General features: G+C 38.9%; 2 protein-coding genes across 5 annotated transcripts; one reads left to right on the top strand and one right to left on the bottom strand.

Moving 5' to 3' along the window:
• Window positions 1-2,852: 2,852 nt before the first annotated feature.
• Window positions 2,853-43,510, top strand: USP50 (ubiquitin specific peptidase 50; the record flags this gene model as incomplete). Its single annotated transcript, XM_084240509.1, has 7 exons — window positions 2,853-2,905; window positions 7,619-7,813; window positions 8,070-8,265; window positions 13,015-13,224; window positions 15,535-15,677; window positions 20,709-20,841; window positions 43,319-43,510. The coding sequence occupies 7 exons, from the start codon at window positions 2,853-2,855 to the stop codon at window positions 43,508-43,510; spliced, it is 1,122 nt and encodes a 373-aa protein (XP_084096635.1).
• A 1,388-nt stretch (window positions 43,511-44,898) lies between these two features.
• USP8 (ubiquitin specific peptidase 8) lies at window positions 44,899-85,856 on the bottom strand (the record flags this gene model as incomplete). 4 transcript variants are annotated; one of them, XM_084239522.1, is made up of 19 exons in its annotated part: window positions 44,899-45,084; window positions 45,200-45,332; window positions 46,006-46,148; window positions 46,590-46,826; window positions 47,886-48,096; window positions 48,419-48,631; window positions 49,992-50,254; window positions 50,627-50,707; window positions 52,492-52,578; window positions 54,653-55,231; window positions 58,526-58,749; window positions 59,199-59,343; window positions 61,400-61,562; window positions 66,783-66,927; window positions 68,768-68,810; window positions 74,677-74,839; window positions 79,246-79,331; window positions 82,863-83,007; window positions 85,753-85,856. In XM_084239522.1, 19 exons carry the CDS (start codon window positions 85,854-85,856, stop codon window positions 44,899-44,901), a joined length of 3,351 nt encoding a protein of 1,116 aa, XP_084095648.1. The 4 variants fall into 4 exon arrangements, with proteins under 4 accessions (XP_084095648.1, XP_084095649.1, XP_084095650.1 ...); XM_084239523.1 differs by having other exon boundaries at window positions 52,492-52,569; XM_084239524.1 differs by lacking the exon at window positions 52,492-52,578.
• Window positions 85,857-121,896: the final 36,040 nt, after the last annotated feature.

The raw sequence follows: 121,896 nt of genomic DNA, 5'->3' as shown, positions 1-121,896 counted from the left end.
CAGTGCTTGTATAAATAAATAAATAAAATAAAATAAATAAATCTTTAAAAAAAAATTAGACAAGTTTAGAAAAGTTCCTGGATACAAGATCAACAAATGAATATGAATTATATTTTTTTCCAAAGATTTATTTATTGCATACAAGAGCTGGGGTACAGGCCAGAGGTGTGGGGGGTGAGAGGATTCACCAGAGACAGAGTGGGGAACAGAACAGGCAGATTCACCGAAGTGCACTGCTGAGGGGAGCAACGGGTGCAACAGGAGAGGTATGCTGTGACATGTGGGTAGCTCCCTGGCCGGCTGGGAATCGAACTCGTGCTGTAGTGGCTGCAGATAGCTTCATAGGTTGCGTCTTAACCCCTTGCACCACCAGGGAGGCCCAGAATTATGTTCTTACCTACCAATATCAAACATATCATGTTAACAAGATTCCTTTGATTATAAGAAACCGAAGGATTTGGGCAGGCTTCACTGACAAATTAGTGGGATGATAGGATTCAAGTCCTGCAGAACCACACAAAGGTGACTTCAAGAAGCACCTCTTTAGGGCCTCCCTGGTAGCGCAGCAGTTGAGTGCAGCACTGTGAAGCTGTCCACAGCCTCTGCAGCACAGGTTCGATTCCCAGCTGGCCAGGGAGATTCCCACATGGCTCAGCAGACCTTTCCTGTCTGGCCCACTGCACCCCTCAGCAGTGTATTTCAGTCCTTCTGCCTGTTCTGTTCCCTGCTCTGTCTTTGGTGAATTCTCTCACACTCCTGCGCCTCTGGCCTGTACCCCAGTGCTTGTATAAATAAATAAATCTTTAAAAAAAAAAAAAAGAAGCATCTCTTTAATGTAGAGTAACCAAATAAGGGATCAGGAAAAAAAAATAACTATAATAAAAATCAAAATCAACAGGCAACCACAAACCAGAGACATTCTGTAGGGGAGGAGGAGGGGAAAGAATCAGGACAGGGAGGGAAGAGCACAAGGGACTATGGTGATGGTGCACGGGGGAATTGGTGGTGGGAATTTCATGGGAAATCATACATTGCACAAAAATGAAGGATGATGTTTTATATATATATATATATATGTATATATATACATATAAAATTAAAAACAAAAGAAGCACCTCTTTGATTAGATAACAAACATCAAATATCTGCAAAATTTGGTCGTTCTAGTGCCAGGTTCCCTTTTCCAGGTGTCAAAGAATGATTGTTCTTAAAACTTATGTAGCCTGGGAAGGTATGTGTATGTTTTTTAATCATTTGTACTTAATTGGGAAACATACTATAACATATTCCAACATCTGCTTTTTTTTTTTAACCTGCCAGTATATCTCAAAGAGAAATTGATATTACAAATAAACCTATTAAATTCTTGTGTTTAACTTTTTAGTTTGAGATAATTGTGATCTTACAGTATTGTTGCAAGAATGATACAATGAATTCCAAGTATACCTTCACCCAGAGTCTCCAAATACTGGTTTGACTGCATCTGCTTCATATTTGCTTTATTACTCCCCTTTTCTTCCCTTCTTCATGTCTGTCGTTTTCCTGAACCATTGAAGAACATATTACATATATCAGGCCCCTTCATCCCAAAATACTTCAGCATGTATTTCCTAAGAACAAGGGCATTCAGTGCCCAATTTTATGAAATCCAAACGATTCAGCATAGATATAAAGCTATTCCTATATACAATCCATATTCACCAGTCCCAATAATGTTATATAGCAATTTTTTTTTCAGATCCAAGATCCAATCCAGAAGTAGGTATATTTGTCTTGTTTCTCTGGTTTCTTCTTAGCCTAGAATAATTCTCAGCTTTCATTTTTCTTGACATTGACAGTTTTGCAGTTTTTCTTTAATTTCCGCATTCATTTTACTTGATGCGCATTTAAGAAAAGACAAATTAGATTAACCCTCAAAATTTCTTTCTTTTACCTCCTCCCTTCATTTGTCCAGATTCTGAGTTAATTCAAAGGAAGAAAAGGCTGGTTTGAGAGGTCTTAAAGACCACTTCCTCAAACAGCCTTCTATCTCTTTTGTTCTCTGACCCCATTATCCAGACAGAGACCTGGGGACAGGGGATTCCTCTCTACATAAGTGATTTTTAAGCACAGTTTACTGTGAAGAAAATGAGGGCTCAGGAGATGTTGTGAGCTCTACTGCTTCTCAGCTTAGACATTCTTAGACGATAAGCCCTTTATACCTTGTGTGGCAGTAGTGTGTGTGTGTGTGTGTGTGTGTGCGCGTGTGTGTGTATGTGTGTATGCGCACACACCTATACCCCTTTGCACAATAGTTGATGACCATGAAGGGAAAGATTGCAGTCTATCCCAATGCTGTGCATTTCTGAAAGCAGCAAAATTCAGCTGCCTCTATCCCCAGAGTGAGAAAGAGTCCCTTGGGTGCTGGGAAAGGTTCAGTCACTAGGAGGGTACCCAGGATGAGTGCCCAAAAGGGCCAAATTGCCACAGTTCCACTGACTCAGGAGAGGTAAAGCTTTTATGACTGTGTCTAATACAGAAGAGAAGCTGAATGATGGAGGAAGAAAGTTGTATGTTCCCTTCATTCTCTGAAATCTAATTTTTTTGAAGTTTTTAGTAACCAAGTAGTATCTCCTGGCAACATGCTAGAATCTTGAGGGTGAATGGAAAGGATTATGATGTATGGAAAAGTCCAAGCTGGACTGGAGACTGAAGTACAGATGAAATCAGTGTGCAGATACTGAAAGGGGAGAAAAGCCATTGTTCATCACAAACAAAAAGAGCCAAAGCAAAAGGCTCAAAGAAGAAATGATGTTGAAAGGATTAAACGTAGTTCCTGAATAGAAGTGAAAGTCCATCACTGCTCCACTAAGATGACTTTGCGGCAGCCTTGCCCCTCAGATGACTTCCGTGTCTACTATGTCCTGTGAGCATCTATCTAGCACGGCTTTCTAATAAGCCTTCTGATAAGCTCAGTTGGGGATTAAGATTGATGGGAAGGGGCCATTCTCAAAGGCTTTAGGGACACACATTTTCAAGGGTCTCCTCAGGTTTGACCCATTGGAATTCCCCCCACAGGAAGGGAAGACCTTATTTAATATCCAGGTAATTGACATTCCTAAAGAGTCACAGTCCAGGGCCTCCCACAGCATCGGTAAATATAGTGAAAGTGACCAACAGTGAACATTTCACTTTTTCAAAATTATAAATAGCTGCTTCATGGACACCCATTTTTAAATGCTGTACATGGAAAGAAAAATCATAAAGAACATAGACATTAGGCTGCCTGGTGCAATGGTCACATCACAAAAGGAAGCTCCATGTGAGGCAAGGAGGACTCCTGGTAGTGCACTGTGTCCTCTGCAGGTCCAGGGGCTTCACACTTATTCTTTACCTCACAGTAAAGGACATCCTAGATATCACTTTTAGAAATGTTTAGGTTACCATTTTTTTAATAGAGGCATGTTTATTTATTTATTTGTTTGTTTGTTTGTTTATACAAGCACTGGGTACAGTCAGAAGCGCGGGAGGGTGAGAGAATTCACCAGAGCCAGAGCGGGGAGTAGAGCAGGCAGAAGGACCGAAGTACACTGCTGAGGGGAGCAGCGGGCGGCAGGAGAGGTCTGCGCGCCATGTGGGACCCTCCTCTGGTGGCCGGGTAGCAGCCGGGGATTGAACTGGCGCCGCCAGAGGCCGCGGGCAGCTTGGCAACCCAGCGCTCAACCACTGCGCCACCGGGGAGGCCCAGAAATGTTTAGGTTACCATTTATTAACTATGTAATAAGTGTCACACACCTTGTACCATTTAATCTAATCCTCACAAAAATCCCCGAAATTCAGAGTAGCATTATTCCTATTATACAGCTGGAAATAAATATGAGCCCCAGATCATATAAGTAGTAAGAGTCAGGATTTAAATGAAGATCTATGTTTTTATAAAGTCTGTGTTCTTAATCTTTCTCTCCCTCTGTGTTTGTGTATTTGTATGTATATACTTGTATATACATGTATAATATACACACATTAATCAAACACATTTTAAAATATTCTTTTAACATGTATATATTTTGTTTTCAGTGAGCCTATATGCCATGCACATGCACACACACACACACACACACACAGTTTTTTTTAGGAGAAAAAGATCCAATTCATTTTCAGGTACAAAAAAGGTCTGGATTTGAACGTTGCTAGTTGACTCTTTTTTCCACACCACCATCCCTTGTGTCACCTTGTCCCTTCCTCTTCCCCTCCTTTTAACCTCAGAGCAAGCTCTCAGGATGTTTGTTGTGTCCACTAGTTCTGGAAAGTATTTTATGTGGTAAATTATCTGTTATGTTAATGTCCAGTATTTATTTTTATGATGCTGACTTATTTTTTAAATAAAGATTGATTTATTTATGCATACGATAACTGGCATACAGGCCAGAGGTGTGGGGCGGTGAGAGAATTCACCAGAAAGAGTGGGGAGCAGAACAGGCAGATTGACTGAAATACACTGCTGAGGGGAGCAGTGGGTGAGTCAGGAGAGGTCTGCTGTGCCATGTGGGTAGCTCCCTGGCCGGGGGTCGAACTCATGCTGCTGTGGCCGTAGACAGCTTCATAGGTTGCGTCTTAACCCCTTGCACCACCAGGGAGGCCCCGATGCTGACTTATTTTGTTGCACATAATTCTCTCAAATCCCTTCCATGGTGTTACAATGATTGTAATTCATCCTTTCTTGTGGTGTGTATATTCCACATTTTCTTGATTCATTCATTCATTGAAGGAGATTTAGGCTGCTTGCAGGTTGTGGCTATGGTAAATAATCTTGTTGTGCATGTACTCCTAATATCTGATATAAATCCCAATAACTCTTGACTGATAGATGATTGATAGGTAGGTAGATAATTCCTTCTCTCTGCATACCATCACATATCACTTAGTGTATTACCATGGACAAATGACTAAGCCATTCAAACATATCTCACTACAAAATAAGATTTATATATAATTGTTCCTACCCTAAAGCATTATTGAAAACAATTCTAAGTACTTAGTATCTAAGGTCATAGCACCATGCCTATCTCAACCCATAATAGCTTTTGTTACTATTATTTCTAATAATTAAATCACTTGTCCAGAAAAAAAAAGGAAATACTCCAAACTATCAGAATTACTCAATAGCTCTTACAGAAAGCCATAAATTCTTTGTTTAAGCAGTTCAGAGTGGATGGCAGTCCTTTCAAATAAAGTGGTGGGCTTCCTTGGTGGTGGAAGGGGTTGAGTCGCAGCACTATGAAGCTATTGGCAGCCACTGCAGCACGAGTTTGATCCCTGGCCAGCCAGGGAGCTACCCACATGGTGCAGCAGACCTCTCCTGCCTCATCTGCTGCCCCCTCAGCTGTGTATTTCAGTCGACTGCCTGTTCTGCTCCCTGCTATGTCTCTGGTGAAACCTCTCACCCCCCCCCACACACCTCTGGCCTGTACCCCCCCATTCTTGTTTGCATAAGTAAATAAATCTTTTTTAAAAAATAAGGTGGTGGTGATCCACCTGGAGAAGTGTCAGAAAGCTACATCCACCCTAACTCAAGTGCAGAAGTACAGGTGCAGCTAGTTTGTTACTCCTGATCATCCTGAATATGTAAAATACCTAGATAGTGCAGTGAAACAACTGAAAGAAAGGTTAGATATCGTATTCAGCTAGAGTTCGCAGTAGTAATGTTTGGTTTTGTTGTAAGTTGCAGATCTCAGGTTTGTTTTTTTAATATGGAATGCTTTAAAAGTTTGAGTCTCTTCCTTGCTCAAGCTAATGCCTGTATTGTTTTAATTTCATGTAAGCACTGCTAACAAGCACAGATAGTTTTTATTTAGAGACACAATTTCTGCCTGCCTCATCCATAGTGGGAGCAATGCCTTTTTGGACTTCACCTTGGATGGTGATTGAAAACGCCACTTTCTTGATTAGAAGTAACTCTCCACTGAATATCTCTGCTCCTAATTACATCCACTGGGAGTAACGCAGTCTCTGAAGAGACCTGCATGCCTATTAGTAATTTGCAGGCAAAGATGTCTGGGAACAGGACTATCTCACCTTATTTTTTTCCCTTTTTCTTGGAAAGACAATGCTTTTGTTGACATTTCCCATTCCATTTTAAAAGGGGGAAACCTCTGTTGGGTCTGCCATCAAACACCTGCACTGTCCTTGATAGTGGCAGAGGATGCACCAAATAGAATGTTACTGGCTCATGGCTTTGAGATGATTTCCAGCGCTTATAACAAGAACTTTAGAGTGGAAATTGCTGAGTCCTCTCTTCTACCTTATTGCACTAATTGGCTTCACATGGTTTCCAGTCACTCTATGCTTTCCCGCTAACCTGGGACATCCTCTGGAAGAGGTCCTTTCTGGCACCCAAGGTCCCAACATAATTCCACTAAAAATGGGGAACCTGACTCTTGAGTAGATGCTTTTAAGGTAAGGTCTTCATAAAAAGGGGGAAACATGAAACTGGATAAAGAAACCCCGTTCCAAGTGGAGTTGGGAAGCTGTGAAGGGCGGGGTCTCACACACCTGCCTCTACTCTGCAGCTCTTAGAGGCCTCGGCGCAGAGGCATGAGGCCCAGGCGTGCAGCCAATGAGAAACTGCCTCAGCCTCAACGACCTTCTATTCAAAACAGTCCTTCCCAATTTCCCCTTAGAGCCTTATTAAAGCTGCTGCTTTTTGCCACCTCCAACTTGCCTGTTTCCCCATAGTTGTTTGTCCCGGAGTAGCAATTTCTCTGCACTTTTGGAATAACCTCAGTTTGATGAGCTGAAGACCTTGTCTAAAACGCGATTTCTCTGCACTTCTGGAATAACCTCAGTTTGACAAAGGAAGACTTTATTTCATTTCAAGGTTGACGGTATTTAAAATTTTGAACATTTGTGTTTTTAGCCAAGCAGTTCTAGGACTCTAATAGGCTGAAGCTTTCTGTTCTCTTGTGATGGTATTATGATGAAACTTTTATCTCTATCTTGTTTGATTGCAGATACTATTCAGAGTTTAATAGTAAGTAATGCAATTTTGCTTATTTTCTAATTATATTCATTGAGATAAAGTTGGTTTGCATAATTGTATTTGGTTTAGGGGTTACAGGTTCAAATCTCAATTGTATGTTTTCACACCATGCCGGCCACCAAAGCCCCAATAATCCTCCACCAAGGTCTCCATCTCCCACCTAGCCACCCAAGTAATGCAATTTTGAATTCCAGGTTTGAAAAGTTCTGTACTAGGTAGGGAATTTTTTTTAAAGGTTTTATTTATACAAGAGCTGGGGTATAGGCCAAAGGCGCGGTAGGGTGAGAGAATTCACCAGAGAGAGTAGGGAGCAGAACAGGCAGGCAGACCGAAGATATTGCTGAGGGGAGCAGCGGGCGAGAGAGGAGAGGTCTGCTGCGCCATGTGGGAATCTCCATGGCAGGCCAGGAATCTAACCTGCGCTGCAGAGTCTGCAGACAGCTTCATAGCGCTGCGCCACCAGGGAGGCCCCCTTGTTAGGGAATGTATTGGGTGGAAGTCTTAGAACTTTTGTGTCTTGAGGTTGAGAGGGCCTTAACAGCCATTTGAATGTATTTTTTCTCAAAATGCTTTGCTTTCCTTCCCGCTGGCCCCACACAGTGCAGAGTGCACAGATAACTACGATCCCTTTCCAGCTAAGGAGGCTGATGAGAACCGGCCCCACTTCCAGGGGGTGACTGGCCTGCGGAACTTGGGCAACACCTGCTACATGAATGCCATCTTACAGTGCCTCTGCAGCGTCTCGCCGCTGGTGGAATATTTTCTCTCCGGAAAGTACATCACCTCTCTTCAAAAGTAAGACCATTTCCATCCCTAGCAGCCCAGCCCACATACCCTCCCCTGCCCCCCAAGATGTGGCTGGGGCAGGAACCCCTGGCCTCCCTCTTCAGGGCAAAACAAGTCAGCAGTGCCCCAGGTAGCCTTTCTAGGGTGAGGAAAGTGGGCAGGTCAACCAAGAAGTGAATGAAGCTTCATTTTCAGTCTGAAGCTACTCTCTTGAGTTAGTGTCTTCCTTCACCAGCCAGAAATAATGCTCCTTCCTCCTTCCCAGGGACTGCAGTGAGGTCGCCACTGCCTTTGCCTACCTGATGACAGACATGTGGCTTGGGGACTCAGACTGTGTCTCACCGGAAATATTTTGGTCAGCTCTTGGCAACCTGTACCCTGCATTTATGAAAAAGAGGCAACAAGACGCCCAGGAATTCTTGATTTATGTTCTGAATGAACTTCATGAAGCTCTGAAAAAGGTAAGTGCAATTAATGGCCTTTGAAATCAGATAGCCTTCCGCTTTATCAGCAACTTTTTCATTCTTTTGTTCAGTCAACTGCCTATTTTGTGCCACACACAAGTACAGGAGGGGGTGGTTGGGGATGGGGGAGGACTCAGGTTATTTAAATAGTTTGTATTTGCCAAACTTAGCTGATCATCAGGATTACCTGGGACACTGCACAAGTGAGGGCTGATTCTTAGGCCCTCCCTCCGGTGATACTGAATCAGAAAGTCTGGGCCTGCCTTCTGAGAAAGCTAACTTGGTGTTGCCAGTGGATCTGCAGCTGTGGGATCCAGTCATCTAGTTCCCTTCGCAAATAACTGTTGCAGTGTCTGAAATACTGAGATGGACATCTTGGGCTGGGGGTATTCACAGTGGGGGCGCCCCCTTACCCGACCCCCAAGTTCAGAGTGTTGGGTACCTTGGTGGCAGCTATGTACCCACAAAGTGGGTCAAAGTGCTTGAGTGCATGCAGCCTCCCTCCCTCCCTCCCTGTACTCTGCTGTGCTTATTAGCTGATCGACTGATCGCTGAATTCTAGGAAGCTTTCACTCTATTTGACAAAGATGGCAATGGAACCATCACAACAAAGAAACTTGGCACTGTCCTGAGGTCACGCAGCAGCACCCAAATGCAGAATATCAACTAAGTGGGCACTGATGGTAATGGCAACATTGCCGTCTCAGGTTTTTTTTTTTTTTTTAAAGATTTATGTATTTATGCATACAGGAGCTGGGGTACAGGCCAGAGATGCGGGGGGGTGAGAGGATTCACCAGGGACAGAGCGGGGAACAGAACAGGCAGACTGACAGAAATACACTGCTGAGGGGAGCCACGGGCGAGACAAGAGAGGTCTGCCTCACGATGTGGGTTGCTCCCTGGCTGGCTGGGGATCAAACTCGTGCTGCAGAGGCTGCGGATTGCTTCATAGTGTGGTGCTTAACCCCTTGCACCACCAGGGAGGCCCCAGCTTCTGAGGTTTTTTAACTGTGATGGCTAGAAAAATGAAACATAGGGAAGGAGAAACCCATGAGGCATTCCAAGTCTTTGATAAGGTCAGCAATGGTTACGTCACTGCCGCACAACTACAATGTCACATCCTGACAAACAGGAGAAAAACAGATGCTGAGAGCAGCAGATACCCATGGGAGTAGGCGATGACAAATCAGCTGAAGAATTCACACAGGTGGTGACTGCAAAATCAACACCTCCTTTCAGCTCCCTTTTCCCTTCTAGAAGAATCAAGTTGACTATTTTACCTATCTCTTGCAAAAAAACCAGTAAATTTACTCATCCTGTTTCTATAGCAAAACTGAATGTCAAAAGTACAATCTCTGCACACACAATACCACTTGTATTAGTGGGGGGTCCTGTTCCCTAAAGATGAAGTGACATCAGTTTTATTTATTTTAAAGATATTTTTTATTTTTGTGTAGAACAACTGGGGTGCAGGCCACAGGTTGAGGGGGAGAGGATTCACCAGAGACAGTGGGAAACATAACAGGCAGACTGACTGAAATACACTGCTGAGAGGAGCAGCAGGTGAGACAGGAGAGGTCTGCTGTGCCATGTGGGTCAGCTCCCTGGCTGGGGATCGAACTTAAGTTTCAAGTGACATCAGTTTTACCATGTAAATACTCATACTGCCTTAACATGGACTCAGTAGTGGACATCCTGCAGCTGATTTGCTGATGATGCCCAGGCTGTTTGGGCTGGCCAGTTATATGCATGCAGCTCGACCACTGAGCTCAGGCAGGCATTTGTATTAAAAAGAAAACATGAAGAAGCAAATTCCCAACTTAGGTGGATTCTAGTCAGCTTGTTAGCATAAATGACAGCCGGTTTACTGAAAATTAACATTTAATTTTACCGGGCCTCCCTGGTGGCACAGGGGTTAAAGACACAGCGCGCTATCAAGCTATCACCAGCCACTGCGGCACGAGTTCATGCCCTGCCAGCTAGGAAGCAACCCACATGGCACAGCAGACCTCTCCTGCTTTGCCCGCTGCTCCCCTCAGCATTATATTTCAGTAGATCCACCTGTTCTGCTCTCCACTCTCTGGTGAATCCCCTCTCCCCCCAGCACCTCTGGCCTGGACTCAAAAAATTTTTTTGGTTTACCTAAGATTCTAGGGAGGAACTTGAAGGGTAAAATGTCTAACAGCAGCCCCACTAACAGGATGGTCCTCTTGTGCCCCAATCCATGGCGACCATGACATGCCCTGGTGACAGGCTTGAGTGTTTGAGGCTGCTCCATTGTACTAGAGTGTGTGGGGGACAGCCTGTCACCATTCATACAGGCTTTTAAAAATTCTTTTATATATTTTTTACATCATTTTTCATTTTTGCACAATGTATGCATTTTCATCTTGCTTATATTCCCACCCCCCTTTTTTGGACCCTAATCCCTTCTCCCCTTCCGCCCCCGGGCCTCCCCATCCCCCGCCAACCCAGTGTGTCTCTGGTTTATAGTTTCTTGTTGATTTTGATTTTTACTTTACTATAATTAGTCTTTTTCCTGGTCCCTTACTTAGGTTTTCTAGATTCCTGCTATGAGTGAGACCATCCAGTATTTTTCTTTTTCTTTCTGGCTTATTTCACTCAGCATGATCCCTTCCAGCTCCATCCATGAAGCATCTTTGGACTGTTTTTAAAACCTGACCCATGATTTGCTGCCAATAGAGTTGACTGTTGACTTCAGCACAACCATCCACACTGCTATTTAAGAAATTATAATTTATACCCATTTTAAATTGTCAGCACTAGTTGGTTTTTTTTTTTTACCAATTAAAGGCAATTTACCTAATTTGAAATCCATTTTATTTATGAAAAATATATTCCTCGTGAAATAATGTATGGAACTTAGCAACTTAAATGTTGAGGACTACAAACCCTTGGAAATATTCAGCTTAGTAGCCAATGAAAGGATATATACACTGCAAAGTGTTCTTCACTGAAAAGGCCCAACCCAAGTTCTTAATTGCATTCGGGCATACATTTAGTAAAACCTGAAATTGCCAGTAACTATGGTTTTATAAGACTCACTGCCTTCGTCCTTGATGTGAGAGCCACACTCTGGGAAGATATGTCCTTGATTTTTATGCAGTGTCCCTGTGCTGATGTTAGCTCACCTCAGGTCTAACATTTGGGAAATACTTCTCATAGAAGTTCACAAATGATAGTAAGCATTCTCACCTGCAGTTTCATTTTTCATTTTTACTGACAAGGTAAGCTAGAGAGGCAGGTGGTGGTCAGTAAAAATCACTTAGATCTTCATGTACAGCCAATATGAAGTAATTAGCCTTCTATTCCCAAGGCGAAACTTGGAATTCGAGTTAGGGTGGAAGACCTTGCAGCGGATGTAATGGAAGAAGCAAGTGCACAGCCCCAAGTTAGAGCTGCATGTGGGGCTGAGGTGTCTCCAAGATGTAAACAGCAGGTATTGAATAAGATTGATGAGAAAAATAAATACCGCTTCCTGGTTAGAGTCACTGTGTGGATTTGCATGTTCTCATATCTTTGTGGGTTTCCCGACTCATTGCAAAGTGTGCAAACTAGGCTCATCAATGTGTCTAAATTGTTCCAGTCTCTAGGTGTGGGTGTGGCCATCCTGTCCAGGCCTACTTCCCTGGGAATTGAATGATCCCCAAGCACCTGAGAAAGTCTCTGGTCACCAGTGACCCTGAACTGGAATAGGTGGAAGATGAATGAATATAAATGACTGTTTAGTGTTAGAAGTATTTGGGGTCTTAGAAGTTTGGTGATGCTTTTGTGACCAGAAATATGCCACAAGAACTTAACTTTTTTTTAAAGATTTATTTATGCATACAAGAATTGGGGTGCAGGCCGGAGGTGTGGGGGGTGAGAGGATTCACCAGAGACAGAGTGGGAAGCAGAGCAGGCAGATCTACTGAAATACACTGCTGAGGGGAGCAGCAGGTGAGACAGGAGAGGTCTGCTGTGCCATGTGGGTTGCTCTCTGGCGGGGGATCGATCTTGTGTTGCAGTGGCTACAGACTGCGTCTTAACCCCTTACGCCACCAAGGAGGCCCTAACTTAACTTTCTATCAAGCAGCCTGTCGTCAGATTGGTTTCACTATAAATCATTTTGCTAGAAGTCAGTTTCCAAGTACTGAATGTCGACATTAAGTGAGGATTCACTGTCTTCTACTGAGGCTATAAAGTCCTTGAAAAGTCAAGGTGTTAAAAAAAAAAAAAAAAAAGTCAAGGTGTGTTCCCTTAAGGAGGGGAATGACTGAATTTACAGAAACCACACATAATACATACTGTTAAGAAAATCTTGGGCCTCCCCGGTGGTGCAGCGGTTTCACGCTGGGCTGCGAAGCTGCCCGCAGCCTCTGCAGCGCTGGTTCAATCCCCGGCTGCTGGGCAAGGGTCCCACATGGCGCGCAGACCTCTCCTGCCGCCCGCTGCTCCCCTCAGCAGTGTACTTCGGTCCTTCTGCCTGCTCTGCTCCCCGCTCTGGCTCTGGTGAATTCTCTCACCCTTCCGCGCTTCTGACTGTACCCAGTGCTTGTATAAATAAATAAATAAATCTTTTAAAAAAAAATTGTTTCTAAAAAAAAAAAAAAGAAAATCTTTATTGTCTAATCATGAAGTGGGTTGAGGTAGCAGTGTTTCATTCCGAGGGGAAAACCTTTGTTTTTTTTTTTTTTTTTTTTATAACCAAGAATTGATTTGGGGCAAATTTATGTCTTGATTTAGTACCACCGAAGACGATCATATGAAAAAGGATCGATTCCAAGATGCTGCAGGAAGATGATTGCCAATGAGTCCTCCATCATCACCCGGCTGTTTGAAGGGCAGCTCAATTACAGCATCGTGTGTCTGAAGTGTGAGAACTGCACCTACAAGAATGAGGTCTTCACAGTCCTCTCCCTCCCCGTTCCATCTGAGTATGAATGTGCTCTTCAGGTAGGGATTTTTTTTTTTTTTTTGTGCTCTACTGCCCCAGTTCTTTTGTGTTTTTTTTTAATATTTTTTTATTTTAACATTTATCATTTCTTACATTTTTTTAGACAATATTTGCTTCCCCCCACCCCCCCCCAGTTGTAGTCCCCATAGAATCTCCTTCCCCAAGGCACCCGCACACCATCACCACAGTCCCCTGTGCTCCTCCTCCCTCCCTCTCATCCCTCTCCCTCCTCCTCCCCTGCAGGATGTCTCTGGTTTATAATCGTCTGTTTTTGCTTTGCTGTGTTTTGTACTGTTATTATTTTTTTTACACTGATATCTTACTTGGTTCCCCTATATTCCTGCTATAAGTGAAGGTAGGGATTTTTTTAAGGCTTTATTTTAACTTTATTTTTTGTCAGTCATTACATGTCTGAAACTTTGGGGTTGCATGAGTATGCCTCCGTAAGTGCTTCTCTCACCCTCCACCAAACTCCCCCACCCCACAGTGCCCTTCATCCCCTCCCTTAACCGCATCTTCTCCCATTCCCCTTGGTGAACATGGTATTTTTTTGCAAAGCCTCAGAATTGTTGTTGCTGTGGTTTGCCAGTATATGCTTTTTTTTTTTTTTAAAGATTTATTTATTTATTTATACAAGCACTGGGTACAGTCAGAAGCGCAGGAGGGTGAGAGAATTCACCAGAGCCAGAACGGGGAGCAGAGCAGGCAGAAGGACCGAAGAACACTGCTGAGGGGAGCAGCGGGCGGCAGGAGAGGTCTGCGTGCCATGTGGGACCCTCGCCGGTGGCTGGGGATCGAACCTGCACTGCAGAGGCTGTGGGCAGCTTCGCAGCTCAGCACTCAACCGCTGCGCCACCAGGGGAGGCCCATCAGTATATGCTTTTGTTTTATTTATATTCGTAGATAAGTGAAATCATCTGATATCTGCCTTACATTTCTGACTTATTTCATTAAGCATTATCACATCAAAGGCCATTCTTTTTGCCCCAAACGGCATATTTTGACTTTTTAAATTGTTGAGTAGTGTTCCAGTGAATATTCTTTCTTTATCCAGTCATTTGCTGCTGGGTAGTTAGGTTGGGTCCATGACTTGCTAATCGTGGGTAATGCTAACATAAGTCATTTCATATTAGTTTTTGTGTGCTTTGGGTATGTACACCTAGCACAGGTATTGCTGGATCATGTGGTGTTTCCATTTTATTTTTTATTTTTATTTATTTTTAAAGATTTATCCATTCATACAAGAGCTGGGGTACAGGCCAGAGGCACAGGAGGGCAAGAGGACACACCAGAGACAGAGCAGGGGACAGAACAGGCAGACTGACCAAAATACATTGCTGAGGGGAGCAGCAGGCGAGGCAGGAGAGGTCTTCTTCACCACGAGGGTATCTCCCTGGCTGGCTGGGAATTGAACCCACACTGTAGAGACTGCAGATGGCCTCACAGCGCTGTGCTCAACCCACTGTGCCACCGGGGAGGCCCTCCATTTTATTTTTTAAATGTACCTCCATACCACTTTCCATAGAGGCTGTACCAAATTGCGCTTCCACCAGCAGTGTAGGAGAATTCCTTTTTCTCTACATCCTTGCCAACATTTGTTGTTCCATTCTTTCCTGGATATCTTTTGTCTTTCTCTACCTGACTCTGGGTTTTCTCAGAGCTGTTTCCCACATTTTCTGTTGTTTTTTTTTTTTTTTGGTGGGACCCTCGCCGGTGGCCAGGGATCGAACTGGCGCTGCAGAGGCTGCGGGCAGCCTCGCAACCCAGAGCTCAACCGCTGCGCCACCAGGGGAGGCCCTGTTTTCCACATTTTCTAAGTATGAAGGGGGCTGCTTTATAACTTTTAAAAAACTTAAAAAAAAAAATTGTAGTTCCATAGCAATGTCTTGTGGAAAAGTAACATAGAGCCAAAATTACTATTGACAAGCTGTATTTCTAAATGTTCTCAATAAAACAACCTCATTGTAATCTTGAAAAGTTTATTCAACTTGTATATTGAGATGGCTTGGTATATGTATTTATATTTTCTTGCAATATTTTATGGCCCTACCTCGTCTGGTGGTCTGTAGGCACAGAGATTAAAATGGGATGGCTCTAGTTCATTCACTGGGAAGGCAGCCTCTCCTTTGCCAGGGAGAGTTTATCCCTCTCCAGGCTGCTACGATGACATTGGTATCGCCTAGACTTGTTGACTTTGAGAAACGTCCTGAGAATTACATTTCCATAGAGCTTCCAAAATTTTAATATAACAGAAACCTAGGTTGCAGTTGATCCAGTTTGCTCACAATTTTTTTTTTTTTTCTCAACAGGACTGTCTCCAGTGTTTTTTTCAACAAGATACACTGACCTGGAACAACCAAATTTATTGCTCCTTTTGTGAAACCAACCAAGAAACAGCTGTAAGAGCCAGTATTTCCAAAGCACCAAAAATAATTATCTTTCACTTAAAAAGGTATGGATTTTGATATATTGGAGCTTTTTGGGGAAAAACTTAATTGAGATATGATTCACATACCATAGAATGGACACATTTTAAGTGTATATTTCAGTGCTATTTGGTATGACATTAATTTTGTAAAACCTGTGGTAACATCTATATAATATAAAATTTTAACCATTTTGCATACAGTTCATTGGCATTAATTGCATTCACCATGTTGTGCAATAATCACTACTGTTTCCAAAAACTTTTTCATCATTCCAAACAAACTCTGTAACCATTAAGCAATAACTCCCTATTCTTCTTCCCCCAACCCCTGGCAACTTTTTTTTTTTTTTTTTTTTTTTTTTTTTTATAGAGGCATGCTTTATTTATTTGTTTGCTGGTTTGTTTGTTTGTTTTGTTTATACATGCACTGGGTACAGTCAGAAGCACGGGAGGGTGAGAGAATTCACCAGAGCCAGAGCGGGGAGCAGAGCAGGCAGAAGGACCGAAGTACACTGCTGAGGGGAGCAGCGGGCGGCAGGAGAGGTCTGCACGCCATGTGGGACCCTCCTCTGGTGGCCGGGGAGCAGCCGGGGATCGAACCGGCGCCACAGAGGCCGCGCGCAGTTTCGCAACCCAGCGCTCAACCGCTGCGCCACCGGGGAGGCCCGCCCCTGGCAACTTTTAATCTGTTTCTATAAATTTGCCAATTCTAGGTCTTTCCTATAAATGGAATCATAAAATATTTGTCATTTTTGCTGGCCAGATTCACTTAGCATAATGTCTTTTAAGTTCATCCATGTTGTGATATGTCTTTATTCATTCCTTTTTATGGCTGTATGTCTATCATATTGTATTTGTTCTTCTTTAGATGGAAAATTGGCACTCAGTCACTTTGAGTACTTTTTAAAAAATGCATTTCCTGGTCCCACCATTAGGGATCCTGATTCTGGAGTCTAAGCAGTTTAATTTGTAATATATATTTTTTTAATAATCCCCCCCCAACTTTTTTTTTTTTTTTAAAGATTTATTTATTTATTTATTTAGACAAGCACTGGGTATAGTCAGAAGCGTGGGAGGGTGAGAGAATTCACCAGAGCCAGAGTGGGGAGCAGAGCAGGCAGAAGGACCGAGGTACACTGCTGAGGGGAGCAGCGGGTGGCAGGAAGAGGTCTGCGCGCCATGTGGGACCCTCCTCCGGTGGCCGGGGAACGGCCAGGGAGCAACTGGGGATCGAACCGGCGCTGCAGAGGCTGCTGGCAGCTTCGCAACCCAGCGCTCAACCGCTGCGCCACCGGGGAGGCCCGCCCCCCCCAACTTTTAAAAGTTTAAAATCTACAGAAAATTTTAATATATTATGGATACTCATGTACTGTTCACCTAAAATCTTCATTATTTGGTGACTCTGCCACATTTTTTTTCCCACTTTCAAGTTCTGTTTCTCACTTACTCCTTCCATTCCTTTTCTCTTACTAGCTGAGCCAGTTGCAGTAAGAGGCAAATACCATGGCATGTCATGCTTAAATACTTCGGCATGTATTACCTGAGAATAAGAACATTTTTCTATAATCGCACCTTATGTCAAAAATTTAACAATTATCACCCAAGATACAGTACATATCTAAGTTGCTCCCCTCCCAGATATATCTTTCAGAACTTTTTGCCCAATCTAGCATTGAATCAAGGGCCATATATTGCATTTGCCTGTCTCTTTAGTCTCTATTTTAATCTACAATAGTCCTTTCTCCTTTTTTATATATTAAAGTTTTTCCCCCCACATATTGAGTGTTTGAAGAACCCACTGTTTATATTATGTTCCAGGTCCAGATTTATCTAATTGTTTCCTTATGCTTATATTCAAGGTAGACTTTTTTTAAAGATTTATTTTTATTTATGCATACAACAACTTGGGTATAGGCCAGAGGTGTGTGTGGGGTGGTGTGGGGGGGGGGTGTAAAAGAATTCACCAGAGTGGGGAGCAGAACAGGCAGATCTACTGAAATACACTGCTGAAGGGAGCAGCAGGCGAGACAGGACAGGTCTGCTGTGCCATGTGGGAAGCTCCCTGGCCAGGTTGAACTCATGCTGCAGTGGCTGGTGATAGCTTCATAGTGCTGTGACTTAACCCTTTGAGCCCCTAGGGCGGCCCCCAAGGTAGACTTCTCAAAACAAGAATTGGGCATAGGTGATGTTACATACTTGTCTTCACATTGTATCAGGAAGGACATAGTTAAATTTTGTGTCATTATTAGTGATACTCTTTTATTTCTTAGTTAATGTAGTATCTGTGAGATCTTGCCATATATAGGTTTAGTTTCCACACTTTAGTATCACTCTGGACTCATGGACATTTTAAAATGTAATGTTCTCATCACTATTCTTTTTCTTTTTTTTTTTTTTTAAAGATTTATTTATATAAGAACAAGGGTACAGGCCAGATGTGTGGGAGGGTGAGAGGATTCACCAGAGACAGAGCAGGGAGCATAACAGGCAGATTGACTGAAATATACTGCCGAGAGGAGCAGCGGGCGAGACAGGAGAGGTCTGCTCGCCATGTGGGCTGCTCTGCGGCTGGCAGGGATTGAACCAGCGCTGCAGAGGCTGCAGAGAGCTTCACAGCATGTGCTCAACCACCTGTGCTACCAGGGAGGCCCACTGTCATTTTTCTTGATATTCAAATTACTCAAATAGGCTAGTGGGAGCCCCTTCAAGTCAACTCCTGTGACCCCATTAGTGAGTTTGTTTAGGCTTATTAGATTGATGGCGCTGGAAGGGATCATGCTCAGCGAAATAAGCCAAAAAGAAAAAGAAAAATACCGGATGGTCTCACTCATAGCAGGAATCTAGAAAACTTAAATAAGGGACCAGGAAAATGAATATAAGAAAGTGAAAATCAAAATCAACAAAAAACTATGAACCAGAGACACTTTTTGGGGGATGGGGGGCGGGAGGGGAAGGATTGGGGTCAGAATGGGGTGTTTGCGATTGTATGGGGGAATATAAAAATAAAATTTAATATTAAAAAAAAACCTGATGAAATAGAAAAGTTATATGTAAACTGTGTTTTTTAATTGAGTTTTAAAAACAGTTTTATGCTATGAAATGCAGCATATTTTAAAAGTAATAAAGAAAGTGGGTCTTTAAAAACAAACAAAAAAAAGATTGTAATTACATATATAAATTTATCCTTTTCAGGTGTTCTGTGAATTTTTTAAATTTTTTTTTCTTTTTTGCATTGAAGAACTGGGGTGTAGGCTAGAGGTGTGAGGGATGAAAGGATTCACGAGACAAAGTGGGGAGCAGAGCAGGCAGATTTATGAAATACATTGCTGAGGAGAGCAGTGGGCGAGGCAGGGTTAGTTCCCTGTCTGGGGATCGAACTCAAGCTGTAGCCATGATAGTGCTGAGACTTAACCCATAGGCCACCAGGAAGGCTCCCAGTTCTGTGAATTTTGACAAATACACACAGTTGTGTAACCATCACAGCCAACAAATTATTTGCATTACCCCTAAATGTTTTCTCATCTCCTACATAATCAATCTCCTCTCCTGATCTCAAGCCCTGGAAACTTCTGATTTTCATCCTTGTTTTGCCTTTTCTAGAATGTCCTCTGTGAAACCATATGTAGCCTTTGAGTTTGGCTTTTTTCATTTAGCATAATGTTTCTGAGATTATCCCATGCTGTGGCTGCAGTAGTAGTGGTTCCTTCCTTATTGCTGTGTAATTTTCCCTTTTATGAATGTACACAATTGGTTAACATTCACCAGTCAATGAACATTTAGGTTTTAAGTTTGGGACAGATGTGAATAGAGCAGCTCAAATACAGTTTTTTATGTGCATGTCTTCATTTTCTTGAGATCATATCTAGGCACAGTCTCTGTGATACTGCCTTAATTTTTTCAAACAAGATTTCTTGCTTTTTGGCACAAGACTATCTCTGGTTCCCTAGTCATTCCCCTGGCCAAGACCTAAATCATAATGGACATACTTTATTTTTTGAAAGGTTCCTGGGCAATTGTAATATGAACTCAGATTTGGGAAGTGCTGATCTATAAACAAATGGAGAATGTGACAAGATTTTCTTTTTTTTTTTTTAAGATTTATTTATGCATACAAAAGATGGGGTATAGGCCAGAAGTGTGGAGGGTGAGAAGATTTATCAGAGACAGAGTGGGGAGCAGGACAAGGGGACTGACTGAAATACACTGCTGGGGGAGCAGTGGACGAGTCAGGAGAGGTCTGCTCCACCATGTGGGTCAGCTCCCCGGCCAGGGATCGAACTTGTGCTGCAGTGGTTGGTGATAGCTTGATAGCACTCTTTAAACCCTGCGCCACCAAGGAGGCCCCTAAGATTTTCACAAGACCTTTTAAAACCTCATAGCTCTAAGACGGCATGTTGTCAAGACAATGTGCTGAAACCAAGACATGGCGAAGCTGTATTAGCTGCTCAGCATGGACAGCATCTGCTGAGTGGAGTCTTCAGGAAGTTACCACTATTATTTCTACTTCCCTGGGTCTTGAGAGCCTGGCTTTGTCCTTTCCATGTTGATTCTGTATTGTCTTACTCCGTGCCCCCTCCAGTTTCAGTTTTGGTGAGGTTTGTGGATGTAGAGTTTTAAAATATATGTAGGGCCTCTGTGGTGACGCAAGGGGTTAAGACGCAACCTATGAAGCTATCCGCAGCCGCTGCAGCACAAGTTTGATTCCCGGCCAGCCAGGGAGCTACCCACATGGCACAGCAGACCTCGCCTGTATCACCTGCTGGTCCCCTCAGCAGTGTATTTTGGTCAATCTGCCTGTTCTGCTCCCCACTCTGTCTCTGGTGAATCCTCTCACCCCCATACCTCTGGCTTATACCCCAGCCTCTTGCATGCATAAATAAATCTTTAAAAAATAATAAAATATATGTAGATCGGCAGGGTGGGGAGAAGTGATTTATGTACAGATCTGCACAGAATAATATTTCCAAGAAATTACTTTTAGCTGTATTGGAATTTATCAAATATGTGGGCTTCAGTCATGATTCACGATCTTTTTATTTCACACACTCTCTCCAGGTTTGACATTCTGGGTACAATGAAAAGAAAACTGAGAACACATATTCATTACCCGCTCACTAACTTGGACCTTACTCCTTACATCTGTCCAGTTTTTCGGAAACATCCTAAGTATAACCTCTGTGCAGTGGTGGTGAGTAAAACATTGAAACTATTGAAAATATTTAACACAAATTTAAAGAAAACTAGAATGATATGCTGGAATACCGACTCCTGTCTTTCCCTGACTTCTCCTGTTTTCTCCTTGCGAAAAAAAACAAAATACAGAGGCTGGAAACTTGCTGCTTTGACCTAGAATGTAGAGCAGTGAAAGAATAAAATGCCCTCTCCAGTGCCTCTCACTTCCCTTCACCCAGTGGCTATTTCAGATCTAAGGATATTCACTAATTGTGCCCTCAGGACAGCAGGTTCATTCCAAGAGCTTTATGTTGAATGGTCAGGAGCTACTTTGTGGCCAAGCCTCCAAACACTGGGCGCTTAATAGTTACAAGACTCACTGGCTGTACACACCAAGTCCTCGGGAAACTCTGCTGGTTCCTCTTGGCTCTAAATCAGTGATTGTCAGGCCTCCCTGCTGGCGCAAGGGGTTAAATCTCAGCACCATCAAGCTATCACCAGCCACTGAAGCATGAGTTTGATCCCAGGGAGGCCCCATATATTTTTAAATTAGTGTTTTCACAGTCTTTAGAGAGACACCTAGAAGAGAATTGCTGGATCATATGATAGTTCTCTTTTTAATTTCTTGAGGAACCGCCATACTGTTTACCATTAGGACTGCACTGATTGACTTTCTTACCAACTGCATTTTGTAATCTATTGTATCTATTATCATTTCTCCTGTTACTGGGCAATGAGGTTGTTTCCAATACTTTGCTTTAAAAATACAAATAATTTTGTTGAATGCACTGCATATGCTAACACATGGAACTGTGTGTATGTTTTCCCAGACTACATTTTTGAACTACTGACCTAAAACTCTTCTTAAATCTATTAACATAGCCAGTGGGATTGATTTTCTACCTTTTGCTTTTCTTTTTTTTTTTGCTAAAATGTTTGTATGTTTACATCTGTTTTCACAAGTGAGAAATCTAACTTTCTGTCACTGTCCTTTCTGTCTTCTAGCCTCATAAAATGTGTTGGTCATTGTCTTCTATTCCTTGGCACAGTTCCTATGAGATAAAAATAACCTGTTTCTTGAAAGTCTGGTGAAATTAAACAGGAAAACTACCTGGTCCTAGAATTTTTATTCTTCATGGGTAGTTTTTATAACGTTGGCTCAATTTCCTTTAGTCATGATAGGTTGATCGACCTTATCTTTGGTTAAAAATAAACTTTATTGAACTAAAACCAATATGCAGAAAACTTCAAATCATGTGTGTAAAACTCAGTGAATTGTCATATAGTGAACATGTCCAGGTAACTAGAACATAGTTCGGATATATATGGCCATGCCTGTGTGCCTTCTGACATGAGAATCCACACTGTGGACACGATAAGTTTTCTTACTTTTATCCTTATAGGATATGGAATGACACAGTATTACTTTTTTTAAAAAAAGATTTATGCACACAAGAACTGGGGTGTAGGCGAGAAGCATGGGGGGTGAGAGGATTCACCAGAGAAAGAGTGGGGAGCGGAACAGGCAGATCTACTGAAATACACTGCTGAGGGGAGCAACAGGCGAGTCAGGAGAGGTCTGCTGCGCCATGTGGGTAGCTCCCTGGCAGGGGATGGAACTCATGCTGCAGTAGCTGCTGATAGCTTCATAGTGCTGAGACAACTCTTTCTGCCACCAGGAAGGCCCCAGATACTCTTGTATCTGGCTCCTTTGGCCCCAAATTATGCTAACTTTCATATTGTCGCATGTGTCATAGTTCGTTCATTCTCATTGCTGTATGTATTCCACTGTGTGAAAAGACAACAATTTACTTTTATGGGCATTGGGTAGTTATTGCCTGTGAGGAATATTGTTGCTGTGAACGTTCTGGTACCTTTTTTGGTGAACACAGTTCTTTTGGGTATATACCTAGGGGTAGAACTGCTGGTTCAAAGCTATGCTTATGTTCAGCTTTAGTAAATACTATCCAACATTACTTAAAATGAAGTATATTTTAAATCGTGTGTTATTAATTTTTTCATATTTATTAGCATAAAGTTGCTTGCTTTATTCTCTTTACATTTTGAAATCTCTATTGTATGCTCAGTTCTCTCTTCATTCACTACTATGTGTCTAATTTTTTTTCTTGCTCAATATTTGACTAAGGTTTATCTATTACTCATCTGAAAGAACCAGTTTGTGGTTTTGTTAATTCCTTTATTTCTTTAATGTTCTGTATCATTCATTTCTAGTCCTTATTCTTTTATTCTACTTGGTTTTAATTTAGTGCTTTGATCCACTTGTTATGTTAGAGGTGCATTTAAATATTCCAAACATCTGGGTTTTTTTATAGCTGTCTTTTTGTTACTTATTTCTAAGCTAATTACATTATTTTTTCAAAAAAATAGTCCAAATATTGTTCATTCTTGGTATGTAGTGGTCTGCTTTGTGCCCTGGTTCTATGTATGCTTGAAAAGAATTTTAAAAAATAAGCGTTCCATATATCCATTAAGTATAATTTTTAACTGTTCAAATACTGTCTAATCAAGTCTTTTCCCCTTAATTCAGAGATGTTTATTAAGATAGATGATTTTGTCAAATTCAGTAATTGTTATATTTTTATTTATATAATTTCAAGCAATATTTGCAAATTTATAGCTTTCTGCGGGGAATATTTTATTCTTAATCATGCTTTTTTCAGAATATCTAGTCTCATTGCTAAAACTATGCCAACTTTCTTTTGGATGATATTGCTTGTTTTCTCTCTACCTTTTTTCCTTTTCTCTTAAATGCCATTATGATATTATATAAATATGAAAGACTGCACATGATAGATATCATGAAGCATAATAAATGAAGGATAATAATAAATGAATACCTATGAAATCATCACTCAGCTTGCAACCTTGAATATCACCAGTACAATTGGATCTATCTTAATGTGCTTCCCCTATATCCTTTGCCTTAGACCCTTGAGATTAACTATCCTGAATTTAATGCTGATTACCTTGACTGTTAGTATCATTTTATTATATATATCTCTAAACAATATATTGTTCAGACTCTTGCATTTGAGCTTTATAAAAATGCATTATATTTTTTGGACTTTGACAAGTTGCTTTTTTACTGTTCTGCTTTTTAAGATTCATCCATGTTTGTAGCTGTAGTAATGTCATATTTAGCTATAATTTCACTAATACATGATATATATTGTGTGACTATATTATCCTTTGTTTAATGATGGACATTTGATTATTTCAGATATTTGCTATACTGAACAATGTTGTATGGGGATCTTAGCATAAGTGTGTGAGAGCTGTAGTATACATATGTAGAATCACTTAGATCATAAATTATGTGCATATTTAATTTTCTAAATAATGATACTGGTTTTCAAAGTGATTATATACACCTACTACCATCATCAGACTTCATAACTTTTGCCAGTCCTAGTGGGTCTGAAGTTATATCTCATTTGTTCTTAAAATAATTTGTGATTATTAATAAGGTTGAGCAATTGTAAAATTCTGTTATATTAGTCTTTTCTAGGAAAATTAATTTTTTGCATATTTTAAAGGATTGTTTTTTTGGTACTGAGGTTTGTTTGTTTTTTTAATATTTATTTATGCATACAAGAACTGGGGTGTAAGCCAAAGGTGAAGGGGGTGAGAGGATTCACCAGAGACAGAGTGAGGAACAGAACAGGCAGACCGACTGAAATACACTGCTGAGGGGAGCAGCGAGCAAGACAGGAGAGGTCTGCTGGGACATGTGGGTTGCTGCCTGGCTGGCTGGGGATCAAACTTGTGCTGCAGTGGCTGTGGATAGCTCGATAGCTCTGTCTTTAACCGCTGTGCCACCGGGGATGCCCCAGTACTGAGCTTTTTTTATAGTGCTCCTTTGTAGGTTATGTTTGTTGCAAATAACTTCTCAGTTTTTGGTTTGTACATACTTTGTTTCCCAATTTCATGGAGATAATTCACATACCATAATATTCAACCTCAGATGCATAGCTGAATGGTTTCTAGTATAATCAGAGTTGTGCACACAACACCACGATTCAGAAATTCCCTAACCTATTCCTCTTCCCCAAGTCCCTGGCAACCACAACTTTCTATGATTGGCCTTTTGTGGACTTTCGTACCCATGATATTATACAATCTGTCACCTTTTATAAATGTCTTTTACTGAGCACAATGTTTTTCTTTTTTTTTTTTTTTCTTTTTTTTTTCTTTTTTAAATTTTATTGTTATATTCCCCATACAATTGCAGCCCCCCCCATTCTGACCACAATCCCTCCCCTCCCGCCCCCGCCCCCCTAAAAGTGTCTCTGGTTCATAGTTTTTTGTTGATTTTGATTTTCACTTTCTTATAGTTATTCCTTTTCCTGGTCCCTTATTTAAGTTTTCTAGATTCCTGCTATGAGTGAGACCATCCGGTATTTTTCTTTTTCTTTTTGGCTTATTTCGCTGAGCATGATCCTTTCCAGCGCCATCTATGTTGCTGCAAATTGCATGTGTTTATCTTTTTTGAATGCTGAGTAATATTCCATGGTATATATGGACCACATCTTCTTGATCCAGTCATCTATTTTTGGGCATTTGGGTTGTTTCCAAAGCTTAGCTATTGTAAACAGTGCTGCTATAAACATAGGGGTGCAGGTGCTCTTTGGAATTGATGTTTCTGTGTCCTTTGGGTAAATACCTAGGAGTGGAATTGCTGGATCATATGGAAGCTCTATGTTTAGTAGGTCCAGAAATCTCCACACAGCTCTCCACAGTGGTTGGACCAGTTTGCACTCCCACCAACAGTGCAGAAGAGTTCCTTTTTCTCCACACCCTCGCCAGCATTTGTTGTTGCTAGTTTTTTTAATATGTGCCATTCTCACTGGTGTAAGATGGTATCTCATGGTAGTTTTGATTTGCATTTCCCTGATGGCAAGTGATGTTGAACATTTTTTCATATGCCTGTTGGCCATTTGCATTTCCTCTTCAGAGAAGTTTCTTTTTAGCTCTTCTGCCCATTTTTTGACTGGATTATTTTCTTTGTTGTTGTTGAGTCTCATCAGCTCTTTGCAGATTTTTGTGATCAGTCCTTTATCATTAGTGTTGGGTGCAAAAATGTTCTCTCAGTTGGTGGGGTTTCTCTTTGTTTTTGTTATTGTCTCTTTTGCTGTGCAAAAGCTCTTTAATTTGATGTAGTCCCAGCTGTTTATCTTTGCCTTCACTATCACTGCTTTGGGTGATGTGTTTGTAAAGATGTCTTTGATGTGCAAATCACGTAGTGTTTCGCCTATATTTCCTTCTATATATTTTATGGTTTCAGGTCTTATGTCTAGTTCTTTAATCCATTTTGAGTTGATTTTTGTGTATGGTGTGAGGTAGTGGTCAAGCTTCATTCTTTTGCATGTAGCGACCCAGTTTTCCCAGCACCATTTATTGAACAAACTTTCTTTGCTCCAATGCATAGTCTTTGCTCCTTTGTCAAAGATTAGTTGACCATAGATCTGTGGGTTTATTTCTGGATTTTCTATTCGATTCCATGAGCACAATGTTTTTCAATGTTCATCCACATTGTAACCTGTTGTTTTGCCAATTATTCTGTTGTTGGATATACAACATTCTATGTATCTACTTAATCTGTTGATAGACATTTGGCCGCTACTCTTTTTTGGCTTATTATCAAGAAAAGCTGCTATGTACATTTGTGTACAGGTTTTTGCATGAACATCTTAACATGCTTTAGATATATACTCAAAAATGACAGAAATCAGTCAGATTGTAACTATTTTTTTATTTTTACATTCCCCATATAATTGCAGCCCCCTTATTTTGACCCCAATCCTTCCTTTCCCCGCCCTCCCCTCCATAGTGTGTCTCCGGTTCATAGTTGTTTGTTGATTTTGATTTTTTTCTTTCTTTCATTCTTTTGCATGTAGCGACCCAGTTTTCCCAGCACCATTTATTGAACAAACTTTCTTTGCTCCAATGCATAGTCCATAGTGTGTCTCCGGTTCATAGTTGTTTGTTGATTTTGATTTTTTTCTTTCTTATATTCTTTTTCCTGGTTCCTTATTTAAGTTTTCTAGAATCCTGTTATGAGTGTGTTACTCAATTTTTAAAAAGATTTATTTATGCATACAAGAACTGGGGTTCAAGACAGAAATGCAGGGGGTAAGAGGATTCACTAGAGGCAGAATGGGGAGCAGAACAGGAGGATCTACTGAAAGGCACTGCTTAGGGGAACAGTGGGCAAGGCAGGAAAGGTCTGCTGTGACATGTGGGTAGCTCCCTGGCTGGGGATCAAACTCATGCTGCAGTGACTGCAGTTAGCTCCATAGTGCTGCGTCTTAACCCCTTGCACCACCAGGGAGGCCCCTTGTAGCTCAATTTTAACCTTTTGGGGAAGTGCCAGCTGTTTCCAAAGTGGCTATAGCAATGTATGAGGTTCTAATTTTTCATATCTTCACCAACACTTGTATGGCTAATATCAAAAAGTCAGTAACAGGGGCCTTCCTGGTGGCGCAAGGGGTTAAGATGCAGCCTGTGAAGCTGCCGGCAGCTTCTGCAGCATCTCCCGGCCAGCTAGGGAGATACCCACATGGTGTGGCAGACCTCTCCTGTCTCACCCGCTGCTCCCCTCAGCAGTGTACTTCAGTCAGTCTGCCTGTTCTGTTCCCCACTCTGTCTCTGGTGAATCCTCTCATACCTCACACCTCTGGCCTCTATCTCATCTCTTGAATGCATAAATAAATCTTTAAAAAAATATATAATTTTTTTGGTTGATGGTTTCATGTTCTATGGATGACTACCCCAAAGTGGGAATGCTGGACCATACATTATTTGCATTTTTAGTTTTTTTTTTTTTTTTTTTTTTTTTAGGTAAATCCAGATCATTTTCCAAAATAACTTTATCAGTTACATTCCCACAAATAGTGTATGAGAGCTCCTCATTCTCTGCATCCTTTTAGGTTTGGTTTTTGCTATATCCCATTTTACTATATATGTATGTGTGTGTGTGTAGTAAATATATATATATTGTTACATGTGGAGTTAATATACCTCATTGTGGTTTTGACCTGCATCTCCTTTATTAAAACTGATGTTGAACATTTTTCCATAGATATGGAAAAAATATATATGGAATATATATTTGGAAATATATATATAGCTGGAATATATATGTAGGCCTTCTGAATATAGTCTTTAGTATAAATTGTCCATTTAGATCTGCTGCACATTTATTGATTGGGTTGTTTGATTTTTGTTGTTGTTGTCAAATTGAATATATTTTTAATGTATCTTGGATGTCTGGTTACATCATATGTGAATATTTTCTCCCATTCAGTAGAATGCCTTTTTAATCGGTTGATATTTTCTTTGTGTAAAAACTTTTTAATTTGAGGTAACTCCAAGTATTTTTGTTTATTTTGTTTTTGTTCCCTTACCATAGGGTTTGAGGTTTTTTTTTAAGATTTATTTATTTATGCATACAAGTGCTGGGGTACAGGCCAGAGGTGTGGGGGGTGAGAGGATTCACCAGAGACAGAGTGGGGAGCAGAACAAGCAGATGTACTGAAATACACTGCTGAGGGGAGCAGCGGGCAAGACAGGAGAGGTCTGCTGCACCATGTGGGTAGCTCCCTGGCTGGGGATAGAATTCATGCTGCAGTCGCTGCGGACATCTTCATAGATTGCGTCTTAACCCCTTGCGCCACCGGGGAGGCCCCAGGGTTGAGTCTTTTTATAACATCTTTATAACTTCTCTTTATAACATCTTGATATTATGAAAGGTATAGCCATTTTTCCTATATATTTTATTGTTGCAGGTTTTCTAAGTCTACAGTCCTTTTAAAGTTTTTTTAAAGATTTATTTATTTAGGGCCTCTCCGGTGGCGCAGCGGTTGAGCGCTGGGTTGCGAAGCTGTCCGCAGCCTCTGCAGCGCCAGTTCGATCCCTGGCTGCTCCCTGGCCACTGGAGGAGGGTCCCACATGGCGCGCAGACCTCTCCTGCTGCCAGCTGCTTCCCTCAGCAATGCACTTTGGTCCTTCTGCCTGCTCTGCTCCCCGCTCTGGCTCTGGTGAATTCTCTCACCCTCCCGCGCTTCTGACTGTACCCAGTGCTTGTATAAATAAATGAATAAAAAATAAATAAATCTTTAAAAAAAAAGATTTATTTATGCATACAAGAACTGGGGTGTAAGCCAGAGGTACAGGTGTTGAGAGGATTCACCAGAGAGAGTGGGGAGCAGAACAGGCATATCAACTAAAATACACTGCTGATGGGAGCAACGGGCAAGGCAGGAGAGGTCTACTGTGCCATGTGGGTAGCTCCCTGGCTGGCAGGGGATCGAACTCATGCTGCAGTGGCTGGCAATAGCTTGATAGCACTGTCTTTAACCCCTGCGGCACCAGGGAGGCCCCCCTTTTTAAATTTTTGTGCAGTGTTCCAACTTCATTTTTTGTGTGTCCATCCATCCAGTTTTCCCAGCACCATTTACTAAAAAGACTTTTTTAAAATTTTTTAAATTTTTGCATAGAAGAACTGGGGTGCAGGCCAGAGGTGTGGGGGCAGGAGGGGAGATAATTGTGTGTGTGAGAGGATTCACCAGAGACAGCGTGGGGAGCAGAACTGGTGGATCTACTAAAATACACTACTGAGAGGAGCAGTGGGCAAGACAGGAGAGGTCTGCTGTGCCATGTGGGTAGCTCCCTGACTAGGGATGGAACTCAGGGATGTAGTGTAGAAAGACTCTTCTTTCTCTACTGTATGGTTGTGGCTCCTTTATCATAAATGAAGTATTGACATATGTGTGCATTTATTTCTGTGCTTTCAATTCCATTACATTGATCCATGTTTCTATTTTGATTACACTACCATATTGTGTTATTACTGCTAGTTTATATATAAAATCTAGAATTGCTTTATTTGAGGTTTTTAATGGCTCCATATAAGTTCTAATATTTTTTCTATTTCCCTGAAAAATATCATTGGTATTTTGAAGCAGATTGCATTAAATCTATGTATTGTTTTTGGTAGAATAGTTATTTTATGTTTTTTTTAAAAGATTTATTTATGCATACAAGAGCCGCGCAGGCACTCGTGTTGCAGAGGCTGCAAATTGCTTTACAGTGCGGTCCTTAACCCCTTGTGCCACCAGGGAGGCCCAGAATAGTTATTTTAACTACTTCATTCTCCCTATCCATAAACATGGAGTATCTTCCCATCTCTTTATATTTTTACCTATGTCCCTCAGTAGCATCTTGTAATTTATACAGCATTCACTGTATAAATCTTTTACTTAGGTATTTGATTCTTTTTGATGTGATTGCAAGTGGAATTATTTTCTTATTTTCTTCCTCATTATTTGTATTTAAAAATGCAACAGATTTTTGTACGTTAATTGTGTAACCTACCACTTAGCTAGTTTTTGTTTTCAGTAAATCTTTGAGTATTTGGGCCTCCCTGGTGGCGCAAAGAGTTAAGCACCGCACTACGAAGCTATCTGCAGCCTCTGCAGCACGAGTTCAACCCTCGGCTGGCCAGAGAGAAACCCACATGGTGCAGCAGACCTCTCCTGTCTTGCCCACTGCTCCCCTCAGCAGTGTATTTCGGTCCTTCTGCCTGTTCTGTTCCCTGCTCTGTCTCTGGTGAGTCTTCTCACCCCCCCGCATCTCTGGCCTGTACCCCAGCTCTTGTATGCATAAATAAATCTTTAAAAAAAAAAAAAAACTTTGTAGGGTTTCCATATACAGTATCCATCATTTACTCACGATCGTTTCATTGTTTTCCAGTCTGGATTTCTTTTATTTCCTTTTGTTTGATCTAGCAAAATCTCCAATACTAAATTAAACAAAAGTAGTAAAAGTGGGTAACTTTGTCTTGTTCCTGGTCTTAAAGGAAAAGCTTTCAGTTAACATTAAGTATTGTCTGTATGTTTGTAATATATGGCGTTTATTTACGTTCCTTCTAGTCCCACTAAGAAATTTTAGCATAAATGTGTGCTGAAACTTGTCAAATACTTGCTCAGCATCAACTGATTAATATTAAATTATGTGGTTTTTATTTTTTGTTGATATATTAACATATATATATTAACTAACTAATTTACATACATTAAACCATCTGTGCAGCCCTGGGATAAATTCCACTTCATCATGATATATAATCCTTGCTAATACATTGTTGAATTTGGTTTACTGTTACATTAAAAGTTTTCACATCAATGCTCGTCAGGTATAATCGGTCTGTAGTTTTCTTGTGATTTGTCTGATTTTCATATTAGGGTAATATTGGCATCATGAAATGTATTTGGGAACATTCTCCTTGGAGTTTTAGAAGTAATTTGAGCAAGATGGACATAGGTTCTTTAACAGTTTGATAAAATTCACTGTAAAGCTGTCTGGTGGCGTCTGTGTTAGACGATTGTGGATTACTGTTTCAGTTTCCATGATTATTACCAATTTATTCAATGCTTCTGTTTCTTTCTGTTTAGAGCTCAGTAGACTATATTGTAGAAATGTGTTCCTTTCTTCAAATTTTTGAAGTTATCAGTGTACAGCTGTTCTGAGTAATTTTTTTAAAGATTTATTTATGCATACAAGAGCTGGGGTACAGGCCAGAGATGCAGGGAGTAAAAGGATTCACTGGAGACAGAGCGGGGAACAGAACAGGCAGACTGACTGAAATACACTGCTGAGGGGAGCAGCGGACGAGACAGGAGAGGTCTGCTGCGCCACGTGAGTTTCTCTCGGGTGGGCTGAGATCGAACTCATGCTCCAGAGGCTGCGGATTGCTTCATAGTGTGGTGCTTAACCCCTTGCGCCACCAGGGAGGCCCTGTTCTTAGTAATTTCTAATATGATTTGTCTTCATAATTTTGCTGACAATTGGCTTGAGAATGTTCCACGTGCACTTAAAAAAAAGTATATGCAGCAGACTTTGGGTGAAGTGTTCTGTAGATGTCTGTTAAGACTATTTGGTCTAGCTCCTCATTTAAGACTATTTTTTAAAAAAAATTTATTTTATGTATTTTTTACATTTTTTTCATTTTTGCACAATGTATGCATTTTCATCTTGGTTATAGCCCGCATAAAATTCCCACCACCCTTGTTTTGATCCTACTCCCTTCTCTCCCCCCTGTAGTGTGTCTCTGGTTTATAGTTGCTTGTTGATTTTGGTTTTTACTTTATTATAATTAGTCTTTTTCCTGGTCCCTTATTTAGATTTTCTAAATTCCTGCTATGAGTGAGACCATCTGGTATTTTTCTTTTTCTTTCTGCCTTATTTCGTTGAGCATGATCCCTTCCAGCGCCATCCATGTTGCTGCAAATGGCATGAGTTTATCTTTTTTGATTGCTGAGTGATATTCCATTGTGTATATGTACCACATCTCTTGATCGAGTCATCTATTTGGGGGCATTTGGGTGGTTTCCCTAGCTTACCTATTAAAGTGTTTTGTTACAATAAACATAGGGGTGCAGGTGCCCTTTTGAATTAATGTTTTTGTGTCATTTGGGTAAATACCTAGGAGTGGAATTGCTGGGTCATATGGAAGCTCCATTTTTACCAGATTGAGGAACCTCCACACAGCTCTCCATAGTGGTTGGACCAGTTTGCACTCCCACCAGCAGTGCAGGAGAGTTCCTTTTTCTCCACAACCTCGCCAACATTTGTTGTTGCCAATTTTTTTAATATGTGCCATTCTCACTGGTGTGAGATGGTATCTCATTGTAATTTTGATTTGTATTTCCTTGTTTACAAGTGATGCTGAGCATTCGTCCATATGCCTGTTGGCCATTCACATTTCCTCTTTGGAGAAGTTCCTTGTTAGCTCTTCTGCCCATTTTTTGATTGGTTTACTTTGTTTTTGTTGAGTTTCATCAGTTCTTTGCAGATTTTTGTGATCAGTCCTTTATCATTAGTGTTGGGTGCAAAAATGTTCTCCCAGTTGGTGGGGTTTCTCTTTGTTTTGGTTACTGTCGCTTTTGCTGTGCAGAAGCTCTTTAATTTGATGTAGTCCCAGCTGTTTATCTTTGCCTTCACTATCACTGCTTTGGGTGATGTGTTTAAGACTATTATTTCCCATTGTTTCTCTGTAGCTGATCTATCCATAGTTAAAGATGGAGTATTGAAAATCCTCATTGTGCTACTGTCAATATCATCCTCTAGTTCTAATAATTGATGTATTTATCTTGATGGCCCATAATTTGGTGCACATTTGTTATATTTTTACTGTATTGGGCCTTTAATTGTAATGTCCCTATCTCTTACTACCTTTTTCAAATTGGAAATCTATTTCATCTGATATGAATAATGGTATTCCTGACAGTTTCTGATTGGCATTTGCTTGTAGTATTGTTTTCCAGTCCTAAACTCTTAAGTCTATGTTTGACTTTGGTGAGGCGCGCATCCTGTGAACAGCACAAGGTTGGACTTTGTTTTGAAATCCATTCAGCCACTTTATAACTTTTAATAGATGGATTCAAGCCACTTATAATGAAGGTGATTAGTGAGAAAAGAGCTTATTTTGCTATTTGTGTTTTTGGTTTTATTTTTTAGTTTCTTTCAATTTCTTGACATCTTTTATGCTTATTTCTGGTTATGTTTTTGTTCTTATGTGTTCTATTGATTTTGCTTGAAGATTATTCTGAGATTACTGTATGATGGTTTGTTCTTGTGTCCTGTTAAATAACTTGATTTCAAACTCATTCTGATATGCCACAATTTTACTTGTGTATTTGCCTTTTTTTAAAGATTTATTTATTTATGCATACAAGAATTTATTTATGCATACAGGCCAGAGGTGCAGGAGGTGAGAGGATTCACCAGAGACAGAGTGGGGAACAACAGGCAGACTGACTGAAATACACTGCTGAGGGGAGCAGTGGGTGAGACTGGAGAGGTCTGCTGCGCCTAGTGGGTTTCTCTCTGGCCAGGGATCAAACTGGTGCTGCATTGGCTGGCGATAGCTTCATAGCATTGTCTTTAACCCCTGTGCCACCAGGGAGGCCCTAGTTTTTGTTTTTTAGTGAATCTCCTTACACTACCTCTGTCTTGAATGATACATGGGCAGGATAAAGTATTCTAAGTTGGAAATCTTTTAAGTATTTTAAATATTCCCTTCAGGTTTATGAAGTTTCCACTGAAAAGTCTGCAGACAGTCTAATACGTATCCCCTTGTAGTGATCATCTTCATCTTCATGCAGTCTCATAGTCTCAGCCTTTATGGTCTTCCCATTTTTCATCATACATTGAGTTTCTCAACTTGACAAGCATGGTTATTACTGTTACCTTCAACGTCTCACCAGGCATATTCTGCAGTTCTGTTGAATTGAGATTGATCTCTGGATTTTTGTTGTTGTTTTTGGTTCCAGTTTCTATATGTCTCTCCATTTTTAGTTATTATGGGTTGTAATAGGGAGTTTCCTTTTCTTATCTTGATAAATTGGCTTTATAGCTAATAGAACCTAGCATCTAACAGAAGCTGGGGATAATCCTAGGTTTCTTATCTAGGACTTATTATTGATTTTATTATTTTATTTATTATTTCTTAGACTTTTTAGTCTTCCTACAGTGCTGCAGTACCTGAATTGTGTGGTGGGGATCCACAATGGTCTCCTCTCTTAGCTCAACTCTTTGGTGAAATGTCTAATATAGCCTTTTGCCAGCCTCAATCTCTAGGCTGAGGACTGGACTGTAGATGCAATGCTGAGTGAGGACTATAGTTGAGACAGGGCCACAAGCTGAAAATTGTTTTCTTCGCTTTTTAAATAAGGAGCTTTACCCCAGAATCCTAGCACCTGTTAAGATCCAGGTGCTTCAAATTCTGATTAATGTGAGCATTCATTTTTTGTGGTTTTGGTCCTGGATAGGGGTGTGGAGTAAGGTAGATGTTTTGTATATCACAATCACAGTCTGCAACTAATATCCTTTCAAAAAAAAAAAAAGATTTATTTATGCATACAAGAACTGGGGAGTAAGCCAGAAGTGCGGGAGGGGGATGTGAGAGGACTCACCAGAGACAGAGTGGGGAGCAGAACAGGCAGACTGACTGAAATACACTGCTGAGGAGAGCAGCAGGCAAGGCAGGAGAGGTCTTCTGTGCCATGTGGGTTATCTCCCTTGCTGGCCAGGATGGAAGTCATGCTGCAGTGGCTGGCGATAACTTGACAGTGCTGTCTTTAACCCCTGCGCCACTAGGGAGGCCCTAATATCCTCTTCTTGAAGAGTGCCATCATTTACAAATGATCTAATCTGGCTCTAATCTGCCTGAGGCCATAGGAAGACAATCTGGGCTTCCAGTGAGAGTGGCTAGCTCTGGTCCACAAGACTCCTGCTCCAGAACGCAGGTGGTCTGGCAGGCACGAGACACGTGAGGTTATGTGCTGAGTTGTCTGGCCCTGCCTCCACCTCCACTTGTGCTGAGCCACCTCTAACAAGAGACCAGGGGTGCAAGTTCTGCCTGACTGCTTGGACTAGGATTGCAAACTCTTGTATACTTGATCATTTCCAAGGGATAATGAATTTTCTCACAAGTCCTCCTCTCTGCTAATAGACCCTTGATTACATCCTGGCTTGGCTCTGCCTGGTGACTCTTTAATTTAATCTTATGTTTGGGTATGTTCTCTCTAAACCTACTTTGTTGAGTTTCTATTATAAATGAATGTTGGCTTTTTTCAAATTCATTTTTGCATCTGTTGAGATGATCATCATGAGTTTTACCCTTAATTTTGTTATATTGCATCGTTAATGTTGAAGCCATCCATTGCATCCCTATAATGAATCCTACTTGATTGTGGCATATGATCCTTTAAATGTATTGCTGAATTAGGTTTAGCTAATATTTTATTGAGAATTTTCTGTTAGTAACAGTGGCCTTTCTGTGTGTGTGCGCGTGCGTCTCTCTCTCGTCGGGTCTGGTAAGTGATGCTGGTTTTGGAAAATTGGTTTGGAACTGTACCCTCTTCAATTTTTTGGAAAAGCTTAATAAATAAACCTTTTAAGTGTTTGGTAGAATTCCCAGTGAATCCATCTGGTCCTGGACTTTTATTTTGGGGGAAGTTTTGATTTCTGATTCAGTCTTCTTACTGGTAATTGGTCTCTTTGGATTTTGTTTCTTCCTAATTCAGTCCTGCAAGATTAGATGATTCTAGCAATTTATCCATTTCTTCTAAGTTGTACAATTTTTTGGTTGGTAATTGTTCATAGTGGTTTCTCAAACTATTTCTGTTGAATTATTCTATTTCATTTCTGATTTCCCTTTCAGTTACTATTTTATCTTTTTTTTTTTTTTTTTTGGTAAGTCTAGCTAATGCACTGTCAATTTTGTTTCAAAATACCAACCCTTTCATTCACTTTTCCTATTGTCATAGTCTCTATTCCAGATCTTTATTATTTCCTTCTGTTAACATGTTGCTTTTGTTGTAGTTCCTTCACATGCAGTGTTCCAGTGGTTGAAATTTTTCTTGTCTCAAGGTCACTCTGTATCACTATGAGCTTCCCTCTTAGAGCCACTTTTGCTGGTATGTCAAATTTCTACTTTGTCAAATTTCTACTATTCAGCTATTCTCAGATCTTTCAGAGAAAATTATTCCACACACAATGTATATGTGTTGTGTCTGCATTAACCATCTTGAACTGCTTTTCCTAAGACTTTCCTTTAAAGTCCAACCTAAAGTCTGAATGATAAAGATCTATTTACATTTCTTCCATTGGTTGACCCAGTAGTTATTCAGTAGCATACTGTTTAATCTCCAGATATTTGGGTTTTTTTTTTTTAAAGATTTATTTATACAAGAACCGGGGAACAGGCCAGAGGTGCGGGAGGGTGAGAGGATTCACCAGAGACAGAGCAGGGAACAGAACAGGCAGACTGACAAAACACACTGCTGAGGGGGAGCAGCGGGCGAGACAGGAGAGGTCTGCCACGCCACATGGGATTCTCACCAATCGGCCGGGATAGAACCCACGCTGCAGAGGCTGCGGACAGCTTCACAGTGTGGCGCTCAACCGCCTGCGCCGCCAGAGAGGCCCAAGATATTTATTTTTTTACAGCTTTCTCCATATATGATTTCTAGTTTCATTCGATTGTGGTGAGAAAAATGTTTGACATTTCAGTCTTAAATTTTAGACTTGTTTTGTAGCCTAACGTGGTCTCCAGGTCAATCCTGGAGAATGTGCCGTATGGTCTTGAAGAATGTGAATACTTTTAGAAGGAATATTTTGTATACATCTAATATCTCCTTCTGGTTTAATGTGTTAATGCTGATGTTTCCTTATTTTCTGTCTGTCTGGATGATCTGTCCATAGATAGAATTAGGGTATTAAAGTTTCTTATTTTTTTTTAATATATATATTTTTAATTTTTGCATAGAGCAACTGGGGTCTAGGCCAGAGGTGATGGGGGAGGGGAGATGAGAGGATTCACCAACAGAATTGGAACAGAACTCTGGTGGGCTTACCGAAATACACTGCTGAGGGGAGCAGCTGGTGAGATAGGAGAGGTCTGCTGCGCTGTATGTGGTTTAGCTCCCTGGCCAGGGATCAAACTCAGGCGATTGGTTGTGGTGATAGTGCTGGGATGTAATGCCTAGGTCACCAGGGAGGCCCTGTTTTTTTGTTTTTGTATTTTTTTTTAAGTTTTCATGTATTTATCCAATAAGAGATGTCTTCCAGAATTTAAAAATAGGTTGGATGCCATTAGTCTTTGTGAATAATGCAAGTAGCACTTTAAAAACATCTTCACGGTATTGTAGCACTGTTTTATTTATTTATTTATTTAAAAAGATTCATTCATTTATTTATACAAGCACTGGGTACAGTCAGAAGCGCGGGAGGGGATCGAACCGGCACTGCAGAGGCTGTGGGCAGCTTCGCAACCCAGCGCTCAACCACTGCGCCATCAGGGGAGGCCCAGTAGCACTGTTTTATTAAAAGTGAATCCTGGGCCTCCCCGGTTGCGCAGTGTTTGAGCGCTGGGTTGTGAAGCTGCCCGCAGCCTCTGCAGCGCCGGTTCGATCCCCGGCTGCTCCCCGGCCACCGGAGGAGGGTCCCACATGGCGCGCAGACCTCTCCTGCCGCCCACTGCTCCCCTCAGCAGTGTACTTTGGTCCTTCTGCCTGCTTTGCTCCCCACTCTGGCTCTGGTGAATTCTCTCACCCTCCCGCGCTTCTGACTGTACCTAGCGCTTGCATAAATAAATAATAAATAAATCTTTAAAAAAAAAAAGTGAATCCTTATTCATATTTCCAAACTATAAATGATGGAGAAATGATGTATCAACACATTGGAGATCATATATATTACATACATAAAATCCCCTATGTCTTATTACCTATGTACAGTCAATGTATGTATTTAAACAAAGTGAATTCTTATTAAGCAAACATTTTTACATATTGTACCTTCTCTAGCTTTTTGTGCCTCTATCTTTTGCTTAACTTTCAGCATTCAGCCTGGATAGTCTTATCTTCTGGTACTATCTCCTGAGCTTTCTTAAGGTCAGCCAGTACTTGATTGTATTTTAATCGTTGCCATACTTGAGCCTATGATACTTTGGTATATGATAGTCTTTTCCAAGAATCTCCAAACAACTGTCTTGCTCTCTGCCAACTTGACATTTTCAGTTAAAAAGCACCAAGATTTTGATGCACAGTCTTGTGCATCACCAACAATAACTGAAGTCTTTGATTTAAGGTCTTGTTTTGTCTGATTTTTGTCTGACTTGTCTGATGCAGTTTTGGATAAAATATCTGCCAACAATTCTAAGGCAATCTGACCAACTCACTCCCCTCCCGTGTCGATATTAAAGATTCAGGGATTACTGGGGTTGGTGGGGTGAACCTGGGGGAACAGGCAGACATGCTGATTTGCAGATGTGTTTGGAAGTAGGCTCAGAGCACCTCCTGGCTGCTAAGCGCTGCAACCTGGGAATGCTTCTCCTGTATTATTTTATTGCTGTCAATTTTCTCCCTTTAGGTTTAATATTTGCTTTATATATTGAGGTGCTCCTGTTGGGTACATAAGTATCTGTTAGAGCTTCTTGTTGGATGGACCCGTCTTTCAATTCCTACTATCCTCTCCCCTTTTACTGAGGTAACATTGATTTAGAACACTGTACATGACTTGGATAGGATCACATCCTTCAATTGCATACTACACCACATCCTTTCCCCCCTTTTCTTGCAATCTTTGCTTTAAAGTACTGTTTTGTCTATAGTAAGTATGGCTTTAAAGTTTTATGTTTCCATTTGCAGGAAATATTTTCCATCCCTTCATTTTTATTCTGTTTCTGTCAGAAGTGGGTCTCTTATGGCAGCATATAGATGAGACACCCTCCTCTGCCACATTCAACCACTCTGCCCTCTAAATGGAGAATTTAGTTCATTTACATTTAAGGTGATTATTGATGTTATTTATTGCCATTTTGTTGTTTTCTGGCTTTTTGGTAATGTCTCTGTGTTCCTTTCTCTTCCTCTTCTCATTTTTTTTTTGATAGTCTCTTCCTCAGGTTTGATAACTTTCTGTTATGTTTAGATCCTTTATCATTTTGTTTTGTTTCTGCTATCGTTTTTGCTTTGTGGTTACCGTATAGCTCACACGTAGTATCATATGTATACAACATTTTAAGTCGGTAGCAACTTAATTTTGAAATCACTCTAAAACTCTCCTAAGAATAGCTTCAAGAATTGGGGTCCTAATGGAATATATAATCTCCTTTCTGGATGGTACTGGTAGGCTATCACAGGTCAAAGAAACCACATTTGTCCCTCACCCCCAGTCTACATTCTGAGAGCTGCTGCAGCCATGGTATACCATGAGGGCGGGGTACATGGGGAGTCAACTAACTCTAGTAAGGTAAGGGAAGTCCTTAAATGCCACTCTCTGGCTCTAGCTATAGTAAGGGTCAGTGTAAATGCAAAAATGACACCTCCCAGTGCCTCTGTCCCACAAGAGTTGCAATAGATCCTTGTCCTGGCAGGTGTTTTAAGATTAGGTCACGGGCTTCCTTATGTATCACTTAGGTGCTTTTTTGTGTGTTAGGTCTTAGGGTAAGTCTGCACTCTTGCTCTTAAAAACACAGACTATTTTCCAGCACCTTTGGGTCTCCTGGTCCACAAGTCCCTTTGATTTTCAAAGATATTCTGAGGGGCTGTTTTTCCAGTGCAAGTTCCAGGGACTGGGGAACTTTGCAAATTCCCTCTTAGTGTAAGTCTATGTCAGGAGCGGGGTTTTGTGGCAAGCTATCTCTACCTCTTCTACCCATTTTTTGTGTTGTCTTTTTGTCACTTTTGAGATCTTTTTGTTATGGAGTTGTTCAGCTACTCTCAGATCTTTCAGAGAAAATTATTCCACACACAATGTGTATGTGGTATGTCTATGTTAACCATCTTGAACTGTTTTTTCTAAGACTCTTTAAAGGCCAACCTAAATTCTGAATGATAAATAACAAACGTAGAACTGGACTTTTAAGAAATCTATGCTATGACTCTAGTAAATTTCAGATTATTTCCATATAATTCGACTAGTAATTTGGAATTATTTCAGTCATCTTTTGTGCTTTAATTTAAAAGAAATTTTATTAATTTCAACTTGAGGGTGACATTTTTACTCTTCCATATGTGTACATGTTCCACGCATTCTCTACTACACTACCGGTAGACTTCCCCATTCCCTCTGGTAATCATCAAATTCAAGATTTATTCTCACTGTATTGTGCCTCTGTGTGTTTTTTGGTTGCTTATATTCCTCAGATGAATGGAGCCATCCGGTATCTAACTTTCGATTTAACTTTACATAATCACCTTGCATTCCATCCATTTTGTCCCAAAAGCCACTATTTCATTTTTTTTTAACCCATTTATCTGTTGAAGGTCACTTAGGTTGGTCATCTTTTGTGTTTTATGTTAACTTGATTTCTCTGATCATTTCCTTTTTCTTCTTGCTTATAAAGTCTTTAGTCTATTTACCCTCAGTTCTTTAGCAATTACCCTTAAAACATTAGCTTTTTTTTTAAAGTTAATTATGATCCCTATACTATTCTCTCAAAACAGAAGAATCTTTTAACATTGTAATTCTGATGACCAACTATTTCTGTTTTCCAGCATTTTGGTTTTAACCTTATATATAACTCCGGAGTATGCATTATTTTTGCTGGCTTCATAGAGCTCATGTTGATTTAGACTTGCCACGGTCTTTACCAATTTTCTTGCTTAGCATTATTTTTTATATATCACTTCTTCCTTCTATATTCAATTTTGTTTTTTCGTGTGGGACATTTCAGTATGTTCTCAGTGAGGATCTGTTAACCTAAAGTCTCTCCTAGTCTTGGACTGAAAAATTTAGTTCACTTTGATTCTTGAAAACTTAACTAGAAACTAAATTCTATATTAACAAGTTTTTCCCCCCATCATTTGAAAGCTATTTCTGGCTTCTGTGGCTGCTACAGAGTAGTTCTACCATCCAACTATTCTCTCATAGGTTAATGTCTTTATTTTCTGGCTACTTTTAAGATTTTTCTTGATTTTTGTTGTCCTGCAGTACTTTTATTCTTGGTTTGTGGCATTTCCTAAGTTTGAAGATTCATATCGTTCATTAATCATCACTTTTAATGTTTCCTATTCTTACATTTTCTATTCTTTCTTTCCAGGCATATACTGAATGTTACTCAATTTTCCATCACTTACACTGCATTCAGAGTAATTTCCCCAGTTTATTACATTCATTCTCTCCAATTCTATGTACTATTTAATCTCTACACTAGATTTTTCAGTAATATGTGTTTTATTTCTGGAAGTTCTATTTCATTATTTTGTTAGCTGCCTTCTCTTAAATCTCTAATAAGTCTGCCTATTTACTGCCTTCTGATTCTTATTTATGGTGACTTGTTCCCCTGGGTGTTTTCATTAGCATTTCATGTATAGGTATCCTGTGCAACACTGATCCAGAAAGTATTTTTTTTTCTTTCTGCCAAGTACTTGAAAAATACTTCGCATATTAAGTTCACAGCTCTTTGTATTAAATCCAGAGGTAGTGTAAATTTGAATTTCAAACTGATGAGAAGGTAGGTCTGTAGTAACAAATTCATGAAAATTCTATTCTATATACTTAGAACCTATGACAAGCACTAGAGGATGGATTCTTTTTTTTTCCTAGTGTAGTCTTTCAGGGTAAATTTCTAAGAATCCTGACAATGTATGTGAATGTCAATCCAACTCAATTGGTAGTGTTCTATAATTGTAACTGCGTGACCTTTATAACCCAAGCACTCTGGTTACAGGAAACAGGAACTGTCCTTACACCCACAGGTCAACCACACATCATATTTCTGTTTAACTTTCTCTATTTTGGCCTCTGGGAATAGCTCACTACACATCACTTAGTTATATATTTCAGAGGTTACTTACCCTCTGTCATCCAACATTCCTCAGTTTTACAGCAAGGCTTCTTTCAATTTGCCAAACTTGCAGGAATAGTTTCTCTAACATGTAAGGGGCAAGGTGGGGAAGATAAAGGTCTATGGAAACAATAAGTACTTCCTATGTGCTACTTATGTAATATAAGAGAGATATATCTATTAAGACAAACCAAGTCTTCTTACCCTATTTATATAAGGGGGATTAAAATCTCAGAATGATTAAATAATTAAGGTCACTGTGTGGTACTGGAGCTGAATTCATAGTCAGAACTGACTATTATAACCCATTTTCCCCTCTATACACAAGGGTTAGCAAATAATCTGTAAAAAGTCAGTGAATATTTTAGGCTTTGCAGGCCATTTGGTCTGTTGCATGTAACCAACTTTACATTAGTGTATGAGCAGCCACTGAAAAACAAACAAATGAGCATGGCTGTGTTCTCATAAAGCTTTATTTAAGGACATGGAAATCTGTATTTCCTATTTTCACATGTCACAAAATACTGATATTTCCCAACCATATAAAAATATAAAATGTATTCTTTCTAAGACTCATTGGCCATGGTTTGTCAACCCATGCTTTAATCACACCACCTTTTGAGAAGTGAGGCTCTCCATGTTGTCGTTTCTTAACCCAGTAAAGGGAAGTTGAAAGACATGGGAAATCAGAATGGAAAAATTCTCTTTTGGGCCCTAGGTGATGATAATGTCTCAAATTATGCAGTTGTTTAAATGTCTATTTTGGCCTATCTATAAAATTAAACTATAAGCTCATTTAGGGAGGATGACTGTCTGAATTTACATATTTCTTTAACAGCCTCTGTACAGTAAGTGCTCAATGTATTAATTTGATAGATAGTACTCAGATAGTGCCAAATATCCTATTTTCAAAGATTCTATTAAAAGTGGGCTCAACATAGGAGCAGTTCTAATGAAATGCTAAATACAGTAGGCAGGTTATATGTGTGATTTAACAAAATTATTTCCTTTTAATTTAGTATAAGAATGTTATGGAAAATATTTGGGGTCCCTGCCTTTTCTAATAGCTAGTATGCACGGTCATACATTCTAAGTCTGCTATTCCTTCCTCTCCTAGAACCACTTTGGTGATCTGGATGGTGGCCACTACACTGCTTTCTGCAAGAACTCTGTCACCCAGGCCTGGTATAGCTTTGATGACACACGAGTCAGTGAGATTCCAGATACTTCAGTTCAAACTACTACAGCCTATCTCCTGTTTTATAGCTGCCAGCCCTTTTCTATACCTATCCAAAAATGCAAGAGCTAGAAAAATGGTTTCTGAAATTTGCAAAACAAGCAATCAGAAACTAGTACTTCGATTTTGCTTTGTCATTAAACTCTTGCTTGTTTCACTGACATTTGTTTTCTTGCATAATAGGCAAACTTTTGAAAGATAAGTTAAATATCTTAATTGTGTAACTTTTGTTCAAGTGGCTCTAATTGATCAGATAATGTAGTCAAGAAGCTCTAAGTATCTTAGACTAATGCAGAACAAGAAAAGCTGTCAACTCTGATTCAAATCCCATTCTTTTGTCTTCTGAGATTGTTTTTTAGGATCCTATGTTATTGACCTAATTTTTAGCCACGGAGTCCTAAGGTAAATAAACCTTAAGTTGCTCTATCTCTTAATACATCGATCTGTAAAGAGATGATTCATAATGCACTTCACTTTGCAATCATGCTTGACTCCTATTCCTTTTTCTGTTAAGTGTAGGAATTCTACTCCGGTTAGAACAAGTCTAGGTATTCAGTTATTATATCTTACACTGACTTCCAATTCTAAGAATTGTTAAGTTATATATGCAATTCTGAAGTCAAGTTGAAGGAATGGTGGAATTCAGTTCTGATATAACAATAGCAAACTAAATTTTAAGTGGATGTAGTACTATAAAACCTGTAGTTCTACTGTCTTATGTTAGATACATAACATTAAAGACAGAACACTTACAGGATTTTAAGTAGTTCTTTCATTAAGATTTTAATATAGGTGTAAATGAAAATTCTTATTTTAAAAAATTAAAGAAAAGTTTCCATTTATTCTTCAGAGTAAAGATTTAGTGCACAAATACAGCCCAAAGCCAACAGAAAATAGCTTTGCCCTGTCATTTCCCTAAGAAAGCACTGCTGTTACTCAGAATAGGCCAAAAGAAAAAAATGCAATCCTCTGAGTTCTAGGCTTCAAAAATGAACCAGGTATTATACTATGTACATCGATTTGATGTGCAAGTGTGCAATAAATATATACACATACATTCCTATCTGCTTTTCATCATTCTAGAGTATTCATAGTATATCAAGCTGGGCTTTAGAAGTATGAAAAGGCCATACAGTGAAAAAGAAAATAAAGGATACAATGGGTTTTAGGCCCGAAGAATAATAATGCTTAGCTAGTTACTTTAACTTTGGAGCAGACTAAAAAAGTTGTTTTGAAATAAATGGTACCTGTAAGGAGTGCTTACTGCAATACTTGTTACATGTTATTAGTCAGTTTTTTGATAATAGCACTGACCTGAAATATATGGTAATAGTAAGACAGTTCCCACTGTCCTAGAATTCCCCTAATGGCCAGCTATAGCTATTCAATATCTTTTTAAGCATTTCAAGAGTTGTGTTGCTCAGCCTTTGAAAGTTAACTAGCTAATAACCTACTTCTCTTTATGTAGCTACATCAGTTGCTCGTGGTCCCAATGAAGTATAAAAGAGGATATAAGCTGCTGAAGATTTCACAGAAGAAATGGAGATATCAGAAACTTCATGATCATCAAACTTAAACCACCGCTGTCTTGCTGCATTTTTACAATAGGCAGTATAATGGCCTCCATCCAGTCCACCGTAGTGATTCTGTGCCAAACAAGACAGAAAATCAATTCAGTTGAATTATTTTAAATTTGTCAATTCCAAAGCGCTGTTTTTTCTCATGAAGGAACAAGTATTTTCAGTTCAATGAGATACTTACTGAAACAGAAAACAAGTTATATTTCTTCAAATTGTTCTTTGGACCAATAACATACTGCGACAGGTCAAGATTTTCTAATGGGAAGTCCACAGATGTCTGTAATTTTTGCTTCCACCTGCCATCGTAGGAAAAACTGCAGAGCAAAATATTACAGCAATTACACTGACAGATCAGACATCAGAAAACCCAAATTCATTAAACAACCTAGATTTTTATCTAGGACAGTACAACAATCCATTTCAAATATTAAGAATTTTAGTAATGGAGGACCTGTACACTTGGTTTCATTTTCCTTTTACAGATGTGGAAACAATAGCGACTTGCTCAAGGTCAAAGAACTTGAGTGGCAGGGTGATAACTGAGGCATCTGTACTCCACACAGACTAAAGATTCAGTGTGAAGACATGGGCTATATTTTATATCTACCTCACCATTACTTCTTCCATGACACAGCTAGACCTTTCTCACTGGCTGGAAAAAATTGGACAAAAATGTGCCTGCTGTCAACAATGGCATCATTTATTATCTTTAAAATTACACATTTCATATTCAGCACAAGATTTTTACCTTTTAATGATTAATTGTTTTATATTAAAGTTTCACTGATTTTTTAAAAAAACAGAATTACATGAAATAGTGTTTTGTCATTTTGCTCTATTGCAAACACTAAGGTGAACTAATAGTTTCATTGTTTCTGCTTATTTTCCTAGAGCTACCCTAACTTTTCTTAACTATGCATCACTGGTAGGCAACAACATTCAAGAATTCAGAATTCCCTCACAGGTAAAACAAGTTGTCCCCTTTACCGTTTCAGATGCACTAAAAGCACAGGTGGCAACTTCCAGATTTCTATCTTTTTCAGAGAATCCCGTCGAGCTCTGCAATGACTACAGTAAAACCTGTTATTATCTGTGAGTTTTTCTTCTTTGGAAAATAACCTAAGGCAATCCTGGAGAAAAACACAAATAGATTTATTCAACAATAAGCTAGAATAAAACAGCTCCCGCTTGCACAAAGTGTATGATCTAGTGAAGAACACACACGGGAGACTGGTGAGTGTTGCATGCCCTAAGAGCAAGAGGAACTGACCCTTTACCTTTCTACCTGGTGCACAAAGGCTATAGTTATCACAAATCACCCAGATCACACTTCTATTGTGTGAAAAATGTTATTTCATATTTTCAAAAAACAAATTTAAACATGAGTTCATTTTTAAATACATTTTTCTGACAATTTCTAATTTTCAGACCTAATTAAAATAGAATTTGTGCTTTTAACCTGTAAAGTGTTTACATGGTTAAATACTAGAAATAAATTACTGAATAAAGTAGATGTCCATATGCATATAAACATTTTATTGAAAGTATCAGTTTTTCTATCTTGAACTTACCTGTAATGTACATTTACTTGTGGATGCTAGTGGTAGAGACAAATACATAAAGGCCTCAAATGTCCTAGACTTTTTGTGACAGGTGAGGCACTGTACTGTGGATTTAAATTGACCCTGAAAAAGTGCAACAATAATAGATTCATTGAGCTGCTTATGTTTCTGCCAAGCATGTTCTGCAGCTTTAAAGTCATCAAGATGATCATTATTTTCTTCTTTATGTCTCTTCCGATTATCAGCCTGGAAATAAGAATTTTTAAATATGAAATTAGAAACACTTCTGGTTCTCCGAAGGAAAGTTTTGTTACCAAAAGTTTTAGACAACCTTCCCTGCTCTCCTAAAGGTACATTATCAAGAGTGGTGACTTGATGGAATTTTTTTTTTTTTTAATAGAGGCATGTTTATTTATTTGTTTGTTTGTTTTGTTTATACATGCACTGGGTACAGTCAGAAGCGCAGGAGGGTGAGAGAATTCACCAGAGCCAGAGCAGGCAGAAGGACCAAGGTACACTGCTGAGGGGAACAGCGGGCGGCAGGAGAGATCTGTGCGCCATGTGGGACCCTCCTCCGGTGGCCGGGGAGCGAACCGGCGCCTCAGAGGCCACGGGCAGCTTCGCAACCCAGCGCTTAACCGCTGCGCCACCGGGGAGGCCCTTGATGGAATTTCTTAAGCTTTTAAAATAAGTGTATTAAAAGTCTGGTTTTAAAATAGACATTCCACATGTAGCTGGGAAGTGACTCTACAACTAAAGATGAGCCCAGGACAAGTCAAGAACAGCTTGATGCTAAAAAGCGACAGCATATACATGGGAGTGTGGTCATTTATGTAGAGACAAATGGATAGATTATTTTTCACAAGTCATTTGGTTATGTGAAAATTCTTAGAAAAAAGTATACAGTATAATATACATAATATAAAATAGCCTGAACATCTCTATTTTAACATTAACAAATTTCTCACAATAATACAACCTGTTAACATTTTAGGCAAGTATAAGTAAATGCACATTGTATATACTTTTCTAATACTAGATCAATGAGATTGTTTTGTAGTTCCATACTTTAGTACAGCCCCTATTTCAATAAACCAGCTAACTGAACCAAATGTACTTTTTTATTTTAATGATTTATCATTTTATGTCCTTGTGTTTTCTTTTTACAATGTAGGATTTCTCCCCTCAGGTATGGTCACCATAGTTTTCCCACCACCAGAACTGTAATGTTAAATTTCTATAAAAATGATTGTTGCTGAGTAATCAAAAAAAGTCCTTGCACTGTAGAAAAATCAAATGTCTTACTTTATTGAGATCTTCATGGAGACCATCCATTAGGAACAGAAGCAGTTCTTGTGAATCTTGTTGGCTGTATCCTGCAAACTGGTCATTGATCTTCCCAATGGTGATTTTAAAGTCTTTTGGGCTGATGTACCTGTACTGTCCTGTCCACAGGGCTTTCATGATTATGCCAAATTCTTCTGCCACTTCGCCTTTATGCCCCAACAAATTTGACCTTTGCAAATAAAATTAAAGTTATATTCTAGGTACAGTGGGTTCTTGATGTCAATATTAAACTCTTCATACTATGATCCTACTCTAAAATACTTAGTTTTTTACTGTCTTCAACTCGCTCCTTTTTAGCTGCTAGGTCTGCACCATCTTTTACTCAACAGACTGCAATTTATGACAGTATGGTTTTGCCTTCTTTCACTACTCCTTTCCAGTATGTCCTTTCCTCTAAGTAATTTTCCCCTTTCCTAATTTGAATTTTCTGGGGCTGGGTGGTGAAGTATGGCTTTAATGTTAATATTGTAAAAAGTATGAAATTTCCTCACCTGTTAATATCATCCTGATAACAGTTTCGGTTGAAATAATCAGCCAAATGTGGAGCATTACATAGGCACTGCAATATTGAGTTCATGTAACAAGTATTTCCTAAATTACGTAGTCCAGTGAGAGCTGGTCCAGATCCTCCAAAAACTGGATTGAGGTTTCGAATCTGAGAAGCAGAAAGCCTTGTGATCTCAGCTTTAGGATAGCATGTTGGCCTGAGGATGAAAAGGTATATAAAGATGTCTTAAAATGCACAGTAAATGAAATTAAGATGCATCCTACAAACGAGAGAAGACTCTAGAATCTGTGCCACAGCCCACGGTGATCTTGTAAATAGTTAATGTTAACTCATTACTATAAGGTACTGGGCCTTATAGAATATTTAATATCTAGGTAATTGGTTACATTCTTTGACCCTCTATGAAGCAGATACCTTGAACCTTTTACATAGGTCCTTGGTTCTTTTTTTTTTTTTTTTTTTTGTGGGACCCTCGCCGGCAGCCAAGGAACAAACCGGCACTGCAGAGGCTGCCGGCAGCCTCACAGCCCAGCGCTCAACCGCTGTGCCACCAGGGGAGGCCCAGGTCCTTGGTTCTTAAAACCTGAGAAAGGTTCTCTAGTCTTTCATGAAACCAAGACTCTCAAGCACCTTTTAGCAAACTTGAAAGCTCAGCACTTCACACAAATGTTTACACTTAACTAGAATACCAAATAGGTAATTTAAAAAGGCATATTATGGAGTCGGTAGCAACAGAGGCAGAATGTTCTCAGGGTACTATTACCTCAAGTCCAGAACTCCCTGGTGGTTATTTAAATTAAAGGTTCCGCAGTTATATCAACCACAATTCAAAATAGTCACACTGTACAGCACAAATACAAAGGATTTCTATCATAGAAAGATGTACTAAACAGCATTAAACTACAGAATGCCTCTAAGACTTTTGTTAGTGTATTTGGTTTATATGTGGGAGTTCTAAAACTGCTATAGCATTAAGAAAAAACTTAACTGACAGATCTTATTGCCAAATTAAAAAAGAGTCCCCATCTGTGAAGATAGATAAGTTCTCAGGAGGAAAAAAATAACTACTTTTTTGCTATTTGTTACAAAAAAAGATGACCTACTTATATCTAATCTTCCCCCCCTTCTCTGAAACAAAGTATAGATTAGAAGTGCTAAGTAGACTTGAAAAGCAGACTTCTCAATTATAAGCATGAGAGTTTCAAAAAAGGGACAGGAATATGAGATAATGTTTTGGGAAACTTAAATGAACAAATGGTGGCTACTAGTGAACAGAATAACCAATTCTATAAATTATGGTGGTCAAAGGGACCCCAGATTTTAATCTATAGCATGCTGCCTTAAAATGTGTACACATGCTTTTTATAGCTACATTAACACATACTTATAGTCCGTGCTCAGAAGAAAAACCAAGGACATTTAATCATTTTTTCCTCTATGGTAAACAATGGAGGCAACAGCTATTCACTGAATTTTCTGATTCCCTGACATTAAAAAGCTGATGTTTAATGTAGAACATATAGATAATTTAGATCTAGGAGTTAGGATAAACTTACTTGTTTTCCCGATTAACTGCTGGAGTTACTGCTGGCTTTCTCTTCTCTTCCTCTTGAATGGCCTGAGTTATATCTGGGGAGGAGTACGAGCGCTTCAGTTTGGAGGGTTCCCTATCCCGCTCAGCAGGAATCTGTGGCTTGGTTTTATGAGTGGGAGGGGTGGAAGGAGGTGCAGATGATGGAGCCATTTCCGGTGGATACATATGAACAGTGTTGGTGGGTGAATGATAATAACGAAAAGTTCCAGTGATTGGGTCAAGGAACTTTGAAAGGAAAAAAAAAATAAAAGTCAAAAAACAGTGACCATTATAAAATAAAAATCACTCAAAAGCATTCCATTGCTAAACCTACTTTTGAATTAAAATAATTTTAATGAAATGATAATTCTATAAAATTTTCCAAAACTTTAGGTTTTAAAGTTATAAACTGAATGACAAATGCTCATATATTGTAGCCAGCATCCCAGGTTCACTGAGAAATCTAACCCTACTGTAATTAGGGAAGCAGCTATGTCCTCTACAATGAAGAAACAGCACTGACTATATTACACGTGTAAAACGTTTTTGGATTTTTTTTTTTTTCCAAAGAACACAGTGATCATGTTACTTTATTTCTGCGCAAATTTTGAGTTTTACCTTAGCCCAGCCTAAAGGCAGTCCTGGTACAATCCTCCCCATTTCTTCACTTCGTGCTCTTGTCAAAGGTTCTCGCTGAGCCTAGTTTAAGGGAAAACAAGATCTTTGAATTAAATTTTGCCACATACCTACCTGTACCAGAAAAACCTGCATGGTCCCCTTTTTAAAAAAAGTTGAGAGATAAAGAGCTCAATGTGTTTTTCTTAAAGTCCAAGTACTACCACAGCAAATGAAGGAGGAATATATATATAAGCATATAATGGTTTTTCAATGTTTCTTTAAAAAATACAAAGATAATTTTACTTTTCATTATTAACCCAAAAGAAGGAACATATTTCCACACAAAGAATTCTATTTGATATTCTATTAAAAAAAAAAAAAAAAGAATTCTATTTGATATTCTTAACAGCACACAGCCCCAAAGTAGAAGCAATCCAAATGTCCACGAATTGATGAATGAAAAGACTAGCATATCCACACAATGGAATACTACCTAGCAATACAGAGAAATAAAACTGATCCAGGATACAAGGATGAATTTCAAATTATGAAAATTCTTCTGTAGACACATATCCAAGAAATATTTAGGAGGCAGGTCTATGGAGACAATAGATTCATAGCTGTTAGGGGCTTGAGGGTGGGACAAACAAATGACTACAACTGGGCACAGGGACCTTTTTTGGTTATGGAAATTTTCTAAAATTCGACTGAGTAAAAAATTGTTTCACAACATTGAGCTAAAATCCCTGAACTGTACACAAAAGATGGGTGAATTTGATAGTGTACAAATTATACATCAATATAGCTCTTCAATGAAAACATAGGCAAAGATGTCTTATAAAAGGCCCAAGTATTTTTAAAATCATAATGAAATATATATAAAATTTGTCATCTTAACCATTTTTAAGTGCATAGGCTGGTGGCATTAGTATATTCACACTGGGTAACCATGCTACAGAATTCTCTTCATGTTGCAAAACTAGAACTGCGTACCCATCTCCATTCTCTCTATGGCAACTGCCACTCATTACCCATCTCTATGAATTTGACTACTCTAGGTAACCTATTTGTATAGGTTTATACAAATTAAATCATACAATATTTGTGTGATTTTTCCATTTTGTAAAGGATTTACCTCTCATATGTGCTTAAGGTTCATCCATGTTGTAGCATGTATCTGAATTTCCTTCATTTTAAATCAACCTGTCATATTGCTTCTATCTTTTGGTTATTTTGAATAAATAATATTGCTATGAACATGGGTGTATACAGACATCTTCAAGACCTTGCTTTTAATTATTTGGGTATATATTTAAATGTAGAATTGCTGGATCACATGGTAAAACCTAAATATTTTTGACTTTCATAAAATGAATAAAATATACTTATTTTAAATAGCATGACAGGGGCCTCTTTGGTGGCGCAGGATTGTTAAAGACAGCACTATCAAGCTATCTGCAGCCACTACAGCACGAGTTCAATCCCCGGCCGGCCAGGGAGTAACCCACATGGCACAGCAGACCTCTCTTACCTTGCCCCCCTTCCCCTCAGCAGTGTATTTCAGTAGATGTGCCTGTTCTGCTCACCACTCTGTATCTGATGAATCCTCTCAGCCCCATGCCTCTGGCCTACACCCCAGTTCTTGTATGCATAAATAAATAAATCTATCTTTAAAAAAATAGTATGATAAACATCCATTTCCTTTAGCATTTGAAGGAATCAATGATGTAAAAGTAAACAGGTGTCAAAGACAGCAAAGATCCTTCAGGTAGATCCCAAGTTGGAGGAGATAATAAGGTAAAGATAACAACATGGTTATAACAATTAAACATATAAACCTTTTTCCAACCCAAAGAACTACTTACTTTATTTCTTTCAGCGTCCTCCACAGTCTCTCTAAAAGCTCCAGTCTTTAGATTCCCACTTTCTGGTTGTCCTTTAATCTTAACAGCCTGTAAAATCATACAAATTTTAGATGTGAAAGAAAACGTGAACTTTTCCCCAATATAAACCTAGTTAACACAATAAAATCCATCATGCTGAAAATGTAAAAAAGAAAATAAAGTCCACTGAAAACTTATTCTCTTGTAAAATGTACTTTTAATTAAAGATGCATATGGAATTTCCTAACACTAAGGATAAAGAAGAAATTTTGATGACTCAGAATAGGGAAAAACATGCAAACTGCATTGGACTGCAAAGCATAGATTCCTAATACATGGCCAAGTATAAGATGTTAGTCACTAGTATATACTCACCATGGCCTCTTTTGAACACCTTCCTTTTACTCAAGGAAATGATAAAGGTTACCAGGAAAATGGCAACTCTCAAAAAAAAAATTAATGTATTAAAGAAATGACAGTATTTTATACTAAGTAATATTTAAAAATACAGGGTCCATTTTATATTGTCCTAGAAACTAACAGGTTCCTTAAAAAATTCACTAATACTTATTTTTTTAAAATAATTTATTTTACATTTTTAATTTTTATATTTATATTTTTAATTTTCATATTTTATTTAAAAAATACAGTGAAGTAAAAATTTAGGGAAAAAATGGGGTTTTTTTGGCCTACTATTTATTTTTAATTGAGGTAACACTGGTTTTGCAACACTATATTATGAAATGGGGAATAGATTTGAACCTCTTAGATATGTTACCACACACATTTGCCTGCTTTTAAAAGAAGCATACAATGAATGTAAATATACATTTTTTCCCTCTGTGTTAAAACAGAGAAACATGAAAAATCATAGGTGATAGTCTGGGAGCTATTTAGATTTGTAGGAATTTGACACCTCTACTAAATGACTACAGGAATAGGAATACTGTAAGTTCTTAAGACTGCCTGCTAATTGTAGCAAGATGAAAAGGAAAGGCTTTGGAATTTCATTGGCTATGTAATCTTAGGCAAATTATTTAAATTCTCTCAACTTCAATGACATTTTGAAATTCATGCAATGACATTTTGAAATTCATGGTAATTCATGGAATTACCATTGGGAGGAACAAGATAATGGGCGGAGGGGCGAAATAAAAGCTGCTACGTTCTAATTTTCCTTTAAGTAGCTTCACTACATAGGATTAATTTCCCTAATTTAAGTGCCGAGTAGATTTTTGCATAGGAGTTATACTTTTGATAGCTGAGGTTACTAGGTAAGTGTTCCTGGGTTAAGTGCAGAACTAATATGAATTGTTAATTCTGGTTCTTCCTGAACAACTGAAAAGTACAGAAAGTGACATCCTGTAAATATTTCACCTTCCATCAGTCACTTTCACATCATAATCACTTTCACATTACCAAGTATTTACATTTAGATGTACATAAAAAGGACTATAACTATTCTTGATGTTACCAAGTAAACATACAAAATGGTTAGACGTGACCCTAACATCATTTCTTGAGAATACAGATTGAAAATTTATAAAAACTTATTTGACATTCTAAAGGAAAAGGCACTGATAACTGTACAACAGAGGGGGAAATGAATAATAACATGCTATAGCATAGGCTAAAAAATATGTTCCCCAAATCGTGGTACTCAATTTTGGGGTATAGACAAGGGCAACATTAATGAGGTTATGGCAGATATTATTTCATTAGGCAACAAAAAAAATGTCTGAGACATGACTAAAAAAACAAACAGCAAACATCACAAAGATAAATGTAAAATGTGTATGCCAGTGATTACGGAAAGAATCTAAGTAGATATAAAACCTATCATATAAATATTGGCACCTAATTCTTCCATACTGAGAGAGATGATATTTTTACTCTAGTTTTTGGATGATACATCATACATGAAGAATGTAACTAAAGAATTAAAACTATGTTGCATTTCATACACACAAAAATCTCAAAGGAGAGTAGATGAGCAAATGTAGATGAATGAATACAAATCTGACAACCCATAGAAAACTACTTAAAATGTTTATGCTGTTTGTGAAATACCACTACCGTCATCTTTTTATGTACATTTTATCTCACAGAGCTGGCAATTTGTATTGTTTGTTTCTGTCTTTACCTTGCCTGAATTTGAATCTGTCATAGAGGCAGAGGACACATCTGTGGACTTTTTCTGCAACTCTGGAGTTGGACACATCCTCCCTCTGTCTTCCACAGACTTCTTGGCATCAATAGTTTCATGTTCACTAATACTTTGTCTTTTTACTCCTGTTATTTCTCTGCCCCTCTTTGCTGAGGTTTCTTTCTCTTCTTTCCTGGTCTGTTCACTTTCTCTCCTTTCCATTTCCTCTTTTGCTTTTCGTTGCCTCTCTGTGAATTCATTTTCTTCAGTTTCTTGTTTCTGTCTGGTTTTTTGTTCCTGTTCTTCCCTCCTCAGTTTCTCTTTTTGTTCTTCTTGCTGCCTTTCTCGCAGTTCTTTTTCTTGCTTGTTTTTCTCCATCAGAAGAGCAGTTTCTGCATGAATCAAAGCTTTTTCTTCATCTGTTAACATGGTAGTTGGAGGGGGGAATGCTGGCTTTGTTGAACGATCAGGAACAACTTTTCCATTCTGAGGAGACTGTTGTTCCTTATCTGTACTTTCAGATTTTATTCTATGATCTTCAGGCAATTTGACTGAAGGTTTTTTAGTACGATCAATCTGTAACAACCAAAACAGAGCAAAAAGTATTTTTACCTAAATCCAGTAATGTTACCACCTCAATTCTTGATGGTAAGTTGTGACAAAACATGAAAAAGTCATTTTTTGAGACAACATCTGCCAGAAAGTTCTTGTGTCAATTACCCAATGTCAAGACTTCTCATAAGGTCTTTGAAAAAGAAAGAGTCAAACACTACTAATACTTACTTCTCTAGATTCCACACTTTCAATTCACCCTGTTACATTCTGTCTTGAGAAGAGTTCAACCTAAAACACAAAACCTAGACCTGGACATACCCAGATAAGTTCCATTTCTATATATCCAATTGAGTCAACTGGCTACTCACTATCTCCTTGTGAGTGTTTCATATACACTACAAATCCAGTGTTCAAAACTGAATTCATGATGCCCATTCCCGCCCCACCCCTCAAAACACTGTCTTTATCTTATGGATGGAACCATTATCCAAACAGTTTCTCCAACCAGAATCCTGAGTTTCATAAGGCCTCTTTCCATTATCATCAACCAAGTCCATGCCAACATCCTCTTTCTATACCTTACAACTAGCTGCCAATTCGTTCCTTCTGCCTGCCTTCTAATCTATTTGTCCACACTGTAGCCAGTTATTGTTTTAAAACACAAATCTCACCATGTTCCTTACCTGCTAAAACCTATTTTAAGTAGCCACTCACTGTATTTAAATTACATTGAAATTCCATAAGGACCTTGTGTGTCACCACTTCCCACTTCTCCAGTGTTATTTCATACTAGTAATTCAGTAAACCAGTCATAATCAGACTTTATCTTTCATTGTCAAAAAAGATCACATTCCTTCCCAACTCAGGCTTTTATACTAGATAATACCCACCATCACATTAGGTTCTAGCTTAGCTATCTCTCCCTCAGAAAAAGACTTTCCTGTCCCCTAACACTAGCTAAGTTCTCAGATAATGCTTTCATAACCTATTCCTCCCTTCACAGTACTCATTGGGATTCTGATTAAATAACTTATGATTATGTTTAAAATCTTTCTTCGCTCTTAGAAATAACAGAATAGTAGTCAAGTAATAAGCTATCTAAATTCCTGATTTAATGAATTAAATGTCTACAACCTCAATTTAACAGCACACTAACAAGTGCCCCAACATCATTTCTGGATACTACTTATCACTGAAACAAAATGGGAATTTACAAGACTATCTCCTAGTAACAATCTGCATAGTAATCATATAAACGAATCACAAAACATTAATGCGGGAACAAGTTAGTGAAAAAGGAACTATTACTCCTTTTACTCATCATTCTGTTTTTTCTATTCACTTTAAAAAAAAAGTGGGAAGAACCACTACAGGGATAATATTAACAATAAAGATGTTTAGAATATTGTCACTTGCATTTTAAGGAAGGATGTTAAATAGTCTTAAGATTTAGTCTGAATCTAATATTAACAATAAATGTGTTGCATCCACATTTTGGTAATTCTTTTTTATTTATTTATTTTTAAATAGAGGCATGTTTTATTTATTTGTTTGTTTATTTTGTTTAAACATGCACTGGGGACAGTCAGAAGCGCGGGAGGGTGAGAGAATTCACCAGAGCCAGAGCGAGGAGCAGAGCAGGCAGAAGGACCGAAGTACACTGCTGAGGGGAGCAGCGGGCGGCAGGAGAGGTCTGCACGCCATGTGGGACCCTCCTCCGGTGGCAGGGGAGCAGCCAGGGATCGAACCGGCGCCACAGAGGCCTTGGGTGGCTTTGTAATCCGATGCTCAACCGCTGCGCCACCGGGGAGGCCCCACATTTTGGTAATTCAATCCATTTTCTCCTAATCTTAAAATCACAACTATAATCATATTATACCTGAGATAAAATGCTTAATGTATCCCTTATTTCCAGGATAAAATTCCCATTTGATCAAGTCTCTACTGATGGCTCTTCAACCTTAGCTACTATGACACTCTCCAAGAGAGAGCAGTGTCTGAGCACATTGACACTTGTCACAGGTCCCACAGCACATGCTGAGGACCTGTAGTCATACAATTTTCTAACTTCTCCCATTTTCATAACCTCCTCAATGAAGACCTCCCTGACATCCCTCTTGACAGCATCTCTCTCCCTGCTCTATGCTCCAGAAACTATTACAGACATGACTATCTGTCTTATCCTCTAATTATGCATCAGTTTCTCCTAAAAATGAGACATAGTTTAATCATATTTGTACACCTCATGATGTCTTTCATATAGAAAATTTTCAAAGTATACTTGACAAATAACACATTATCTTAGAAAGTTTTAAAGAAAGGATTAGGGTTCAAATATCAGTTAAGTTGAAAGTAAGCACAATAAAAATCTCTTTAGAATTCTTTCACTTGCATTTTAAGGAAGGTTGTTAAATAGTTTAAGATTTAGTCTGAAATATTATAAGTAGACAATTAAAAGATGAACAAACTGCCTCATTTTTTAACAAATGACTTAATTTTCTATTCATATCCTGCCCCATAAATCAAATGCCATCCACTTTACATGTAAGTAGAATTTAACTGTATCTGAGGAAATTAAAAATGCTAAAAAATTGGAAAATGCACACAAGAACAGGTAACTTTCCTTTAAATAAAATTTTACGAAGAAGACAAAGCTGCAAATGTTTATTGTGATATCTTAGTTATTAAAATTTTGAAATAGGGGCCTCCCTGGTGGTGCAAGGGGTTAAGTTGCAGCACTGTAAAGCTCTCTACAGCTATTGCAGCACAGATCCCCGCCTGGCCAGGGAGCTACCCACACGGTGCAGCAGACCTCTTCTGACTCACCCGCTGCTCCCCTCAGCAATGTATTTCAGCCAATCCACCTGTTCTGTTCCCCACTCTGTCTCTGGTGAATCCTCTCACCCCCCGCACCTCTGGCCTGTACCTCAGTTCTCGTATGCATAAATAAATCTTTGAAAAACAATAAAATTTTGAAATAATTACATATATATGCTATGCCTGTTATTGATCTGTCAAGTTTAAGGAAATGGAACTAAAGTTTCAAAACCAAAATATTGACATCACACATATATATGCTTATCTATCATCTAAAACCTCACTATTTGGGAATTCTATAGGTTAAATTACCAAACAAACCACAAAAGTTTTGTTCAGTTTCACAGTGGAAATACAATCTGTTATTGTTATGTCCGCATGCGGTAAATGAACAGCTAGCTGGGTTTGAAATTCTTTGCATAATCTAGTATTGCTGTGGTTATAGGACTAAATTATTAAAACAGAAGAGACAAAGTTAATAGAAAATCAAGACCATACCTGAGGGATATTCTTTAAAATAGGCACTGGATGAATTATGGATGGAATATCAGATTTAAAAGCTGCAATTGGTTCAACTGGAGCTGGTATATTCAGTGGTCCCATTCTCTCATCTTGATCATTTATCAATTCTGCATTTCCATCTACTTCTATAGAAGGAGGTGGCATCTGGGCAGTAGGTTTAGAAGTAACTGATTCTTCCAGTGAGGGATAAGTAAAATCCACTAAAATCCCCAAAATAATGATAATTATTTAAAAACCCTCAACAGTACTTACATATCTCATGCCTGTCATATATAATGTAAACTATATGAAGTGTGACCATAATAGTTTTAAAGAATTAAACATTAAATTCCAAGTGGTATGCATCTTGTACTTGTTATGCTTGAAAACAAACTCCAATCTAACAGGACAAATGCACACACAACCATAAACATTACTCTGAGAACATAAATAATTTTATAGTGCATTTTACCAAACCTATTTTTTTTTTCTGTATGTGAATTTTTATTATTCATAAAGTGCTCAAACCATGAAAAACATGTAGAAACAACTGGGAAGACAAACAGCAAAGCAGACCTGTGCTTGCTCCCTGCCCACCCCACCTGTAGCTCTCCTCCAACTTGTGGCCAGGAACTGAACCAATTTTAAAAAAAAAATTTCACATACATACATGAGATAGACACCTCTTCATTCTTGCTTCGTGAAGGTCGAGTGACTTTTGCATTTGTTGTGTACTGGGGATAACAAAGGAGCCAGTTTTCATAGCCTCCTTCTAAAACTAAAGGCTCATTGCGCAGGACAGTTTTAGTTTCCCACTATAAATTAAGGAAATAGTATTTTTAATATGGCAGCAGTCTTTTGACAGCTAAAAACACAACAAACCTGAATTTTAAATTGATTCCCCGAAGACAAGATTCATCTTCTAAATGATAAAAAAGAGAGAGAGAGAACTGAATTCAAAATTCAGCATTAAACAGATGTTCAGGGAAGGGTTTTAAAACCACACTAGGAATCTGTGATTTTAGAAGTTTATAAAAAAAAAAAAAAAGTTTATATATGTGTATTACTGTAGGATAACTTCCTAGAGGTAGAACTGCTGATTTGAAAGTTTAGCTGTTACTATCAAATTGCCTTTCAAAAACATGATACCAATTCACACAAGTACCAATAGTATATGAGAATGCCCATTATAAATCTTTACATTTTTACCAAACCAGTCAATACTGAATGCTATCTTGTTTTACTTGGCATTTCTTTATTAGTGAAGTTGAACATCTTTTAATGTTTATTAACCATTTATATTCTATGGCTTAACTAATATCATCCTTTGCCCATCTTTTTCTGAGATGTTTGCAATTTTCTTTGTAAACAGTGAATATACTTGGACTATTAAGGAAAAGTAGCTCTGTCATATATATATTACAAATATTTTCCGAATTTTTACTTCATTTATGGTGTTTTTAACAAGTATACTGGTCTTCCTTTATGACACCTTGGTTTGGGATCATGATATAAAAATATCTACCAATATTTTTCTCACACTTTACTGTTTCAATCTACATATTTAGCTTTTGCCTATTTGGATTCACTTTACTTTGAAGTAGGGATTCACTTTACTTACTGGCTAGCCAATTGTACCCAATCCATTCATTACAATCTATTTTGTTTTCCTCACTGATTTCTTATATCATATTCATCATACACTTAATTTTCATGTCTTAGGTTGGAATTAATAAAATTGCCAAATTTGTATGTCAAAACTACTGAATATTGGCAGTTTCACACATCATGTTATACTTGGGTTTATTACTATTCCCTATTTTAAAGCATAAATTATTTTGAGGCTTTTAAGACAGTTCTACTGGAGGGCAATGCTACATCAATTGCCCTACTGCTCAAGTAAGTTTTAATTTCATCTACCATCATGCAATGCTTTAATGATTTAAAAAATTAAAAAGCATTATTTAGCTTTGTAAATCTGATCAGAGAAAATGGCATTCACTGTTTCAATTTGCATTTCTTTGGTTACTAATAAAGCTGGATATTTTATACTTCTGTCATTTGCCTTTCCTCTATTGTTCATGTCTGTCTGTGTCCACCACTTAAATTAAATAACGATCTTATTATTTACTAAAGTTTTCTGGATTTGGGCCTCCCTGGTGGCGCAAGGGATTAAGCACCACCCTATGAAGCAATCCGCAGCCTCCACAGCACGAGTTCAATCCCCGGCTGGCCAGAGAGAAACCCACATGGCAAAGCAGACCTCTCCTGTCTCGCCTGCTGCTCCCCTCAGCAGTGTATTTCAGTCCTTCTGCCTGGTCTGCTCCCATCTTTGTCTCTGGCCTGCATCTCTGGCCTGTACCCCAGCTCTTGTATGCATAAATAATTCAATCTTGAAAAAAAATATATAGTTCTACCAGCAGAGCCTGAAGATTCTCACTGCTCCATAAATACTATATTTAAAAAAAAAGTTCTCTGGATTTTAGATGTTCTAAACCACTGCCACATTTGTTGTAAATATTTTTTGGTTTGTTTTCTGCCTTGTAATCTCATGGTATTAATTCAAAGTGTTTATCAAATTCAATCTATCAGTCTTTTTTCTTTAGTGACTTCTTCCTCTGCCTTTGTTTCATAGTCTGATTCTTAAAACAAATTCATTTATATATCTGAAAATTCTAATGTCCTGTTTTATAAAGACCTATTTTTTTAATTTGGTGACTCAAATGTAATCTTTTAAAATCTAAACTAAGAAAAAAAATTCTACAACCAGAATATGATGGCTCTTCTTGACCTTAAAATAAACAGTTAGTGACTACACCTTTCTAACAACCAGATAAGGCTTGCAATTACAATAAATAGGAAATTGCTGACCTTGAAAAGTGCATCTTTCAGACTCCGTAGAGTTGTTCCAATGTGTAAATCTTTTGTAGAACTAAACCAGTCAAGAAGTACCACATAATTCACATTTCCCCTCTTCTTCCAAGTGTCTTTAGAATCATCTGGGAGTTTTGTTTCAATCCAACTAGCAGTGACTCTGAAATGTATTAATATTTTTAGTGGGGCAGAAGTTTCCAAGAATATTCTAATATACTAATACAAGTATTCTATACTCTGTATAACATCACATCTATACTCTGTATAACATCACTCTGTATAACTTTGATAGATTCCTTTCTAATATGCTAAGATTGTAAATAGCCTAAAATATTTAACTCAAGTTTCGACCACAAAGGGGCCAAAACTGAAAACAAATGAAGTCATTTGAGCACCTCTCTCAGCAAAATATAAATGACTGAAGGATCACCTGGGTACTATTATTTCTATTTCGTTTTTTTTGTAACTATATAATTAATAGACAAATGCCAGAATATTTTTTTAATGAAACACATTTATTTACTGTGTGCCAGTTACTCTACTAAATGCTTTATTCTTAGGCCTCCTTGGTGGTGCAAGGGGGTAAGCACAGCACTCTCAAGCTATCCGCAGCTGGCAAGGGTTCTACCCACATGGTGCAGCAGACCTCTCCTACCTCGCCTGCTGCTCCCCTCAGCAGTATATTTCAGTCAGTCAGCTTGTTCTGTTTCCCATTCTGTCTCTGGTGAATCCTCTCATCCCATGCACCTCTGTCCTGTACCCCAATTCTTGTATGCATAAACAACAAATTTTTTTTTAAAAACCACTTTATTCTCATTGAATTTCACGAAATCCTCACAATATTCCTAGAAAGCAAAGCACTTTTTACCCCCTTTTTATATATTGGGAAACTTAGGTACCAAGAACTAAGTTACCTGTGTTATTTCCTAGCCAGTGAAGCCAGAATTAACTCTTGGGCAATCTGGCCTTGGTTGCTTTGTACACTGCCTACTAGATTATCAACTTTGAATAACACCAGCTACACATTAAAGCATGCCACTCACTTCATCCTTTGCTCACTTTTTTCCTGTTTATTTTTTAATCAAATTTTATTAACTGACCATCCATTTACATAACGATATAATTCAGGAAGCACAACGTCACACCTTAACATAGGCACATGCTTTTACTCACCCGCCACCAAAGTTCCAGGGCCAGTCCTTTGCTCACTTAAAAAGCTAGTTCTTACAATGGGCCTGCCACATGGTCCCTCCTGCATATCCTATTATCTCAATGTCCTCATCTCCAATCAGAAGACTTCACTCTAGCAAAGAAGTCCTAGCTACTCCTGGTTATTCAGGCACACTCCTGCCTAAGGGCCTCTGCCTTGCTGTCTCCACCATATGGACCCCTCTTCCCTCAGATACCTGTATCACTCATATCCCTTATCTCCTTTAAGATTTGTTCAAGTACTTTTCACTGTAGCTTTTCTAGATTAAAATCTGAATACCAGGACCAACAAACAATATTCCCCCCCTTATCTACTTTCCATGGTTTCACCTTCCATGGTTAAACGCAGTTCAAAAATATTACATGGAAAATTCCAGAAATAAAATTCATAAGTTTAAGTTCATAAGCTGTTTTGAACAGCATGATGAAATCTCAAACCATCTTGCTCCAACCTACCTGAGACATGAATCATCCTTTTTTCCACTACATCCAGACTGAAGGCTACCTGCCTGTTAGGCTGCCTCTTAGTCACATAGTAGCTCTCTTATCAATCCACGATGGTGGTATGGCAGTGCTTGTGTTCAAGGACACTTTTATTTTACCTAATAATGGCACTAAAGACTAGTAAGGCTGGCAATCTAGGTATGCCAAAGAGAAGCTGTAAAGAGCTTCCTTTAAGTGCAAAGTTTAAAGTTCTCCACTTAATCATTAAAGAAAATAATCAGAGTTTATATAAGGTTTGGTACTATCTGCAGTTTCAGGCATCCACTGAGATGGTCATGGAACGCATACCCCATGGATAAGGGGGAAACTATACACTTCACACATATCTCTAGGGCACTTAATAACAGCTTTCATTGCCTGATTCACCTATCCCATTCTCCTAAAAAAAATGTAAGCTTCACAAAGAAAAAGATTTGTATCTGTTCAGTGAATTAGCTCCAGCACTTGGAACCATAATAACCTAGGCCACAGTAAATGCTCAGTGGATTCTTGTTGAATGATTGAATAAGTAATACAGATTTGTCCTTCCAGGTGAGGAACTCCATATTATTCCTAGCAAAGCACTTTTATACAGTAGGCATTTCAGTATTGAATTGACGATACTTGCAAGTTGGGCATGACTGGTGAAACTTTTATTCATAAGTAAAACTAAATCATTTAGAATCTTTGGAAGGAAAATTCCTGATGCTATTGATACAATGTTGGTCCTATATATTCCAAGAAGTAAAGAACTAGAAGAAATAGAAGTAAAGAAATAGAAGAACTATAAAAAACTGTCTCATTTAATGAGACATTTAATTTTCATATTAAATATCAAAAAGATGTTTGGTCAATGAAGAATGAGAAAAAACTGAAATATATTCTTAAGGAATATATTTGCCTAAATACTCTCAGGACTATTATTCAGCAGAAACACTGTGGGAAAAAGTAGTATCAACTAGTATTTCCCAAAAGCCATTTTTTCATGTATTCTCTTGATAAGATACTGTAATTCTGTTCTGTTACATCTATTTTAAATATTTACTAGATTATTTAGTTGAAAGTGATCTTAATTTTATTTTTTTATTTTATTTTTTTTTTGGGGGGGGCACCTGGGTGATGAGCAACCCAGGCCTCAGGGACAGAACACAGCATTGATCTGGTTGTTTTTCTTTCTTTTTTAAAGATTTATTTATTTATTTATTTGTTTGTTTATTCATACATACATACATACATACATACATACATACATACAAGCACTGGGCACAGTCAGAAGTGCGGGAGGGTGAGAGAATTCACCAGGGCCAGAGTGGAGAGCAGAACAGGCAGACTGACGAAATACACTGCTGAGGGGAGCAGCGGGCGGCAGGAGAGGTCTGTGCGCCATGTGGGACCCTCCTCCGGTGGCCGGGGAGCAGCCGGGGATCGAACCGGCGCTGCAGAGGCTGTGGGCAGCTTCGCAGCCCAGCGCTCAACCGCTGCGCCACCAGGGGAGGCCCGATCTTAATTTTAATAGGAAATTTTATATTCCTTCTACATAAAAAAAGCAGGATCAAATCTAACAAAGAGGGTAATCCTAAAAATAATTATAATATCAGTAAAATTTGCTAGTCACACTATAGATCACTAGATAGCATTCCGAATAACTGAACTGCAATTACTCACAATACTACAGGTGACTCTCACAAACATAAGTTTGAGTACAAGAAGTCATACATAAAACACTACAGACTGTAGGATTCAATTTATATGAAGAGACAATAGACTGTATGATCCAATTTATACAAAGTACAAAATTAGGAAAAGAAATCTACTCTGGTAGAAGTTGGTGGTTCCCTTGACTGGTGAGGATAAGGGTTATAACTGATGAGGCACATCAGGGGCTTCTTCAAGTGATGGTAATGTTCTGTTTCTTTATCTAGATGCTAATTAACTAGGTATGTTCTGTTCTTTAAAATTCACTGGGCTGAATACTTCGGAATGCTTTTATATCTTTAAAGTACCATATTAAAATTTACAACCAGACCAGGAAAAAATATAGTCGTCAGCTAGCTGTAGATACTGCTGCCTAAAGGAAACTCTGAGACTACTCTCTGGTAAGAGAGGAGATCAGGAAACATTAAGAATTACTTCTACCAGGGCCACCCTGGTGGCGCAAGGGGTTAAGCACCACACTATGAAGCAATCCGCAGCCTCTGCAGCATGAATTCCATCCCCAGCCGGCCAGGGAGCAACCCACATGGCGAAGCATACCTCTCCTGTCTCGCCCACTGCTCCCCTCAGTGTATTTCAGCTGTGTATTTCAGTCAGTCTGCCTGTTCTGTTCCCCACTCTGTCTCTGGTGAATCCTCTCACACCCCTCATCTCTGGCCTGTACCCTGGCTGTGGTATGCATAAATAAATAAATCTTTAAAAAAAAAATTATTTCTACCAAACTGAGACCTTTTTTCATTTTTGTTATTTGGTGACTTCATTTAATTTAGGACTGAAACAGAAATTAAAGCAGAATAATTTTCTCAGCATGCAATTTATTGTTCTTTAATAGTCAGTATACAATCATCTTATGGTTTCATAGTAGTCCAAATCTCATATTTTGGCAAACAGGGAATTTAAAGTCAAGATTACCAGCTTTCTAATAGCAGAGATTAGACTATCCAAAGATTAATTATAATTTGCTTTATCTTTTGAAATCCTTGGAATATATTCACCAATACATACACGATTAGACTAAGAATGCTAATCTTATTTCTATGTTTTCAAAGCATACTCTTCTTCAGGTCAAACATTTACCAAGCATCTGCAATATGCCCCCCAAATCCATGGTAATTTTACTACTTAATTTAAAAAATATATCTTTTTAATGTTAAGTTAGTCCTAAAACATGCCATAAATCTTAAACAACCCAACTCCATCCAGTAAGACCCAGAGAAGGCATATGATTTATATGACATCTGAAATACTGAAAATAACCTAGGATCTGAAATTTTAGCTCTGTGTTTAGCTCTATGGTGTTTTGTAATATCAATATTAGTAACTTTACATTATTTTATAAGCTAAGGTCTTCTTATCAAACAAGAGTAAATAATTTTAGTATATCCTTACTATCACCAGGCACTGTTAAGTGTTTGTATACATATACATTTTCTCATCTAAACTTCTCAAAACTGCTGAGACAATGAAGCTAATAAGAGACAGTTATAACATGAATGTAGTCTAATTTTAGAGACTAGTTCATCACATAAGTTATATTGTTTCTTCTTTAAAAAGTTATTTGTATAATCTTTTACCACAAATAACAGTATGGGGAACTACAAAAACAAAAAATTCAATTAAGTTCATAATTATAGTCAATATGGCTCATGTGTTTCACAAGTTCATAAACAGAAAATTGCAAGAAAAATAAGTTAACACCTTGGGGAGAGAGCACACAAATCAGCTTCATTTCTCTTCTAATAAGACTTCAAAAAAAGAGATAGCAAAAAAATGTCAAACTGGTATGGTCCTTTATACTACCCTTCAGAAAGGATAAGGTGTGCTACCAAAGAGCAAACAATAAAAAGGTCAATCAATAGGAAAAGACTATCAGTCAGTCAATAGGAAAAGACTATCACATTTAGTTTGGGTGCTAAGCAGTGAGATTTACTACTGGTCAGATTTTACCATTTTATCTGAATACATAGTGACTCACCCTGGACTGATGGCTTCTTCAGGAACACTGAGGGAATTTAAAATATGGGAATGCTGATAATCCTGCATTCTTCGAGCATCCATTATAATCAAGGTGATGTTTTTATCCATCATCATTGTGTATAGTTCCTCTGCTGTGATTGCTCCTTGAAATCACAAGACAAGATAAGAGACAAGAAACACCCAGTTCCCTGTGCTATTTTACCACTAAATACAGGACTAACAGCTTTTTCTAGAAGAGTGAAGCATACCTGCTACCCCATCAAACTATTTATTACTTTAACACTAAATATGTGTTTTTGACATTTATAAAGAAACTAGACCAATGTACTATTTATAAAGACTTAAAATATCAAAACTTGTTGAATGATGTTACAACTACATCTGTTATTAGCACTGTGGGGATTTTAAAAGGAAATTAGTAAGTGTGTCTCTTAACAATATTCCCTTACTGTTTTTTTTTTTTTAAATTTAATCTGAAGAAACATTTGTGGTTCAAAAGTTCTTAAAAGGTTCTAAGTTCTTTTTAAAAACCCTATGATAGGGTTTCGTGGAGACTACTTGAAAAACTGATATTTGCAAGTATTTCTAGAATAACAAGTCAAAGGTTTGTTATTTGCATTCCACATTAGGGGTTGGCAAACTGTGACTACCTGTTATTACTGGAACATGGCCACAGTCATTTGTTTATATACCGTCTATGTCTATGACTACTTTCACACTATAACAGCAGAGTTGAATAGCAGATTCAAGTACTATAGTAAATATTTTAAGCATGGGGGGCACTAACTAATATTTAACCAAAGTAAATAATTCTTACACTGCCATTTTCTTTTTTCAGCTTTCACTACCTACCATGAAAGATTAAAAGGCACTGAAAGGGAGCTTAAACATATAAAGAACTGCTTTAATAATGAGCTTGGAGAAGGAAGTAACAGTATCTTCTAAGTTATAAAACCAGCCAAAAACATTCCTACTTCCCTCATCAGAATGATTCTAACAACAAAAAAATAAAACAGTTGAGAACAAACCTCTGAAAATAGTACATCTAAGCAGAATGAACTAAATAGATCCTCTGGATAAAAGCTAATCTTAAAATGAATGGGAAATAGCTACAGGAAGGAAACTTTCTATTTTCCAATTTTTGTGTAGCAATTTATTTTTAAGTGAATATATTTTATTACATATGTATTTTACATCACTGTTCATTTTTGTACAGTGTATGCTTTCTCCTCTCAGGTGTAGTCCCTGTGAAATTCCCACCACCAATTCACCTGTATACAATCACCACAGTCCCTTGTGCTCTTCTCATCCCTGTTTTGACTGTGTAGCAATATTTTAAATAGAGAATTTGTTTTAGTGTAACATACAATTACTATTTAAGTTAAACCTTTTCTGAGAGAAGAAAACAGGCAACTGCCTAAATCTTATATGTGGATTAAAATCTAATATGCAAATTATTGGTTTAGATTAAAGGGGAGTGAAGAGGTCTTTAATTGAGTCTATAACCTAGTCATAAATAACAGTTAATAGTTACCTAAAATTTACTGTATGCTTCATGAATATCAATTCATTCAATCCTCACAATAACTATTATTCCTTCTTTACAGATGGGGAAACTAAGGTAGAAAGGGTAAATAACATGCTCAAGATCACATGGTCATTCAGAGACACTATTCAAACCCAGGCATTCTGACTTCTCAGTGTTCAGGTTCTGAAATACTGCATAAAACTGCATCTTGAAATGAAAACAATGACCTGTACAAACTGGCATTGATGCTTTCCATTGCAAAATACCATAAATATTCACATGATTTATAAATACAGAACACATTTTCAATATCATTGTAGGAAAAATGGTCATGTTTACATACACATTAGGCACAGTGTTAAGAAGCTCAGTGTACAAATTCTAAAGTTTATTCTGATTAAAACAAGACCATGGTTAATAACCTAAAAGAACTCTCCATTTCTGTGGATACTTACCTTTCTCTGTTGTTTCATTTTTTTCATTCTTTTCACCATTAACCTATTTCATGTAAAAAAGACAAAAACAAAAACACAAAAGTTTTCAACCTTAATAGGAACAAAAATACTCAGAGCAACAAAAAATTCAACTTTAATACTTCCTGAAGCTGCAAGCCTGGAAGTGAAGTATACAGAGAAACAATATTTTATAATAACACAAAAGAAGAGCAATACAAATTATCAGGTCATATGGGTGGTACATAACAGTTAAAATAACCAGGAATTTATCAGAACCATGATACTTCCTCAAAATTTCTTTCATTCAGCTAAATATCAAATATATTTACAATTAAAGAATAATGAAATACAGGGGCTTCCCTGGTGGCCCGGTTAAGCACCGCACTATGAAACAATCCGCAGCCTCTGCAGTACGAGTTCGATCCCCAGCTGGCCAGGGAGAAACCCATATGGCGAGGCAGACCTCTCCTATCTTGCCCGCTGCTCCCCTCAGCAGTGTATTTCATTCAGTCTGCCTATTCTGTTCCTGACTCTGTCTCTGGTGAATCCTCTCACCCCCCACATCTCTGACCTGTGCCCCAGTTCTTGTGTACATAAATAAATACATCTTTAAAAAAAAAATAATGAAATACAAACTTTCATTTTCTAAGCAGCACTACATGGGATAATAATAAGGCATTAATTTTAGAAACGACAGTTTTAGCGTAAAGAAAAAATAAAAGGAACATGTGCTCACTAATATGATGCAAAATATAACGCACAGTATCTTTAAAGGCTTCTTGTCAAAACACAAAACTTGAACCTTAATCTAATTAAGCTTTTGGGTTGAATTGCAGCCTTACAGAAACTATGGGAAATAGAAGAATAAGTTAATGACACAAGTAGGAAAAATGAGAAAAATTCAGAATGTCGTTCATTTTACAGAACTGATCCAGTATTAAAAAATCAAATGCATGAATTAAAAATAAGAGCAGGGGACCCAAACAGAAAAATATATTAGAGCCTTAAGAGATATAGCAAGTAAAAGACAATGAGTGAACCTTATTTGGATCCTTATCCAAACAAATCAAATCTGACACAGGTGAGGAAATGTGAATGCAGACTGGGTATTAGATTATATCAGGGAATTACTGTTAATTTTATGAGGCAGGAAAATAACATTGTGGTTACTAAGAAAAATCTACTTTTCTTTGAGACACATACTGAAATATTTAAGACCGTAAAATGATAAAATCTGGAATTTGCTTCGAAATAATACAGCTAAAGAGGAAAGGAACAGATAAGAATATACAACTGTTAGGTGATTCTTAAAATTGAGTAAAAGGTTTAAACTATATTCTCTTTTTTAAGGAAAAAGAGTAAACAGAAGTAAAAGTAAAATAAAGTAGTTTGCCCTGCTGTTGGAAAGGCAACAAAATGAAGATACTGAAACTTTCTTTCCCAAAAATCCTCAACAAAATCTTAGCAAACCAAATTCAACGATACATTAGGAATTATTATTCACCATGATGAAGAGGATTTATTCCGGGAACACAAAGATGGTTCAACATCTGAAAATCAACATATTAACCACACTTATAAAAGGAAAGGCAAAAATCTTATGAACGTATCAATGGATGCTGAGAAAACATTTAATAAGATTCAGCATACACGTATGATGAAAACCCTTGACAAAATGGGACAGATGGAACATACAACAACATAATGAAGGCCATGTATGACAAGCCCACAAATATATCACACTTAATGGTGAAAAATGAAAGTTTTTCCACTAAGATCTGGTACAAGAAAAGGATGTACACTTTCACTACTACTGCTACTTAACACAGTACTGGAAGTTGCAGCTGGAGCAGTTAGGCAAGAAAAGAACATAAAAGGAACCTAAGTTGGGAAAGAAGTACAGCTATCATTATTGTAGATTATAAGATAATATACACAGAGAATCCTAAAGATTTCACTAAAAAATTGAAACAATAAATCAGTTCAACAGAGTGATAGGTTACAAAATCAATACAAAAAATCAGTTGCCTTCTTGTGTACAAACAATGAGTTAGAAGAGGAAGAATCAAGAAAATAATCCCATTTACAGTCAAAAAGAACCAAATACCTAGGAACGATATTAACAAAGGAGATAAAGGACCTCAACAAAGAAAAATATAAGACATCGTTAGAAGAAATAGAAGCTTGGCCTCCCTGGTGGTGCAAAGGGTTAAGCATAGCACTATGAAGCTATGTGCTGCAGCACGAGTTTGATCCCTGGCTGGCCAGGGAGCTGCCCATATGGTGCAGCAGACCTCTCCTGTCTCACCCGCTGCTCCCCTCAGCAGTGTATTTCAATCAGTCTGTCTGTTCTGTTCCCCGCTGTCTCTGATGAATCCTCTCACGCCCACACCTCTGGCCTGTACCCCCATTCTTGAATGCATAAATAAACAAATCTTAAAAAAAAAAAAAAGGAAGAAATAGAAGCTGGCACAAATAAGTTGAAAGATATTCCCTGCTCCTGGATTGGAAGCATTAACATTGTCAAAATGGCCATCTCACCCAAAGCAATACACAGATTCAAAGCAATCCCCTATCAAAGTTACAATGGCATTCTTCAAAGAAATAGAACAAATATTACTGAAATTCATATGGACCCACAAAAGACAATGAATAGCCAACACTCCCAGGCTTCGATCTATACTACAAAGCTATAATAATCAGAATAGCATGGTACCAGAGCAAAGCCGCAGAGACCATTGGAATAGAAATGAGAGCTCAGAAAAGAACCCACACTTACAAGTACAGTTAATCTATAACAAAGGGGCCAAGAATATACACTGGAGCAAGGAAAACCTTTTCAACAAATGGTGTTGGGAAAACTGGACAGCCACATGCAAAAGAATTAAACTAGAACACTACCTCACACTGTACACAAAAAATTAACTCAAAATAGTGCAAAGACTTGAGTGTAACACCTGAAACCATAAAATACATATAAGAAAACATAAACAAGCCACTCCAAGATATAAGCTTCTGAGATATCTTTGTGGCTTGGTCTCTAAGAGCAAGGGAAAGAAAAGAATATAAATAATTAGGACTTCATCAAACTGAAAAGCTTCTATACAATGAAAAATAGACACCCTGTGAATGGCAGAATATATTTGCACACCATAAATACAACAAGGGACTATGATACCAAGTATCTACAAATAATTCACACATCTCAATAAAAAGAAAATAATTCAATCAAAAAGTGAGCAGAGGAGCTAAATAAGACACTTCTTGGGCCTCCCTGGTGGCGCAAGGGATTAAGATGCAACCTATGAAGCTCTCCACAGCCACTGCAGCACAAGTTCAATCCCTAGCCAGGGAGCTACCCACATGGAGCAGCAGACCTCTCCTGACTCGCCCACTGCTCCCCTTAGCAGTATATTTCGGTCAATCTGCCTGTTCTGTTCCCCACTCTGTCTCTAGTGAATGCTCTCACACACACCCCACACCTCTGGTCTGTACCCCAGTTCTTGTATGCATAAATAAATCTTAAAAAAAAAGACACTTCTCCAAAGAAGATATACAGATGTCCAACAGGAACATGGAAAAATGCTCATCACCACTAATCAGGGTAATACATAATAAAACCACAATGAGTAAAACCACCTCACACCTGTAAGAATGACCTACGTCAAAAATACCAAAAACAAGTATTGGTGAAGATGTAGAGAAAAAGGAACACTATTACACTGTTGGCAAGAATGTAGACTGGGGGCCTCCCTGGTGGCGCAGCGGTTGAGCGCTGGGTTGCGAAGCTGCCCGCAGCCTCAGCGGCACCGGTTCGATCCCCGGCTGCTCCCCGGCCACCAGAGGAGGGTCCCACATGGTGCGCAGACCTCTCCTGCCACCCGCTGCTCCCCTCAGCAGTGTACTTCGGTCCTTCTGCCTGCTCTGTTCTCCGCTCTGGCTCTGGTGAATTCTCTCACCCTCCCGTGCTTCTGACTGTACCCAGTGCATGTATAAACAAAACAAACAAACAAATAAATAAATAAATAAACATGCCTCTATAAAAAAAAAATTAAAAAAAAAATATTTAAAAAAAAAAAAAAAAAGAATGTAGACTGGTCCATCCCCTGTAGAAAACAGTATGCAGAGTTCTTAAAAGATTAAAGATAGGTCTTCCATTTGACCCAGCAATCCACTTCTAGATATCAACCAAAGAACACAAAACCACTAGTTCAAAAGGATATATGCAAGCCTATGTTTGCTGTAGCACTGTTTACAAAAGTCAAACTAAGAAAAATACATGTCCAAAGACAAATTAAAGGATCAGGTAGATGTGGTATATACACACAATGGAATACTACTCAGCAGTCAAAAAAGATAAACTTGACACTTGCAACAGCATGAATGGAGCTGGAGGGGATTATGCTTAGCAAAGTAACTTAGAAGAAATTCTAGATGGTGTCATTTATATGTGGAATACAGAGAAATCGAACAAAGGGTTAGATAGAGCCAAACTAATAAACCCTAAAAATCTGACTATAGAATTGAGGCTACCAAAAGGGGATAAGAAGGGGGAAGAAAAGAACAAAATGGGGAGGGAGGACAATGGATTATGATTGTGGACTATGAGTGTTTTGGGGGTAGGTATGGTGTGGTGTGGTAACACCACCTGACAAGGGGGATTCTAGACTTCTAAAACACAATGTTGTAAACCAATGTTACTACCTCAATTCAAAAAAAGGTCCTTTCAATTAGGTCCTTGAATTCTAGGGGAGTTTTTCTGTTGTTCATATTAGTGGTATGAACTACATATGAACATCTCTCTAATGTAGTATAACTTATCTTACAGGAGTTCCTAAAATCCAAACACGAGATTTCGTTACATTTTTACACAATGCCTAGCACAATATCACAAGCAATTCAGTAACTATTCTTAACGAAACAGTAATGACTCACAAACAAATATGAGTTGAAAGCTACAAGGGGCCTCCCCTGGTGGCGCAGGGGTTGAGCGCTGGGCTGCGAAGCTGCCCATAGCCTCTGCAGAGCTGGTTCAATCCCCGGCCACCGGGCGAGGGTCCCACATGGCGAGCAGACCTCTCCTGCCACCAGCTGCTCCCCTCAGCAGTGTACTTTGTCAGTCTGCCTGCTCTGCTCTCCCCTCTGGCTCTGGTGAATTCTCTCACCCTCCCGTGCTTCTGTATAAATAAATAAATAAAAATTTTTTTTAAAAAAAAAAAAAAAAGAAAGCTACAAGATAACTTAAGAAAAATTAAAGCAAAATTTTTTCCATGAATTTCAACAGTAGAGGAAATGACATTTTAGGTATAGTTTTTGAGGAGGTAAAGAACAACATACAAGGTGGGTACAGACTAAGTCATCAACTGGTTTTGATAAATAAATGTAGCTAAAAAGATTACAAGTAGTCACTGAACATTAAAATGGAAAGAGAGAAAGAAAAAGGAAAGAATACCTGGAAAGAGAAAAGACAAAGGAAAGAGAATGAGACCCCAGAAACAGATAAAAAGGTTTGGCAGCAAATACGTAGTAGACCAAATCTCCTTTCAATGCAAATTACATTTATTAGAAAGAAGACGCCTTAAAGATGATCTTTTTAAAGATCTCATTGGGTAAATAAGAAAATTGAGTCCCAAAACAGTTAAGCAAGAATTGACACAGGACCAGGATTGATAGATACTCAATTATAGCACAAATGCTCTTTCCACAACTCTCATCACATTTATACTAACTGCAAAAACTAATATACAGAACATCTTTCTTTAAAAGCCCCAAGAAAAACCTGGAATCAAGTGAAACTAGAATACTCAATTGAATTTCTAATCAAAACATTAAATTTTACTCATGCTGTCCAAAAGAAAGTTGTAGTGATAGCTCAATTCTTCTTGCCTCACACAACAGATTTGAAATACCTTTTGGGTTTTGTCTTTGGAATCCAATACATTTTCCAAAGAACTTTTAGCTGATGTGCCACCTTCTTCTCTTCCTGCTTCTTGTCTTTTCTGTTTCTGCAGTTGTTCTTCCTCCTGTCTGTCCTTTTCTTCAAGTTTTTTTCGAACTTCAGCTTCTTCATATCTAGTCAAAAAAGAAGTCAGCATATGTCTTTGATTGGTAAAATTTGGCAAATAAAGAAATCCAGTTCTCAAAGCTAGTACTGTTTTGGGGGTATATATAGCTGAATACTTTTCTCCCACCAACTGAAATTCAATTAAACCAGTGTTCTGATACAAACCACAACTTGAAAATTTTCTATTTCAAATAAATAAAAAATCTTGAAAAGAAACTCTATGCTTTAAAAGTTGCTTAATGCTTTTTGTTCTTTTCCTCCTGCAAATTCAACCGTTTAATGATTTGAATCTGCTGCAATATCCTTTTCTAAGGATTCACAACCCCAATTCCTTCTGAAAAAAAAAAAAAATCCATATATTACACTTGTGCATTTGTGTTTGACATTTAGAGTAAATTTTATTTTAAAAGATGAACTCAATGTAATTTCCAATTTGTTAGAACTAAAACTGCTATGTTATGTTAGCAGTTATCTAAGGAATATTTTTTTAGTATCCAACATCTATTCCTTAATTAAATTATATGCAATGTTTACCACTACTGCCAGGAAAGGATGTTATTAGGGAACTGCAACTGTATTTAAAGTGTTGCCTGGCAATGCAATAAAATAAAGAGATGAAGGGAGGGAAGGGAGAAGAAAAACTAGAGAGGAAAATTAAAGTCAATTTAATTTACTTTAAAAGTCAATGTTTAATATATAATCAATAATAAAAACATAAACACTTTTCATTTTATTACTCTTTATGTTTTATATATGCTTTTGAATGATTTACACAAAGATAAATTTCTAAACACCTAAAACTACACTATGACTATGGAGATTACACAAAGAATTTGTGCCAGCTTCACATAACAAAAATTTTAAGCCTAATTTAAGAATGATTTCTAGACTCAAATTATTTCCTACCATTGTTATCAGCATTAGCTTAACAGTGACCCAAAATGTACTATCTATCAATAAGATAATTCCAGGGCCTCCCCGGTGGCGCAGCGGTTGAGCGCTGGGTTGCGAAGCTGCCCGCAGCCTCTGCAGCACCGGTTCGATCCCCGGCTGCTCCCTGGCCACCAGAGGAGGGTCCCACATGGCGCGCAGACCTCTTCCTGCCACCCGCTGCTCCCCTCAGCAGTGTACTTCGGTTCTTCTGCCTGCTCTGCTCCCCGCTCTGGCTCTGGTGAATTCTCTCACCCTCCCACGCTTCTGACTGTACCCAGTGCTTGTATAAATAAATAAATAAATAAATAAATAAATCTTTAAAAAAAAAAAAATAAGATAATTCCAATTTGATAAGCATCCACCTTATAAGAAAATAATTTTTAGCTTCTTAAGAAGATTAGCATGTCACACAAAGCTTGGCTACTCCTCAAATGGAAAGAATTTAAGGAAAACAAAGCATTTAATTTCTAAGACTTGAAACATTTCATTTCAAACCTTATGTTTAACAACAACTTCAGAATTATTCATTCCACTGCCTGAAAAGATCGATCACCAAGATATGATTGAAGGAACACGACGTTGTAATTACAAAATATTTTAAAATTCCATTCTTTTTCTTTAAAAAAAGAAAGATGGATATGGCTCTACTTTTGGTAATGGCATAGTAGTTTCTATAGTATTGACTTCCTCAGAAAGGACATACATTTCAGAGAAAGTTAAGACTATGTGAAGGCAGTGAGAGCAAACAAAACCATCCACACCGGATAGTAACTAACAAGTGAAAAAAGTAAGGGTATAAATTAAGTTTCCCCATTATATATGACCTATCATGCAGATGGTGGGAAGCAGACAGAATTCCAATAGAAAGCCTCACTCTTATAGGCTTCAACCAAGAAGAGAGGTAAAGGACAACCACAGCAGCAAGAAATGAGGACAGGAACAATTGTCCCAGAGTCAACAGTTACAAGTTCTGTCCATAAATTTGACCTTATCTCCAGCTGACACTGAACTAAGCAGCTTGAGACAGCCACTAAGGAATCCAGCTGAGGACAAAGAAATAAAAAAATATTTCAGTTACTGCCTCCCACAGATCTATGTCTTTAATCCATTCTGAATTAATTTTTGTCTATTGTTTTATATAAATAGTTTCACTCTTCGTGTGTGGCTGTCCAGTTTTCCCAACACCATTTGTTCAAGAGCTTCTCCTCTCTCCGTTATAAATCACTGGCTCTGCTGCTTTTAGTGAAATGTCTATGTATACGGGAGCTTAATTCTGGGTTCATTATTGTATTCCATTGGTGTGTGTATCTGTGTTAATTCCAGTATCATACTGAGGCTAGAATACTTATCGGGTCACAAAACAGGTGTCAATAAATTCAAGTAGATTGAAATAATATTAAACACCTCTAATGATCAAACTAGAATCAACCATAAAAATAGAGGCGAAACCTCAGATATATGGAGACTAAACAACATTATTACTGAATGTCTACTGGATTAACAAGAAAATCAAAGGAGAAATGAAACAGCACCTGAAGATGAACAAAAACAGAGGTGCAATGCACCCGACTCTACACAATGCAGCAAAAGCAGTACTAAGAGGGAAGTTTATAGCAATACCCGCCCATATAGAGAAAAAAGAAAGATCTCAATTTAATAATCAGACCTTATTACCATAAGGAAATAGGAAAGTAGAACCCAAAAGCCAGCAGCAGAAAAAACACAGCAGAAATAAAATAAAAAGACAATTCAAAAAGTCAAGGAAAAGAAAAGCTGACTCCTTTATTTTGGAAAGATAAACAAAATAGACAAACATAGTTAGATTCATTAAAAAAGAGAGAGAGAAAAAAACTCTAATAACAAGAATCCTAAGTGAGAGAAATTACAACAGTTGTCAGAGAAATACAGTGGATGTAAGAGACTACAATAAATATCTTTATGGAAACAAATTGGAAAAGCTAGAAGAAATGGACAAATTCTTAGAATCATACAACCTCTCAACCTGAGTCAGGATGAAAAAGGAAATGTGAACAGACCAATCACAAGCAAGGAAATTGAAGCAGTAATCAAGGAAATACTCATGTGCCTCTTCTCAAATTCTCCCCCAAAAATCAGTGAGAACACTTAAAAAATATACCATTTGAAGCCAACATTACCCTGTTTCTAAAAGCAGAAAAGGATATCACAAAAAAGAAAACTACAGACCAATAAACCATGAACAGGTACAAAAATTCTCAACAAAATCTTAGCAAAACAAATTTTTAAAATTTTAAAAGGGTCATACACTATGACCAAGTGGGGTTTATTCCAAGGATGCAAGAATGGTTCAACATATAAAATCAATGTAATTCATTTCAACAAAAGGATAAAAAATCATGTAATATGAATAAATGCAGAAAAAGCATTGGACAAGATTCGATATCCAGTTATAATAAAAAAAATCTCAAAAATATGGATATAGAAGGAACATACATCAATATTATAAAGGCCTCATAGGACAAACTCACAACCAACATTTTATCAGTGGTTAAAAACTGAAAGCTTTCCTGTAAAATGAGGCACAAGACCAGGATACTTGCTCTACTGTCCTAAGGAGGGTACAGTATGAGAATATACATTTGCAGAGGGGTGAACTTACATTCCTGTAACACACAGAGTTAAAATTTCATTTACTTACAAAGTGGTTCAGAATATAAATATGTACAGGTAACAAGCAAGTGAGAGAAAAGTTCTAAGAAGGTTCAAAAGGTAGGGCCTCCCTGGTGGCGCAAGGTAGTTAAGCGCAACTTATGAAGCTATCCCCAGCCAGGGAGGTGCCCACATGGTGCAGCAGAGCGCAGCAGACCTCTCCTATCTCGGCCACTGCTCCCCTCAGCAGTGTATTTCAGTCATTCTGCCTGTTCAGTTCCCCGCTCTGTCTCTGGTGAATCCTCTCACCCTCCCACACATCTGGCCTGTACCCTGGTTCGTGTATAATATTAAAAAAAAAAAAAGACTAATAATTAAAAATTGACACACACTGCCTTTATTTTATAAGCCTGATAAGCCTATCATGACAAATACTAGAATTAAATTAGAATTAACTTCTGCAACTGGTGAGGTCAAAATTAACAGTAAATACTTCATTTCCATAAGACCATGTCCAAGTAGCCCAGAACAACATGGGGCATTAAGAGGAATTAAATTTTTCTGAAGAGTACTGTCAAAAACTTAGAAATATTGGACCTCAGCTCTAATTTGATATACCAAAGTCTACTTTAACAGTCAATCATTCTGAACATTTTCTAAATTTCAAGAGAATATTAATAGTACATGGACATAAGATAGGTGGTAAGGGAAAGATTTAAATTTTTGTTTCTCCATTAGCACAAGACTTATTTTGGGGGATTTGTATGCTGAGTCAGAAATAAATGAACAAATTCTAAATATTTTTATCTTGTACATTTATATTCTTTTAAAGACTTTATAATAATGTTTGTACCTGAGTTTAAGGCTTTCAGAGAGTCTTTCAGCTTCTTCAATAGCTTTTTTGATGTTTGATGGGCCAAGCATAGAATGAACATAGTCCTGGAATTACAGGAAAGGTATCCCATAAATGTTAGTACCAGTGACTGCATACAGCACTAATGCTAAATACATTAAATTCATGGTGGTATGTAGGGCCTCCCCAGTGGCGCAGCGGTTGAACACTGGGTTGCGAAGCTGCCCGTGGCCTCTGCGGCGCCAGTTCGATCCCTGGCTGCTCCCCAGCCACTGGAGGAGGGTCCCACATGGCGCGCAGACCTCTCCTGCCGCCCGCTGCTCCCCTCAGCAGTGTACTTCGGTCCTTCTGCCTGCTCTGCTCCCCGCTCTGGCTCTGGTGAATTCTCTCACCCTCCCGCACTTCTGAGTGTACCCAGTGCATGTATAAACAAAACAAACAAACAAATAAATAAATAATACATGCCTCTTAAAAAAAAAAAAACATGGTGGTATGTAAAGTTGAAAGGTAAACAGTATTATGATTTAATGAAGTATTTTTTTAAACTTTAACATTAAAAAAAACTCAGTAGGTAATAAATTTTACTTATTTGTAAGGCACCTGTAAAAAATGTAAATACTACTATTTTTGTTTATGAATAAATGTCAAAAACTAAAGACTTTAAGAGCAACATGCTATCATAAATAAGTTACCTTGTTTTTGTCTATAGTCTCAGAACGATAGGGAAATTGTGTACAGATCTACAGCACAGGATTTATTCTGGTTTACTTGTTTTAAACTCAGATGTTTCTGCTTCCAGCTATTTTTTACAGTAGCTACTCATTCCCCAAATGCAGTCAACCACTTATGACACAGAAAACAATTTTTACACTTGAGGAAACCTCAAATAGCTAAAAATAAAACAACAGAAAATAAAACAAGTAAACACTAGTAATAAGCACAACAAAGTGTTTAAGTGACTTAAGAGATCACTTATTAGATATTGCAATAAGAGAGATTTTCAAATCAAGGTTGGTTCAAAAGACAACAGTATAATAAGTCTGTTAAATGCTTACTGGTAGTCTACTAGTACAATTAATCAGATGAATTAGAAATGAAAATTTAGAGAAAGACTAAAAGGATAGATATACCCATGTTTAGCTCTTCGAAAGGTAGTCAAAAGAGCTGGTGGTACAAATCTATTGCTAACAGTTAGCATGTATCTATAAAGTAGATCACATTTTGGTTCAATTTATTCTTTCATTTACTTAAGATTTCTTTTATTTATGCATATAAGCTGGGGTCTAGGTCAGAGGTGCGGGGGGTGGGGGGGGGCGGCAGTGACTGGATTCACCAGAGACAGAGTGGGGAGCAGAGCAGGAGGACTGACTGAAATTCACTGCTGAGGCAAGCAGTGGGGTGAGACAGGAGAGGTCTGCTGTGCCATGTGAATCAGTTCCCTGGCCAGGGATCAAACTATGCCGCAATGGCTATCGATAACTTGTAAGTGTTGAGACTTTAACCCCTAAGCCACCAGAGAGGCCCCGAGTTTATTTTTTAAGTAAAAGAATAATTAAGTAAAAAGGGTCCTTCACTATGTAATTTCTTTAAAACAGTTTGCTTAAGGAAGCTCCCTGGTGGCACAAGGGGTTAAGACACAATCTATGAAGCTGTCCGCAGCCACTGCAGCACGAGTTCAATTTCCAGCCAGCCAAGAGAGCAACCCACATGGCACGGCAGACCTCTCCTGACTCGCCCACTGCTCCCCTCAGCACTGTATTTCAGTGGATCTGCCTGTTCTGCTCCCCACTCTCTCTCTGGTGAATCCTCACTCTCCACATCTCTGGCCTGTACCCCTTGTATGCATAAATAAATACATCTTCAAAAAAAAAAAAAAAACAAAACAAAAACAGTTTGCTCAATGTTGTGTTAGCTGAAAATTACAACATAAACTAATTATTCCTGTTGTCATAATGTATGACTAGTGATACAATATTTTAATAGAAAACAAGATTTAATCATTGCTGAGATTTCTATGATAAAAACATGCAAAGTAAAAATGAAAAATACTGACTTCTATTATTTATTTTTTTACATGAACTCATTAAAAAGCCAGTCTATAAAACCAGTTCAACCCTATTTAAATACTGGAAGCTTTTCTGTATGTGGGCATGTCTGCTACAAACTCCCAGGAATATTTCCCTCATATTTATTAGTGATATTTCTTAGGAATCTCACTCTGTGCTCTTAAAGAAACATAGTATGAATATTTTCAAATTTTCAATACTATCTGCAATACTGCAGAACGTAAAAAAAAAGTCATTTAATTTTTACAGAACTAAAAATGTCTGCTTCTCAGGTTTACCAAGTAGATCTTTTACCTACTCACAAACTTGCAAAATCAAACAACTCTCATGACTTCTCAAACATGTTTACCAATGAATATTTAGGATTATCAAGAATACCATAGAGAATTAAAAATATAATTCAAATTTTATCTAGACTTTGCTATACTAACATTTTCAATATATTTTCCCTCCTTTTTCTAATAGCCATGAAATAAATGTTGATATACTGATGTTTTCCTAAGTGAGCAATAAATTTGTTAAATTAACAAATTTTATTTAAATTTCAAATGTAGGGGACCTCCCTGAGGCGCAAGGGGTTAAGTCTCCGCACTGTCAAGCTATCCCCACCAGGGAGCTAACCCATATGGTAAGGTAGACCTCTCCTGTCTCACCAACTGCTCCCCTTAGCAGCGTATTTCAGTCAATCCACCTGTTCTGCTCCCCACTCTCTCTCTGGTGAATCCTCTCATACACCCCAGCTCTGTCCTACACTGTGGCTCTTGTAATCATAAATCCATAAAATAAATTAAAAAAAATAAATCAGATGAGGTACCCTGGATAAAGCAAATGAAAATAGTCCTTTCACTCAAAACCAGGAACTGAACAAATGTGAGTAAATGGTAAGAGCACGGGTTACCTCAGACTTTTGCAGGGAGTTTCCTAATCTGAACTTCTCATGCACTATCAACTAGACACTCCCTTTGGAAATACAATTCTCTCGAAAATGGAAAAAATCTCGATTAAAATTTATCCCAAGATGCTCAAGTTATAGAAAGACAGCTATGAAAGTATTTAGAATCTTGTCAAAGAAAAAAAAAAACAACTATTTGGAATGCCCAAAGGATTAAAAGCAAAAAGAAATATGGAAGTGGTCAGTATTAATTTTGCAAGCTGAAACCTTTAATACGACTACAATGTCAAATAGAAAATGTTACCAGTAAAAAAGTAACAAAAACTGATAATGAAAGTAAAATTAGTCATATATAAATTTTTTAATGCATGAGAAAGAAATCCATTCCTTGTCCTAGCAATAATATAACGAGTATGCATTTTGCTATAAATTTATACTCATTCTAGGCAAATTAAGTATTTGCATACTTAATGTACAAACATACACAAGTATCAAGAAATATGAAACTAAATCTTGAGCTGCTCTTCTAGCTGCATAAGAGTTTGAACCTAATGTTGCATAATGTGATCTAAGTTTCAGTAATAGCTAAAACTTTGAGAATCAATAGCTCCACTGTGTGTAAATAAATCAGGAAATAAAAATGCAGATATAAAAGGTACCTGTTGTTGCTTGAAGTCAGACCTATTTTTGATAAGATTATAAACAGTCACATATTTCATGTATAAAACATAGGCCTTTTCTTCATCACGATCTAATCTGCTTTCTTCGGCTGTCTTGAAGATCTTCAGAGCACTCTGTACATAACTTAAAATCAGAGGAAAAAGTAATCAAAATACCAAAAAAAAATCTGGGAAATTCATGTGTAAAGTCCACAATTTAGGTTGCACTAACTTCACAATTTAGGTTGCACTCATTTGTAGATACAAAGATAGACATAAGTTTGGACACCACTGAAAATTTCCCTTATGCTACAAGATTCGATTTTGTTATAGTTGTTCCTATGTCAAAAAAACTGCTCAAAATGCATTCTGAATCTAAAATATAAAAATATTTGCTGTAAAAAACTTGAGAAAGTGGTCCCTAGGCATCCATTTAACAGTTTTCTATCATTAATGAACATAAATGCATACCATTTTTACTGAAGGAATAGAGCAAAAATCTTTATCACTTTAATGCTAAAACAAATACTTGTTCGTGCTCCTCACTCCTCTCTAACTATGATGTAAATTCCTCCCCAACTAAAAACCCACGAAACTAGGGACAGGTAAAGGGACATGGGTTCAATCTTTTTATTTGGTAAAAGTTTTCTACAAATGATTAAACTGCAGTCTGATTCACTAATGCACAAAGAAAGAGACTTAAAAAAAACACATCCAAAAATTTCATTTCAGTAATTTGGGGATTCTGTGGTGTTCATTATAAGGACATTTTCCTGGTTTACAGTCTTTAAATAGGCATTTCTGCAAAAGGATTCACACACATAGGACAAAAGTTTTGGCAACCAAGTTATAATACCCTTACTTATATACAATGTATTTAATTATTTCTACGAAACAATATATTTTTTCTATACTTCCTTAATTGGGCACAAACATTTAGATATCAATTAATTATGGAGTTGGTCAAGCCAAGAAACTAAATACCATACAAAAGAACAAAGGCTAAGTGTCACTGAGGACCAAAGATGGTCTTGTGCAAGGACCATTTCCAGTCAGTATGTACGCCCTACCTAGAATGGCACCACAGTGACTAGATAAAAGAAAACTAAACCAATCTAATATAGGGATTCTCAACAAGAGGTCCGAAGTTGGTGCAACAGTTCGTAGGTTTTCTTCAAATTTCTTTCACTGATATCTATACATCTTACAGGCCTATATGTAACAGATCAAGCTGATTACAGTGCCACTGTGAGACCAATACAGAAGTCAAACATCATAAAAGGAGTCCAGCAGTCTTTAAGAGTGCCATGACATAATAAGAAAGAACTTATGTTCATGGTAGTATATTCAGGAAGTTCTTCTGACACATCATTCCTGTGAGATCAGGGTAGATGTAGAATTAAACCAGAGGTTGCTAGAAAAGATTGAGCTCTCTTAAATTTAGCTGAAGCTCTTCAAGGTGGCTTTATCTTTCCCAGTGTTTCTCCCATTTGAAAATCACTCAATACAAATTTAATAGAGCTGCTTTTTCTGTCACTGCATCAATAATACTTAGCTGAAGAAGTAGGCCAATCCTTCTGTTATTCTTGCTGGCCCCCAAAGGGAAAAAAAAGCCTATTTTGTCCTTAGTAATATTTAGGAATATTAGTTCTCTCTGAGATTTTCTTTCCTGATCTACTTTAGAGTTACTGTTACTTTCCTGTCTTCATTTTCGATGTTTTATTTTCAAAACTCTTTTATTTCCAACTCAATAATATGTGATTACTTATTAAACTCAAAGTCTTCTCCTTTGTTAGTCAAAATAAATTCTGAGGAAGAGTGCCCCTTGTATTTCCTCACTCTTAACAAAGATAAAGGTATCTGCGAGTTAAGAATTTTAGTGATGCCAAATATTTTTAGCAAAATAACTTCCAGTAAGTAGCAAAATGGCTGAACCTCTCCTTCCCTGTCACATTTTATTTCAAGAAAGAGCTTAATGTTATCAGGAAGGTATCCTATATAGCCTCTAACTCCACATGTATAGAGTATACACCCTAAAAAATAAAAATATATAAATCATTAGGTTAAAAATTCATGCCAAATTAGCAAATTAATTGCTGAATACTGGACAAAAAAATATTTGTCTTTCAATCAAAGAAAGATCATGCTAGAATTATAACTTATATGTAAAATACACAAAGATAAAAATAATCTTTAATTAAGCATATTTATGAAAACATGTTAACTGTGGCTGAATGATCTTGTATTTATTTTTGCATAGAACTGGGGCACAAGCCAGAGTGCAGGGTAGAAGTGAGAACATTCACCAGAGACAGAGTAGGGAGCAATGAGCAAGACAAAAGAAGTCTCCTGCACCATGTGGGTTAGTTCTCTGGCCAAGGATGGAACTCAGGCTGTTGTGGTGAGCCTTTGTGGTGGTAGTGCTGAGACTTATCCCCTAGGCCACCCAGGAGGCCCTCTTGCAGTCTTCACCTCTGCAACTTATGTCCTGTGTCGCCCACTGCTCCCTTCAGCAGTGTATTTAAGCACATACATCCACCTGTTCTGTTCCCCATTCTGTCTCTGATGAGTCCTCTCACCCCCGCACCCCGCCCACACCTCTGGCCTATACCCAGTTCTTGTATGCATAAATAAAAATAATTAAAAAAAAAAAAAAAACACAACTTATGATCTGGTATTCTGTCCAGACACTAGATAATATGCATATTAGCAGAATTTATATGTATTCTGCCAAAATGGAAAATTAACAACTTCTCTAATAAGGTTACTTTAGTGTTATAATGATGCCATTTTTGAAATAAAACTTTAAATGAACTACTCATCTACCTCACCTAATACGGAAATGACCTTAAAACTACTATACGACTCAAATTAGGTAAGTGACACCTACTTCTTAGTGCTTATTTTCTCTGGTTTAACTTCTGTCTTCTTATTGAGGTCTTTTAGTGAAGAACTGAGGTAGAGTTCTTTAGGAACTGAAGCCACGGCAGGCATGATGAATAAGCTTTATTTTTCCAATTTTACAATGGATGATGTATTTCATTAAAAGCAGTTCTTTTCTGAAACACAATGAACACAAATTACTAGCTTTCCTCACAAACAATAAAACAGGTTTGACAGTTTAAAAAAAAAATGAAACTCCTCAACTGAATACTTTGCTAAGAGTTAATTTTAAATTAATAGCTTGCATATCTGTTTGAGAGTTCAGGATAAACAAGGTATATCAACAGACATTTTCTTTTTCTAAATTTTCATTAATTGTTGAATTACTGTTTGTGTCATTTTGCCTTAAGTAGTAATGATCTTTCCTGTCAATGGAACAGAATAGGAACTTTTATATTTCTTCTATACATCTGCACTAATAACATCACAATAGAAGGAAATTTCATTTAAAAATATTTCTTTCCCATTGATGACATCAGTTTATATAAGTAAAAAAGTGGGAGGGGTTAAGAAGATCGCTTTACACAGAGCAGGGTACATATGAACATGTTTCTGCAGAATACACCCAAGTACGTTAGCTTACTCTGAAAAGCTCTTTAAAGTTTTACAACATTCTGTTTCCTCATATGCTCCAATAAATTCTGATTAGGAAGATGAACGAGCAAGTAAATAAAATGAAGAGGAAGAAAGGCTAAGTAAATACATACGTACCTATCAAGGTGTGTGGGGGGTGTGTGTGTGTGTACATATGCAGGGATGCATGTATATGCAGATCAGGGGAATACAACAAATGGGAAGTTTTGGCAAGATCGTAAGTGTCACTAAATGAAACTTCAGGAAGTCAATTAAATTTTTACAAGGTCTTCAGCTGTGAAGAACTAATTACAATTTGAATAAAAAGCTGCACTAATATATTTATGAGATTACAACTTTTTAAAAATCACTCCTTTCCACAATCTTAATGTTCTTAATTATCAGTTCACTAATTTTAGAAGAACAGACATAAAAATTTATGTAATCCTAAAAAGTTAAATGAGGTATAACTTTGGTGGGGATGTGTTTTTGTTCTTCTAGGTGAAACTCTAAAAGCATTCCAGGGCCTACCTGGTGGCACAGGCAGTTGAGCACTGCACTGTGAAGCTGTCTGCAGCGCGGGTTTGATCCTGTCCTGCCAGGGAGAAACCCACATGGCGCAGCAGACCTCTCCTGTCTCACCCGCTGCTCCCCTCAGCAATGTATTTCGTCAGTCTGCCTGTTCTGTTCCCTGCTCTGTCTCTGGTGAATCTTCTCACCCTCCTGCACATCTGGCCTGTACCCCAGTTCTGTATAAATTTTTTTTAAAAAATTTTAAAAAAGCATTCCAATTTGCTTGGATTCTGAACACATTTTATAATAATAATAATAATAATAATACCTCCTGGTATCTTGATACACATTCTTCTAAACTTGTGCTACTAATCCACTATCTCAGTCATAAATGGTAGGTAGCTCGTCTATTTTTCTCTGAAAATCATAGTCTTGTAACTTTTACTTTTTCCCATTTCTACCTACTCCATGTATCTAGAAAGCACTTTAGTCAAATACTGTAATCATTAGTTTAAGATCTATGCATTTAGAAACAATAGTTGGTTGATACATAAGTATTTCCTACAATTTTCTCATCACTCTGAATTTGGTGTTAAAAAGGTATAAAGACATGGAAGAAAAGGTTTTGGATCTCACTATACTTCCAAATGGATCAATTAACATTAAGTATGTTCTTGTTAAACATGTATTACATCAACAAACCAGAAAAAAAGCATGCATTAAGGAAAGAATATGATACGGTCCCCTGGATTTTCACATACTTAGACACACTAACATCATTTGAGTGTTTTACCTTGCAAAAAATACTATTTTACATGTTAAAGATACAAGAATATATAAAAATGGTCCTTGAACTCCCAGGACAAAGTTCAGCCAGAGAATATACCATACCACCCTTTACTTGTCACCTCCTCACCTCTTGCCTATCCCAAAATTGAGTAAAAAAATCAGGAGTACATGAGACACCATTTGTATAAAGCTTAAAAACAAACTAAATTGTAACAATATATTACTTATGGATACAAATGAGGTAAACCAATAAAGACAGGAAATGGTAAAGTTCTATTTCTGGAGGGAGGCAGAAAATGCAATCAGGGAGGTACATACAGGAACTTCAGGGATATACAATTGTAGGGGTATTCATTCACTGATAATAACTACCAAAAATCTATGTAATAAACCCAACATATTTCACACAAAAAATTAAAGACAGTAATTATTTGAGTATAACAGTATAAACATGAATTAAAAGTATGTAGTTTTATACAAATATGAAGAGTATCCAGACAGATACAGAAGTTAGGAAATTATAAGTTAAACAATATATATGTTTTAACAATACTGATTTAAAAAAACAGACCTGAAATACTGGTGAGTCTGCTATATATAACCTAGTGGAATAAACCTTCCATACAGTGGTGTGAGTGGAAGCAAGAGCATAAGCTTGAAGGAACAAAGAAATAGAAGTAATTACATATAAATTTTAAAAGCTGTCAATGAATAAAGAAAATAATAGTATAGAGTAGAGCACTGCAGCAATATGGTTTCTACAGAAAAATGAAGGAACAGCTGAAGAATACTACTTCTGACAAAGGGAAAGTGCAGTAAAGTCAAAAAATTAAGTTTTCAGAAAGATATTTAAGGAAATCTGAGGTTTTGGTAACATGACAACGACCTTAGTACGGCAGATGAGAGGGGTGTCTGGAGTATATTAATGAGGGCCAAAAGACAGTAAGGTTACCAGTAACAAGACTTAGCCTGGAACTTTTCTGCCCCAACTAGCACAAATGAAGTCTTAAGTTTACTCAACCACAGAAAGGCAACATTTGCATTCCTTAAATAAGCCACCTCTTGAAATGTAATTCCCCAAAAGTTCAATCATTTCTAGTGGTATACTACCTAGTATACAAAGATAAGGACTAAAAGCCAGAGTTGGAATAACCTAGTACCAGTCTGATAATATCTGCTTTTACAAGTCTTTCCTTTGCCTGGATCACAAGAACTAGTGGTCTAACCACAAAATTAATGTTCAAAAGTTGGGTAGAATCTATTTTGTTGATTCGTGACAACCAGTTTCTTGATTGGAACAATAAAGCTATTTATTCGAATCTTGTAAAATGAAGGCTTAGAATATGCTCTTAGGTGAATCTGTTCTATGATTACCTTTAAAGCTTGGATCTTGAAAAGACGAAGAATATAAAAACTATAATATATGGGCCTCCCCGGTGGCGCAGCAGTTGAGCGCTGGGTTGCGAAGCTGCCTGCAACCTCTGCAGCGATGGTTCGATCCCAGGCTGCTCCCCGGCCACCGGAGGAGGGTCCCACATGGCGCGCAGACCTCTCCTGCCACCCGCTGCTCCCCTCAGCAGTGTACTTCGGTCCTTCTGCCTGCTCTGCTCCCCGCTCTGGCTCTGGTGAATTCTCTCACCCTCCTGCGCTTCTGACTGTACCCAGTGCTTGTATAAATAAATAAATAAATCTTAAAAAAAAAACCAAACCTATTATATATACACTACTGACACTACTAAAAAGAGTAATCATAGCCATTTCAAAAAGTTAAATCCAATTGAAACAGTCACAGATATCCTGCTACACAGATAACGCTACAATTTCAGGAACTCCAGATAATATGTGATCTGTTCGTCATAAAGTTGAAAAAACTAATGCAAAAGAGAAAGTTTAAAGCAGTAGTAATGCAACATAGAACACTATCAAACTAGAAAGTTATAAAAAGCATACTACAAAAAAAGTTCAGGAAAGATCAAGTAAAGACTAACAGGATCCTAGAAGGTATCATGGGGGAGCATTTATGATTCTTGGGGGAAGAAGGCTTTTGCTAGAGATGAGGCTAGGAACCATATAGTACAGAGAAAGAACACGGATGTACTAGACAGTACAGCCTGAAAAAGTCTAGGCAACAGACAATGCTTAATGTCACATTAAAACATTTCCTTTGTCTTCTGAAGATAATAAAAAGCCCTACCAGGGCTTTGAAGAAGGGAGTTGTGTGATCCAAGATGACAATGGCACAAGGCTAGGCTTTAAAAGACTGGCGATAAGGAAGACACTTATTAACCTATTATAATGATCCTAAGGAAAGATGAAGGTCAAAAGTAGGGCATTGGAGAGGGAATGGAGGAAGCTGATACACTGCAAAGGTAGAATGACAGGACTTGGCAAATGATTAGACAAAAGGAGGAAAATTAAAAGGATAAGATTACGATGACATCAAAGCTTTTAGTGAGGATTTCTAAGAGAAAGATTGTACTTTTTAAAGTTACCTTTTTTGTCCTTATTTGATTTTTGTGAACAGCTAAAGTTAGTAAATTTCTCTGACAGTATCTAATGCCCTTAATGTTTCCAATTACACTAACAAGATTATACATTATGTTGTCAAATAATGGTGTCTGTTGTTAAAATACAGCATTACTTTAATTGCTATTTCAGCCCCTACAACCACACACATTTCTGTACAAGTCAAAGCACAAGGTGAAGAGTATTTTCTCCTAATCAAATGAGACAAAGGAAGCTACATACCCACTTAAATGTATGTGAAATTTAGCATGTTAATTTTTTTATGTCATTCTGCTATACTTTGCCATTAAAGAAATCTCAAATTTGACGGACACAAAATAAAGGCAAGAACTATGAAATAAATTCAGTTTCCTTATTTTGGCTATAACAGTAATTACAAAGATTAGCAGGAGCAGCAACCACAAACCCACTGCTATTCAACAATAATGTTCAGTAACTATAGAACTCAAATGTATAGAATCTACTTGTTTAGATACAGAAAAAAAGTACCATAAAATCCTTATTTAAAACTATTTAGGGCTTCCCTGGTGGCGCAAGGGATTAAGTCTCAGTACTATGAAGCTATCTGCCACCTGAGTTCCATCCAGGCCAGGGAGCTAACCCATATGGTGAGCAGACCTCTCCTGTATCTCCCGCTGCTCCCCTCAGCAGTGTATTTCAGTTGATCCTCCTGTTCTGCTCCCCACTCTGCCTCTGGTGAATCCACTCACCCCCCACCCCCATTCCCCATACCTCTAGGCTACACCCAGCTCTTTTTTTTTAAAAATAAATTTTATTTTTATATTCCCCATACAACTGTGACTTCCTTATTCTGACCCCAATCCCTCCCCTCTCCGCCCCCCATAGTGTGTCTCTGGTTCATAGTTGTTTGGTGATTTTGATTTTTACTTTCTTATAGTTATTCTTTTTCCTGGTCCCTTATTTAAGTTTTCTAGATTCCTGCTATGAGTGAGACCATCCGGTATTTTTCTTTTTCTTTCTGGCTTATTTTGCTAAGCATGATCCCTTCCAGCGCCATCCATGTTGCTGCATGTGTTTATCTTTTTTGAATGCTGAGTAATATTCCATGGACACCCCAGCTCTTGTATGCATAAATAAATCTTTTTAAAAGTAATATAATCAGGCCTTCCTGGTGGCACAAGTGGGTTGAGCGCAGAGCTGTGAAGCTGTCCGCAGCCTCTGCACTGCAGGTTCGATTCCAGGCCAGCCGGGGAGATACCCACATGGCGCAGCAGACCTCTCCTGCCTCACCTGCTGCTACCCTCAGCAGTGTCTTCGGTCCGTCTGCCTGTTTTACTCCCCACTCTGTCTCTGGTGAATCCTCTCACCTTCCCGCACCTCTGGCCTGTACCCCAGTTCCTGTATAAATAAATAAATAAAAATAACTATTTAAATGGTTCAAAAACAATTGTAACAAACTGCATAATTGAAAAAAAATTCTAAAACAGAAAAAGTATCTTAAAATTATGTTAATACTGGTTAAGATTATGAACACTACCTGTTTGACTAACAGCAATGCTGCAAAAGTGAAATCCAGACAGTGCTGAAAATGAGCTAACAATGGTGAGAAAGTGGAAGGCATATATACCCCCTTTTTGACATTCTTTTGATCCTTTCAAAGAGAAAGATTATGAGTTAAATGACTTGAACCAGGGTGAAAACTAGAATATTAAAAAGTGGCGATAGAGGTCTGTGGTCAAACTGGTCCTGAGACCATCTTAAATAGGACTTCATACCAGTCACTGCCCATGTCCTTCATAACACTTACAGAAAGCAAAGTTCGTGTTCTTTGGTCATCCCTCATCCTGTCATGTCTCTGCCCTTCAGATGGCAACAGTACTCATTGTATCTTCTGTCTTAAATCTCATCAAATTCATTCTATACTCCTTTCAGTTAAAAAGACATAGAAACTTAAGTATTATTATGCTTTAAAACAATCCTAAAGTGTGAAGAAGAATCAACTCTTGAGAATTAATCATTGCTAAAACTGGTATTTTCTGAGCATCTACCATGTATCTAAAATAGAATTAGAGAAACTATCAGAGCATATCACACATGGTAATGCTAAGTGCTACTTCATGAAACTTATTTTAGGTACATGTGTATTTGTACACATGTAACACTGTCAAAATATAAAAGAGTAAAAGTCTTACAAAGCAAAGCTACTTCAAGTTGGTCTACAGACCAGTGCTGGCTGGGTAACTGGCTACCATCTATGATAAATTAAGAAGTTTATGACAATGTAAGTCAGTTAAGCACAGAGAACTTTTTATAATAGCAAGACTTTCCCTATGAAGGAAAGAGTACACTGATTTATATTCAGGCACAAGCTGCAAGCCTGTAACAAGGACTGTAACAGAGACTAGCTATTGTGAGTAACACTGTTCTGGAGTATATAGCTTCTCATCACAAATATCTTAGTCCAGTTACCAAACAAATCCTCTTTAGGTAATAAGTAACCAATTGCTACACCATATACTGATATTAAAATGTGACTGTCAGGGCCTCCCTGGTGGCCAAGGGGTTAAGCTCAGCACTGTGTAGCTATCCTCAGCCTCTACAGCACAAGTTCGCTCCCCAGCTGGGGAGGTGACCCACATGGCACAGCAGACCTCTCCTGCCTCACCCACTGCTCCCCTCAGCAGTGTATTTCAGTCAATCCTCCTGTTCTGCTCCCCACTCTGTCTCTGGTGAATCCTCTCACCTCCCTCCACCCCACACCTCTGGCCTGTACTCCAGTTCTTGGACACCTAAGAAAATAAATCTTTTTTTTTTAATTTTTTTTTAAAGATTTATTTATTTGTTTATACAAGCACTGGGTACAGTCAGAAGCGCGGGAGGGTGAGAGAATTCACCAGAGCCAGAGCGGGGAGCAGAGCAGGCAGAAGGACCAAGGTACACTGCTGAGGGGAACAGCGGGCGGCAGGAGAGATCTGTGCGCCATGCGGGACCCTCCTCTGGTGGCCGGGGAGCAGCCGGGGATCGAACCGGCGCCGCAGAGGCTGCGGGCAGCTTCGCAACCCAGCGCTCAACCGCTGCGCCACCGGGGAGGCCCAGAAAATAAATCTTAAAAAAAAAAAAAATGTGACTGTCACTGGGAAGTCAAAAAGAAAATTCAGTGTGGCTAAAAAAAAGACAAAGCTTCTTCCAGCCCAGAATGTACTCTCCTGTCTTTTGGGCTGCGTCTCTCTTTCTTCAAACACCAATTTAAGTTCCACCTCTCCCATCCTCGATGGTACCAATTCTGGAGTTTATCTTATGGCCTGGATCCTACACTACTTGCTATCTGCTGTTCCTTTAGTACAGTATTTGGACAAAATGACAGTTATGACCAGGCTTTAACACCCTCAGATTTCATATGCATGGAATTCTCAATTTAATGTGTTGATAGCAACAGAAACTGGCAATAAAAATAGTATTGGGTTATTGGAAAAGTCATGATGTATTTTTTCTGGTTTTCAAGCAAAAATGCATCATGACTTTTCTGACAATAATTAGTAGAGTTAGAATGAAGGAAATTCCAGAAGAGGAAACCAACATTAACAAAGATACAAAACAGGGAATTAGTATGGGAAAGCAATGAACAAAATAAGGTCGTCTACAGAGATTATGGAGAAATAATCAACTAGATCAAGGGATTACACATTGACATGTTTTCATTCCTACCATCTAGCTCGGTAGTCCTCATACACACAATACGTAATTGTTGGCTAACAATAATAAATTACATCAGGTAAGAATATGAAGTTGCATATATACAGGACTTTTGAAGTCATCCAAAACTGTTAGTTCTTGAAGAAAAAAATAGTATCTCAGCGTCAAAGTGAAGATTACGCAAGGTGGATTCGAAAGAGAAGGAACAAGGGAGGGCAGAAGTATAACTAGAAAGCCTCTGCAAAAAAAGGCAAAAACATTCTTTGGTAAAAGACTGAAAAGCATTATTTTCTTTCTTACACACACATACCCTGTCTATCCTGAGCAAGTAAGGAATGATAATCTGTTAATGAAAAGTGAATACTCTAGTTTAAAAAACTGATCCTTTTACAGCAGCATTTCTCAACCCGGACATCTTACTCATTTTCTGGACCAGATAAATCTTTGTTGTTGCAGGTTGCCCTGTGCAGTATTTATGTTGCAGGATGTTAGCAGTATTTCTGTCCTCCACCCACTGAATACCACTAGTAACTACCCCCTAAAACTGTTAACAACAAAAAATGTCTCCAGACATGGTCAAATGCACCCTCAGGAGCAAAATTACTCCTCCCACCCCACCCCAACCCCCACTGCTAATTATAGGAAATAAGAAATTCAATTCTGAACCTGTTGAGAAGTAACAATCCTTAAAAATGCCCTGACAGAGATATAAAATGTAATTAGACATCAGGTATACAGAGACCAGACAGACATTAAGTCAAATGGAAAGTCATTCATGTTAGTTTTGATATCTCCTATAGTTTTAAGAAGTATTGACACTGGCAGGTTATCTCCAGCATGGTTTATTTTCTTTACTTATATGTAAATTTTTAAATTTCTGTAATAGTTTTTAAAATAGACACCATTTATACTAGTAAAATCAGCAAAATGAATCACCAAGGAAACAAGATCTTGTTTCTCTACAGGCGACATGAAAATTAGAAGGGAGGGGGGAGCAGAGGGAGGGACTCTAAAGGAGAAAGGACACAGACTTCACTTGGAACAAGGAAAACCAGAAAAGTGCAATCTCAGGAAAAATCAAAGAAAAGAGAATGTCGGGCCTCCCTGGTGGCGCAAGGGGTTAAGCGCCGCATTATGAAGCAATCCGTAGCCTCAGCAGTGCAAGTTTTTTTTTTTTTTTAATTTTTTAATGTTTTTTATTCTAACTGATGACCAATATGGTTCATAATATCAATATGGATATTCCACATAGACAACATTTTCCTCCCAGTTAAGTCATTTATCAGAAGTACTGGTAATATCAAATCTTTTTTGTCAGCAGTTATCTCAGTCACTACCAGGTGGCATAACTAAAATGTGCAGTCTTTTTTCAGAAGATTTTTTTTCCAATGAAATCTTTATAGGGACCCTTAATACATAAAACAAAAGTGGGTATAATGTGTTTTTATGAGTTCAACTTGATAATGCTTATTAAGGATGATGGATTGTTTTTTTTTTTTTTTTTCTGACTTTCATCCAAGGGATTTCAATCTATTTTTCCAAGGGGTAGGTTTGCTTTCAGATGAATATTTCTTGGGCATCTCCTACCAGTGGTGTACAGGATCCTGTTCTCACCAGCTCTTTTTTTTTTATGTTTATAGCAGCACTGTTTACAATAGCTAAGCTTTGGAAACAACCCAAATGCCCAAAAATAGATGACTGGATCAAGAAGATGTGGTACATATATACCATGGAATATTACTCAGCATTCAAAAAAGATAAACACATGCAATTTGCAGCAACATGGATGGCGCTGGAAGGGATCATGCTCAGCGAAATAAGCCAAAAAGAAAAAGAAAAATACCAGATGGTCTCACTCATAGCAGGAATCTAGAAAACTTAAATAAGGGACCAGGAAAATGAATAACTATAAGAAAGTGAAAATCAAAATCAACAAAAAACTATGAACCAGAGACACTTTTAGGGGGGCGGGGCTGGGAGGGGAGGGATTGGGGTCAGAATGGGGGGGCTGCAATTGTATGGGGAATATAGCAGTGCAAGTTTGATCCCCAGCCGGCCAGAGAGAAACCCACATGGCGAAGCAGACCTCTCCTGTTCCACTGCTTCCCTCAGCAGTGTATTTCAGTCAGTTTGCCTGTTCTGTTCCCCTCCCTGTCTCTGATGAATCCTCTCAACCCCCACATCTCTGGCCTATACCCCAGCTCTTGTATGCATAAATAAATCTTTTAAAAAAGAGAGAGAATTTCAAGAAACTTTTACAGAGTTCTTATGACACTTTTTAAAAGGAGAGGTAAAATAGTCTAGTTCTCAAGAGCGACTGTATAAACAGGCTTCAATTTGGTCAACATTTAGAAAACCTACATCTAATCAGATCTAGTGCTGGGAGTTAATGGGGTTACAAAATTCCTCAAGATGAAAGTTAAGCACACAATGGTAATTCAGAGCAAAGTATACTTAGTTCCAGAATAAAGTACTAACAAATGTTCCAAAATCTTAGTTTTATTAAGTACAATTTGCAGAAATAAACAGAGGGTTATCTGTTTCCCAGAATAAGCGTCTATCTACACGTATTAATATGACCTTAATCCATTTCTTAAGTCTCCCTTATTAGCCCCTTAATTTTTTTAACAGATGTAAAACAAATGAGTAAGGAACGAGATCATATTTAGAATGTACCATAAAAAAAGACACAGTTGTCAATCCAAGCTTTACATAAGAATCATCTAGATAGTTTTTTAACAATTACTGATGCCCAGAATCCACTCCTAGACAGTTAGGATCAGAATTTCTGCATGGGGCCAGCACATACGTATCTTAAATAAGATTTTATCAATTTACAAGACTAGCAGAAAGGTATTTTTAAAATGCTTCCTGGGTGAATTCTAATGTGCAGTCAAGATAGAGAACCAGGGACATGAAGAATGATCAAAGCATGTCACTTAAAAAAAAAATTCTAAAGATGAAAATTACTTTTCATCTGAAATCAACATCTTAATATGTGATAACATTTTCAAACTAACAAAACTGAGAACTCATTTTAATTTTGATTTGAGAAATTAAAATTAAAGCCCCAGAAATCCCAAACCCATAGCTTTTACAATATTATCCAATTTGTTTGAAATTGATATTGCAATGTGTAATAATTTCACTATATAAGAAAAACATGTTGGTATTCTTAAAAGTATTATGAAAAATTGCAAGATAAGAGAAACAAGGCTTAGCTATCGTGACAAGATTGCTATTCACTGTATGTGAATACTGTTTTACTTGAGTTAGTACGGCTACAAATAGGTTGAACATTTCACCATTTACTAATAGATGGTTATTAAGAAAGTGCTGTGGGCCTCCCCGGTGGCGCAGCGGTTGAGCGCTGGGTTGCGAAGCTGCCCGTGGCCTCTGCGGCGCCGGTTCGATCCCCGGCTGCTCCCCGGCCACCAGAGGAGGGTCCCACATGGCGCGCAGACCTCTCCTGCCGCCCGCTGCTCCCCTCAGCGGTGTGCTTCGGTCCTTCTGCCTGCTCTGCTCCCCGCTCTGGCTCTGGTGAATTCTCTCACCCTCCCGCGCTTCTGACTGTACCCAGTGCTTGTATAAATAAATAAATAAATAAATAAATCTTTAAAAAAAAAAAAAAAGAAAGAAAGTGCTGTATAGTTTGTTTCATTTCCCACTTATCACACAGACTGAAAGCAAATTTCTTATATCCTCCTAATACCACCAATGCCACTCCTCAGTTGATTTGCATCTGCAAAATGGGAATGATTCAGCTGCAGCTATAGTTTCCCACAGATATCAAATGAAAAATATAGAGAGAAAAATGCTCTGAAAACTGTTCTATGCTATGAAGATATAAACCACTATGGTTAAAGAAACTGGAAGAATACCTAATTCTGCACTTGTTATTAAATCCCAACATTAGGTGAATACAATACACTTACAAAATTATGGTAAGCTAAAGAGGGTCACAAATATTTTGACCTTGTGGTTGGGTATAGGCTCTTTGAGTTCTCTACTCAATAGACTATATTGGAAGCAATGTACGGCCAATTTCTGGCTCCAGGCTGTTAAGAGACCGGCAACTTCCATTTTCTGTTTCTTCAAACACTTGCTCTGGAACTCAAGACTCCATGCTGTGAGAAATCCAAGCTACATAAAGAGGCCATGTGCACACACTCTAGTTGATATCCCAAACTGAACTCCCAGTCAACTTCAACTGACATTCATACAAAAGAGACATCTTAGGGCCTCCCTGGTGGCGCAGGGGTTAAAGTCTCAGCACTGTCAAGCTATCACCAGCCGCTGCAACACAAGTTTGAACCCCAGCCAGGAAGCTGCCGCACATAGCACAGCAGACCTCTTCTTTCTCTCCTTCTGCTCTCCTCAGCAGTATATTTTAGTAGCTCTGCCTGTTCTCCCCACTCTGTCTCTGGTGAATGCTCTCACTCCCCCTGCACCTCTGGCCTACACCCCAGTTCTTGTATGCACAAATAAATAGTTCCAGGTGTCTCCAACCTCAGCTGTTTATCTGACTATAAATGCAAGACTCTTAAATGAGAACCAACCAGCTGAGTCCAGTCAACCTAAACAAACCAGAGATACTATATTAGTTTTAAGACACTACGTTAAGGAATGATTTATTATTCAACCGTGGGTAAATGGGACAATTATCTAATTTTTTTTAAAAAAATCCTTAATGATATCTAATTTAATCAGCAATTTATAGTTAATGGCCATTTTTCCCCTTTCATCTTTACAAAAATAAGTGCATTTTCATTTCATTTAGTCCATAATATAATCCTAGACACTTAATGAAAAGAATATGACATGCTGTTGTTCTCTTGTTAGACATGTTCAAAGTTGTCTTACTTTGAAAAAATCCATGTGGCTCAACACTATTATACTCACATTGATAAACAAATGGCCCTAATGACTAATAAAGTAAATATACAAAAGATCAAAATGCCAGACAGACAGCCCTAGAATATTTTTGTTAGTTTTCCTCATGCGCCGTTTTCTCATACAACATGAACCTATATGCGGTTAATGAATATTTGCATTCTGAGGGTCTTCCCCGGTGGCGCAGTAGGTTGAGCTCAGCGCTGTGAAGCTGTCCGCAGCCTCTGCAGCACAGGTTCAATTCCTGGCCGGCCAGGGAGATGCCCACATGGCGAGGCAGACCTCTCCTGTCTCGCCCGCTGCTCCCCTCAGAAGTGCTTTGGGTCCGTCTGCCCGTTCTGCTCCCCGCTGTCTATGGTGAATCCTCTCACCCTCCCACGCCTCTGGCCTGTAACCCAGCTCTTGTATAAATAAAAAATTTTAAAAATCTTAAAAAAAAATTTACATCTTGAAAGGCAGTTTAGTTGGCGGGCTTTTTAATTTTTGTTTTATTTTACTATTACAATTCCTTACTATCTAATTTTAAAGGTGCATCTAATGTATCAAAAGAAAATAAACATTTCAAACCACCCATATCAATATGATAAAGACACTGCACAAAATACATCGCCTTTTAGATAAACAGGTCCAGTGGGGTCATAAGAAATATCCACCATGAAAGACATTCAACAGTGAACATTAAACAGAATCTGTTGAAACGCAAAATCTGCTTACATGGCAAAGTCGCACAGCAAGGCAAGAACAGAAACACTTCCTTAACGAATATCACTTGACATTTTTAATGGCTGCAGCAGGATATATGCAAAACGAAGGATGCTTGCAATTCGAAAGAGTAGCATGCTTTAGTTGGTATCCCTTTCATCTAAAACCATCAGGGCTCTTAACAAACGTTAAATTCCGTAGGCTCTGCAACACCTCTGTGAGTCAGATAAATATCCTGTTAGTGATTAAATGACTTGCTTCAAGGTCACAGAATAAACTGGAGGCAAGAATTAAACCCCGAAGTGTGCTCTGTAGCTTTCAGTACAAACGCACATCACTGCGATTCACGGCTCTGTTAATTTCCAAGGTGGAGTGGAGGTGAAATTAACTTGTCCCACAACTCTAAGGAAGAGGCCATATTTTAGGAAAGAAAATGCTTTTATTGGGGCAGTCATAGTTTTAACTCTGATGGGCTTTAACTCATACTGTACTTCATTAAAACCAAGTCAGATTTTAATGGGACTAGGAAGCAGCTGGAGAGACTGTCGTAAGGCCTGGGTCTGTAGATCGATAATAGAAAAATCGGAAAACGCAGTCAAGAGGAAGGAGGTCAAAGTCGGGTCTGAGTGTCGAAGGAGGAAGAGAAATTAGTCGAGCACCTTCTAAGACGGAAAAACCTGAGTTCACGCGAAACTCGCGGGGAAACCCTAGGAGGGCAGCCAGACCGTCTCGAGTCTGGGCCTTTCCTCCGAAAGCTAATTTTCTGGTCGCGGTTGTCCCACCCCCTCCGCGGACAGGGCTGGTCTCCCGGGCGACCGGCAGCCGGAGGAACGGGGCTCACCGCGACGGCTCCCCGGGGAACAAGGGCCAGGCCCCCGACCCGCACTCACCGTGGCGCCAGCGCGCTTCACTGACGCCGGCCTCCTTTCCGAAGGCCCATCTCCCACCAACCGGAGGGAAAATTCGCTTCTCCGTCCCGGCCGAAGCCAGCCCAGCTCATCCCCCTTTTCCCAATTTGCACTGCGTTGCGACGCGTCGCGCCTCTGACGTCACGGCGGGCTCCGCTCGGGCCTGCGCGCGCGCGCGCGCGCGCCCGGGGCTGGTCCTGCCAGCGAGGGCGGGAACTGCAGGTGGGGCGTTTTAGGGCGGGCAGCCGCTGTGCTGGAAGGCGACCCCCTTTCCCCTCCCACCTCCACCCCTGCTGCGCCCAGCGTCTCTCGGGCGTTGTGAGGTCATCCTGAAGTTGCTAGTTTCCTGGGCCTTGCAGCGGAAGAAACAAAGCTGCTGTTGATCGCCTTAAGTGCGTATTATCCAGACAGGAGACTTCCGATGACTAGAAAAAGGTTGAAGCCCATCAAATTCTGCCTAATGGTTTAACAGTCTGAAGCCAAGCCTGCTGGTCAAGAAAGAAAGGAAATGCTCCTAAAACACATTATATTTACACATTTAATATTAGTTAAAGGCCCAATCTTACAGAAACAAAACGAGCGATCTGAACTTCCTTGCGAGGTGAATTTTGTACTGCCTTAGAAAACAGTGATTGTATGCTCCCATTATATAGAAACAAAGTTGCTTGGGGGCGGCTGTTGGCCATGGTCACTGAGTCTCCGGAGACAGTCCATGGGTATCATGGATGGGAAAGCTGGAAATTGAAGTAAACTGCCTTAAGTGAAAGTGTGTAAGTGAATACATGAAACACCTAGACCAACAATATTTCTCATAGTATTTTTCAATAAGTGTTAGTTTCCTTTCCATCATAGTGAAAAACCTGCAATAGTAGCTATTTTGTACCTACACTATACACTATTTCCCTCAAAAGATTTAAGACTGATGTACTGCTTTGAACTACTAACAAGGAAATCTTAGAAAATGTTCATAACTAAGGAAAAATTGCACCTATCTTTTGAGGGAGGACCTTAAGGAAATTGATGATGATAGCTGTGTTGGTTACAGCTGCTCCTGCTGGTTTTCTACTGAGTGCTTTGATGAATAGGAGCATGAAAAGAAAAACAGAGGGGCCTCCCCGGTGGCTCAAGGGGTTAAGTCTCAGCACTAAAAAGCTATCAACAGCCACTGTAGCATGAGTTTGACCCCCAGCCAGGGAGCTGACCCAGTAGCTCAGCAGACCCCTCCTGTCTTGCCCGCTGTTCCCTTCAGCAGTGTATTTCAGTAGATCCACCTGTTCTGCTCTCCACTCTGTCTCTGGTGTATCCTCTCATTCTCCCCCCAACCACAACCTCTGGTGCTACATCTCAGCTCTTGTATGTATAAATAAAATAATTAAAAAAGAAAAACAGAGCTAAGTCTGGGAGGGGGAACCAAACAAAGACAAAGAATTTAGAGTTCTCTGAAGACAGTCCCAGAAAGATGATGCCGGGAATGTGACAGAGAAAGAAGACAGAAGAATGAATAAACCAATGAAAAGAAGGGGGAGGGAGTGAAGAGGTAGAATGATCTTAATAAATGGTACTCTTTAACATTCACCTAAAGTTATTTTTGTTGATCTGATGTAACTGCCCTGTAGAGGCAGGAAGGCATAGTGCAGGATCTCTATGACCCTATGCAGATGGGTGAAGGAGTTCTGGAACCCTCGTGGCCTTTTCAGGGCTTTTTGGGATTTACCAGGTACACAGCAGGCAGGTAGACAGGTGTGCTGGAGTGGGAGGGGCTGGGAGGCTGGCAGGTCTGCTAGCCTCCCAGCCCCCAGCGAGTCCTCACTTTTTCCAGGCTCTGGGATGTTCTCTCATGAGCTTTGCTTCTCTGCTCCTTTCGCTCTGCTGGCGTCCCCGTGACACCGCCCTTATACGCCCAGTCTCTCAGCCCAGGTGTACCCACTAACATATGCCTACACCCTACTCCAGATGCACACAATTAGGCATGCATTCAGGACCACAGGATTCCATCATTAATCCTAATGGCAGGAGGGCAGAAAAGCCTGATACGTTATTTACCCTACATGCCCCAACGCCCAGCAATATATGGAATTCCCCTACTTCCCTAAAATGTGAATCCTCTGATTATATGCCGGTCATTTGCTTGACTTTTTTTTGAAAGCTAACAAGTTTCGCATGTTGAAAGCAGGAAGCACATGACAAGATGACTCCAAAACTGAAGGTGGTAAAAGCAAGAAAAAAAAAATAAAAGATTGCAAAGAAATCATAGAAATCTAGGTGTAGGCTATAGACTTTGAAATACATGGAATGAGAATTATTAAGTTACCTAGATAAACCTATGTTTACAGAATCAAATCCTAAATACCGGTTCTTTTCCAAATGTTATAACAAGCTAGAAGGCAGGGTCTGCCATACCTAGAATCTAATAGTCGCCAACTGTTTAGAAGGCATGACTTCTATTTCACCTTAACTTTAATTCCTATGCCACCTAGCATAAACAGTAGTGAACCTGGTTCATTCTCCACTCAACAAGGATTTATTGAATGCATAGCCTATGCCAGGCATTGCTTTAGACTTGGAATATAAAGTTTGTCACAGAACTGACCTACACTATAGTGGGCGGGTCATAAAAAAAAATTACACTATGTCAGGTGATGTTAAGTGCTGAAAGGAAAAATGAAACCAAGTAAACTATTCCCTGATGAGATAGTCAAGTCTGATAAAGTGACTTTTCCACAGAGCCTGGGGTGAAGAGAGGGAACAAGTCTATGGGAGAAGAGCATCCAGGCAATAAAAACCACACAGGAAAAGGTGGGTGTGTTGGAGAAACAGCCAGTAGGACAGTGTGGTCAGCACTGAGTGGGTGAGTGGGAACATGACAGATGATCTCAGAGGGTGGAGAGAGAATAGAGATCAGATTATATAGGCCTTATAGGTCAATAAAAATAGGTTTATCCCAGAATAATGCAAGCAGTGACTCACATGCTAATATTTGATGGAAAAAAACTTAGCTTTCTTTTGTATGATAAAGCCTCCAGCATCATGTATAAATCTTTATCCCAGTTGTTTTTTAGTCAACCCACAAGCATCCTGCGATTCCTTTGCTAATCATTTTTTAAAATTTTATTCATCTGTTTCTTATTTCCTAAAATTATGATTATCACCTTGGGCTGGTTGCCTAGCCCATCATACATTTTTTCTCTAGGGGATGTATCACCAGAAAAACGGCGGCAACGCCAGGCATTCTTCAGGTTATCGACTTCAAGGTTCAGCACTCACCACTCTGCACATCAGCCTTTATCTTCACTTGTAAAATACCTACTGTATCACCACTTAGGGTGAAATAAGTTCTATTTTTTGTACATGAAGTTATTTTTCTAATTCCCTTAAACTTACCTCAACAAAAATTTAGAGATGCACCCTCAGGCTATGACTTAATGCTACGAATTTAATGATGAACTGTGCTTACCTTTTTCATTCCTCTCATTTTACAGACTTCAGTCTTCTCTCCTTTCTGCCTTTGTTTTTCTATGTAGACTGAAGAATCTTAGTCTGGTTATTATGTTTTCTTTCAGTGGTTCCTCATTCCAAGAGTTACTTTGTTTTCTTTGGAAAATCCCTGCTTCCATTAGATTGTCCTCACAGGTGTAAATATTCAGCATACAATATAATGGTCACCTTCCTGGGTTTATCCCAACAGGTATTTGGGTTTGATGATCACAAAATATTTAGCTACTTCATCGAGGTCAAAGATGCTTAAACTTCTTTATTTTTTAAAAGATTTTATTTTTGTACAAGAACCTGGGTACAGGCCAGATGCGCAGGAGGGTGAGAAGATTCACCAGAGACAGAGCGGGGAATAGAACAGGTAGACTGATGAAATACACTACTGAGGGGAGCAGCGGGCAAGACAGGAGAGGTCTGCCACACCATGTTCTGGACCGAACCCGTGCTGAAGAGGCTGCGGACAGCCTCACAGTGCAGCGCTCAACTGCCTGCAACACCAGGGAGGCCCCATACTTAAACTTCTTAAGAATTGTCTCTGCAATTTTGTCATGGTAATAATCACAAGAAAAAAAGGGAATCCCATTCAATAGGCATAGGAACTGTTGCACTATAAGCATCTTCAACTGAGCTCATAATCAACACTCATGCTTAAGCCTTTCTATATATTTACGAAAAAGAGAACCCCAATTTAAGCTTTAGCTATGGTAACATCTTATGAAAGCATCTAAAGATACATCTTAAGTCAAAATTTCAAAAGCTATTTCTGCAATATTTCTATTTAAATGACTCCCAACTAAAATAGTCGTAATAAAATATCCTCTATGGAAGGAGGGAGTGACTTTTAATGGAGTGTTTGCTTCTTTCAAACCATGAGTAAAAAAGTTAAATACTACATAGTCAGTGGTTTTCAGATTTCAGTATAACTGAGCAATACATGTCTTGAATGAACAAAACAATACATGGTGCAGGCCCAATACAAAAACATAAAGACTGAGGGATAGCTGAATACACAGAATTCCCCACCTGCTCACCAACCCATGGAGAGTAGGACCTGGGCGTGGCACAACTCAGTGCACCTTGGGAAATGTTCCAAAACAGGGATCCAGATGCTGTGTCACCACACTTATTTATGGTGGAGTAGAGAGAAAGCAGGAACCACCCAGCCAATTTGGAAAGCACTGAGCTTTTCTATTGGGGTTGCAATCTTACTGGTTTAAAAATCAAACTTTTGACACCAGACACCTGGGGAGTTTTCCTTACCAACCCTGGTTTCTACCTGAGGCATCACAGCCTCCTTGCTGAGCTAGCTTGTTGCCAGGCTACAGAAGAAAAGGAGAATACCTGGCCTATCCACCAGATAGCACTTTCCTCAAGTGCTCACAAGAACCAGTCTGGAGTTTACATTCAGTAGGTATAGAAAGGAAGCTACAAATTAGCATATTAAGGTGTGCTTGGTGATTCAGATGTTGGTGGTCATGAGGACTTGATTGAAAAAATGCTAGTTCACCCACCCAAATGAGCAAACATTCTCTTCAAAGTTTATTTTGTAAATAGCTATCTCAAATCTTTTGGAAAATTTTTGAAATTTTAACTAGAGGATGAGATTCTTTATAAAGTTACTGGGGGGCCTCCCCTGGTGGCGCAGCGGTTGAGCGCTGGGCTGCAAAGCTGCCTGCAGCTTCTGAAGCACCATTTGATCCCAGGCCTCCGGTGAGGGTCCCACATGGCGCGCAGATCTCTCCTGCAGCACCCGCTGCTCCCCTCAGCAGTGTATTTCGTCAGTCTGCCTGTTCTGTTCCCTGCTCTGGCTCTGGTGAATTCTCTCACCCTCCTGCGCTTCTGACTGTACCCAGTGCTTGGATAAATAAATAAATAAATCTTTTTAAAAAATAAAAAAATATATAAAGTTACTGGGGAGTTTATAATATTATCTCTGAATTATTTTAAAATTCTACAATATCAGTATGTTATTCTGTAATCTACCAAGTGCATGGAATAGGTAAAGGAGTCAACTGTACAGTGTTGGATGGAAAGTAGACTTCAGTAGTGATCATAATGTAATATATAAAGATGTTGACATAATAAAGCTGTATACCTGAAGTTAAAAAAAAAAGTAATGAACAGACAAAACAAAAATAAACTTTTAGATTATGAGAACAAAATGGTGGTTAGAACTATGAGCCAAGAACTACTAAATCTTTTGCAAACTGAAAACTCTGACAGGCTTAGATTTTAAACGTGTGCTTGGGGTATACACAGCCTTCTGAAGTGAAAGTTCTCTATTAATCTAGCTTAAATAAGCAGGTTAAATTCCAGGTTAACAGGCTTGTATTTGCTGCATAGCTTTAAAATCAGTCTTTTACAAAGTATTCAGACATTAGAATGTATTTTGAGACTTTGAGAACAAAGTCCCAGTTATGGTGAAAGATATGGATTCATATTTCAAGTAAGAATAGGTTATATAGGATATTGTACTCCCTGGAGGTGTCAGAAAAGGTATTTTAATTATAGAAAATTCCAAGCACATGAAAAAATTAGACTAGTACAATGAATCCCCAGGTACCCATCACACAACTTCAGCTACTATCAATGATCTGCTTGCCAGAAGATACATTTTAAATTGCTTGTACTTTTTCTTTCACAAAAGTAATGTTTATTCATTGATTAAAACAGAAAAAAACAGATTAACCAGAAGAAAATACACATTGATGACAATCTTGGTGCTTCTAATTAGGTTGTCATGTTCTAATAGCTGCTTTTGAACAATTCTGGAAAAGGTTCCCTTCCCTTAATTGTATGCAGCCCTGTGTCCAAGGTTCAGGACTAGGCTGTTGAAGTGTGAATCTGACTTCTGCCTTCATTCTTTCTGAGTTAAGTTACCTTCTGGAAAACATCGTGCTCATGGACTTAGGGGTCCTACATTCCAGCCTCCTTTCTATGCAAACTTACACACATAACTGGAATCCTACCAATTGTTTCTTTGTACTCCTTTTTATTTAGTGTGTCCTGAATACTCTCCCCCCCAATTACTGAATATCTAAATTATGTAAAAATATCATCTTTAGTGACTGCACAATATTCTTTTATTCAATATAATCCCCTCACTAATTTAACTTTACCAATGGACTGGAATATTTCCGGTTTAACAATGTTAGAAAAAGCAGCGAGTATAAAAATATACTCTTGTGGGTCTGCAGCATAAATATTAGGGCACATGCAAAACAAACTTCTTAGGGGCCTCCCTGGTGGCACAGGGATTAAAGACCGTTATCAAGCTATCACCAGCCACTGCAGCATGAATTCATCCCTGGCCGACCAGAGAGCAACCCACATGGCGCAGCAGACCTCTCCTGCCTAGCCTGTTGCCCGCTGCTCCCCTCCCTCAGCAGTGTATTTCTGTAGATCTGCCTGTTCTGTTCCCCACTCTGTCTCTGGCAAATCCTCTCATCACCCCCATCCCGCACCTCTGGCCTGTACCCCAGTTTTTGTATACATAAATAAACAAATTAAAAAAAACAAAAAACAAAATAAACTTCCTAGAATAAAGTTTCAGAAACGGCATTCCTGAGACAAAAGGCATGGCAAATCCCAAACTTACTAATATCTGTTACCAAACTGCCTTTTAGTGAGGTTGAACTATATAGTTCATACCCCATGACTTTTGCTCATTTTCCCAAGAACTTGACATTAAATGTGATGAAAAATATGTTCATATTTAAAACATAACACTAAGTGTGATAAAAGATATGAATTCATAATTTTGATTTTTTAAATTAAATTTTAACCTTAACACATTGTCAATTTGACTATTGAAAAATGGTATCCAACACTGCTTTATTGAATTTCTTTGTGTGGCTTTCAAGTGAAAAATGTATTTATATGCATATTAATCATTCTTCCTGATTTTCCCACATTCAGCACTTATCCTTAAGCACTCTTCTACTGGTGTATTTTTCTGAGTTAATGTATCCGTTTGGGTAAAGTTGAATATATGTATTATAGTACAAATATTACTGAAAGTGTACGAAGGCAATTTTTAAGAATCAATGCGTATCATATCCAAAGGAATGTAAATATTTATTTGATTTGATACAGCATATTTTTAGGGACAAGACCTACATTAACCTGAACCATGTGAACTTGCCAGTATTTGGCTCTCTTTGACGTATCGAAATGACATCTAAGGGCCTCCCCTGGTGGCGCAGCGGTTGGGCACTGGGCTGCGAAGCTGCCCACAGCTTCTGCAGAGCTGGTTCGATCCCGGGCCGCTGGCAAGGGTCCCACATGGTGCGACAGACCTCTCCTGTCTCGCCCGCTGCTCCCCTCAGCAGTGTATTTTGTCTGTCTGTTCTGTTCCGCTCTGGCTCTGGGGAATTCTCTCACCCTCCCGTGCTTCTGACTGTGCCCAGTGCTTGTATAAATAAATAAATGAATCTTAAAAAAAAATGACATTTAATACAGTTCTCCACCTGCTATTTTGGTGTACAGAGATATTAAAGTTGAAAATGATTTCATATTATCCTAAAGGTCTCAAAATACTTCACAAATATTGTTTCTTTTATTCCATTTCTTTTTTTCTCTCACCTTCTATTAACTGCATAAGTTTATGGCTGAAAGTTCAAGTCACAAGATTAAATAGACTTGCATTGTTTTTATTCTTTCAGAAAGCAGATGGCACAGGGGCAGTCTACTTGGTGCAAGGGAGGCCTTCATTTTTAGCCTTCCCAATGCAGATTAAACATCCAGAGCTGGTTATGGATGTTTTTAATTTGTAAATTCATGCCATATGGAGCACAATTTTGTTCTCTGAATTTATTCCAACCCCTAGGAGGATCTTGGTGTCTGACAGTTCCTAAGGGTTCAGTCACTGGATATGTAATGTTAACAACAATAAATGGGATCCCAGAGTCCTCGCCAAACCTTGGAGCAATCTAAAGCAACAGGAAGTAATTTGGGATTACTGTTTCAGTCTCACAAAAAGATGGATTTCCTAGATTTGCAAGCACAGATACTTTTGCTGTAATCAAGAGCCAAGGAGCTCAGACTTGAAAGTCTCACCTGCAACTCTCGGATCCAGGAGTGTTGAAGACTCTTCAAGCAAGAGAAATTTGAGAGTCTCATCTGCAACTCTCAGATCAGAGGGGAAGGAGAGGATCTCTTGCCCAAGGAAGAGTGAGCTCTCATTTTTCCCCAGGGTAAGATGCTTAATAACAATGAGAGAAAAGGGGTAATTTGGTTCTGGCAGCTTGTGGGATTCTGCGGGAAGGACGGAGTTGGCTTTATCCCCTCAAAGGAGGGACAGTGATAATGGTAACATGGGCTTGTGGGAGCATCGCTGCAGGGACCGAAGGGAGTATCTTGTTACGTTGGGTTTTTCCTAAAGAGGGAGCCAGGAGCTCTTTCTTTCATGTGACTCAGTTGGGTAATCTTGTTCATAACTTGAGGTTTCTTAGGCTTCAAATGAGAGAGGGTGAAAGCCGGTGACCAAATGGAGAAAGCCTCATTGCAAGAGGACATTTTCTCACAGGGCCTAAAGGATGAAATGGCAATTTTCCTTTCCTGCTGTCCCCCCTCAGAGAGCCCACACACCTTCAAGGGCCCAGGGCCCATGAACTGGGCCCATGGCAGACATAGGTTCAGTGTTTGGACTTTGGTTCAGGAGGCAATAGGGGAGCAGATCTACCCCTATTATTTCAGGGGGCTCAGGATGTGAGTAGAAATGGAAGTTTATATAGCATATACATACACAGGTATCAGTTATAAAACAAGCTATCAAATTGTTACCAAAAATAATTTCTAGGGCCTCCCTGGTGGCGCAAGGGGTTAAGCACAGCACTATGAAGCAATCCGCAGCCTCCTCAGCACGAGTTCGATCCCCGGCCGGCCAGGGAGCTACACACACGGCACAGCAGACCTCTCCTGCCTCACCCGCTGCTCCCCTCAGCAGTGTATTTCAGTCAATCTGCCTGTTCTGTTCCCTTCTCTGACTCTGGTGAGTTCTCTCACCCCCCACATCTGTGGCCTATACCCCAGCTCTTGTATGCATAAATAAATCAATCCTTAAAAAAATAATTTCTAGCCGTCTGCATTCACAAATACATTTTTTCATGGTGAAAACTAGAAAATAAGTATTAAATCATGGTTTTTATACAACCGAAACCCAGAAAAATATTAAGGACAAATGAATTTAATTATCATTATACATGTCTGGGTGTTTGGTGATAGTCCAGTAATGTCCACATTAGTATAAAAGTGAAGGCCTATGTGATTAAAAATTATTTTATATTTACTTCATCAAATGTATTTTATTTCAAAAAAGTCCTTAATTTTCTTATGATCAAGATTTTTTAAAAATATTTTTTATTTACAAATATATTTTATATCATTGTTCATTTTTGTACAATGTATGCTTGTATGCTTTCTCCTTTTAGGTGTATTTCCCTGTAAAATTCCCACTGCCAATTCACCCTTGAACCATCACCATAGTCCCATGTGCTCTTCTCTACCCTGCTTTGATCCCTTTTCCTCTCCCTGCCTTGCAGAATGTCTCTGATATATGGCTGCCTGATAATTGTTTTTTAATTTATTATTATTGTTATATATATTTTTTCCTGATCCCTTTTTTTTTTAAAGATTTATTTATTTATGCATGCAAGAGGTGGGGTAGAGGCCAGAGGTGTGGGTGGCGAGAGGATTCACCAGAGACAGAGTGGGGAACAGAACAGGCAGATTGACCGAAGTACACTACTGAGGGGAGCAGCGGGAAAGTCAGGAGAGATCTGCTGCGCCATGCGGGTTGCTCCCAGGCCAGCTCGGGGATTGAACTCTTGCTGCAGAGGCTGCGGACAGCCTTATAGGTTGTGTCTTAACCCCTTGCGCCACCAGGGAGGCCCTGATCCCTTATTCAGTTCCCTATATTCCTCCTATAGGTGAAACCATTTAATTTTTTTCTTTTTCCTTCTGGCATATTTCACTGAGCATAATTCCTTCCAGCTCCATCCATGTTGCTGTGAATGGCATGAATTTATCTTTTTGATTGCTGAGTAATATTCCATTGTTTATATATACCACATCTTGATCCAGTCATCTATTTTTGTGTCCTTTGGGTAGATTCCTAGGAGTGGAATTGCTGGGTCATGCGGTAGCTCCATTTTTAGTAGTCTGAGGAACCTCCACACAGCTTTCCATAGTGGCTAAACCAGTTTACATTCCCACCTGCAGTGTAGGAGAGTTCCTTTTTTCTACATCCTCGCCAACATTTGTTGCTGTTTTTTAATGTGCCCTTCTCACTGGTTTATGATCAATATTTTTTTTAATTATAATTTGTGGTTTCTTAAACTATGATATGGTATTTATAAATATATGACAAAGTATAAAAATAATAGATAAAGTATAGAATTTGAAGATATTTCCATCAAAAATATAATTATTTTTTTTAAATTTATTTATTTGTTTGTTTGTTTGTTTATACATACAAGCACTGGGTACAGTCAGAAGCGCAGGAGGGTGAGAGAATTCACCAGAGCCAGAGCAGGGAGCAGAGCAGGCAGAAGGACCGAAGTACACTGCTGAGGGGAGCAGCGGGTGGCAGGAGAGGTCTGCGCGCCATGCAGGACCCTCCTCCGGTGGCCGGGGAGCAGCTGGGGATTGAACCAGCGCTGCAGAGGCTGCGGGCAGCTTCGCAACCCAGCGCTCAACCGCTGCGCCACCTTTAAAAGTTAGAAATTTCTAAATTAAAAATTATTTAACATTTTTGAAGTTTTTTTTTTTTTTTAAAGATTTATTTATTTATTTATACAAGCACTGGGTATAGTCAGAAGCGCAGGAGGGCGAATGAACTCACCAGAGCCAGAGCGGGGAGCAGAGCAGGCAGAAGGACTGAAGCACACTGCTGAGCGGAGCAGCAGGAGGCAGAAGTCTGCACACCATGCGGGACCCTCGTCCGGTGGCCGGGGGAGCAGCCGGGGATCAAACCGGCGCAGCAGAGGCTGCAGGCAGCTTCGCAACCCAGCGCTCAACTGCTGCGCCACCAGGGAGGCCCAACATTTTTGAAGTTTTACTTCTAAAATATTCAAAATTGTTAAAAATAAAAAGCAAAATGGGTCTCCCTGGTGGCGCAGGGGTTAGTCTCAGAGCTATCGAGCTATTGCCAGCCACTGCGGCATGAGTTCCATCCCAGGCCAGGGAGCTAACCCACATGGCGCAGCAGACCTCTCCTCTCTCTCCCGCTGCTCCCCTCAGCAGTGTGTCTCAGTAGATCCACCTGTTCTGCTCCCCACTCTGTCTCTGGTGAATCCTCTCACCCACCCTGTACCTCTGGCCTACACCCCAGTTCTTGCATGCATGCTTAAGTAAAATAAATCTTAAAAACAACAAAAAGCAAAATGTACTTATCAAATTTTTATAAAGCAATCAGAATTTTAACATTCAAAATCCATCTAGTTGTCATTATAAATTAGTACCACATTTCACACATGTCCAGATCTACCTGTTTTCACATTTATGAGTAATATGAATTACTTTTTAATCCAGAATATTCTTAGACACAATATGAACATGCCACAGCAAATATTCCACCACTCCCTTAATACCTCTGAAATGGCCATGGAAGGTGAAGAGAGCATCAGTAACTAAGAATGCTTGGCATTACGGGGATAGGATATGTCACTGTACAAGAATCTTAGGTTTTTTGATAGCTGAGATGAGAATTTTCAAGTCGTTTGTCTTTTCATTTACCTAACATTTCAAATAATTTTTTTTAATTTTTTTTATTTTTTTTTTTTTATTTTTTTTTTTTTTTAGAGACGGGGTCTCGCTATGTTGCCCAGGCTGGAGTGCAGTGGCTATTCACAGGCGCGATCCCACTACTGATCAGCACGGGAGTTTTGACCTGCTCCGTTTCCGACCTGGGCCGGTTCACCCCTCCTTAGGCAACCTGGTGGTCCCCCGCTCCCGGGAGGTCACCATATTGATGCCGAACTTAGTGCGGACACCCGATCGGCATAGCGCACTGCAGCCCAGAACTCCTGGGCTCAAGCGATCCTCCAGCCTCAGCCTCCCGAGTAGCTGGGACTACAGGCGCGCGCCACCACGCCCGGCTTTAATTTTTTTTAGAGGCATGCTTTTTTATTTCTTTCTTTATTTGTTTGTTTGGTTTGTTTGTTTATACATGCACTGGGTACAGTCAGAAGCGCGGGAGGGTGAGAGAATTCACCAGAGCCAGAGCGGGAGGCAGAGCAGGCAGAAGGACGGAAGTACACTGCTGAGGGGAGCAGCGGGCAGCAGGAGAGGTCTGCGCGCCATATAGGACCCTCCTCCGGTAGCCGGGGAGCAGCCGGGGATCGAACTGGCACCGCAGAGGCCGCGGGCAGCTTCGCAACCCAGCGCTCAACCGCTGCGCCACTGGGGAGGCCCAGCCTAACATTTCTATTACAAAGTCTTCTGGCATTCTAGATCAGTATGCATCTCTGTTGTTAGTACCAGTGTAAGTACAGTGACCAACAATTCCAGTTTCCTTAGGATTGAAGAATTTCCTAGGGTACAGGAATTTCAGTGCTAAAACCAGGAAGGAACCTAGGCAAACTGGGACAGATCATCACACTAAGTACAACCCACAACACGATGTGGCAGAAGTTCTTAAATTGTGGTCTGGGGTTACCGTGAAGTCCCCAATTCCATTTGGGGGTCCACAAGGTCAAAACTATTTTTCATAATAATACAAAAATACTGAGATCATTTGCCCTTTCGCTTTCATTTCCTTACAAATATATAGTGGAATGTTCCAGAGGCCATCTCATGTGTGATAATCTAACAAATTGACTGCAGAAGCAGATGAAAATCCATCTGTCTTCTATTAAGTCAGGCATCGAAGAGATTTGCAAAAATGTAGAACGTCACTTTTCTCACTTATTTTTTTGTTTTAGAAAAATCTAATTTTTTTCATAAAAATATAGTCAACATGTAACAGGTTTATTATTATTCCTGAATGACTTAATAAATATTTCAGTTTTAATTTAGTTTATGGTGACTATCAATAGTTTTAACTTAAAGATTTTTTTTTATTTTTGCGTAGAAGAGCTGGGGTGTAGGCCAGAGGTGTGGGGGGTGGGGGTTCGGGGGAAGGGGCTGAGATGATTTAACAGAGACAGAGTGGGGAGCAGACTAGGTGGATTGACTGAAATATGCTGCTAAAGGGAGCAGCTGGCAAGACTAGAGAAGTATGCTGTGCCTTGTGGGTTAGCTCCCTGGCCCAGATAGAACTCAGGCCCTCAGGCCCTAGTGGTGATAGCGCTGAGACTTAACCCCTAGGCCATCAGGGAGGCCTGAAGAGCTGTAACTTAGCAACACAAAAACTCTTTAGACCTTCACTTTGTTTTTAAGTTTTAAGTTTTAAAGTTTTAAGTTTTAAGTTTTGAGGACCCTTGTTTTTTAAGAGCATAAAGAGGTCTGAAGTTGCAAAGTTAGAGAACTTCTGTTTGTAGCATTTGAACATAGTTGTCTTAAGTTTCAAGATATAGCAAGAAATGGGAGAAGGAATTTTTTTGAGAACTAATGAGATGAATTGGGAGTGGTGTTAATGGTTTTGTTGTAGAGCAACCCGATACAAAACGGGGTGCCTGACTGTGGGTCCTCACCCGCACGCTTAAAAGGACTTATCAATGCTCTACTGCAGGCACACGTGAAAGGTTAATAAAAGGTTTATTTACAAGGGAAGGGGAAATGAGGAAATGTACAGCTCTGGGAGAAAAGTGGGAGACAAAGTTTTAAATGAGTCCTACCCGATCCGCCGATCAGGAATCCCAAAATGGCGCTCTCAGAGTTGGCCGCCAGCCAGGAGCGGTGAAGCCAGGAGGCGAGCGATCGCGAGCCAGAGAGAGAGCAAGGCCCACGTGTTTGGTTTTTATATCCAACCTGGCTGCCCAACTCCACCCTCAGGTCCCAGCCACCCTCCCCTTGGTGGTGATGGGATTTGTCTTTCCCAATGTCCTGATGGCTTTAGTCTGGAGTGGGGGTGGAGTCCACAAAGCCTGTATGAGATTATCTCAGGACATCCTTTCCCCCTAACAGTTTCATCTCATGCTGAGTGTCAGAGGTACTTCTGTGTTCTTTAATAATTTACTTTTTGAGGTTTGATAATCTGGGGCCCTTCAAAACACCAAACTCATAGCAAAGTTCCCTGTTTCCTTGGCCTAATGGCAATACTCAGGAAGAGCAATAAAAATGAGAAAATTAGCTGATCAGAGAGACAGACAAGATTTTCACCACAAAAAAAAAAAAAAAAAAAGTTAAACAATGAGTTCCTCTTTTTTGCCTTCATTCCAATCAAAATAAAAAGATTTGTGTGAATAAGAAGTTTCTTTCTTCCTGAATTGTCCTAGGAAATGCACAGGGGTAAAGACACAGCGCTATGAGGCTATGGCCAGCCACTGCAGCATGAGTTCAATACCTGGCCAGGGAGCTACCCACATGGTGCACCAGACCTCTCTTGTCTTGCCCGCTGCTCCCCTCAGCAGTGTATTTCAGTAGATCTTCCTGTTTTGCTCCCCACTCTCTCTGATGAATCCTCTCACCCTTCCGCACCTCTTGCCAGTACCCCAGTTTTTGTATGCATAAATAAATGAAATACACTGCTGAATACACTGCTGAGGGGAGCAGCAGGAGAGGCAGGAGAAATCTGCTTCGCCATGTGGGTTGCTCTCTGGCAGACCGGGGATCGAACTCATGCTGCAGAGGCTGCAGATTGCTTCATAGTATGGTGCTTAACGCTTTCGCCACCAGGGAGGCCCCAGATTAAGTAAGATTTTACCCATAACCAAGAAATCTCCCTTGCTTCCTCTTCCAGATGCTACATTGCACCCTTCTCATATAGGTACCAAGGGTAACTACTCCTCCCCCTTTTTTAAGATTTGTTTATGAAAACAAGAGCTGGGATGTAGGCCAGAGGTACAGGGGGTGAGAGGATTCACCAGAGACAGAGTGGGTAGCAGAACAGGCAGATCTACTGAAATACACTGCTGAGGGGGAACAGCAGGTGAGAGAGGAAGCTCTGTTGTGCCATGTTGGTAGCTCCCTGGCTGGGGATCAAACTTGTGCTGCAGTGGCTGCAGGGAGCTTCATAGTGCTGAGACTTCACCCCTTGCATCACCAGGGAGGCCCCTATCTCTAACAGCATAGCCTACCTTGTCTGTTTTTGAACTCTATGTCAGTGAGTGGTAGCAGAGTATGAACTTTTTGTTTCTGGCTTTGTTACCCATCTTTGTGTTGTATAATGCATTCATGTTATTGTATGTAGTTGCAGTTCATTTTTCTCATTGTAGAGTAATACTCAATTGTATGACTATAACGTTTATTCATCCTACTGTAGGTCATTTGGGTAGAATGCTGGTTCTTCTGGTGCGTATATACCCAAGATTGAAAGTGCTTGGTCATGGAGTATGTATCTGTTCACTCTTAGTAGATGTTACCAATCAGTTGCAAATCTTATGCTCCCTACCACTGGTGCATGGGAGTTTTAGTTCCTCCAAATCCTTGCTAACACTTGGTATTTTTTATACTTCTCATTTTAAACATTTTGATAGCTATACTGCTTTGTTGTGGTTTTATTGTACATTACTTTGGTGACTAAAGAAGTTGAGTGTCTTTTAAAATGTTCATTGATCCTTTGGATAGGCTCTTTTCTGAAATACCTCTTTAAATTACTTGCTCATTTTATCATTGGCTGTCTTATTGATTTGTGTAAATTCTACACATATACTTGGTATAACACTTTGAATTTACACATTGAGATATCTTTCAATCTGTATCTTGCCTTTCCCCTATTTTATTGGTATATTTTGGTGAACAAAAGTATTGAACAAAATTAACTGTTCAATAGCTCCAATTTATCATATTTTCCCCTTTATGGTCAGTGATATTTGTGTCTAGTTTAAGAAATTTTTGCTTATTTTAAGGTCATTAAGCTATTCTCTTATGCTTCCTTCTAGAGGTTTTGGTGTTTTGCTGATTTTTAAAACATCTGAGTTGAGGAAGTTGTGAAAACCAACATTTATTCAAATTGAAGAGCTATTTTAAAGAGCTAGTCAAGAGTACTGTGCTATCAGATCTGAAGTAGTTGAACAAGCAGCTCTCTGAGAGGGAGTATGAGAAAACAATTACACAACTCCCACTATACTTCAGCAAAGTGTCTCTTACTAAGTAGGCCATGTTGCAAGTCAGCCAGAAATTGGCTTAATTCCCAAGGGATTGGAAAAAATATATAATGGTGAGGCTTCCCACACAGGAATGAAAGAAATGGAGATCAGATGAAGGAGAATCTGAGTTTATTTCTTATGCCTGTTAGTGCTTATCACAGAAGTATCTGATATTTTTCCCTCCACTAGTATTTCTGATACTTGACTTTGCTCCATTATTTACACTCTCCTCTTTCACCAAACAACTCAATCTCCCCACTACATCATATCATAGAAACTTTCAACCTCTTTCCTCATACACTCTTCTTCATTGGCAAAGTTCGTAAAAAAGTAGCCTCATTTGCTGCCTCTGCTTTCTCACTACTCATCTTCCTTAACCACTTTTTCCATCTTGTCTGCATTTTCTACCAGTCTATGAAACTGCTTGCTTCAAGACTGTCAGACTTAGTATTTTCAAAATGAATTTTTTCCCTTCCTAAAGCCTTTTTTCTTATGTTTCTTATTTCTCTTAATGGCATACCATTCTCTTAGACATAAGGGTATGTCACACACCCATGTTTGTGACATTTTTTTCATTCATCCTCTCCCTTCTAGTCCTTCAGCTATTTACTTCATGATCTCATTATCTTTTACCCATTTTAAACGTCTCCTAACTGCCTTCCTTTGCTCCTAGTCTAGTCTTAACCCATCTATCCTATAAAAAGCTACAAGATGAACTTTATTTTATTATTATTTTTTAAAGATTTATTTATTTATTTATTTATTTATTTATTTATTTATTTATTTATTTATTTATACATACATACATACATACATACAAGCACCGGGTACAGTCAGAAGCGCGGGAGGGTGAGAGAATTCACCAGAGCCAGAGCGGGGAGCAGAGCAGGCAGAAGGACCGAAGTACACTGCTGAGGGGAGCAGTGGGCGGCAGGAGAGCTCTGCCCTCCTCTGGTGGCCGGGGAGCAGCTGGGCGCTGCAGAGGCTGCAGGCAGCTTCGCAACCCAGCGCTAAAACGCTGCGCCACCGGGGAGGCCCTACAAGATGAACTTGAATTAAAAGTTCTAGCCTTCCCATGTTCTACTGCGAATATCTTTTTTTTTTTTTAAAGATTGATTTATTTATGCATACAACATCTGGGGTGTAGGCCAGAGGTGCAGGGGGTGAGAGGATTCACCAGAGACAAAACGGGGAACAGAACAGGCAGACTGACGAAATATACTGCTGAGGGGAGCAGCAGGCGAGACAGGAGAGGCCTGCCGTGCCATGTGGGACCCTCACCAGCCGGCTGGGCTCGAACCGGCGCTGCAGAGGCTGCGAACAGCTTCACAGCGCTGCGTTCAACTGCCTGCGCTACCAGGGGAGGCCCTACTGCGAGTATCTTTAATAGTTTTTCCCATTGCCTTTAATCCACCCCAAACTGAAGCAAATGTATTCTTTACTGACCCACACTACAGTAACAACTAGTTCACTTCATATTTCTTCTGATTTTTTTCTACCTCTTTCCAAATTCTCCTCACTTGTGAATATCTATATTCTTCTCATCTTATGCATGTATGCATGTAGGGTCCCTCTTACTGGGATCCATGAGGCTCTAGTTGTGACAAGGTGGTTTCTCTGAACCTTACATGATGCTCTTCTCCCAGAGAATATATTTATATAAATAACAGTTATACATGGTTGGAAATGATATGACATTGGTTACCTTCATAGGCATACTTTCCCCCATATTCTCTCTCTGGTAAATTCCTTTCTTTTTTTCCTTTTTTTAATGTATGAGTTTGTGACTTTAATTCTCTAAATTCATTTTAAAAAGCTTGTCAAGAATTAACAAAGCACAAAGAATCATTAACATTTTGTTATCTATCTTTGCATTTTTCTATACATATAGCATTTAAAAAATAAACTGATCTCATATTGTACTTATCCTTGTTTTTTTGAGACATATCATGACTATCAATATCAATTCTTCCCCATGTTCTCAATAGTTTTCACAAACAAGATTTCATTTACAGCTATATATCACATTATCACCACAATGAAACTTAGTTCATTGGTATTGCAATTTAATTAAAAAGAATTATTTCCAACTGGAAAAGATGAGGGCTTACTCTTTCAGTCAATAGAGATATAAATCTTTTTTAAAGATTTATTTATTTATGCATACAAGAACTGGGGTACAGGCCAGAGATGTGGAGGGTGAGAGGATTTACCAGAGACAGCAGGGAACAGAACAGGAAATACACTGCTGAGGGGAGCAGTGGGTGTGACAGGAGAGGTCTGCTGCACTATGTGATTCACCTCTCTGGCCGGGGATTGAACTGGTACTGCAGTGGCTGCCGATAGCTTCATAGTGCTGCGACTTAGTCCGTTGCACCACCAGGGAGGTCCTCATTGGTGCATTACATTTGACCAATTTCTACAATAAAATAACACTGAGTACACTGGTAAATACTTTTTTATATTCATTCCTATTTCTCTCCTTAATATAATTTCAGAGGTCTACCAGAGCCTATTTGTACTGGCTCATGAGATCTGGTAATTTCCTCTTTATCCTTACGGATTCAGTGCAAATACAATTTCCTATACTGTCTGTAAACTGAGTTAATCATGCTTCATCCTGCTTCCAAAGAACACTGAACATACCAGTATAAAAGTCCTTATCACACTGTGTTGCAGTTCTTTTTCCTGTTGACTCTCTCCCCTATAAAATCTTTAGCTCCTCAAAAGGGAGAATAATACATTGGAATCTTTGCATCGCCAGCATCTAGCCTCATGCCTTATACAGAGACATCTATGATATAGCTCTATTGACTGAATGGGTGAACCCTCATCTTTTCTAGTTGCAAATAATTCTTTTAAATTAAATTGCAACAGTATTTTCTCCACAGATCTCTTATGTTACATTACTTTCTACTATGTACAATTGTTATTTTTGTAAATATCTTCTGTTCTCTGATAGGTGGTTATCACCTAAAGTGCAGAATCTCCTTCTTGTCATACCCTCGGGCCACACGAAGTGAGGGACCCTTCACACCTACATCATTGGCCCATCTAGACTTGGCCTTGATTGGGACATATGATGACACACCTCAAGAGAATAAAGTTCCAATGACAAAGTGCTAGAGACAGGCCGAGGCAAGTAGCTCAGAAACCTGGTTTACCCCATCTTCAGAAACTGGTAGTACAGGTTTCTATAAATAAAGTAAGTAGTGCAACTTAGGCAAGCTGTTCATTTATTTCATGAATTCATAAACCACTTTAAGTAAAAAGAGGAGGATGTGGTTAGAGTACTATGTGCCCAGGATTTTTCAAGTGCATTTCTCTAAATCACCATAACGATATTGTGAGCCTTATTATTCTAAATTTACAAATAAAACAGGGTCAGAGTGCTTTAGTGACTTATTCCATATCATGGAGCAAAACCAAGAGTTGAAAGCAGGTATGTGAGACTCTTGAAACACAAGCTTTATTCCACCTCACACTGCAATACGCTCAGTACTGCAGAATGAAACCCTTGTGTCTAATGGCATAACCTACCAGACCAGGGGTCAGGCTTATATCAAACTTTGTAATGAGGAAGGTGTTAGGGGGAAAAGGATGTCCCAAAGCAAATTCCATATAGGCTTTGTGGACTCCACCCCCACCCCAGGTCAAAGCCAAAGACACTGGGAACTCCAAATCCCATCACCACCAAAGGGAAGGTGGCTGGGACCTGAGGGTGGGGTTAAGAAGCCAGGTGGATACAAAAGGCAGACACGTGGGCTTTGGGGGGCTCTCCATTTTTGGCTCTCCGCCAGCTCGCAGCATCCGGCCAGCTCTGAGAGTGACTTTGGGTTTCCAGGTCGTGGGATCGGGTAGGACGCATTAAAGACTTTATTTCCCTATTTTCTCCCTGAGTTGTATATTTTCCTTATTTCTTTTTCTCTTGTAAATAAACCTTTTATTAACCCTTTTGCGTGTGTCTGTAGTAGAGTATTCATAAGTCCCTTTAAAGCGCGCGGGTGAGGACCCACAGCCAGGAACCCGTTTAATATCGGGGTTGCTCTATAACAAAGGGACACGTATGAACTTGCCAAATTTTACCTTGAACAACAGGAAACACCTATTTCCTAGCAGCACTGGCGTTAGGCAATATTTCCCGAAGGTATAGAAGAAAGATGGCAGCATAACTTGGAAAAGGGAGTGGAGGCTATAGGAGTTATAGCTGGGAATAAGATATAGTGCAACCAATTAGAAATCAAGTAAAACTCACTCAAGGGAAACACAATGGAGGGGGTACATTTGGATCTTTTTTTTTTTTTTAATTATTTATTTATTTATACAAGCACTGGGTACAGTCAGAAGCGCGGGAGGGTGAGAGAATTCACCAGAGCCAGAGCAGGGAACAGAATAGGCAGACTGATGATACACTGCTGAGGGGATCAGCAGGTGGCAGGAGAGGTCTGCGCACCATGTGGGACCCTCACCCAGCGGGAGGGTGAGAGAATTCACCAGAGCCAGAGCAGGGAACAGAATAGGCAGACTGATGATACACTGCTGAGGGGATCAGCAGGTGGCAGGAGAGGTCTGCGCACCATGTGGGACCCTCACCCAGCGGCCAGGGATCGTCCAGAGGTCAGGGATCGAACCGGTGCTGCAGAGGCTGTGGGCAGCTCCGCAACCCAGCACTCAATCATTGCGCCACCGGGGAGGCCCTACATTGGATCTTAAGACTAGCGTGTAACAAACCGCCTGTCTTGTTCAATTCAATTCACCTAACATTAAAAGTGCTGAGCACTGCATTGGGCATTATCACGACAAAGAAACAATTACTGCCTTCAAGACACTGATAGTCTGGCCTGGGGCTGT

The sequence above is a fragment of the Talpa europaea genome, assembly GCF_964194135.1.
Source record: "Talpa europaea genome assembly, chromosome: 8".
Taxonomy (NCBI): domain Eukaryota; kingdom Metazoa; phylum Chordata; class Mammalia; order Eulipotyphla; family Talpidae; genus Talpa; species Talpa europaea.
The sequence above is the reverse complement of the archived record's forward strand: the minus strand, read 5'-3'. Positions and strand labels throughout refer to the sequence as shown.